We start from the raw sequence: 144,179 nt of genomic DNA, 5'->3' as shown, positions 1-144,179 counted from the left end.
TACTGCCTGTGTTCGTACCTTTTAATAGCATAATTTCTGCATTTTGCTTTAGGTAGTTCTGTACCCTTGTTAGTGCTTTGTTAGCACACCTTGGGGCATTAATAGTATGTAGCATGGCCTCCAGGCTAGTTGAATGTCTTCGACTACAGAATTTTTGTACAATACTATAGCATAATAGAATGCACCACCAGAATCAATTGTCACTGAATGTAATCCTTTAATAGTTCCAGAGTTTCACTACACACTCTGAGAATGGAGCGTCCCCATATGGATGTTTTTGTTTACAGATATGATTTTTCCTTTGCTTGTTGTTCGCATGAACTGCTGTACTTCTATTGGTTTTCATAATTGAAGATATTGTTATCGCATTCCTGTTTGCTTCATTAATGAAATATTTCTTGATACAGATTTTAACCCTTTGTAGTTCTACTTTGCAATTCCTCTTATGCATTGTTTTGATTGTATAAATTAGTGAGCTAGTGCTCTTCTTAGATCAAGTTCCCAGCCTGGATCGTTTAGGGTAAAATAAATTGTCATGTGCACCTTCCTTCACTGTAAATGGTGGTGTCCATTGTGGCGGCTTAAGATAGCATTGAAGCCTAGGATCCTTCCAGTCACAGGGATGAGTAAGGCCAGGAGCAGGAGAGAGAAAAACAGTTTATTCTACAATATAGGCAATGGCTATGGAAGCTGTTGCATACTCCAGGGTAGTGTATCGTACTGCTGCCGAGTAGTAGTGGCGCCTGCCTATCGTAGATCGACCGACGTTACTTATTGGGTAGCGTGGCGTTGTCGGCGGGCTGCAGGCATCCGGTAGACCATGGCGACCAAGCAAGGGCGAGAAGATTTTCTAGTGCGAAACTTCCACGGTTTATTCAAAGGTAGATGAAAGAAAATGAGAAGAGCGTGAAGTGATCAAAAGTACATTTCGGAGCCTCTTAAATAGCCTCTCTACAATCGTGGGCGGGATCTTGCTTCCGTCGATGTCACGTGACAGGCACAGGAAGAGGGCCCCTCCTCCTCTGGCTATACTGAGCCTGCTGAAGGAAAAAGTCATCCTGCCTCCCGGAATCGTAGACGCCTGTCCGCCTCTTCTGCGCTTTGCGGGTTCGTGGAAGTTCTCTTCTAGGTCCAATACGAGGAAAGGGCCTCTCTAAACTCACACACACACAAGAGACTGTACACTGCAGGGCTTCTGGCAGACAGGCACACTCGAAACGGTCATGACGAATTAGAAAGTCACGCTACATTTCGACAAGGCCTGGTAAAAGGTCCGGTGAGAGAAAGTTCTTTGTGCGCGAGGTGCAGGACGTTAACCATTGCAGGAGAAGCCACGCCTCATTGCGATGTAGCCTAGTCGGATGAAATTCCTCTCGCCACGTGGTGTCAGACGCCAATCCTAACAAAGCCCACTCTATGTAGAAGCACTGTCAGACTCATGACATGAACACAACATACAATATGCAGATTCGGCTGTTGAGGCGTCACAACATTGCATGTGCATCCAGTATGCCTTTTTTATCCACTATCCTCCTGAATACAATAAAGCAAGGCGAAAAGCACGTGTACAACATATTAGAACAATGTATGAAAATAATCCCACGTACAACACAATATACACAGACGCAGCCGTGTATTCGAACGTGCACTCGAACGCCAGTGATGCCCAAATGAACATCAGGAAGTACGCAGTGGCAATCATCGACACGAAAGCACGGCAACAATTTACGGCTTCCGTTAGGGCAGGTACTCCCGCGGCTGCCGAAACTTTCGCCGTGGCAATGGCCTTCGCTCACGCGGAACGCACGCAAAAGAGCGTCACCATAATAACAGATTCACAAGAAGCATGTCGCTTTTTTCTCAAGGGCCACGTGACCAAAATATGTCACTCAATAATACCGACGAAATTCGCCCATCATCACCGGATCCTATGGTGTCCAGGTCATACAGGCCTTGAGGGGAACGAACTGGCCGATTCGCTAGCCGGAGGTATTATTAACCGGGCCGACTCGACTGGGACGGTCCCAGGTAGCCACTGTATTGACCCCAATCCAACGAATGCCCGGGAGATTCTCGCTCATCAGCGTGCAACCAGAAAAAAGTACCCTCCCCCTCATCCACAACTCAGTGGAGAGGAAGCCGCCAGCTGGCGCAAAATTGAGACTGGGGTATTCCCCCACCTTAAATTACAGAATGCCATGTTCCCCACTCGCTACAGGCCCGACTGCCCGTGGTGCGGAGGCATACCAACACTACAACACATTACTTGGGATTGTGAATCACACCCGTTTGATAAAACACACCACACAATGGAGCAATGGGAGGCAGAGCTAACCAGCTCAGACCTGGCGGAACAACAGTCCTTCATAACACAGGTCAAGCGGGCGGCCGAGGTCAGCGGGGCCTTGGACTAAAGGGTCTCCGACCACTGCACGTAAATCGTTTATAAATAAATGTTTCTCTCTCTCTCTCTCTCCTGATAGTCATCTTCAGGCTACCGTGGTGGTCACACACAAAAAACCCGTTCAGCAGCTTCTTGTGAGATACATATTTTCCCTTTGTTTAGAGCTTGTTCAGCCGCTTCACGCGCCTTGTGAGGATCTCTGGTATGAGGGCATGCCTCATAAAGTGAAGCAGGCTGGGGAGCATTTCGGTCTCCCAGAACACTTTGTTGTTGTGTATTCGCTGAAGGTGGATCTTATTGGGCCCAAACCAGACAACAAAGTCACACCAATTGTGACCTGTGATGGCCAGCTCTCCTTGGATTTGAAAATAATATTCATGGTCCGTTTTTAATACTGCCTCACCATCTTCTAGCCTGCAGCAGAATTTTTTGTCTTTGCAGGCTTCCTCCATACTCTGTCCCTGTTTAGAGAACGGGCACTTCACTTCTAGAATGCCTTCCTCTCCATCCACTGTCACAACTCTGTCTGGTGATGCAGCCAGCAGTGGATGAGCACTGTAAATATGCCGGCCTGTTTCCTGCAGTGTGACCTGCCTGTCTAGGCTCCTGAGGAGGAGCGCATATGCCCCAACGGCATCCTTCTCATGCACTCTTCCATACACCATTACTTCACTAGACGCTGCCCTTTCGCTTGGATAGAGCAGGGTCTTGAGCAAACTTTCTGGTTTTACATAACGGCACACCCGCTTAAATAGGGAGGCTGTGAGCCGCCCAAGTCGGGCAACATGCCAGTTTTTGTTATCTGCTTGCCCTATCGTATTTGCACGTATTCTTTCACGTTCATCCTTTTCTATGGGCTTTAAAGATGACATGTGTGCATTGACTAGCTCTTGCACTCTGTCGCTCCACAAGTCTTCTTCATCCCCAATTAACTCAGCCGATGGCTCAGGTACATGCTGTTGTGCCGGTTGCCCCGTGTAGCGTACCGCTTGGAGGCTAGGGCAGCATTCCGAGAGGCTTTCCTCCAAACGCTGCACTTGATTTTCGGTAGGGGGCGACAGGTGGCCACATGGATTGTGTCGCCGCTTTCGTTTATGATGCAGTGGTCTGTTGACTTTGTACTTCTGGAAGGAGATTTCCACCAAAGGCAGCCTTGGCGCAGGCTTCTTGGCTGCCATACAGTAAAAAGAAATTGTGGCTCAGTAGTGCCACATACTTGAACTTTTTCAAGCCTAATACACAGAACATGGGAAGGCCCACATGACATCCTGTTGCAGTTACGCCGAACCTAGCTGAGCAGTCAATATAATGATACAGTTGGCATTCTTGGGATACTTCAAGTACTTTCCTCTGACCTCTCTCTAGGCAGGAAGTAGTGGCTGTTACACCCTCAAACTTACTGACCAACATTCTTACTACCTCCACAATCCTAATAATGAAATATGTAATCACCAATGAGGCATCCATTATAAGAAACAATGCTAAATCTTATAAGGTTGCTTAGCATCTGAAAAATGGATGCAGGATAAGGTCGGATGTAATCTGTGGCATGCACTGCATAAACTGAAAGAATACAGGTCATTAATTGTATTCAATGCTGACACTTTAACCCTATGAAAATATTAAGGAAGAACTGAAATATTGCAGCATGACTAGTGATATAAAGTGATTGTGTACCTTGCAATTCTGCATACAGAGAAGGCCGAAAAACAAAAAAATAAAGGAACAACTACACTTGCATTTTGCTCCCAAGTTCATTGGTGTGTGTGTAATAACGTTTTTGTTGCCGCTCTATCAGCCCTGTACTCACCACCATGTCTTGATGCTGCTTGTTTAGAGCTTTTAGACCACACGTCGCATGCTTATTTCGCATGGCAGTTATCGGTGCTGGATTGGAACTAACTTTGGTGGGGTCAACCTACAAAACTGTATGTACACTGAGCATTCGAATAAAGTTATTGTGTGCGCAGTGAAAGTATGTCTTGTTCTTGAGTTTGCTTAAACACAGCTTACACATGAAGTGCAGGGTAGCCAACCAGGCACATAACCTGGTGGACCTACTCTGCCTTTCACTTGTTTTCTTCCTACACATGGATTATTTTGTAAATATCCAGTACAAAACTGCATGTTTGAGACGCCAAAATGCTAACGTAAAGGAGCGATTTTAAATAGGTGCCAATATTGGTACACCTGTGCCACAACTTCTGCGGGAACAATACACTTGCATGGTTGGTCCGTGCAGGCGATTTCCATTTCCTTATCCCCCAGTTCAGCAACGCTGAGCAGAAGGCCAGCGACGTGCTGACAGGTCTCGCTGAGGCTGCAAAATATAAAGAATGCAGTTTTTCTTCGCGCTCGTCAATGCATTCACATTTCTGAAACAAGATTTAAGCACTCTGCCAATCTAAGAATATGCGAGTACGATTGAGTGCAATGTGAGAAACGACGCAAACAGAAGGCCGGCCAGTCTATGTACTTTTATGTAGATTTCATCATTCGTTTCCAATAAATTTCCATTTGCGAGTCTGCGCTCATCTTTTTTCTTCTGTACGTGTCAGTTAAGTTGCGCTCTCTTCCACCATGACTTCGAATCAACTCGCCCAACTATCTGCCTTGATATTAGCATGCGCGAGTGAGCCGGAGTACACTAGCTCGCGGACGCACGCGCTGCCCATATTTAAGCTAATATAACGTATAAAAGAGGTTGGCGTATGCTTTGAGACATGAGCGCTCGCAAAACACCCTGAATAACTTGCCGCGTGCATATAGCGCATGCATTTATTTGGTATACGGTTTCGTACACTAAGTATACAACACCGCAGTTTGGCGAACCAGCACGAGACGAATATTTGTACGAGTACATCTACTGTTCCATGCAATAAGTAAAAGTTCGGGAATGCTAGAGGCAGAAAGTACTCACCCGGCCACACATTCGCAGTGCGCTCCGGCAATGTCGCCAGTGGCTTTTGCGAACCACGCCGTAACCACGTAGACGCCCGACTTCATGGACGGCGTGCACGTAGCTCGTATGAGGCCAAGTGCAGGGTCCGCGGTGTTCACGTTAACTTTGATGGTGTTAACGTAACCTTCTTCTTTTAAGGCCCATCCGCGCTGTGCCTGCCGAACGGACGAAGTGTTGGCGTGCAGATAACGCCACGCATCGCCTCTCGTTATGCGGCACTCCGAAAAGTCAGTCGTCCATCCAGTTTGCAAAAAAGGCAAGGGAATGCAGTCTTCTTCAATCATATTTAAAGCACGTCATGCGCAACTACCAAAGAGCGTCGACGCTTTCACAAAACGTGACAGAAGCTCCGTGAACACAACGTCGTCACTCGATGCCACGTTACTAAAGCATGGCTGGAGCCCAGATGTTTTCCAGCCAAGTGGCGAGGCGCACGCTTCGCGTTTTTCGCGCTAGGTGGCGCTCCGACTTCTGCAAGTGGTCAATTAGTCGTACCAAAGCTCGTCTTAAGGTACGGACACACTAGCGTCAAAACGCGCGCGGCACGCCGCCGGCGGCGCGCCGCGTGCCGCGAAACCTGCCGCGGAACCGGTTTGGTCTGCCGCGCAGAGCATCGCTACTAGATACTTTTAATAATCTAGTAACGTTGGCGCAGAGGATGGGTCGAGGAGCCATTTTCGGCGGCTTGCCGCGTGCCGCGAACCAATGAGAGGCGTCCGGGCTTTCTCCTAAGCGCCACCTCTTGGCTACTGCCGAAGTTAACTTCCATCGGCGGCGGCGGAACCACGATCGACGACCGAGCGCTCCGAGCCAGCCGCAACAAACAGCACTAATGCTTCGTCTGCGTGCCTTTTGCGCGCGCCGCCGTCGCAACAGCAGAGAACACACAATGACCACAACGTTCATCGTCGTCAGAACATCGTCGTCGGCATCTGCCATTGCAGGAATCAACGCGATCAGCGCGCTGTCTGCTAACCGAGCAAGGAAAAAGCGCGCGACAGCCGCGGTATTGCGCCTATGCTCGCGCAGTTCGAGACAAGGCGAGATCAGCGCTGTCACGTGACTCCGCGGCGGCCGCCGCGCGCACAACCGATGTGGCCTCTCCACCGCGCGGCGTTCTTGCCACCGGCGGCGTGCCGCGCGCGTCTTGCCGCTAGTGTGTCCGTGCCTTTAGGGAGTCAAATTGGTGGCCGTGCATGGATAATCACATTGAAGAACTTGTACGCACATGTGCAGCCTGCCAGTCATGTGACAAATCGGCACATACATCTGCAGCCCCAATGCAACCCGTCACTCTACCTGAGAAAGCCTGGGACAAAGTTGCTATCGACATTGTGGGACCTTTCACACAAGCTCCAACTGACTGTCGATTTGCCATTACGCTTATTGATTACTACAGCAAGTGGCCAGAGGTGACTTTCGTACGCGATGCGACCACGTCTACAGTGACCAAATTCCTACTTGAACTTTTCGCGAGAGAAGGATATCCACGTGGTATCGTATCCGATCATGGACCACAATTTTCTTCAGCGAATTTTGAAGATTTTTAGAGCGCAGCTCTTTGGCGTCCGTTCCTGGGTTTCGCGTCGGCGTTGTCGTCGGCCTCGTAACCAGCTCGCCGACGAATCTGCTCCGCCGCCGCGCATGCGCGCTGTCGGCTCTCCGGGCGAGGGAGGATGATGGAAGGGAGGAGGAGAGACTGTGGAGGAGGGCTGGCTACACAAATGGCTCTTTGGCGTCCGTTCCTGGGTTTCGCGTCGGCGTTGTCGTCGGCCTCGTAACCAGCTCCGCCCCCCTTTCATCCCCCCAGCGCTAGCAGCGACCGACTGATACCGCTTTCGTGAGTCCGCTACCGCACTCACGAAAGACGTCGTGCACTTCCTGCAACTCGCATTAACCGTCCATCGATCCACACCGATGTTAGTAGTGGGAGACTTTAATGTTGACATAAAGACAAACAGCAATTTCCTAACACTTATGCGGGAGAACATCCCGTTCCTCTCGCTCGTAACGCGTCCCACGGCTGTGACAACCTCGCGAGGCACTTGTATAGATCTCGCCTTTGAGAATCAAGCATTGGTGTACCAAGTCGAACATATATCAGTCTATTTCTCCGACCACAAAGCTTCCTTCATGACTGTCAAGAACTGTTAGTGGAGTCTTTGTTAAAGGAATACGTGTGAAAAATAAAAAAAAAATTCTGTGATAGCGCATACATGTGTTGCTCGATTTCTTTGCCTCAATCTATCGAAAAGGTGAAACAGCTTATTTGCTGCGCTCAAATTTCGCATTAGGAAGTAACGTAATCGTCGGTAATTATTTACACAGAGCGCGGAATCACCCATTACAACTCTTCAGTGTATTACCTGCAAGCTAACGGTTTAGTGGAAAGAGTTAACAGGGTAATAAAGTCCTATATTCAATTAGCCCTGTTAGAAAGTCGTAAGATAAGAACAGCGATGTTTGATTACCTACAAATATATCGCTGTACGCCTCATGCGACTACTGGTGCTGCACCCGCTATTCTTCTTGATGGACGCCAACCTCGCACCAGACTTGACATTGTGGGATTCCCTGACAAATGTTTCACCAATGACCCTTCAAAGGCACTACAGCAGTTGAGAGAGCGGATCAAGAACAAGCAAATGACATCGAAGCGCTACACCGATCAAAAAATTACCGACGATTACGCTACTTCCTAATGCGAAATTTGAGCGCAGCAAATAAGCTGTTTCACCTTTTCGATAGATTGAGGCAAAGAAATCGAGCAACACATGTATGCGCTATCACAGAATTTTTTTTTATTTTTCACACGTATACCTTTAACAAAGACTCCACTAACAGTTCTTGACAGTCATGAAGGAAGCTTTGTGGTCAGAGAAATAGACTGATATATGTTCGACTTGGTACACCAATGCTTGATTCTCAAAGACGAGACGAGATCTTCTCGGCGGCGGCGCTTAGCCTCTGCTTCGGCGACGCGTACTCCTGGATCATCTCGACGGCGGCGACGGTAAGCTTCTGCTTCGGCGGCACGCACCTCTGGATTCTGACGGCGACGGCGCTGGGCCTCTGCTCTGACAGCTCGTTTAGCAGCAGCAGCAGCAGACGGAGGACTTCCATTGGTCGTCTCGCTCATGGCTCAGAAAGAACTGGCAGATAATTTCGCAGTGGCGAACGGCAGCGGCAATTTCGGCTCGGGCGGTGCACATATACAGATCCGCCGCCACCGATCTGGCTCTCTGATTGCCACCGCACAGGGGTTGCATTGGAGGAGGAGCGAAGAAAGGAATTAAGTTCGAGCCGGCGCTTTGACAACCGGAGACTCGCAGGAAGAGGGGGGAGGGAGGCGGCGGGTACACCCAGCGGCAAACGATGGGGGCAGAAGCGCGCGCAGCAAGAGGAGGGAAGAGATAGCAGCGACTGACTGATGCCGCTGACGCCGATAGTGAGTCAACCCCAGCTGTGGAGTTGGTTTCAGGGACAACGCCGCCGATGCCGACACAAACAATATGATACCCTCGCTTCCGCAGCGCTAAGAACCAGGTCTAGCCGTGGGGAGGTGGTCACGTATTCGTCGACGTGCCGTTGCCTACGCGAAATAACCGGCGCGTCGGCAACTGAAGAGCACCCTATCCGCCACACAAGAACAGGGGGGGGTACCCTTTCCTCCTCTTTCTGCATGGCGGCGACGGTGTTCTATGCAGTCACGTTATCTTGACTCTCTAGCGGCGTCAGCGGCATCCAGTGGTATCAGTCGGTCGCTGCTAGCACTGGGGGGATGAAAGGGGGGCGGAGCTGGTTACGAGGCCGACGACAACGCCGACGACGACGCGAAACCCAGGAACGGACGCCAAAGAGCTGCGCTCTAAAACGCGGTGCCAAGGAAACCAACTTCGCCGTTGGTGACTACGTGCGGGTTAAATTACCTGCAGTTCATGGGAAGTTATCCTCACAGTTTTCTGCGCCCAAGAATATTATTGGAAAGCGCGGACCCGCCTCCTACTTCTTGGAAGATGGGCGGGTGTGGAATGCTTCCAAATTAGCGGCCGTTCACCGTGAAGCTATCAGCAGAATGAAATTAGGTACCACGGCTGTCATGAACTGGTCACCGCCATCCGATCACTCAACTAGTGCGGTTGTAAGCCATCCGTCACAACCTGGCACATCACGCGCAGATAATGCACCCCTGAATCCTGAACCACCTGCTGCAGGGCACACGCAACAAGCTTCAGGTAATTTGCCAAGATGCGAAGAGCGCGTGAGGAGAAGCGCCCGCAACAAGAAGACACCAAAGAAGCTGCACGACTACATCAGGAAGTAACCATTTTTTTTTTTCACGAGGGGCTATGTTATATAAGGCGTCGCTGCCTACCGCAGCGCCATGAGAAGGCGCGCGCTTGGAGCCGCCCAAGGGAAACGAAAAAGAGGATAGAATAAACGCAGAGGATGAGTAATGTCTCCATTCCTGTCGTACTGATTTAAGATGCACGATATAACCGTGTTATATAACTGTGTACCGATATAACCGGTACGGGCTGACCGTGTTCACCGACGACAGGCAGTCAATAGAGAACTTATAGAAAAGGCGATAGGCGGCAACGCGGTCACGCGCGCGGCCATAATCATGTGAGTCGCAGAAAGGCGCAAACCCCATGTTAAATTCTCGGGAGTTGATCCCGACATCGGCCCCGACGAGTTTATGAAACTCTTAAACGAACGAAACAAGAGGCTTGAGTTAGATCTTGAGCAATGTAAGGTCCGCGTCACCTTCCGCGAGAGGGCAGGCACGCGCGCGTACGTGGCAGAGGTAGACCCGGAGGGTTTTCGCAAGATGATGTCGCGACCGCGCCTGTCTGGCGGATGGACGTCGGTGCGCGCGAGGGAGGACTTGCACGTGCCGACGTGCACTTATTGCGCGACATACGGTCACGGGCGCACGACGTGCCCGCACAAGGCGGACCCGGACAAGGCACAATGTATGAAGTGCGGCGGTAATCATCTGGCCGTGACCTGTAAGGTGAAGATGGGTGACGTCGCGGTGTGTTGCTCGGAGTGCGGCAGGGCGAGCCGCAGTGACAAGAGCCACCCCACCGGTTTTCCTGATTTCCCGGTCCTTGTAGAGAAGGTGGCCCGCCTCCGAGCGCGCACCCAGTACGGCGAGCCCCAGTAAAAAGAGCGCCGAAGGGTGGGGGGGTGCGAGCGGAGCGACGCAACGACGGACCGGCGAGCGTCGCGGACACATCTGCTCGACCGTCGACATATTACAACCGGAAGCGACGGTATTACTGCAGCTTAACTTGGACCACGCGAAGCGCGCGCTGGCGGCTGCGACGCGTCGGATGCAAGAACTTAACATCTCAATCGCGGCAATTAACGACCCGCCTTGTACGAAAAAAGCGAGACCACAACTGCCGCTGGATTTCACTTATTTTGGAGTGGAAGAGGAGCCGCTCAGCGCTGTATTCGTCCGCCGCCCGCACTTCGACGTCTTCCCGGTGTACGTCTCCCGGAGGGTGGTCGCGGTGTGGTGCACTACAGAAGAACGCGAGTGGTTGCTCGTCGCGGCGTAGGCGCCGTCGCACTACTCCATAGAGCCCACCCTCGATGAAATTTCGGCGTGTTTAGACGAACAAAAAACGCAGGAAGTCTTGGTCATGGGAGACCTTAACGCTAAACACGCCATGTGGGGCCCGCGAGTCAACGACAACCGCGGCTCTCGCGTGATCGAGTTTGCGGCGGCGCGAGCGTTGTTCGTCCTGAATGACGCGGCGTCCCCCTTTACCTACTCCAACATCTACACGGCCAGTTGGATAGACGTGACGCTGGCGACCCCCGCGCTCGTCCGTCGAGGGTGCAGGTGGAGCGTGTCGTCGGACGTGACGTTCTCCGAGCACCGAGCAATCGATATGGTGCTGCACAGCGGCTGCGTGCGAGGGAGACGTTTAACCAGGTGCGGCCGACAAAACTTTGTTGCTGAATTGCGAGACCTCCGGTGGTTCGAGCGGACTAGCGGCGCGAACATCAGCTCGCCACAGGCGCTCGACATGATGCTCAGTAAAATGTATGAGGTCATTGATAAAACACGCCGCAAACATCTCAGGCCGGTCCTCCCGCACAAGCCGGGAAAGAGCTGGTGGACACCGGACCTGCAGCTCGAGAAGAGCCGAACGCGGGCCCTGCGGCGCCGATTCCCGAGATGCCGGGACGACGCGCTGCGGCCGATCCACCGCCGGCGGTATAGCGAGGCGCTCGCGAAATTCTGTCGCAGGATCGAAGACGCTGAGGCGACGGACGCGCGCAAGCAGTGCGACGACTGCAGCCTCAAGTCGCTGTTTTCCGCGCCGTTCCGGGCAGCCTTCGGCAAAGGCAAAGGACGACTACAGTTACCACCGTTGAAAACACCAGACGGCGGTCGGACGGAAAGCGTCCTGGAGTCGGCCGAACTGCTTCCCAACACCCTGATCGCCAAAGACGACGCCGACGCGGACCTGCCAACACACAAAGCGATCCGCGAGCAGAGCGCGCGGCCCTATGTATCGCACGAGCGAGACCATCAATTCACCGCCGTAGAGATTGAAGCGACGCTCGCCAATCTCGTGAACGGCTCCGCCCCGGGTCCAGACGGCTTGACGACAGACGTAGTGGTCGCGCACTGCACGTCCCACTGGCGTTTCATATTAAAACATCTTTAACACGGCGCTTACCCTGGGCTACTTCCCCAAGATGTGGCGGAAAGGCAGGGGCATATTTATAGCGAAGCCCGGCGAGCCACCCGACACGCCGCAAGCTTACCTCCCCATTTGCATGTCATCTATTCTTGGGAAAGTACTGGAGCGCTTGATCTACGGGTGACTGTACTACTTGCTCCTTGCGGGAAATTACGTGCACCCGAACCAATTCGGTTTTACGCACGGTCTAAGTGCAGTCATGGCGCTACAATCTCTGTGCTAGTACATCGGCGACTACAGAGCGAGGGGCACGCCTGTCACGATGATCTCCCTGGATTCCCAGGGGGCGTTTGACAGCGTGTGGCATCCCCTCGTCTTGAATCACGTTAGAGAGCACCAGTGCCCTAGCAACCTGGTGGACTTGCTGCGGACATTTCTCGGCGACCGCAAGGTGGAATTCCAGTGCGACTCGGGAGTCATCGCGACGGACGCGACCTTAGGCAGTCCCCAGGGGTCACCTCTATCCCCCCCCTGCTTTGGAACGTGGTCGTAGATGGCCTGCTACGTCTGGAAATGCCGGAGGGCGTCCGCATCCGGGCGTACGCGGATGACACTGTGGTATTAATGCCGGGTAAAAACCGCCTTGACACCATGGCGAGAGCCACGGCCGCTCTGACCGCAATAAAAGCGTGGACGATTGCCACCAAGGTCCGCCTTAACCATGGTAAAACGGAATGCGTCCTTTTCTCATTCGGCAAAGCGGGTATGGAAAAAAGTAAACCGACTATAAAGATCGACGAAAGTAAGAGGGGCCTGACATTCAAGAACTCCATTAAATTACTCGGCGTCATGATCGACAGACGACTATCGTTCTTCGACCATGCGGACCATCTACAGCGAAGGGCCGAGACGCTCGCTATGAAGTCCGTCACTTTCGTTCGCATGCACGCGACTCTCGATTGCAAGATTCGCAGGCAACTCTATCGCCAGGTGCTGCTGCCGGCCGTTGCGTACGCTTCGCCCGTGTGGTGGAGTGAGCAACCCGACTGTCGACTTCGAGCGAGAATAAACACGGTACAGCGAACGCTCCTACTGGCGCTCACTGGGGCGTGCCGCACCACGCGCGCGGAGGCGCTGCAAGTTCTCCTCGATCAGCCACCACTACACTCTAAGCCGCAAAGGAGGAAAACGGGAGCAACTGCGGCAGTTAGTCCTCACGATGAGCGGTTAGTCTCTTAGGAGAGTAACTGTGAGTGATAGGTGCCGTGTGCATATTTCAGGGACCAAATGTTTAGTCCTCACTTTCTGAAGTACTAATGGGGGGATGAACGGAAAGGTTTAGTCTCTTTGTGACTTGCTGTTAGTCCCTCACTTTAGGCGGCAGCTTCACTGCTGTCGATTATATGATTTGAGCTTTGGGCATATGCTTGTTATTATTACCCACTGTTGGCTTAATGGTTGTAGCCTTCAGCTGTTGAACACGTGGTCGCGGCTTCGATTTCCGGTCGTGGATGCTGCAGCACATTCCATGTGGAGGTGTAATTCAACGAGATGTATTTACGGTTGCGCACCGTGTGCATTGGGCACGACCTTTATCCAGTAGGTCGTGGCATTGGGTCACGTTAAAGAGCCCCGGGTGGTCAAAATTATTATAGTGGTCTCCACTGCGGCGCCCCTTGTAAAAGTACTGAAAGCTGAGTGAGTTAGCAGGATTTCAATGTGAAATTGCAGCACGCACACAGCAAACTACGACGTATGTGTCCTTTGTTGTCTTCCGTCCTCGTTTGTTGCGTGTGTGCTTGAATTCAAAATAAAGTTCCATTGTAGAGTGGCCGGTGGGGATGGGGAGAGGCCACCCTCCTAAAATACCGTATTTTCGCGATTCTAAGCACCCCACCCTATTTTCGCGAAAAAATTCGGAAAAAAGTTTGCATGCGAATCTAAGCACCCCCCTATTTGTTATGAGGAGCGCGTAGCCAAGGCTGCCAAGCGCGCTTGCTCACTCTGTCATCAAGCCGGAGCCGTCGGATAGTCCGAGTCCCGAGGTGGCACGGCGTCCGCGGCGCGAGTACGCCGTGCAACCGGACTGTACGGCTGTGCGACGAAAGCTGCAGAAAGCGTCCCCATCAACCATCGCAAAGGGGATTTTGGATACTTGGAATCGCGTCCAAGTGGACGTTGTGATCAAATCATTCAAGTGCTCGATCACAAACCACTTCGACGGAACGGAAGACGGCCTGCTGTGGGACACCGACAGCGCCGGTTCAAGCGGTGCGACGAACTCGAGTGGCAATGATAGTAACTGAGCATCCGACACAAGCGATGGGTTCACTGGCTGCCGCGATTTTTCTTTTGGATGTTTGCACAATAAAATTTTATTTCTCGCACCCGTATCGTCTTGATGTCGCAGCGAAAAGAGGGAGGGGGGGTAACATTCTAGATTTTTGACTTCTTAATATTTTAATATCTTGACTACTTCCTCCCCCCCGCATCTTGTCGCACTTCTTTGAAACTGAGCATATAAAGGCATGGGGCACTCCCCCCACACCAAGGTGGGCGTGGGGGACGAAAGCCCTGTGTTGTTCCTTGTGAAATGTGATGTATTACTTTTTCTTGCTTTTCATGTTATGTGATGACATATGAATTGCCTGTTCCCCGAATTCCCTAGAATCTGCTAAAAATAATTCAGCACACAACTTTTCAGGACCAGCCAACCAAAATAAAGTCTGTTAAGCTATTTAAAATTTGTAGCGCATGTATCATTACACTGCGTAAAACTTAGAATGGAAATGCCACTGTATACATATACATTGGTAAGACTGTCCCAGGAACAGTTACTGCGCAATTCATGAAAATTTCTATGAAGTCTACTTGCTAGAATCTACTTGCTGAAAGCCAATGTCTTGACATGTGCACTTGTAGGAATATTGGCTACACAGTAACAATCCCTGTTCTACAACTCTACATTGTTTCATGCCCCATCATCCTCAAAACTGCTTTGTATGTAATAGCTGGACATTTAAAAAACCTGGCTGTGAATATGGGAGCAGACGTTACGTATTCCAAGAAGGCATGAAAGGAAAAATTGAAATAATCTGGTAAAGAAAACTAAGTTACCTATTTTTTTCTTTCAGCTCATTGCACTCATTCTCAACATAAGATCTCATTAACCTGAGAGAAAATTTGCAGGTTTTTTTTTCGTTCTAGTGCACCCAAAACAAGGGAGCAAAAAGAAAGGAACAGGACACACACAAAGCATTAACTTCCAACAATATTTATTTCTGGGACAGAACAACACTTATGATGCAACAGTTCTGTGGAAAACCCGCAAGGTGGAGAGAAGTAATTAATCAAGGGAAAATGAGACATCCACCCAAACAAGCTAAGTGTTACAAAGGAAACCCATACGGGTTCCTCGAAAGAAAAGTTCGGAGTTGAAAACCAAACTAACACGGGTGGATGTCTCATTTTCCCTTGATTAACAACACTTTATACGTGGCATTTTTTATCATGAGCACATGTCTACAAACCATGCTAACGGAAAGCACCCCGACAATAAAATATTGCATACAAAACCAGGCATTCACATAACGCGTCAAACATGTTCAGGAATTCCATTTCTTTCATGGCGAATGACAAAGACGATTTCTTTACTCATGTATCGCTAAATACCTCAATCCCAGTGCTTTAAATGATTAAGACTGGTAGTTTACAATGATGTCTGTTTCTTTAATGCAGGGAATGCAATCATACGTCATGACAATTAAGTACAAGGAAACCATCCACCAAGAATTTGCTCACTTTATTGGAGCGTTCCCTGACACTCTTATTAATGCAACTGCTGGTTTGTTAGATGTAATTTATTCCACAGAATAACAGAACTCATTAAGTGACACAGGTGTTGCTTTGGCACACTTATTCTGGTGCATGTTTCTATATGCGTTTTTAATTGCACTTACAGTGTCTTTTAGCACATAAGCTAACCATTCAGAGCAGAAAACACTACTTTCACCTTTCCACGCAGCGCTATTTTGTTCAAGATATATGAAAGGCGGTGGACATACAAGATGACAGCAATATTTGTCTTCCTTGCGGACTCTGTGCTAGCTGCCATGGAGGATACAGCCCTTCCTGTCTGTGCCTCTCTGAGCAGCCTTTCAACAACCGACAGCATCACAATGATCGAAAACCTTGCCTCGTCTAATCATGCTAAATGTTGCTGAATGCTTAGCATTTCACACATTCTTGCTATTCGCCTTTTAAGAAGCATAGAATGCCATAAACGTATCCACCTGAGCGAGGCAGCTTCAAATAACAATAAATAAATTTACACAATGGCCAGACAAAAAGTTCCCACTTCTGCACCCGAAAAAAAAAAAACGTTTTCTGCTATGTATGTTAAGCAAAAAGAGGAATACACTTGGACCCTTCTCTGAAATTAAGTGACATCACAATGCCAGTAAAACAAGAACACAAGTTTCTTGGAGTAACGTTCAAGAAAAAGCAAAAATTTCCAGCTCTCGTGGCAGATAGAGTGCACAACATTCTCAAAGTATTATCAAATAAGCACTGGGCTTCCTATCACCTACGTTCGGCACTCATTTACTGTTCTGTGGTACGCTGCATTTTAGACTATGGTTGTATCACTTATGGTTCAGCACGGCAGTCCTACCCATTTGGCATCTTCATCCTGTGCCCAATCTCGGACTGTGACTGTCAAATGGCACTTCATAACATTGCCGACGCAGATTTTACAAAATGACTGCAACGAACCTCCTCTATGTCACTGAAGAGTACTGCTAACCGTGTCATATATGTTTTAAGAATTAAGTCATCACCTTAGCACATATGCTACAACATTTACAGCGTAACTCATGCTCATTAATTATTCAAGCAAACCACACACAATCAAACCACTTTTTTTACGATTTAAATACTCTCGTGTATACGATATCCCTGACGAGACACCCAATGTCACAAAGACACCACCAAGACTGCCGCCACGATTTTATATGACACAGTCTTGTGATCTTTCACTAATTCTGTCTAAATAGTGAATGCAACATAATACAAGAATTCCAGCCTCTCCAGGAGAGATGTAACAACTATACAGAATTTTACCATGATGGCTCGAAAACAAGAAACCATGAGGGCATCGGGTTCGCGACAAAAGAGTGCATAATGAGTGTCAGAGTGCCTGTCTTTTTCCATTTTGAATGCTTAAGTCTATGCCATATGGGAAGCAGTACCAAAATTTGTCACTAATCAACACAGAAAAGCAATCACCTACACTAATACAGTAATTAAGTGCATTAAAGGTTGTATACCTAAAATCGGAGTATGAACTTCTACTTGGTGGTACTTTAAGCAAGCTTGTTTTAAACAAACAAGATATACATTCATCCAATTATGCTGAGTCCCAAGCCAGTTTGGAATACCAGGCAACAGAAAGGCAGATAAATGCACCTGCTTGGCAGCATACAGAGGAGTTAAAAATGATAAAACCACTGAATGAGTCTCCGAACGATTTGTATGGTGGTGCCTTCAAAATGGTAGCACCATTGAGATTCATGCAAAGGTAACAAGTTTCATCTAATTGAACCCGCACTTGGTGAATGGGAGATGCGCCATCACCAAGAATGGTTTAGTGAGGTTTTATTATGCCGACATTAAATAGGACAGGCACGTCTCACACAAACCCTTAGAAAGAACCGACATGTGACAAATGCTAGGAAAGGTAAACAGTAATATATGTTCTAATGAAGTGTCTTTTTATCAAAACAAAGACAAGAACATCTGCACGAATCATACAAGCTGCACATACCTCTACACCCCACTCTGATTCTAAGAGATGACCCACTTGTACACGCCTATTGTGCTAAACATTTTACAGGAAACTGATGTTTTAAATAAATCTTAGAACAATGCAGCTTTTACTATTCATTATCTAACCTTGCGGCTCACGCAGCATAGCCTTAGTCACTTTTGTGCCGCTAAAACCCAATTAACTAACTCTCATTTTCTGATTCCACTTGACCTGCTTTGCCAAGAGCTTTGCCTGTTCTGTGAGCAGGCAGCTGTGAAGTGTCCTATAAAAAAGTGCGCATCACTTTGAAAAAGGTCCCTACCACAAGGTATACATTGTGGCACCCTACCAATAATGCAAATTGTCAGGGTGTCTCCCAATCAGCACAGCTGAACAGCAAATACTTCAGTGTCACTTGGCATTTTGTGTGCTTCGCGCTGAACACCACAATAACGTTGCTCCTGCTGTCACTACTCTACTTTCTTGGGCCAGTGCTTTGTGCTTTTCAGTGGCAGCATCGCATCCATATGAAGAGCTTCGCATAACTTTGTATTATACACTTTGCCTCCCGCGTTTCGGCATGGAGGCTGGCCAGCAGAGCAACACGGTGCCATTCGGCCTGGTAGTCTCAAGCATTCTCTAACTCACTTCTGGCTGATCTTATTCCCCACCAGCGGCTGTGACAAGCCTTTGCTACGTGTGCCCCAACAAAAGCTCCCCCCCAGCGCTCAGCATGGTGAAAGCATATATGCAAAACAGGTGCAGAGAGCTAAATGAGAAACTATTACATGAGGGGCAGTTTATATAATGTTTGTTGGGAAGTCCAGGCAGAGTCCGTGTTATTGTAAAAGAGGGGAATGAGTACTCAAGTGGTCAAGGCTCAGAATTCTACTCTGGAGAAGCAGCGTGGAGCATCGACGTATAAAGTGTGGGCAGGAGGCAGATGTTGCAGAAGTGGTGTGTAACTAAAGAAAGCACGGAAGCATGTCGCGATCCCATAGGTCATGGTGTCCTGGCGTGTCCAGGAACCACGTGCCAGACTGGGGACGCAGCCGTGGACGAAGTAATGCTGCTGCCATACCCGACCAGGATAAAATTGTGCACTGGAAGCATTGTCTCAGGTAGATGTTAAGTGCACCGTCATTGGACGATGCTCAGTGGTGGCAGGAAGGAAGTTGACCTGACTGAATACGGTGTTGTGGGGCCTAGTGCCAGCGTGTTTATGCAGTGCAGTGGATCCTCCTGACCAACAAAAGTTTGGTCTTGGTACAGCGCGGTCACTGCTGTGGCCGAGCACTTCCTGCTTATGGTGCGCGCGTTGTCGCCGTAGCGAAGGTCGTCAAGATAGATATCTCGTGGGTGTGGACGGAGTCGGCATAGGATGGGCAGTCACTGCTGCCCTCTTGCTGTCGTTTGTAGATGCGGTGGTGCAGGATTGAGCTCAGGTATTGATGCCGTTGTGACCGGTGTGCCTGCATATGATTGCTCACCCAGTAGTTGGTGTTGCACGTCAAGGGCTCATGAAGAAGTATGTTTTGGGTTACAGGAGACATGCATTCTGCAGGAAGTTAAGACGGCACACCTGTGGTTGTGGAATGGCCTTGGGTAGCTGGTGCAAAAAACCATGAGTGCAGGGCGACATGCTGCTTGTCTGTCTGCTGGCCAATGTGGCATATGCAGGCAAAGTAGGTGCGTTGTCCTCAGTCGCCCTCTCCTGGCGGCAGCCTCACTGAAGACAGCACCTGATGTTAAAAAGCTGGCAGCCTTTGCCGCAGGAGACTTAATCGTCTCTATTGTGCAGCAGTAAGCTGAAATGGATGAAGAAGGTGCCCTTTAGGCCATCGAATATGCTCCCATCAAGGAGCAGGAGATGGAAAGGTGCGATAACATCTGCTAGAATCTCCCACTTGCAAAGCCGGTACCGTCACAACTGAGAATACAGAATATTGACGAATAGCTGGGCCCACACTTGTAAGAACCACACGAGAGGGCTGTGAGGGCGGCAGCTGCAGATGCCAAGAGTTCTAAAGCGTCGTTGAGCACTATTCTTCATCAGCTGACTGGTTCACATCAGTATGCAGGGTTCGGCGGCAGCACTGCAGAGCCTATTGCTTTTCCCTATGTTCGAAGTCACCAATTGTACGAGGCTGGTTGATGGTACCAGTGTACCACAGAATTTATTTGTAGAAGGAATAAAGAGCACCGGCTGGCCAGCAGAGCAGCACGGTGTCATTCAGCCTGGTTGTCTGAAGCATTCTCTTGCTCATGCCTGACCGATCTTTTTCCTCCTCGGCAGGCATCGCAAGCCTTTGCTACTAGTGCCGCTACAGGCACTAAAACACCATGTGGCAAAAGGTCCGTCTGCGGGCTTTATTGGTGCCAAGCGTGATACTGTTCAGATATGCCATGCATTACAGTCTACGCTTCGCTAGCTTAACCCCATGTGCTTGGCCCTTTCCTTCATCTTCTTTCAGGCGTGCCGCAATTTCCAACAGGCCTATCACTAATCGGTCAAAAACCATTCACTCCTTTCATCAAAGAAGTCACAAGTAGTCATAATGCAAACGTCACAGTCTTGTTAACAACATAATAATTCGATTTCTATTTGAACAAGTTGATAAGCTTGAAGTAGCTGCATGCTGGTCATTGCATTATGTGTAGAAATGTGTGAACCTGAGCCTCTTGAGATTGTTCATTTCATCAGCAGGAAAACGGTAATCAATGTCCTTCACTGAACGAATTATTTCTAATGACAAGTGATGTTATACCATGTGTCGCGAAGCACAACCGGTGGAGAAGCCGGGTCGTCAGACCCATCGTAAAGGAAGCTTGGTTCGATTTCGTCGGCATAACGAAGACACTCATTGTGGAGCAGCCTAGCAGGGCAAGGAAACAGGTTCAATACATAAAGTGCGCTCGAGCCTCGTCGAATGGCAAGAAGGGCAAAAGGAAGCAAGAAAGGATGGTGGCGAGCAACAAGCATAGACGGCGTGAAAAGAACTGTGGAGTCGGAAAACCCAACGCAGGAAACGGGTACAAGTGCGGCAGAGTATGGAGGAATCTCGGTGTCGGCGGTGACGAACACGCGACCGGAAGTGTCATCAGTATCTTCAAAAACGTTGGTGCCCATTGGCGACAGCGCGAGTTCAGCATGGGCACATATGATGAGAGGACAGAAAGTCCCATCCTAGAATCATGGCATGGGAGCAGTGAGGCAGAACAACGAACTCAACATGGTTTAAAGCGCCGCTTATAACAACACGCACGGTACACTTCCCTAGGGGTTCAATCGGCGCAGCGCTTGCTGTACGTAATGAAATGGCAGAGTATGGCGTCGCGACTATTCTAAGGGAACGACGAAGCTTTTCCGAAATCACTGATATTGCTGCTCCCGTGTCTACAAGCGCATTAACGGCAATGTCTTCTGCATAAACTTCAAGGACGTTCGCAGGAAATAAATGAGGTCTTGACGATTCCGCTGAGATCGCAGTTCTTGCCTCCGGAACTGCGGTCCTTAGTTTTCCCCTCGGATAGCTTCAGGACGACGGATAAGCGGCGACAGAAAACGCCGACGGGGAGACGGAGACCGACGGGTATTGAAGGGTCGGGAAAGAGGAGATGAGGCTTCGAAGGGCTGAGCGGCAGTAGCAGAATGGGACGGAGAGTCGAAACCGCTACTGTGTGCCCTCGGAGAATCTGAAGGATACCATCCACGCCGGCGGCAAAGCCGTGCGACATGCCCAGGTAGGCCGCACGAATAACATATAGGCCGATTGTCATGGGTGCGCCATGGATTGAGAACAGCGGGCGAAGACTGTTGGAAATACTGCCGAGGTGGGCGCACGGGCTGCTGTGGCGGCGAGTAGCTGCTTGGGGGGGGGGGCAGGATAATATGTTGCAGCTGCTTGCGGAGGGGAGGGAAAGCCGCTGGTAAGTCTGTAATTGATTACCAGCAGAAGGAGGCCTTGGATTAGCGACAACGGCAGCGTACGTAAGTGGCACAGGCGTAGGATGCGGTTCATGAGTAAGTGGTACTGCGTTAGCGACTTGTTCTTGTATCATGTGACGGAGATCTGGAGACAAGCGCGGCTCTGAGGCTGGAGCGACTGGCAGAAGAGAGAGTTGGCGCGCCACTTCTTCTCGTACAAATTGCTTGATTCTGTCGAAAATGTCTGAACTGCAAGGAGTAGAAGTGACACCATCACTCAGAGCTGAAAGCGCGACGTCCGGAGCGAGTGCTTGGCGCGTAGAAAGCCGTTGTTTGCGCAGCTCCTCATAGCTCTGGCAAAGCGTTATGATGTCGCTGACCGTTTGAGGATTCCTTGCCAAGAGCATTTGGAAGGCGTAATCTTGTATGCCTTTCAAGATGTTCTTGACCTTGGCATCTTCGGTCATATCTGGGTCTATACGCCGGCAGATGTCAACTACATCTTCAATGTAGCTCGTAAAAGTTTCGCCCTTTTGTTGTGCACGACAGCGAAGCTGTTGTTCAGCCCGGAGTTTGCGCACAGCAGGGCGACCGAAGACTTCTTGAAGTGCCGTTCGGAATGCTGGCCAGGTGGAAAAGTCAGCCTCATGGTTGCGGAACCAAAGATGGGCGACCCTGGAAAGGTAGAATGGGACGTAGCCAAGCTTGTCAGCTTCAGACCATTTGTTGTGGGCACTCACGCGGTTGTATGATGACAGCCAGTCCTCTACGTCATGATCTTCAGTGCCATTGAATGTGGGAGGATCCCGTTGGCGTGGCGCACCAGGACAGACGACTGGAGGCGGTGCCATGGGTGGCGCGGTAGGACTAGTCTCCTCAGGCATGGGAGATGTGACAGGGATCGTCCGGCTTCGGAGTTCCAGGGTGGCGATAAGTCCAGCACCTTCCACCAAATGTCGCGAAGCACTTTGAGCAGTAAGCGTTCGCGACCAAAACGTTGGGGCAGCGAGAGGTAGTGTAGCCAACCGAGTACCGAAACAAGGTTGTTCTTTCGCGTCGTCGTTGTCTCTCTCCTAGCCACAGCCCCACTGCTCCCTATTTTACAGTACACATGAATTAAATATGTGAATTAAACCTGTCAATGAGAAACAACCCCCACAACTTCAAATTGGCAAGTTCCTACAGTCACAGATGTGCAAAGTAACGCAGCAGCATGCACATCATGAAAAAACACTACAAACAATACAAACACTACAAACAATACGAACACTACAAACTACAAACAATACAAACACTACACACAAAAGCTTGTTTTCTCTCGAGACTTCAAATGCATATAAAGTTACCATATTTCCCATTTTGGAACAATGTTTCTGCCATGGTACAAGTCGAGCAGGTAAGGCTGAAACTGGCCTGCAGCTTCCATCATTTGCAACTGCCGTGAACATTTAACGCAAAAGCAGTATGTATGGCGATCAAAATGTTCAATTTCCATAATTCTTGTTAAGACATAAAGCTTGCCTCTTGCAACAAAGAGAGACTCAATTCTGTGAAACTCTGGGCCTGTATTTTGTTTCACAAGGACGCTTCCACATCTATAATGGCAATGATCAAGGGTTGCACGATGCACTTGATGAGCAGTTGTTGGCAAAACCTTTTTTGCACACTCTGGAAGAGCATCCCACACAACTTGCTTGCTCTGTACTGTCGAAAGACCCTCATACAACTGGTAGCTGTGCAGTTGGTAGCTTTGCTTCAGCTGGTGCCGCATAGCAAGTGTAAATGTAAGGTTCCTAAAATTTTTTACGGCTGCGGCCAGCTTCTTGAACTGTTGATGCTTTGCCTCAAACCTCATCGACCACATATGTTTAAGAGGTCCCACTTCACGCAAAAGTCTTGGGTAGTGCACAAGAAAATGCAACTTTGGTATCACTGAATATCGGCCATAGCGTTTCACAAATTCTGTGAGGAATGCCTGCACCAGCACGCTCAATTATGCGAGGCTTTCAGCTGGGATTTCGGGTGAAAACACAACATCAAGGATTTCTCTGAACTGCAACAGCAGCTCCCAGTCCTCATTGCTCTCTGGTATCTTTCCTCCCAGGATCAATGTAATGAACCTGAGCAGGCACCACTTATTTGAAGCTGTTCCTGTTAAACCAGCACTGCCAGTGATGAAAGTCAGGTTGAATGGCACAGGCTTGGTTTTCAAGTCATTAGGACCATACTCAAATGCATACAGATCAGACAAGTCTTGATTGGAGAGCAAGCCAGAAGAAAGAAGTCCTCTCAGAACATGACGCAGCACACACTCTGCTCCTCCTTCTAAGATGTCACGCATTATATCTGGGGGTAGCTGACGGGTTACGTCAAAGTATGGAAGTGTTAAAAGTGGAGATACATCATTTACCCCATAGAGGCGTTTGTTGGTAGTGCCGTTAACAGCAATGGCTGCAAGACGCATCTTGTGCCTTTGTGCAGTGCGCAGTTTGCACATGTCTTCCGATGTTTTATCTGCCAGCTGGTTCTTAAACACCATACAGAATCTGCACACTCGGCCACGGCTGAAACAGCAGGAGAAGCCGCCAAGGCGATTCAAAGACAAATTGTCGCCACAGATGCCAAAAACTAGCACTTGAGCACATTTTTTTGATCCTCTGTACTCGAAGCTGAGGCCATGCTCGTACAACTTATTCAAGTCATCTAGCAAAGGCTGCAAGATGGCTGTCAGGCCATAAGTCTTGACATAGCTATAGCGCACCAGCAATAATAAATAAATGTTCTGCAGCTGTGATCTGTACTTCATATGAAGGTTTAGCAAGCTGCAGTATACAGCCAGTAGCTTATGCATGCCTCGCTTTGGTCCCAAAGGGTTTGCAACTTCCACCTCATCTGTGTAGAGGAGTAGCAGTATGGTGCATTCACTCCCTTCTCGCATTATGTTTTTGAAATGTTCTCTGCATATAAGGCCACCATTGAAGTCTTTGTACACAGTAGGTTCTGAAACCATGAACTCAGGTGTGGTCAAATGAGACACAATGTCTGGCGCTTTGCACAAAGCGTTCAGCAGCTTTGGTAGCGGCACATAGTGATACACAGCATTCTGGCCAAGCAGTTGCTGCTCTGGCTCAACGAAGGGGAAATTCTCTTTGGCATACCTCTCCCTTTGTCGTCTGCTCTTAATACCATTGAATAGTTGTGACACAAAGGAGCACTGGAGCAGACACTCAAGGGCAGCTGCTATCTCTGGTGCTTTCATAGTATGAGTGATCTCTTCAGAATAAGCTTTGAGCACCAGCTCAAAGACGAACTCCAACTCTGTAAACAGCATCTCCACAGCAGTATGAGGCAAACTGTGCTGCTCAGTTACTTTAAAAAAAAAGTTCCAGATAGTTGACTTCGCCTGCTGGAGAAACTGATGAAACCCGTGAACTTGTGGCTTTTGCTTGTCTGATGAATCACTTGACGGCGCGTCGTCATCAATGTGGCAAAAGTCACTCTCTGAAGCTTGCCGATTTGGAAGCGATTTCCCGGGCTGAGATTCTGCTGCGTCATTTTCCTGCATTTTCAAGCTTAGAATGACAGTAAGTTGAGTTAGTTGGTATGGATTCATAATTTGAAAGCAGACTCAAGGGAATAAAATGAAGAACAAATGCAGACTATCAACTGAAAGTTCTCTCTGAGGCAAAAAAGAAAGACACAAAACTTACCTACGCACACTTGGGTATGGTAGTGCCACCTGTCGATCAGGAGCAAGACAGTCGCTGTTTTTTCTGTTTTATCCTATCTGTTGGATGCTTCACATACACATTATCATCATTACTCACCAACTTGCCCAACTGTCAGCCTTGCTAAACGCCGCTACTCAGTATGTTGTGATACCGCGTGCAAGTATACCTGTAGCAATGACAGCTGCGTGTTTACTTCCTGCATGGTATAAAAAGAAAGTTTTTTTTTTTGCTTGAAGTAGGTGCGGATGGATTGCTCGTTTCACTTCCTTCAATAACTTTGCGTTGCCATCGTTTTCATGCAGATATGAAGTGTGAATCTATTCCCACACCGTAATTTGTCACTGTTTTGTAGAGCCAGCCACCTTGATTTTTCTTCTTTTTTTAACGAGCGTTTGCCTTCTAGAGAAGCTCTATCGTCAATACCAGCAGAATGTATTTGCAGCACCAATTCACAACAAAGCTGTATAATAAAGGCATAGAAATGTGAAAATTAACCACAAGATTTGCTTATACAGCATACAAATCAACTGAATCAGACTCTCGGCTAAAATACTTTCCACAACAGGCCGGTATTCTGCACCCATGCATTGCAAAGGCTAGCAGTGGGCGACACCGTAGCAGATGCTCTGCATGTGATCCTACTTTCTACATAATCGGGTGCTGACGGTAGACAGCACCACGATATGTCCTCGGTGCCGATACCACAACAATGCAGCAAGGATACCACACCAATATAAAGTTCCTTTCAGCTGCGGCCGTTTCTACGTAGGGTAGACGGGTCGTTGTATTATTCAGTGACTAATAGAGCATAGAAGAACTCTGGTGTAGGCCTGCATGTGTTCCTGATTGACAGATGGCACTAGCGTACTGGAGCATGCACAAATGAGTTTTGTCTCTTTCTTTTCCACCACACAGTGTGCTTTCAGTTGATATTTGGCATTTGTGTTGTCTCATTCTCTTCTTTTGTGTCTGTGTCTGCACGCCTACCTTTTTTCAAATTATGCTTCCAAGCATTTCTTGTACCATACAGGACTTAAGCATGTTTGAAAAATCCGGTAGCACAGAACACAAATTGCTGTAATGGCACTGACATGTACTGTGTTTATCTAGGAGGCAATGCTGTGAGGGCTAGGGAGGCTTTCTTCACTGCTTGCATTTGCGACCAGGAAAGTGAAAAATATAAGTTCCATGTTTTCGGCGCAACACATATACAATCTTATTTTTCGAAAAACTGCCATTTTGAAGGGAATGTGACTTATGCAAAGATGCGACTTATAGACTGAAAAATGCTCTATGTGTCAAGTAATTCTATTACGTCTTGTACTTGTGCGTAAAAAAATGTGACCCATCTATCACATGAAAAGCTTCACAGTTGGAAAATATTTATCACATCATGACCAAAGTGACCACAGCGCACCGCTAGGTGTTGCAGCCAAAATAGCAGGTCACCTTTTCAAAGTGAAAAAGGTGTACAAGTGTATGAAATTTGACATAAGATTATGCCAGAAGTGTTGTTTTAATATACCAAGAAAATAGTTGTTCTGGAGAATGTGCTGATAAACAGCTTCCCTGCAGGACAAGCCTAGTGAAACTTCCATGACCGCACTACTTTCTCGGCTTTTACAGCATTGCTTCCTTTGTGTGGAGCGCAGCTCAGTGCTAACTTGATGCTAGCTTCTAGTACTCTAAATTATTGTGGAACCCACCAGAGTCTTAATAATACCCTGCAAGTGTCAATGCCATGGCATTACTTCGTACCTGTGCAAGGGCACAATGCATACTCTGGTGAAAGTATTTGCAGCGTTGTTCATTCAGGAGCCACCTATGTAGTCCCTTTTAAAAAGCTTGTGTGACGCATAGTGCATGTGCAATTATGAAGTGACACACTTTATGTGCTTTCCAAGTTCCTTCCATATTTCTGGACTTGCACATGTGTGACGGGGTGAAGGTGACGAAACAAACTTAGCAGCACATATGAGGTTATTGTTAGGAATATATAGTAACAGTGGGGCATCAGAGATAAAGCAAAACCATGCTAGCTGCAGAAACCCAGGAAAATGTGTAGTTCCTTGGTTCTTTCAAATTCCCGCAGTCCTCTAGCTAGCACTGCAATTGTTTCATATCTTTTAGCCTCATACCGAGAAGCAGCAGGCTAGTGAGCGTATTTCTGTATGCTCCTTAAGGTTGGATTTTCCTGGGATAAATATTTGGGAGTTCTTTTTTTTTGCGCTATACGACTTGGTCTTTGCACATTAAACTAACATGCAAGAAGCTCTTGGTCGCCTCGATTATTTGCAGTGCACGCTTCGATCCACGCCAAAACACACTGCATTATTAACCTTTAATCCTTTAATTTAATCCTTTAACCTTTAATTTTAATCTGGACAAAAACCTGCAAACTGACTGCATGTTTTTAGATTTTTCAAAAGCCTTTGACCGCGTAGCTCACTGCCGACTAATTTCTAAACTGTCTTCGTTGTCCTTGGATTCACTAACGCTATCTTGGATTCGGAACTTTCTTACCAATCGGCAGCAGTTCACCGTGGTTAATAATTTTTCCTCCCCGCTCTCTTACGTGTCTTCTGGTGTGCCACAGGGTAGTGTCCTCGGTCCACTTCTTTTCCTTATATATACTAACGACTTACCGAATAACATTTCTTCTCATGTGCGGATCTTTGCTGACGATTGTATAGTTTACCGAGAAATTGCTAGTACTGATGACCACGTAAAAATTCAAAATGATCTTGACCTTATTAGCAGTTGGTGTAGGACCTGGGTAATGTCGCTTAATCCAGATAAATGTAAAGTAATGTCTTTCACTCGCAATCATTTCCTTTCCAGCTTTCCATACTATATTAATAACAATCCTGTGTCTATAGTTACTTCTTACAAATACCTAGGCGTAACCCTGACAACAAACCTTTCCTGGACTACACATATAAACAATATCTGCGGAAATGCCTCCCGATACTTGGGATATTTACGCCGTAACCTCCGTAAGACGCCGACAAATATCCGCAAATTAGCCTACCTTACATTTGTTCGCCCTAAACTTGAATTTGCTTCTTCAGTATGGTCCCCTCATTACATTTATTTAACCACTATGCTAGAATCAGTTCAGAATAGAGCCGCTAGATTTATTTCACAAAATTACAGCTGGAACGAAAGTATAACGCAAATTAAAAACAATCTATCAATTCCTTGTTTGACCACTCGTCGTGATGTAGCACTTATATTGCTGTTTCACAGGTACGTTCACGGACCGAGGCCATCACCAATAGCTTTGCAAGTTTCTCCCTTCACCTCACGAAGATTGCATAATCATCTTTCTTTCACGCGCATCTACGGCAAAACAGACGCTTTTAACTCATCTGCGCTTCCACGTGTCATCCGCTTGTGGAACGACCTTCCCGATATCCTGGTAGCTGAAGCTAACAAAGAAAAATTCCGTCACGACATAAACATTCATTTCTTACTTTAAAAAAAAAGAAAAAAAAACTTGTCTGTGTTGCTGCTTGTATGCTTTTTTTTCTGTTTTAGAATTATTTACTTGGTGTAAACTTGACCCTTCGTTGTGTTTTTATTAACAAAGCATTGTATAATTGTATAATTTTGCATAATTGATTGCTCTTTATACTGTGTCAATTTTTCCCCCCTTACCCAATGCCCATTCTTCGGGCCTGTAAGGTATTTTGAATAAATAAATAAATAAATATATAACCCTAATAAGCGCAATATTGGAGTGTGCCTTTATCACATGAGATCCCCATCTTAAAAAAGACGTTAAACTGTTAGAATCACTAGAGAAAAAAGCTGTTAGGCTTATCTGTCGTCGTTATGATAGATATTTTTCAGCCTCTTGGAACCTATCTAACCTGAACGTTATCACACTCCAGAAATGTCGCACTTTGTTTTAAGTTGCACACTTATGCAAGTTCGCCATGTTGTTCTCGGCATTATATTTCATTTTCAGCCCCCTCAAATACTTGTCAATATCATGCTCGAACTATTTTTCCGCATATAGTTCTCATTTAGACTTGGTTTTGTGCAGTTTTTTCCCTCATATGATTCAGTGCTGGAATATTTTGCCTGGGAATGTACATGAATGCCCTTTAGATGAATTTCTTACAGCTATTAGTTGGAATGTATCTGTGAAATTCATTCTTCTCTTCCTACTCCTGCTATAGCCAAATGTTTGGCTGCAGTATATACAAATAAACAAGTAAAGAAAATAAGAAGCTAGGTTAACATATTTGAAACAGGCTTCTTCTGTTATATTATTACGATATTATCACGAGATGCTCAAAAGACGAGCCGCCGCGAGAACGACGAAGTGGGGCTGTGCCCGTGGCACGAGCGAATATCAGCCTGGCGCTCTGGCTCCAGTGTAAACAGCCTGTAAATAGTTTCTTCCGTCTGTGTCTTTCTGCACGTAACATTCTGGTGGAGGTGAGGGGTCTTTCTACACGTAACAATATGCTTGCTTATGTGCTGTACTGCCACCTTGGATGACCTTCTGGCATGTAACTGTTGAGGCCACTGACATTTCGAAAAAGGCTCTGTATATGAAACTGCCAGTGTGGCTATAATTAGTTTGATATATTTTTTTACTTTCTATAGGTACCCAGGAAAACTTTACGAAGAGGCAGCCAGGGAGCTCATCACAAAGTTCCCCTGTCTGGCTGACTCAACAGGAACTGGATATGTAAGCACATGTAACATTTTCTGTGCTGTCAATGCGCAAAATAAGTGTACAGGTCCAAAAATTAGCTGGCACACAATGTGTAATATAAATTTTTGTTGTTCAGTGTCATATGCACACTAGAGAGCAAGGCAATGCCCTGGCACTAGTTGTAATGTTGGCTGTTACATAGAAGGGGCAGGGCAACATGCTAATCAATTTTTGCGCTGGCCGCAACATTATGCCGTAAGTGGCAGCACCATCATTAATAGTCTGGACAGCACTCAGCAGCACACATTGAAACGTACATGATGGTGCTTCACTGTGTTCAATTTAGGCGATTTTCCTGCTAATTAATTGTGTTGACTGTTACTTATATTATGTGTAAAAAAGTTTCAATTGTTGCTTAATTTATTTCCAGGACTCCTGGCGTGTGCAGCTCCGCTTTAAAGCTAAATATCAGCGGAGAAAGCTGGAGACACGAGATGAGGCCGCTGGTTCCCTGCCTGTCAAAAGAACCAGGCACACTGAGGAGGTTGCACAGAAGCGAATCTCCCGGCCATCTCTTGTATGTATTGAAGTGTCTCATTCTTTTGAGGACAGTCCTGCTGTTTAGGTAGCACTCTATTCTGAACATTTAATGGGCTGTACACTTTTAAAGACATCTACCATAATATCCTACTTAATGAATACCAAAGTATTATGCAGGAAGGATTGGTGCCACCAAAATTTGACAGTATGTAATTAAGCTATTAAGAATAGTTATTTTCTAATCATGTAAACTGAGGAGGAGGAGGAGGAATAAACTTTATTTGTGCACAGCAGATTAGAGACCTAGGCCTCTGCCTAAATGACGGCCTCGAGCCCTTGGGCCCTGGCGGCATCTTCGGCCTGCTGGATTGCCTTGCGTTGGTCTTCCGGTGCACAGCTGAGCAACGCGGTCTCTCACTGCTCTCTGGTTTTAATTATTTTATTCTGTATGGGTGTACGAGGACAAGCCCATACCATGTGTTGTAGGTCCGCCCTTTCTTCACAGAATCTACATCTATCCGTGTAAAGGTCCGGGTAGTAGCGGTGGTAGGCCACCGGGTTCGGATATGTATCTGTTTGTAAGAGGCGCCATGCCGTCGCTTGCCGTCTATTTAACGAGGAGTGTGCCGGGGGGAAATGGGCCCTTCCCAATTTATAGTGTTTGGTGATCTCGTTAAAGCTGGTCATCCGGTCTCTCTCCGTTCCCACTATTTGCTGCGTGTCACCTGCTCGGCCTGTCAGTTCTCCAGCCAGGTTGTGCGCTATTTCGTTCCCGGGAAGGGAGGAGTGTGCGGGTGCCCATATAATGTGAATGTCGCGATCTTCACGAAAGTTGTTTAAAATTCTGAGTGCTTCCGGCGAGATTCTTCCTTTTGCATAGTTCTTGACTGCTGTCTTGCAGTCGCTTACTACGATGTTGGCTTCCGTGGAGGCTATTGCCAGTGCTAAGGCAGCTTCCTCCGCCACCTCTGCCTTCCATGTTTTCACCGTCCCACTAACTCTGCAGTCACCCTCTAGACTCGTAGCAACTATCGACATACTCTGTCCATTTGCGTACTCCGCCGCGTCCACATAGACCACGTCCCTGGCATAACGGAATCTTTTGTGGAGAGCTCTCGCTCGTGCGTTTCTTCGATCTTGGTGAAACTCCGGGTGCATGTTTCTGGGGAGTGGGGGTATTGATAGATGTTCCCTTATTTTCCTTGGGATGTCTCTCCGCACTCCGTGCTGTGCTTCGTTGGTTATTCCGATGTCTTCTAAGATGTGTCTCCCCGTCAAACTCTGCGTAAGCCTTTCATACTGCGCTACTCTCTGTGCCTCAATAAGTTCGTCTAATGTATTGTGCACGCCGAGCGCCAAGAATTTCTCGTTTGACGTATTTGCCGGAAGTCCCAAGGCTTGCTTATAGGCCCTTCTAATAATGCAGTCTATCTTGGCTTTCTCCGCAGCGTAGAGCTTGAGGTAAGGAACCACATATACAATACGACTGATTACGAATGTTTCTATTAATCGGATGAGATTGTGCTCTTTCATGCCATAGTGCCTGTTGGATATCCGCTTTATTAGTCTGATTGTTTGTTGAACACTATTGTCAAGTAGTCTAATGGTTTCTCCGTTATGGCCGTTTTCGGATATGCGGAGTCCCAGTATTCTCAGGCTCTCCACTATCGGTATTGTGGTGCCTTCTACTGTGACCACAATGCCCGGCCTTTCCCTAATGCTTTTTCGACCGCGGCATGTGGGCCTATAGAGCAGAAGTTCTGATTTTTGCGAGGAGCATCTCAGTCCCTTGTCTTTGATGTAGTCTTCTACCGTAAACTGAAAAAAAAAATTATTTGAATGGTTGGTTATCTGTCATTTCGACTGAGGGATATTCATCGAGGACATAATTGCTTTCATATAGCAATCTGCCACAGCCACATTGGAGGAACATACCGCAAAAACCGGACTATAGGTCGATCCCCCAACTAACGAATTCTCAAAATGAAAAAAAAAATTTCAATGGCAAAAGTACCGAAAGACATGACACCCTTACCGTGAAACAAAGGCGACTCAGGGGGTTGCACAATGGTGACAGTATTTATTTAAATGCTGCTCGCATGTGCACCTGGCCAAGTTTTTAGCGGTATCGCGCAACCATCGACCCGCGTGCTTGTCAGCACCTTATTAACGGCGCTGAGCAGCGAAACAAACGAGATACGCGCATGTGTACACATGCCCTTACTTTCGCTATTTCGCCGCTCCGTGCCGTGATGACAAGGCGCTGACAAACACGCGGGTCGATGGTAGTGCGATACTGTTAAAAATTGGCAGAGTGTACAGTACACAGAAAGGCACGAAGTGCGCAAGCGCTACTCCGAATCACAGCAACGCCTTTGATCAGAGTCGGATGACGAGTGCTTCTCGCTGCCCAGTCCATAGGCGCGTGCGATCTCTACCGCTTTCAAACTGATGCATTCGGCAGTCACAGGCAGCGATCCTACACGCAGCTCTCGGACGGACTCCGCAACCTTGCCTTCCAGTTCTGCAGTCCGCTGCGATCCGGCACGAAATGACGTTTTATTTTGGTTGCTGCAAGTTGTAATACGTTGCTTTTGCCTCCGCCACTACCGAATGCTCTTTTCGGACACTTCAAGTTCGCGCTGTGCCGCCAGGTTGCCGTGGGCTTCCGCGTACTCAATCGCCTTTTTCTTGAAGGCGACGGTGAATTGACGTCGGCTTCCGCTTATTTTGAAACAAAATGAAAATGCTGCCTTGAATTAATATAACTTTGCGACTATAGAAACGCAAAATGCCTGTATGCTGTGCCACAACGTCGCCACGCCGCCATAGATGCCGCGCTGCTGCTGATGGCGATGGCGGCTCTTTACTTCATCCGCCCATTGTTGCAAGACATCCGTAGTTTTTCCGCCAATGTCCGGTATATAAGTCGAGGGTCGACTTTTTGCGATGGTTTTTTGAAAAAAAGTTCGACCTATATTCTGGTTTTTACTGTAATAAAGGGGCCATAAGAGTTATTACAGGGTAGGGTTAAAACAAAGAACTTCGGTTGCTTAGTATAAGAAATTACCAGATTGGTGTTCCTCTGATAAGTGCAGGTGTCAAAAAGGCCAAGTGATGACACATGCAATGAAGTGCAAGCTTGTTTCTTTTGTAAAACAAGAACGACAATTATTTAGACATTTGAAGAAGCTTCCTTTTGAAATGTCGGGATAGCATATCTTCTTCCATGCGAGAAATTCACTGTCCTTTTAAAGGTCTAAATGGCACATTGTTCTATGTCCTGTTTTCTGGAAATAGGCCCTAGCCATGTTGCAGTGTGTGCTTGCATATGTGGGTCCTTCCCCATTATTGATGTCCGCACTCGGTGAAGAACCAACAGCAGTGTCCCTACCTGTCCCCGTCTTATAAGAACTAAACACCACCACCTTTCCCCCCTTTTTTTTATTGACCACTTTGACTTCCTTCACCCTACTCTGTACACCAGCTTCTTCTCATCTTCCTCCATTGCCTGTCTAGGAGAATGACCTTTGCTTATATAAATTCACTGCTAAGCAGACCAGTTGTTGCTTTGAGGCAGACGAGTCCCCTTGTCAGTCTCGGTAACATTCTTTGTTTGACCACTGTTAATTGCTTAAAGGCTACATGTTCTTCTTAAGATATCTTCAAACGTTAGTATCTGGATGTAATGCAAGAAATATGTTGGTTTTATGAACACCTTGTGTTATAAGCTGAATTTTATGATTTACAGTCGAATCCGACTATATCGAACCCATTTAAGTCGAATTATTCTATATACTGAACAATTTCTGGACACAGTATAGTTACGATGAGTATATATAGCAAAAAGGACGCTTACATCGAGCCAAAATAGCAGCAACTCCCGATATATCGAACGTCAAGCGGCAGAAAAGTGCCCCCAGAAGTTGGCTTTCCCTTGCGGTAGTGGGGAATCCCGGCGGCGCAGCTACATCCAACCGCTCTCCCTACCAAGGAATGCGCTGCCTTGGACGAGCTGTCACCACCCCCCTGCAAAATATGATCTTGGCCCTCCCGCAGCGCTTGCTCAGACAGCCTATCGGAGGCTATTGTGCCGGCATCGCGCAAGATGGCGGAAGTGCGAGTTGTCTCGCTGCTTTTCGGGTTGTGTGCGCGCCTTGTGTGCCTTCTGCCGCAGTGTTGTCGTGATGAAGCGGTAGAATTTGCCTTTCGTCGTGAAGCTCGAAATTTTAAATCGAGTTGAACGCGGTGAGAAGTCGCATGTCCCCACAGCATGCAAGATTTTGAGGAGCACTCTTAGAATGATCTTAAAAGAATAAGGGGGAGATTAGGGCTAAAGTGGCCAAACTTGCAAACCCATTGCCCGTGGTGCCCGACACGTACGCACGGCCGTGTACGAGTGGTTCACTCAAAATTGTTTCAGCCGTGCCGGCACGTCTTCTGCGTGCATGGTGATGACTGTAAATTCTGATAAATGCAACCAACCCGTTGCCGAAGTTTGTTTGGAGTCAGCTGTCAGAATTTTTGGAAGCTGTTGACAAATCAACAGTGAATAAGTTTGTGAGTGCAAATAATGGTGTCGCAACCACGGGAGAGCCCGAAAGCGAAGACTACATAGCTGACATTGTACCGAGCACAAGTGAAAGTGGGCACAATGAGCAACGACGGTCCTTTGCCCACATCCTCCGAAGTTATTGGTGCGCTTGCACTAGTCTGGTGCTTCTGCGGGAATGCGGAAGGTTGCGGCCTCAGCTTCTCCGACTGCGACTCCCTAGACAATGTCGAGAAGTGCGTGCGTCGCAGACAGCGAAATTGCTCAAGCGAGAAGAAAATGCAGGACTGTTTCATGCGAAACTACGGTAGGTTCACCACGAAAGTGATTTTACAAATGTTATGCACTTTTATGACATCCAATTATTTAGCGGGCTTATATTGAATTACGCTCCATATCGAACTTCGATATAGTTCGATATAGCCCGATTCGACTGTATGTATTTTAGTTTTCCACACTACCACGGTTTATTATGAAAATAGATTGTAGTTTAGGCCTTCTTCCTTGCAGCCATACCATTCTTTTTGTGTGTGGGGTGCAACATATTGCATAAACGACATGAAAATCCTGTATTTCATAACCGTGCTTGCCTTTCCAGGCTCATGACATCGGCGATGCTGAGGATGACATCAGCTTACTCATGCATGTGGAGTCCATGCAGAAAGAGGCAAGGAAAGCCTCTCCAGACACGATTTACCTCCTAGACGCTATGATGCGCACATTTGCTGAGAGGAGGAAGTGGATCTCAGAAGAAACACCAAGTGTTGGGGACATTGTTGAAAAATATCCGGCCCTTGCTGTTGACTCCGTGGTACGCATTTTTTATGCATTCTTTTCTCACACGATGCACATTTTAGTGCGACCTAATGCATGCAGTCTTCAATGATTGAGATAATTGCTTGAGAACTTATAAGCTGCACAGTGTTTATGGACTCTGCATTGACCAAGTCGCCAAAAACTGTCTGCATGAAGCCAAATCGGCTCTTCTGTTCTTATTCAATTGCTGTAGTTTCATGGTTTACTCGGGTCAATGTCCGCATATTCTTTCCTGCTTATGGATTTTTACATAATTTAGTGTAGTGAGCTTTCTGTAATACCTCAATTTCTGCCAATTTCTGTTAATCTCGGCATTAAAGCATCAATTCTACCCTTTCTTCTATTCCTTTCCTACTTCTCGAGCCACTGTTAAAGATCTTGTGATAAAGGAGGTGGCATCCTATTTGATTCACCAGGCTGTTTTCCAATTGTAGATATACAAACATCACAGTCCTGCGAGATTATTCACCATTCCAGTGTCAACTTAAGGAACCAGTTACCACAGCAATTGAAGCACTTCTGTAGTGTCTGACACCATAAAGCTGCCTGGAATTCTTGCTGTTAATTTCTCGCTTTCTAACTTTGTGTTGTCGGCGTTCGTGTTGTCCACTTCTCTACTCTTGTGTCCTGTCTGCACGCCTCACTTATATTTTGCATAATGAATCCTAACCACATCCTCTGGGGCTGCCCGGAAGATCCCCCGCCCGCCGACCTCGTCTCGCCACCCCCCACCGACGAACAATGGGAGGCTCTTCTCTCCAGCACCGACCGAGACATCCAAACACGGGTCCTGGCACGAGCTGAAGACTCCATCGTGAAGCACAACCTGGAAGCCTACGTAGCTTAGCCTCCCTTATGCCTTAACCCTTCTAATAATAAAGTTGACACTCACTCACTTACCAACTAGCTCAGCTTGCTGTCATTCTAATCTAACTTTGTACTTTTTAGGTCCTCCAGGAATTTAAAGCTGCCTGGAATTCTTGCTGGAAATTTCTCGCTTTCTAACTTTGTGTTGTCGGCGTTCGTGTTGTCCACTTCTCTACTCTTGTGTCCTGTCTGCACGCCTCACTTATATTTTGCATAATGAATCCTTACCAACTAGCTCAGCTTTCTGTCATTCTAATCTAACTTTGTACTTTTTAGGTCCTCCAGGAATTTAAAGCAATCACAAATGTGACCCTGGTTGACGCTTTAGAGGAGTCCTTGACCCAATAGCCCACAAAATTCTCCAAAGTGCCCAGAAGAAACGCCACCTTGAAGATTTATTTATAGGGCTGGAGAAAATGAAAGATGGCGTCCCCCAGCCGGAGCAGAATGGTATGTTTACTTTCAGCAAAGGTACATTAACTTGTTGTTGTGCCACATGAAAACATTTGTATCATGAGAAGCCAACAAACAATGACACAAAGGATAACGTAGGGGAAATTATTTGTACTTACTAATTGAATTAAAGAAATGTTAAATTAATGGCAATGAAGGTTGATGAAAAAACAACTTGCTGTAAGTGAAGAATGATCCCTCGTTTCGCATTACGCGTGCAAAGAGAATGACTGGCATAGACAAGACAGCACAAAGCACAAACTTTTAACAAGATTTCATTGCCATGCAGTGCCAAGGAGCATACGCAGCGGCTGATGTGGTAGTAGCACAGGCAGCCAACTTGCCCTGCTTTCCCCCGACGCCTCTGGGCACATTTGTATAGGGTCATTTCATGCAAAACGCCCCAGACACAAAAAGTGGCCATCATTGATTTTCTTGAAAAAAAAAATGGGCTAGATGGCTATTGTGTGAATAAGGTTTCACCAAAGTGTTTTTGTTACAGAAAATGTTTTGCTTACATGAGTGCTCTTTGAGATTTCTCCAAAGAAGCAAAAGTTGGTTGGAGGTACATATTTTTTATTCAGGTCTGAAACTAGGTGCAATAAAAGATTGTATTGGCATCCTTCCTTCATATGACATCACAAGTGAATGCATTTTAGAATTTTCATTGCTTTTTTGGCTCAGTAAAAAAAAAGAAGCTATAGAATTTGCGTTTTCAGAAATCTTTTCTATAAACTTCGTTGCTTTTGAGCTACCATAATTTTTCTCCCGTTCTGCCTCTTGCCATACTGTATGCTAAAAATAATTTGTAATTAATAGTAAAATTACTTTTTTGAAAAATACCTGCAGAGTTGGCAAGAAATTTAATTTCTTGTGATATTCAAGCCAAATTTAAGCATTGAGACACTCCAGATCAAGATATTTCAAATATCTCAATATACGCTGAGACCTCTTAGCTTGTGATTCAGAAATTTTCGGTTGAGTAAATTTTGTCTGAAGCGAGAAAACAATTTTTGAAGTCGACAACCAATATCACTAGCAGGCACTGTGTATATGCCACTGCTGGCGTCGTCTGTGTGATGTCGTCTGCTCTTCTCCTCATCATCTGCCACCCAGCACTGAACAGCTAGCATACGGGGTGATCATTTTTCAGTTTTATATAACTTTTATAAATTGGCTACTGCAGATACCACAATTCTAGTCCTTGAGCTGAATTGTTCAGAGGGGTGGACATTACTTGCATCAAAAATCGAAACACATATTCAACAAAATAACAAATGTTTGCTAATCAATTTCCTCATTGAAATACGTATTGAAATTTACACACTGTAGCTGGTGAGATTGACAGGCATATCAACTTTGAATGAATTTCCAGAATGCCACCAGTTTCGATATGCGCCATCAAACTCTCCGTAAAGATTCACTGTTGGTCCGCTTACTTTTTTTTAACAAAATGCTTTTATGCATTGAAGTACAAGGGTAACTATTTCATCCCATACTTTGAGAAGTATTTTGACATCGGTGTCATTCCGGAAATTCATTCTAAATGAATACTCCTGACAATCAATATGGGCCGTACAAGAACTAATTAGGAAGTTCATTAGTGAGTGCTCGTAATTTTGTTGGAGATGTGTTTTGATTTTTGGTGCATGTACACCTCTCTGAACAATTCAGCTCAAGGACTAGAATAGTTGTACCTGCAACACGGGATTTTTGAAAAATTCCATAAAACTGAAAAAAGAGCAGACAACGCGCAGATGACGAGAGCAGCGGCATGTATAGAGTGCCTGCTGGTGATGTTGGATGTCTACTTCAAATATTGTTTTCTTGCTTCAGGCAACATATACTCGAACGGAAATGTCTTAATCGCTAGGTAAGAGCTTGGTGTGTATATTGAGCTATCTAACATACTTTTATCAGGAGAGCCTTAATGCTTAAATTTGGCTTGAATATTGCATAAAATTCATTTCCTGCCAACCTTGGAGGTACTCGTCTCAAAAGATATATTTATTAATAATTCCAAATTATATTTAGCATACACTATAGCAGCAGGCAAAAAGGGAGAAAAATTATAGTAGCTGAAAAAATAACGCAGTTTATTGAAAAAAGTTAGGAAAATGCTACTTTTATTGCATTTTTACTGAGCCAAATAAACATGGAAAACTGTAAAATGCATTCAATTATGACGTCACATGAAAGAAGGATACCAATACAATGGTCTAAAATAAAATTTGCTATTGCACCTAGTTTCAGACTGATTAAAACATATGTACTTGCAACCAACTTTTGCTTCCTTGCAGAGATCTCAGCGCTCGCATGATCAAAACATTTTTTGCAACTAAAATACTTTGGTGAAACCTTATGCACACAATAGCCATCTAGCTCAATTTTTTCAAGAAAATTGCTGATGGTCGCTTTAGGTGTCTGGGATGTTTTGTACGAAATGACCGTATAGCAATCTGCTACTGAGTGAAAACCAGTGCCATTTCATGTAAATGCAGCACCTGCTGTCACCTAGAGTGAAACATTTTTAATTAGCTGTGTGCAGTGCGTTTCCTACTAAGCTCATGCTGTCATTGGCAAGAGAACCATGTGTACGTGTATGCCTTGGGAGTGTCTGTGCAGTAAGGTTTTTTCATACGTGCTCTACTCCTGACAATGAGCTGCTTCCGTTTCTACAAGCGACATGCACGTAGTGGTCGTGCACAAGGGCTCAGCAGCACAGAATGTTTTGGTTATGATTTATTAAAAGCGTGTAGAGTGCCTGAAACTGTGGCAACGGTGCTTAGCAACTTACGTCATGTGAATGCTTCCCAAGCTTGAGGCAGGTGGCAAACACTATATCTCGGCATTGGTACCCCTGCTTGTGGTTACCACCATTATTAAAGAGCAGAATGAACAAAAGCCTGTGGCTACTAGAGTTAGGTTTTGTATATTCAAAGTTAGGGGATACAAACTGCTGTGCATATAGTATATAATGCAAACAAAAGAGAGCAAGCAGGATGTTGGACTTCAGTATGCGGCAAGAGGCTAGTTCATCTTTCATATTTGTCGTATTTATTCATCTTTCTTTTTACCACCTTGTTATTTTTCAGACTTGATGCTCACCGCGGCCATATTTGTGCTGCCCAGCCTGGTGAAGGAACGGGTTGAGGCGTTTGTGTGCAGTCCCGTGAGTTCTTTCATTCTTTTAGGAACATATTAGAATGCTCACAGCTGCTGTAAGGTGCAATGGTTTTGCCATGTCCGGTTGTACCTTTGTTTGTAAACAGACTATCAAGGTTGATAATGGTGCATGAGCATAGAATAGGCACCTTAGGTATAGCCATGTGCCGGATATTTCAAATACAAGGCATTTTCTAAGCCCAGTAATTTATTATAAGCATAAAAGGCCTATTTTATACCTGTTCTGAAGTTCAGGATAAGCATATTTCCACAGCAGCAGCAAAATAGATACATGAAATAAACAGCAGTGCAAGGGGAAGCAACTTTTGCATTCATTATTTTAACGAGACGAGATGTCTTGATGTCTCATCAATAGGGCATTTCCTTAACTGTAGAATAGGCATAAAGTACGCATTTTATGCTTTTTATAAATCACTCATTTTAGAAAATGCCTTGATTCGAAAAAGCAACATGACTATACCTAAGGTGCCTATGCGATTGATGTGAAAGTGCAGAAAATTTTTTTCAGCATTTATTTAGAGCAGTAAAGCATCTCTAATACAATCTGAGCGCTAAGAAAGCAATTCATGGGCACCTATGAATCCGTGTAAACTTAGTGCGCTTGATACAAAAGGCTCCTAGCAAGGTCGAGATCACTCATCAGCCCCTGTTGCCTTAGCAATCATTACTTCTTTTTACTAAAGTTTACATTCTTTACGTCCTCTGAAAAATAAATTCAGCGGAGACAGTAAATTATGCAGACAGCTGGGGATCATGGGGCTGTGCACTCCTTATGCTAAAGTTTCTGTGGTGGCTGAACTGTGCAAGTTCACTGGTAACAGGATGCACTTTCTGCAGTGTTTGTTCCAGCCATGTACTTACATAACGTTTCCAAATAAGTGGTAATTCTGTTTGTGTCAGTGTACTCTTGCAAGGCTACCTAATACATTTTTCTGGGCACTGTAAAACTTAATGTCAAGTGCAAATTATGCAATTATAACTGCTCATATCAGCATCAATAAAATTAGTGAGCTGATCAAAACGCCACTGAAAGTTTATCTAATGAGATTTTTTCACTGAAAAGAATATTTGGGGTAGAAATTAGCAGAAAGAAAAAAAATGTTTGCCAGATTTTGAGAAAAAATTTAAATGCCTGAACCGTCATGTATCTTATTCTGAATACATATTGCTTTTTCTGAATGTTATTATTCTAAGGCCACTTGCAATGCATCACTCTTCCAGGAGCCTGAAGCGCTGCATGTTGTACCGACTGTCACTTACACCGGCAACATTCTGGAGCTGCCAGAGTGTACAGTCCAGCTGGAAGCGCTGGAGATCCAGGCACCCAACCTACTACAAGCTGTCGCCACACAAATGGCATTGTACTGGACTTTTGACATAGTTTTTTGTGCAAAAGCACAGAAAACTTTTGATCTGCTCTGCCGCCTTATTGGTGTAAGCAGTGGCATACAAGCTACACCACTTGTGCGTGTGGCACAAACCATGCTTAAGCAATACTGTTTCATAGCATTTATGATGCTTGAAAAATAAATTATTTTTCACACCCCCAACCCACTTTTCTGTTGTGATAATGTTTTGACCAAGTTGCAGCATGCAACCCTCAGCCAGGGCAGACACTGAGAAGGCTCTATATGGAACGTTTGAGGATGAAACATTAATCCCCAGTGGAGGAACAATTCATCCCTGGCAGTGCAAAGCTTGTCTAAAAGTTGGTCCTATGGGAGAAAGTGGTGCTCCCCACTGGACCATCTGCAAGGATAAACTGTTAGTCCTATAAGACAAATTGTTAGTCTGAGGGGGAGGATTGGAAAGGATGAAGATTTAGTCCTTGTGAGGAGTATGTACAGGGATGAATGTTTGGTCCTACAGGACGAACTGTTAGTCTCAGGGGGAGCATCGTGAAGGATGAACATTAAGTCCTTTGTGGGAGCATGTGCAAGGAGCATCTGTTAGCCCCTTGGGAGCAACTGCTATAGGGGAGGAACAGTTCGTCCTTTTGCAGTTACTCTCGAAGGGACGAATGCTTGGTCCTTCAGGGACTAATGGTTGTGGCAATGCACTTGCTCCCCAAAGAGACTAACCCCCCTACCCTTTTTAGTCATTTCCGGCTTAGAGTGTAGAACTCGAACTCGATCGCCTAAACGCTGAGTTTGACCTCTTCCAACGGCGACGATCGGTTACTTACGAGCGCTCCAATTACGCAGCGGACGAAGTGTTGTACCCGCGGGATTGTTGGCGCGACCACCCGTCTGAGGCGCGGGGCTTCGGCTTCGAGCGCTAACAAGCGCACGACGCGGCGCGCGCCGCCGGACGCCCGGGTACTCGCATATATACGGACGGTTCGTTTACGTCTCGGTCGGCCGGAGCCGCGGCGGTGGTGCTGACGCCGCGAGAGCGAATAGTCGCCGTGATGCGGTACCGCTTGAGCATCGCATCCAGCGCATATTGTGCAGAGGTGCTCGCCTTCCAGGATGCGCTCAATTATATCTCTCTGCACGAACGCACGCCACCGTTTTACATCTACTCCGACAGCCTGTCTCTGCTAACGGCGCTGGAACGCCCTACCACCAGCGACACCAGGATTTATACCATCAAAAAGATGCTACGACTGGAGAAGCGCGGCCCTTTCGTGCTCCATCACGTTCCCGCTCACAAAGGCCTGTATGGAAACGAACTGGCGGATATGGCGGCGAATGCGGCGCACGAGCGCGCGTGCAAGTGCTTGGCTGGCCGGCTGCATCGGGCTCCTGCAATTTTAACGCGATAGCGTTAAGGAGCTCGTGTCGCAGAAAAGCCGGTGTCGTCGGCGTCAGGTGTCGGGGTCGGCGGCGTTGACCGTGAGCGATAAATCACGGCAGGCGCTTCATAAATAAAAAGCAACTTCCAAGATTGGCCCGGTGGGAATCGAACCCGGGTCTCCGGAGTGTGAGACGGAGACGCTACCACTCAGCCACGAGTTCGATGCTTCCAAGCGGTGCAAACGCGCCTCTAGTGAATGCGGTGTTGCCTTCGAAACGAGCCGTGGAAAGTTATACTGCGGTGTATATCGGTAATTATGAACATGTAACGTACAGAAGTCACAATTACACGAGTTGCGAAGTGCGTTTCCGCTGCATTTCTTCTGCGCTTTCCGCACACGCAGAGCCATCTTGCGGCAAACACAGAAGACCCCCTCCTCTCAATGTACGGCGCTGCCCCGACAGGAGGCGCGCCGCGCGCGCATTGGGACCGCTGCCAGGCGCGTCGCGGGACTCCCTCTCCCCTGACGACGCTTCGCCGTGCTCCCGGTTTAGATTACTATCTATCTCTCTGCCCGTGCCGATCACGACGTTTGGCTGGCGTAGATCGTTTCCCCTCCGAGACACCGAGTTCTTTGGTTCGTTTCGTTCGCTCAGGCGCACGTTTCGTTGCCGCGCCGAACGCTGCGTTGCTCGACGCTCACCGCGTGATAGGTGGGCGCTAAGTCCGATGCGGGGCGCATCGTAAGTGATTGCTGTGCCGTAGCGCATTGTCTTATACCCCTTGGCGGGTCGACGGGAACGCTGTCGCGTCCCACTCTTGAAGGCGAAGCTTAAGCGTCCTCCAATTTTTTCTCAAAAACCAGGTATTTCTCATTTGGCTTTCATAAATTTTAGCTGGGCTTGCTTTTAAACGCGTAGGGAACGCATTCGGCGCAAAAACCCGGGGCTAAAAGGGGTTTATTTTGTATTTATTCGCAATTTCTCTGCTGCCGGCCGTTGGGCCCAAGATGGCCTGGGCTCATACCCGCTCAGCCCCGGCTATGCCCAACACGCGCAAGGGGAAAAACGCGTCGCCGTCCCGCTCCCCCCCCCCCCTCCCCGCGGCCCCCGGCCGCCGGGGAGTCGCCCCGCTCAACTTTTCGGAGGACGGCGATGCGGTTATTGCGCGCTTTTGCGATCTCGTCGACCAGCTCCCGGTTGCAGAGGAAAAGAGCCAGCCACCGGCTGGCGGTGGCGAGGACGAGGAGGTTCTCTCCTCCGTTTCCGATGGCACGGCCGTGGTGGCGGTGCTTCCCGGGGACCTCGGGAGCCGCGCGGAACGCCGGTGGCGAGAGATCCAGGAAGAAGTCCTCGCCTTCTGCTCGGCGCCGGCAAACAAGGTGTCCGTGGAGGCACGCAAGTTCCTGATGAACAAGGTCTTCGAGCTGACCGCGCTTTGTTCCAGCCTGAGGGCGGAGGCGGCCACGGAGCGCGGCGCGGTTCTGGCCCTGCAGCGCCAGCTCGTGGAGACGCGCCGGGAGGTGGCCGTGGTGCAGCGACGGGCGGCCGTCGCGGAATGTAGGCTGGAGGGCCTCGTCGGTGCCGCGACTGGTCCTGCGGGTGCCGGCCTGCCTGGCGCCGGGGGTGCTGCGGCGGTTGGCGCCGCGGCGTCGAGTGCTGGGCTCCTGTTGTCCGCCGGCGCCGGGGGCGCGTGCGCTGCGGGCGCTGCGCCGATGGCGCCCGGCGCGGCGAGTTCAGCTGGAACCGCATGGCGCGTTTTTCGCGAGCGAGAAACGCGACGGGCGGCAAACGCCCGCGTTGGCGCCGACGCGCGAGCACCCGTACGAAAGAAAGGAGCGGCGCTTTCGCGCCGCGTTTTCCGGGTTGCCAGACAGCATAACTCTCAACGACAGGTATTGTCTCTGTTACCGCATATATAATATGCCCTTAAACTTACAGAACACTACAATAAAAATAATCTGAGTGTAATTAGACAGCGACATTTCTTTCCGAAGTGTATTTATCAAGCTTAATTTCAAGCAGCAATATTGTGTGCGAAACTGTGACTATGTACCTTCCGCATGCTGAGAAGCCGCTGCTTGTTTACAACTTCACATATAAAAAGGAGGGTCGGCCGCTTACTACCCAGCCGAAGAGGCGATTGCTACTATTAGTGGGGGATACTGATACTGACGCAAGAAAAAATGCGGGTCAGGAGGTGCATGTGGGTGCGGCCTGCCTGTTTGAGAAGAGAGCGAGCACCATACACTGGTAATATTATTAGCAATTTGTCTTGCCAGTATTAGCGATGAGACGCGACGCTTCTCAACTTTAGTTATTAGGGCCTCGTTGAAGGTTGCTTTGTTCATTTTAGGTGAACACGATGCGCGAACCACCACGATGCGCGAACGAAATCACGGTAGCACATGTTTTCCTCGACGCGCGCGCCAGTTCTGCCGAGAAAAAAAAAATTCCGCCAAGGAGGTTCCGTCGAGATGCGCAGAGAGTAGGGCCATCTGGTGGCAAAAAATTAGCGACGATTACGTTACTTCCTAATGCGAAATTTGAGCGCAGCAAATGAGCCGCCGCTTCGGCGGCGCGAACTGCAGGGTCTTCTCGGCGGCGGCGATGAGCTTCTGCTTCAGCCTCGCTTACTGCTGGTTGCTCTCGACGGCGGCGATGAGCCTCCGCTTCGGCGGCGCGAACGGCAGGGTCTTCTCGGCGGCGGCGCTTAGCCTCTGCTTCGGCGACGCGTACTCCTGGATCATCTCGACGGCGGCGACGGTAAGCTTCTGCTTCGGCGCCACGCACCTCTGGATTCTGACGGCGACGGCGCTGGGCCTCTGCTCTGGCAGCTCGTTTAGCAGCAGCAGCAGCAGCAGACGGAGGACTTCCATCGGTCGTCTCGCTCATGGCTCAGAAAGAACTGGCAGATAATTTCGCAGTGGCGAACGGCAGCGGCAATTTCGGCTCGGGCGGTGCACATATACAGATCCGCCGCCACCGATCTGGCCCTCTGATTGCCACCGCACAGGGTGAACGGCAGCGGCAATTTCGGCTCGGGCGGTGCACATATACAGATCCGCCGCCACCGATCTGGCTCTCTGATTGCCACCGCACAGGGGTTGCATTGGAGGAGGAGCGAAGAAAGGAATTAAGTTCGAGCCGGCGCTTTGACAACCGGAGACTCGCAGGAAGAGGGGGGAGGGGGGCGGCGTGTACACCCAGCGGCAAACGATGGGGGCAGAAGCGCGCGCAGCAAGCGGACAACACGATAAAGGGAGGAGGGAAAAGATAGCAGCGACTGACTGATGCCGCTGACGCCGATAGTGAGTCAACCCCAGCTGCGGAGTTGGTTTCAGGGATAACGCCGCCGATGCCGACACAAACAATATGATACCCTCGCTTCCGCAGCGCTAAGAACCAGGTCTAGCCGTGGGAAGGTGGTCACGTATTCGTCGACGTGCCGGGCCTACGTGAAATAACCGGCGCGTCGGCAACTGAAGAGCACCCTATCCGCCACACAAGAACAGGGGGGGGGGACCCTTTCCTCCTCTTTCTGCATGGCGGCGACGGTGTTCTATGCAGTCACCTTATCTTGACTCTCTAGCGGCGTCAGCGGCATCCAGCGGTATCAGTCGGTCGCTGCTAGCGCTGGGGGGATGAAAGGGGGGCGGAGCTGGTTACGAGGCCGACGACAACGCCGACGACGACGCGAAACCCAGGAACGGACGCCAAAGAGCTGCGCTCTAAAACAGAACCAAAATGCCACGTGACCAAATGCCACGTGACTTACCTAAACTCTGATTGGTGAACGCGCGCGCGCGACGCGTTTTTTCTACTCCGAGCAGCAACACGCGGCGGCGCGATTTCGTGATGGATCCTGCTGGGCGCGCGTCAAAATGACGCGCGCGTCCCACCATCCGCGCGTCAATCGCGCCTGAAATCGCGCCATGCGGTTCCGCGTTTAACGACTCCCAATTGCCACCAACGTATGAGACGCGGTACGCGGCCAGTTGGCTCGACGTAACTTTGGCGGCGCCTGCTCTGGTCGCGGCTGGGTTCGTTTGGACCGTTCGTGAGGACCTCACGTTCTCCGAACATGAGAACATTGCGGTCCGCATCGGCGCTGCTCGCGACCGCCGTACTCGCCGTCTGACCCGCTACGCGCGGGAGAACTTGGTGGACGCCCTCGCACGCGATTCGTGTTTCGCGCGAGTTCTGGGCGCCAACCTACAGTCTCCGGGCGCCCTCGACGGGGTTCTCCCGGGTTTCCAACGGCTCTTTGACCGGCACTACCGGGCAAACCTCCGCCCCGTCAAGGGCCCGGGGAAGCCTTGGTGGACCCCGGCGCTGGCGCAAGAAAGACGCGCCGTGAACGCGTTGCGGCGCCGATACCAGCGCTGCACGGTGGTGGAGCTGCGGGCGCAATTCCGCGCGGACTACAGTAAGGCCCTCGCGGTTTTTTGCTGTCACGTACGCGTGGCCAAGGCCTCACACCTCCGCGCGTGGTACGCCAGTTGCACGAGGCGGTCCATCTTTTCCGCCGCGTACCGGGAGGCGTTCGGCGGGGTGCGACCGCGGCTGTGTTTGCCGCCGATCGAACTGCCCGACGGTACTCGCATGACCACACACCTAGAGTCGGCGGCCCTCCTGCTGAGGACGCAGGTGGCGATCGACGACCCCTCCTCCGACGGGCCCCGCCACGCAGAGATCAGGGTGCTGGCGGCGTCGCCCTATCGTACGCGTGCGAGCGACGCGCCTTTTACGGCCGCAGAACCGCGGCGCGTCCTTCGGAAAACGGTGGACGCATCAGCACCCGGGCCGGACAGGATCACGCCCTATGTTCTCAAGGGGCTCGCGCGTTCGCACGGCGCATTCCTACTCAAGGTCTTTAACTGGGCGCTCGCGCTGGGTTACTTCCCACGTTGCTGGCGTACTGGGCGGATCATTTTCATCCCGAAACCGCAGCGAGCGCCCGAGTTACCCACCTCGTACAGGCCGATCAGCGTTGCGTCGGCGCTGGGCAAGGTGCTCGAGCGCCTCTTGAACGGCCGGCTGTACTACTTTTTGATGAGCGGCGGTTACCTGCATGAGCGCCAATACGGTTTCACTCACGCCAGGAGCGCCGTGATGGGCTTATACGCTTTGAAGACCCGCCTGCTGGCTCTCAAGGAGGCCAAGACACCGGCCATCCTCATGTCGCTTGACTTTCGCGTCGCTTTTGACAGCGTGTGGCACCCCCTGGTCCTTAAATTCTTTAGGGACCGGCGGCTACCGAGCAACCCATACCATCTGCTCCGTTCGGTTATCGAGGACCGGCGCGTGGTGTTTGCCTCCCACGCGGGCACGGTCGAGGCCAGCCCATCGCTGGGCAGTTCTCAGGGTTCGCCGCTGTCTCCGCTCTTATGGAACGTTATCGTTCATGAGCTCCTTGAGCTTCCTATGCCCGCCGGGGTGACCGCGCAGGCGTACGCTGATGAAACTATCATCGTGATATCGGCCAAGTCGCGCGACGAGCTCGGCGCGGTGGGCTCGGAGGCTCTGCGGCGGGTGGTGGCATGGGCTGAGGGCGCGAAGCTTACTTTAAACATGGACAAGCCCTACTGCGTCCTGTTCTCCCACGGGCACGGCAGTATGGAGCGCGTCCACCCTAGCATCCGCCTGGGCACTTCCGGCAGAGGCTTGAAATTTGTGGAGGCCCTCAAAGTTCTGGGCGTGATCTTTGACAGGCGCCTCCACTTCTTTCAACACGCCGACAGCCTTAAGGAGAAGGCCGAACACCTGGCCTGCCGTGCGCTGACGTTCGTGCAGATGCAGGGACCCCTGCGGCCGGCGGTATTAACACACCTCTACCACAGGTGATGCTGCCGGCCCTCACGTACGCGTCCGCGGTGTGGTGGTCGGCCAAGCCCGACTGCAGACTCAGCGCCAGCGTGACAACCATGCAGCGCACGGTCCTGCTGTCGCTGCCGGGCGCGTATCGGACGACGCGCACGGCGTCCCTTCAGGTTTCAATTCGGGTGCCGCCACTGTCGCTCGAGCTGGACAGGACCGCGGCGGAGTTTGGGCTCTTCGCCCTACGCGAGGCGGTCGAGTTCGGCGACCTCGTGTTCTCGCCGCATGACGTCCTCTACCCCGCCGACCCTTGGGCGATACACCCGGCCGAGATGCGCGCGTTTTCGTTTGCGCAACTGTCGGCGGTGGCGGCGCGCAGCAGATCGCGTGCCGCGGGCCTGCATGTTAACACCGACGGGTCCTATGGACGACCGCACGCCAAGTTTCATCCTAGACGCCAGCGCTCGTTTCTCCCCTGGCGGAGCGATTTCATCTCCAACGGGTGTAGGTTTCGCGGTCGCGCCCGCGTTCAGTTCGCGCTGCGCGCGAAACGTCTCTTGTTTGCGACGGCGCCTCTTCGAATGACCGGAAATTATTATTGTGTTGTTAACTGTCACGACAGCAATGTAAACATGAAAAGGTTGATGCCACCAGTGAAATTCTGCCGATTCACAAGGAAATTGTACGAAAGAAGCAGACGACAGACATGGATTACTGCGGTGCGCCGAGCGAAGTAAACATCTGGCAAACGAAGCGAGCTCGTTCATTGATCACTCCTGAGTGTATGACGGTTTCTATATGTAACCCACGTGAAATTAATAATTACTCGGCACATAATACTTTTATTCATATAAAAACTTTAATTTCAACGAGCGCTTGTCCTGTCTTCTTTCTCGTGTTTCGTTTGTGTGTGCGCTGTCTAAGAATGGAAACCACGTCTGTTATATGCGCTAGCAGTGGCCGAAGTTCACGCGTGCCGAGAAATTGATTATGTGCATGATGCATTGAACATGACCGGAGTTCATTCCCGCTTCACCACTGCACCGATCGATCGGGTTACTGGACGGTACACACCCGCGTCTTGGTCGCGCCGGCATTGCTGAAGCAGGAATTATTAATAATACTTTCAACTTCTGTCTCTTGAGTACTGTTAAAAAATGACCAAGCTGTCTGCATGGCTGCCTCTATTCCATATTGTAGGGGACGTACTAGTTAAAGTTGTGTGCGCATGTCGTACTTGTGCTATGCAGCGATATATCTTGTTTATTTCCGCACAGTGTCGATAGAAGTCCGTTGTCGCCATCAGAGACAACACGGATTTGTAGCAAACATAATGTGAGAAACTGCAAAAATGACTTTAGCTCGTAGGTGCCGTATGTATGTGCCGCATCGTATGTGCTGACGATTTTTCCGGCGGCACATACGATGTCGTTTCCAATTGCCTGCTCAGCGTCCCTTACATGGTTAAGCAGACGCTGCCCTTTCGCCGCATTGCAGCCATAAAAATAATCGCCAAGCGTACCGATCTTCTTAAAGGCAAATATAGCGTGTGCAGTTTGTTTCACACTAAGGGGAAAACTCGGAACGTATTGCGTCGCGATGCGGCAAGCAATGAGTCGTGCGGCGGCAGCATCTCGAGCAGGCGCACACGCTTGAGGGGCAGTGTCGTGATCTGCGTCGTCTGCTACGGCGGCGCGCGCTGGCCGCATTTTCGGGAAGCGTGGTACTGTCAGGGGCAGTGCACCGATTTCATCGGTACTGCGGGAACTGAGCTGATATTCTTTACTAAACGTTGTGCGTCGCCACACTCTGATCCTTCATTGGCGATAATGGAGTTCCACAAACTTCTTTTGACAACATGGTTCTTTTGTTCTTTCGAAAGGCCGGAGTACTGAGCGTGTGCACGTATATTTCTTCACTGTGTGTGCTACCGTAACGAGCAGCGACAAAACGCACCAAGATGTGCGCGCAACGTGCTCAGTCTTTGTTTGACTCGAAAGGAAAACAAAGCACTCAACAATGGGAGTCGAACACGGTGAAACAAACGGACACGATTAATTGAACGTTTTAGGTTCCGACAATGAGCTGGAAGTGATTTTTCTCGACAATCATTCGCTACACCAGACAGACCCTGCCCGCCGGTGGGGAATTGGACACGTCACGCTCGGAACTTCAGTTAGTATCTCGTCATGTCCCCAGCGGCAGCGATGACAGCGCTCATCCTGGAAGGCAGTGAAGTGTAGAATGACTTGATCAGGGATGTGTTCATTCGCTGCACGTCGCAGTTGCTGAGGATGGTGGATCGAAGCCTATCCTCGGGCGACTGATAGAGGGGATGTTGCGCCAGCGATACTTTCGACGAGCCCCAGACATTTTAAATGATCTTGGCGCCCGGGGATTGAGGCGACCGCTCCAAGAGAGTGACTGCGCGCTCTTCTAGCAGTTCTTGCACAGCACGAGCTGTGTGGATCGGCGTCCTATCGCGTTAGAATATATAGTCGCCTTCCAGAAACGGGCCGTCAAGAATGTATGGAATCAGTACGTCGTCTATGACTGCCAAGCAGCGATGAACTTACATTCTAGGCGTATCAGTGGGCGTCGCGCAACGCTTAGCAAAGAATACCGGTTCATTTCACTCAGTAACGATGTGATCGGCACCCTGCACCTGACAGTAGAACGTTTCTCGACAATGCGGCCAGCGCGCGCCGCCGTAGCAGACGACGCCGTTCAAGATCCCGCCCCTCGAGCATCTCTGCGCGAGCTGCTGCCGCCGCCTGACTCAAGCGCTCGCCGCATCGCGATGCAATGCGCTTCGAGTTTTCGCCTAAATGTGAAACAGACTGTACACCGCGCTTCGAAGGAAATGTCCACGCGCACACACCGCGCTCGGCACGAAACGTGCCCAAACACGCGCAGTGCAGGAGGCAATCAAGGCGGCGCGAACGAGAGATGGGAGAGGGGTACCACCCGCTAATAGAATTTTGCTTCGCATGCGGCGCTCTCAACGCCGGCGCAGCAGCGCCGCTCTCGGTGCCGTTGTTGTCTACAGACCAGAACAGGCTAGTCTCGCACCCAGACTAACCGAACGCATACTCTCGCACCCGGGTTGCCCGGTCGACCGGCGCCGTTTTGTACTGGGCTGCCAAAGTGTGTTCGCCGGCGACTAGTAGACATGGCAACCACCAGCTCTAGGGCTCCAAAGTGCGGAAATGTGCCCGTTCACACGGATCCAAAGTAGAAGAAGTCATCTGGGCATCATTGCGTCGTGTTTGGATGCCAAAACAACCAGCGGAAAAGGAGCAGGTCACTTTGCGCTGTTTGCGAAGAGCACAACACACGTAGGGAATCGAGCCGGTGCGGTGTTTTCAGCCTGCGCCGATTTCCATCCGCAACGAAGAATGCCAAGCTGCGCCACCGGTGCATAGCTGCAGTGAATAGGAAGAACTACCAACCCAGTGAAAATGCACGAGTGAGTATTCGATCTGTGTATATTTTGGTGCCACGTTCAACTTTGCGCCCTACGAACGTAATACGTGTAACACGCAGGTTTGCTCCGAGCACTTTCTGGGCAACAAGCCTACAGAGCAGAATCCCGCGCCGGTGCTTCGCCTTGACTATAACAAAAAGGCAAGCCTTTTCGTATTTTCATTCAGGCAGAGCTCCCGACGGTTAAGCGGAACAGTTGAGTTTGCGGTTAGCGATACTTGCAGCTGGTGCACGGAATGACCATTAAGCGTGAACGACAAGTTGTGGGCCTTGCTGGTGAGCGTTATTGCTAATGAAAGTAAACCGAAGTCTGCTCGTCACGTAGCATGCGTCCACAAAAACGTAAACGACGACTACTCGTCGCCGAAGGTGTTCTTGCAGCGCACCTACCTTTACGAGCTGGTGTTGCAGGTGTCATTCGTAACGAATTCATTTGAGCCTCCTGAGCTCTAAACTGCGTGCGGGCTGTTATGTGGCACAAAGCGCAAAATATTTCCCTTCATATGGCGAGGAAAATAAGGTGCTTAATTATTCTTGTATTTTGTAACAAAATTTTGATCGTTCTCACTAGTTTTTTTTTACTGTTTTCTTTTCTAAGGGAGCGCCAACAATCCGATGGCCTCGCACAAGCGAAACAGGTCTGGTACCAGGTAGCTGCAGTTGGTGGGGCTAATTTCTTGGAATGCAGGTGCGGTTGTTATCTTACCAAAGGGGTCCTGATGATGCAGCTTTAAGTAGGGATGGTAATTTTACGTGCCCTGTCATGGTTTGTGCAACTGTACAACACCTGCATCTGTCATGCTCGCCCTGTTATACGGGCTCTGAATGCACATATAGTTGAACATTATAACTACTGTAGTTCCTCATTTTCCAATGACTGCAGGTTTAGCGTCATATGCTGCTTGTTCGAGTGCTGTAGGCTTTTGTTCTGAATGTTGTACTCTTAAGTGGTTGCAGGATACAATTGGCCTGGTGTATTTTCTATTTCATTTTGAGAGGACTTTATATCTTCGCAACAGTGATGGCATGGGAAAGAACTACAGCCCTTCTTACTATAACATCTATTTTGCTTTCAATGTGCAGGTGGTGAAGGGCAGGCGTCTGCTAACCAGACAGTCAAACGACCTCGCCAGTTGGTTGCCAAACGCGGCCAACTCAATAGAGACCATGACAAACAAGACCAAACTGAAAGTGCAGATGACAGTGTTCTGCGTGCTTTCATAATATATGGCACCAACACAGTGCTGTAAATTCCTTCACAGGTTACGTGCCAAAAAGCTCACACGTATTCTAGCATATAGCGCGCGGTTTGTACAAACGTTATAGCGTACCTACCCGATGTATTCGCTTCTGCAGTCTGCACAGCACGCAGTGTGGCCATTGCGGACTTGCATGAGGTCTTGAAGTTTGATTGAATCCAGACAGCGAAAATGACAGGTTAGAAAAACGCGAAACACGCCTTCCGCCCAGCTAAAAAGCCCAAGTTTCGCTTTCGCGCCGGGTCGCATCTCCCGGCGTGGCAGCCCAGGCCTGCTACTTCGCGGCGCTTGGGATAGATGGCGCGACCGGCGCTCATCAATATGGCGGCGCCCTTTGAATTCACGGTGTTCTGGTGTATACGCCGCATTCTTCGGGCGCCGCTTTCCTCGTCCTCGGCCCGAGGGAGTGGATTGGAGCGGTGAGCCGTTTTCGTGTGCGCGCCGCCACGAGCGCGTACTGCGCGAAGGTTATCGCCTTCGCGGAGGCCGTGTCTTACTTGTGCGGCCGCGGGCAGACGGGCGAGGTATCTATGTATACTGACTGCCTCTCGCTGCTGCAAGCGCTCGCGACGCCTGGCTCTGCCGACCCCCTGATTGTGCGCATTCAGACCGCGCTCGGGGAAGTTGCCCGCTTGTCCGAGGTGGGTCTATATCACGTACCCGGCCATTGCGGCGTTTTCGGCAACGAGCTCGCCGACTTCCTCGCGTCGCGTGCCGCTAGGTACGGGCTCGACCGCAGAGCGCCCCTGACTTTTAGGTCGGTTCGCGCTGCGTTCCGGGCGGTTCAACGAGAGCGGTGCGCGCGGTCGCGGCGCGAGGACCATGCGCACACGGCCCTGTTTCGGTAGGTGCCGCGCCTCGAGGAGGCGCCGTCCTTCCCCACCTCCCCCCCCCCCGGGCGCTTTGGTCACCATCCTCACGGGGCACGGCCGCTTCCCTTTTTACTTCCACCGCTTCGGCCTTGCTCGCGACTCTCTGTGCCCTTGTGGCACTGAGTGCACATCGTTCGACCACTACTTGGGCGAATGCACCCTTACGCGACCGTTGGCCGCCTCGCTCGAGCCGCAGGGCGCTTTGGAGCGACGAGACCCGCCCGCGCTTTTGCGCCCCAATCGCAGTAGGGCCCTATTCATTCAAATGGTACGGGTCATCAGTGAAAACCTGCCCGATTACGTTCGCTGACGTGTTCGCATCGACACGTTCGCTTATGACCCGTGTTCAGCGCTTGCCGTATCTGTACACGTACACAAACACAAGTCGGGTTGTGGGGGCCGTTGTTGTCCTGTCGGCCGGAGACGGCGGGGCTCAGCGCCCCTGGCAACACGGCCTCGCGCACCCGACTGGCTGTGCGACCTTTGGTCCGGTGTTTGGGAAAGCCGTGACGCTGTGCCGCTTTCGTCATTGAACCTCGGCTGACGCCGTCATCTTTGCGTACGGGCGTGCCCTGCGGTCGACGGTTTCCTCATGGAACACCCGCTGGACGGCCGTCGCTCACCTGCAGCCTTGCCTTATTCAGCGCCGCGCGTCGCCTTTCTTATTTCATTCTCCTCAAAAAAATTAAGAACTCATTGCACAAGTTGCAATAAATTTTGTTATTGAGTTGTAAAATTTGCAAATAATCTTAATAGGATGAGGGTGCTCGACTCTTTCTGGGAAACGCTTCCAGCACTTACTTGCAAAGTGGCGGGTACAATGGGAGCACCCTATTGCCCCGCAAGGGAACTTTTTTGAAGGTTCCAGTGTTTGAATGCACATGCAGAAATTACTTCCTTCAAAATAGAGCCAGTCTTGAAACGTTTTTATTTCCCCTTGTAAGTGTATTCTTGGTCACATAGCTCACTCATGTTTTCATTATGCAGTGTTTACTTTCTATGTGTTGCTAATTCAAGTAATTTGCAGGAGTCATGGGTTCTCGGCCTCCGCAACAAATTTAAATATATGAGAAAGAAGGTGGAAACCTGCCCGCCAAAAATGGTACAGAAGCGGGAGCAGAGCCTCCACAAAAGGCCACGGCATCCTCCCTCACAGAGTTCAAATAAGAAGTTGTGCCGCCTGTTTGTGAGTCTTTTTGTTTTTGTTTGACACTGCATGCCCAAAGATGTCCTTTTCAGAGAACCATTAGTACAGTATTACAACTAATACTCATTGTTAATGGCAGTTCATTGTGCCTATACATACACTATAATAAGGCAAGGCTGCTTATCATAATACTTGTTTTGATATATTTTCTTTTCCTTGCACGCCAGGCCTGTCACTAGGTTAACTTCTCCAGGCCCCTCTTAGCTTTCTCTGTTACTATAAAAACAGTTATTCTTGTGTTGACCTATTGTTCTGGTATACCACAGCGCATTGCTTGTTCATCTCAATCTAAGCAGTGCTTATCGAAACGATTCTGTATGGCTTATGGTAACTCAAACTGGTTGAGATGGTTTCACGCTCTCCATTAGCCTTAAACACCCAATGCCTGTTGGTCTGAAACAGAACAGCACAAACCACTGCATGAATAGTTAGCAAGCTCGCTGAAGCCCATGGATCACTAATGGATTGGCTTGTCCTGGCCATGGAGTTGGCTATGAAAATTTATTTCATTCCTAGTGTTTAGTTTTGTGCCATTTAACAAAAAGTCACAAATCAGTAATCTTTCAATTAACCAAAGGATTTTACTGCACCAAACATAGGCAACCAGCCTACCTATGTACTTCTGTTTCTCAGTAATTTTCATTTAACTGAGTTTCGTTTAATGGGTGTCCACTGTATTTGATTTGTTATTATAAATTTTCTAATATTCCTGCACCCCAGTACATCGCACTGCTTCCTGGCATTTGCAGACGTGGAGTTTATTCAGTGTATAAATACATGTACGCTTCATTAGGAGGGCAGAAGGCTAATTGCCTGGTGGGACCCATCTTTCTACGAACAGTAGTCTAATCTCGATATAACGAATCACACGGGACCACCGAAAATTGTTTGTTATTTTGAAATATTGTAACAAAAAACTTGCGGTTATAAGCCTGTGGACAAACCTAGGAATAAAAATGATGTACCTTGGCAGTAGATGCTTGTGCAGACAAGCATGCTCTTAAAAAAAATGTTTCACTCACTTCCAAGCTGCTTTACTTGAAGAAATCGGTGATTTTCTTCTGGAGCGTGCAGCGGGCACGACGAATTAGGAATGCGTCTACATCTTCCACTTTTTGCAGAACCTAATTGGGTATGTCATTGAACCAAGTGATGAAAGTGCGGACTTTGTTTACGTGCACTAAAACATCAATGTTCGACAGGATTTTCTGTGTTCGGTGACCCACAGTCTTCCTTCGGGTCTTCATCGTCACTGGAGACACCGCAAACGAAGTGAACAATCTCGTTGGTTGTCAGGTCCACCGCCGTTAGTGCTGCGCTGTCGCTCTCCTTATAGTCGAAGGAAGAGTCGGTGGGCAGCAGTTCCGCATCCTTGGCCTACAGGTCTCCTGTGTTGATGTTGTTGGTCATCTCCAGGTCATGTTCAAGCTGCACAGGCGCTGCGTTTTGCCAGCAGTTGCCAATGGTGAATGCCTTCAAGTTCCACCAAGCTCCTGTGAGCATATCCGCTGCCTGAAGAATGATTGCAGTCGGCTGCTTTAATCGGAGGTTGTTAATCAACTGCTCCACAAGGCGGTTACGAAATTCTGTTTTCACACCCTTTATAATGTCCTGGACAGCAAGGACGTGTTGTTTGGCTGCAGAAACTCGAAGCGATCGTGCATCAATGAACATTCACAGTGTGAGCTCAACAGTTGTCGACTACCAAGGGAATACTTCGGTCATCCGTCCTCATCTGGTCGTCAACTTTGAAGAGCCACTCGCAAAAGAGTTCTCTGGTCATCCAGGCTTGTTTGCTGCCGAAGTAGTCGTACGGTAACGACATGTCTCATGCAGCGAGGCTTCGCGTACTTGCCGATGATCAGTTCAATTTTCTTCGTGCCTGTTGCATTACTGCAGAGCAGGACTGTAATGTGAAGATGTTACTTCTTCCCTCCTTTGCACTGCTGCCCTTTGAAGTGCATTGTCTGGTCTGGCAGCAGTTCGTAAAAACATGCGGTCTCATTCGCGTTGAAAATATCTTCGAATTGCGATTCAACAACCTCTAGAAAACGACCATTGTGCCAGGAATCTGCACCTTCTCTATCAGCAGCCTTTTCATCGCCCGAGACTACCTGCAAAGTTATTTCGTTCCTTTTGGGGAAACGAAAAAGCCAACCCGCACTGGCGTCGAACCCAGTTATTTCAGGTGCATTAGCAGATTCGCTGGCTTTTTCTTGGAGCATTGGGCCAGACATGGGAACGTTTTGCAGTTTGGTGTCTTTGAACCACATGAGAACAGCTTGGTCCACATTTTGAAAGTTTCCCAGTCGCGGTCGTTTCTTTGTAGGAGGGAGCTGCGATTCCCGGTGAAGCTTGACAGTCTTGTCTCGGTCTTTCAAAATGGTCGCGATGGACTATGGGGCAATGCCACGCTGTCTGCACACATCGATTTGCTTTTTCCCTGCATCGATTTCCTGCAATACGTCCAATTTGTCCTGCAGCGAAAACTGCCATCGCTAGCTGCATTCATCATTGTACCTTGTGTGAACATTGCCAAACCTTTGTCGTGAAGTTCTTGGTGAAGGTTGTGGTTAAGCATTTGACACTCGGCATCGTGCTGATGATAGCTACTGCATTTGCAGTTTATGTTTCACAAGAGGGTTGCGGCGCTGTTACTTTTAGCCGAATTCGTAATACTGATTTTCCTCGGTTATAACGTGGAAAAGAAACCATGTGCGTTATTCTGAAATATGTGCTGTATTGAAATTTGTTGTTCCAAGATCTTTTTACTCTGAAAATATAGGCAATCTCGCGGGGATCTTTAAGCTATTCGTAAATTTGAGAAATTAATTAATGTGGGGTTCACTATAACGAGATTTGGCTCTATAGTATTTGACAGTCAGCAGCAGTGTGAATTCAGAGCAAAGTGAGCATAATCTGATGAGAGCTTCATGTGAACACTAACTTGATAAATTGCTGCACAAAGCACTGCACGCTAAACATTATATTGAGAGCCACAGAAATGATATGTCTGTCATTAGGCTGGGATTGTTCCATGTTTATAGCTTCAGTTCTGCAATCCTTTCTTGTATACATTGCAGGACTGCAGCTATCTGGTTGTTTATGGCGAGACAGCCGAATCGCTGCAGCGGCATAATGAATGGCTGCAACAAAATGCAGCGATTGCTGTTAACGATGACGTGAGGCCACGCCTTCTGGCCACTGCCCAGGAGCGACATGAACGCCTTCAAAGCCTCACAATATCAGAGGCGTTGATGCTGTATCCATTTTTGGCATCGGAGGCTTCGGTATGTTTCCATTGTGTGGTTTTCTGGCAACTTATGGTAATCCTCTTGCTTTTTACTTTCAGTTACTTTTGGAATTCAGCATCGTCTTCAAAAAGAATGCTGGAGAGTGCTTCGCCAAAGGTTGTGAGGAGCTATGCGACATTGTTCTGAAGCATGCTGATGACAGCGAAGTTGCTGCATTCTCGCATGTTGCAGCAGGTAAACACCCAAGTTCAATTTATTATGCATGTGTACCCTGGTAAAAGCATCAAGACATTAGGCACTATTGCACGCTAACGTGGTGTTAAAATGCTATAGACAAAATGTCGATACCATTTAGTCAAGTGAGAACGGGGGAACTGAGGGGCTCAATTTTTGTTGGTCACAATTGTATAAGACAGGCACAAAGCGTGAAAAAGTGTAGGGGAAGTTATTTGTTTCATTGAAATGTAACAATTTGTGAAGAGAAATAAATGTGAACAAAAAGACATGTCACAGGTGAGAATCAAATTCACATCTCTGCACTGCGCATACAGTGCGCTACAGATTAAGCTACAGTGGTGTTATCCCTCTGGCCAGTTTCTTGGTGATTTGTGCACAAGATTAGCCCTGAAATTAGCCAGCATCAGTCATGTCAGTATGTGAGCCTAAGAGCAGGCAGCTGGTGCTAGTGGCGTAGCAGAGGGTAGCACACCAGACACACACCTCTCCTGAAACTTTTTTTTAGTATTGGCTTGCCCAACTCTGCTGCCGTTTCCCCAGTCAAATGTGTGGCCCACCCAAAAAAATGCTGACTACGCCACTGGCTAGCGCTGGCCATAACCACTCATATACCACTTCATGACATGACTTAAAGCCATGAGGTGCTTTTATGAGGTTTCATTTTCCTTCACTTTATATGTACATATAAATTAAGATAACTATTCATTTTTCTTATGCTCTCCCTGCCTTCATTGTCTGTTGCTTCAGGTATTTATGAAAAATTGAAACAAATGCACCAATAAATTGTAATACTTGCAGCTGATGCATTCAATGTTTTTGCATGTGTACGCCAGATGTCTTACATGTGAACATTGCATGTTGAACAACAGGCATGAAAAACAATGCATGTTGCATTGTCATTCTGCCTTTCCCCTTTTGTGTTTCTGATCCATGAAACAGCATGGCTTATGAACCATGCAGATTTTTTATTTTGTTTCTTGACATTAGACGCGATTATGTGCAGTTAAGAGCTGCTTGTAAAAAAAGCTTTTGTTAAAAAATAGTTTAGTCGGTCCTGGGGGGATATTCTGTTAGAGTTCACTTAGTGGACTCCACTTCGGCCGCTGCTGATTGGCTAGGGTCGCTCGTCTCCTCCTCGCTCACACAGCTGCATCCAATCAACAGCGGCAGAAATGGACAGTCCATTAGGTGAACTCTTACAAAATACCCCCCTTAGAACACTTTTTGAACATAGTGAAAAAAATTGTGACGATCTGCTAATGAGGCTGCTGTGAACATGTGACCCAAATATTGCACAGCATGCAGTAGGAAATTTACAATCTTGTGTCAAAAAGTTGCTCTCGCATGCACCAATGTTGTCATTGAAAGCAGTTGGCCCACCTATGTGAGAACATTTTCAGTAATACATAATTGTTTGAGTTAAATAAATGAAATCTATGTTCAAAATTTCGAAAAGACAAAAATAATTTGTTCTTTGCAATGCTCATAGCTGCGTCTGCTGTGCATGGCCTCTGAGATGGTGGTGTGTTGTGTAGGCTGTGTGTTGTAAGGCTATTCTACGATTTATTAGAAAAGTGTTTCAGGGCCCCCTTAACAATATAGAAGTTCAAGCACTGAAGTCCACTTTTTTACTCTTTGCAGAAAACCCCATACTCGCGACATTGGAGTTCCTGGCATCTCGCCGCAAAGAATCTTTATCTGTAATTTTGTCGCCGGTGAGCGCTTTAGAATTAAGTGCATGCAAACATGTCAGCGTCACTTGCATTAATGAGTTACCCGGCATATACAGTAGAACCTTGTCTATAAGGTCTGAAAAGAAATGAAGGACAAAATGTACTAACTGGTGAAATTTATGGCCCCTACTCACTAAAAAATTTGTCAGACTCATCTGTAGTTTACATCAACAATAAGCTAATGGGGCCTGAGCAGCCCAAGATGCATTGTCTTCTTTGCAAATTTGGCAAGCTTACATTTGCACTCCATAGATTTGACCTGGATCAGCAGCTTCACTTCAGGCAGGATATTTGGCTTAAAGTTTCGACATGGCCAATCAGCAAGAATTATTGTGGCATGAAACGTGTACACACGTCAAGCTAGTAGGGTCCAAGTGGACTGAGATGCGCTTTTTGTTTTATTGTCTAGTGTTTTAGGATGGTGACGGAAAACCTAAACGAAATTGAGCTGGTGTGCGATGCTTGAGCATGAGTCTGCCAGAGTGAGACAGGATGTTCAGTTGGCACAGAGAACTGTGCTAGATTGGATTTACAGGGTATTAAGGGCGTGCAGTACGTTTCCAATGACATCATGCCTCATGCGCTGTCCGATAAGTAAATGTGCTAATTGCGGGGGAATACAACATGGAATGACCATGAAGGAAGAAAACGGCAACGGCTCCTGAGGAAATTTGTCGGTACCAGAAAAGAGAACTGAGTATGCCTGTGTTTTCATATGACAAGGGCAAGCGTGTATTGCGGGGAAGCTGCTGCAGTAGGTGGCTACTGCTCGGTTGTATGTGCCTCGAGCCTTATCTCACACACATGTGATCTAGCGTCTGGGAAATGTGTAATGTGATTGAAGTTTGGCAGCGTACTGAACATTGGTGCCCAAGGAATGTGTTTTTGGGGACGTATTAGCAGGTAAAAAAACACATAACTGAATTTGTCCATTTCTGATGTTATCGTTCTGAAGATTGGCACCGAAAAATGGTACACATCTGAATTGGATCAACAAGGTTCTACTGTACACTAAACTTTTCAGTGTTGAAGGCTGTGACCAAACAATTGTATATTTTTCATTACTGTACTTAGTCATGGCCTGAACATTAGTTGAAGATCACAAGATTTTACAGTTTCAACGGTGTGGCCCTGTTCTGGCATTCAGCAGGGCAATGTCCTAGCTCAGAAATCTTCTGTTCATTGATTGGGCATTTTAGAAAATGAGATTCACTATACCTCTATCAAAATGTAATCTTAGTATGTTTACTCTTTCTTTTACAGACGGAGGTGCCAGTGACTCCATGTCTGCTGAAAGAAGCTGATGGGCAGCTGTCCCTGTACATAGACAGGGAGCGAATCTTGCAGGCCACGTCACTTCTCGGCGGCTTGGCATGCCTTTTTGCCTCTTTTTGGGTATTCAACGTAGAATACCCAAAGAAGGCACACCGCCTACTTACCTTTTTTGAGCATGCTTTTTTGGATTTGTGCCACACGAAGCCACGTGTCAAATCATTAGAGCTCATTAACTTTTTCCGGGCACACAAGGCTCCTGTGGCACAGAATTTGTAGAGGTTTAATTTATTCACCTTTATTTTTTTATACCTGGCTCACGCCTCATCCACGTCAGCAGTGCGCGCTTCACAGCCTTTCTCCCCTTTTTATTATGCAAAAAGGTTAGGCGTGCAAACAGGACACAAGAGAAGAGAACTGGACAACACAAATGCCGACTATCAACTGAAGGGAGCACTGATAATCCACGTTCGTGTTGTCCACTTCTCTTCTCTTGTGTCCTGTCTGCACGCCTCACCTTTTTGCATAATGAATCCTTACCAACTAGCTCAGCTTTCTGTTGTTCTGAACTCCCCTTCGTGATTTTTTTTCCCTTATGCTTCATATGGTGCTCGCCTCGCACATTCATTCTCCGTTTCATTGACCGGCGTTGTCTTCTCATTATCGCACATGCTTTGCTGGTGACTCATGACAGTGTGTAAAAGGGAAAGCATGGCAGTGGATACATAGAGTTCCTAGTCAGCACTCTGTTTGTGCTTTTTGTTTTACTTCATCTGTTGGTATTATTGCTTGCCAAGGTGGTTTGCGTTGAACATGTGAAAATAGCGCAGCGCAAACCGAAAAAGGGATAGATACTCTGGCTTGAATGAAGGCATACTCTTGATTTTCTTTACACAAACGGCCAGGAGTGGACACTTTGAGGCACCCTAGTTTATCGCATTGTAGGTCTTGGAGGCCATGAAATTGGCTAATACTTCTCTGCATGCTTCACTTGATTCTCGTAAACCACAAGTGTAGCAATAGTGTTCTCAGTGTTATGTCCACACCAATGCCAGATGCCATTTTAATGTGATGTTTACCATGCCTCCTTTCTCTGCTACTAGTCAACCCTTGTTTAATAGCTTGTATGTACCTGTTATTTATTTATTTATTTATTTATTTATTTATTTATTTATTTATTTATTTATTTATGTGCAATGTCTGCAGTTCCATGAAGCTTAGTTGTCTTACAGCAACACTATTTGGGGGAGTTTCACAATGGTTGCAGTTTATATTAAGTCTCTCTTTTATTTATTTATGTGCAATATCTGCGGTGCCATTGAGGCTTTCATTGTCTTACAGCGATCATGTTAAGGGGAGTTACACAATTACATTGTTTGAATAGATAGCTTATTCACAGTTTTTTTAGGAAGTCATTCATGAATTTTGTTTCTGACATTTCATTAAGCAGGCTTTGTATTAAAAGTCAACAAGAAGCTTGTATGGCTGCTACGGTAAAAGCGTACGCCAATATGTTAGTAGCCTACATGCGAGCTACCACAAGCAACTTGAGTGCAGCAGGAGTTGCTGTGTGCAGCAAGGCTGTGAACCAGCAGCCAGATCCCTAGTTCTACTAAAGGATGTGAGAAATCCCTTATGACAGCATTACTGTCAGATTGCCATACTTCCCTGAGAAATCTTTTAACTTGTTCTTCTCGAGATGTTATGGAACGAAGGTTGCTTGTCATCTCAACTAAAGCCCCTACATCCAGGCGCCACCGCCGACCAGGCTAAGTACCGCCAACCTACCTTCCTCCTCCACGCTCCTCTACCACTCACCCCCTCAGCTTCCGGCGTCAAGCGGAACTTACGTAGCTTCAGCTTCCTGTTCCGAGTGGAAGTGACGCTATGCTTTTAGCGTTGTTTACTTTAGCGTCTACGGAGAGGCTTTAATTGCACCAGCTGTGGTTGAAACTGTTGATGCGATTCCATCCAAGAACCACCGCCTATTGTAATCGGCGATCTGGTCGTGTTCGCTGCTTCGCGTCAACCTGCGACGGGTTGTGCCACGAGAAACAACGTACAGTGGAATGTAGTGCCTGGGTGCGTGGAGACCGCGCCCGTTTTTCGTGCATTTGGAAAACAGCGACTGCATACTACTACTTCAGCGGAATACAACAGCTTGTCCCCTTTGAATTCTCCTTGTTTTGAAGCATACATCCCCTCCAGCCAGCACGTATGGAGGGACTTTAGTGAAGGAGTTCGCGACGCCAATTTGTACGGCAGACGCATACAGTTTATGCTGTTGATTCTGAGGTTGAACTTGTCTCGTACTGCAGATCGAAGGTAACGAACGTCCCAAGTGCGTGCACTGCGTGAAGAACTGCAATGACGTGAAGCTATGAAATATAACAAGTTCAAATTTGCGTGGAGGGCATTCAGTGACATGGTGAAAACAAGTGTGCTTTTCTTGTGCGATATGAGCGGAGGTTTGCAGTGAATTGGTGCCTGTGCGCGTGTTGTGACGCGTGCAAGGGTGTACGGCGAATTATATTCGTGTGTTGTGCCCCAGCCCATGGCTCTCCGCACATTGTCAGAGAAAGGGGACGACAGGCAAAGCGTGCGGGCGCAGCATACGCAAACAAGCACGCAGATGCACACGAATGACGCTTGGTGGAATGGCTAGAGCGAGCTACTCAAATTACCACCGGTTGCTAAGCACGGGCGTCTCACCATTGTCTGCAATCACAGTGGAAATTCTCGCAGCGCAACTACGGGAAGCGTAAACGCCGGAACCGGAAATCTTAAAACCGGACATGCCGGAACTGGAAACGCCGGAAGCGGAAATGCCGGAACCGGATTTGGTGTGAGGGGAACGGGCGGTTAGTGGTACTTAAGAGAGCGGCGGTGGCGCGTGGATGGAGGGGCTTTAATCTCAACTAGTCCGCATTGTCTTTCATAATGCAGTCTTCAGCACTGCTTGTTTTTTGTCTTATTTAATCGTCAGAAGTTGGCCAGATGGTGGTTTTAAGGCTCTGTAACCCATTTTGCACTAGCAGCCTTGTACAGGTTGAATATCAGCAAGGCAGCTTGGGTGATGGCTGTCACAACTTACATGTGATTATTTTGGCACTTTTGTTGCTTTTCTGCCGACATTACGTTTCCTTTCATTTTTCTTAGGAAATTCAAGTGTGATGTATGCTTGGAGCTAAGGGTTTGATCCACAGGCTGTAGAGTGTACACTACAGCCTAGAGTTGGTCTGTGCAAAGAATACATAGGCGGCCACACTCAAAAAACTTTTAATTCAGCAGCCAGGATTATAACAATGTTTTGTCCAAATTTTTTCAGGGAGGTAGTTATAGTAACGAAAAGTGCTAAAATTGGGAGTCTCGCGAGCAATAAGTAACAACTGAAATGAAGAATTGAGGGAAGCTTTGGCATTTGTGTAGCTAAATGTATGTCCTATTGAATGAATTAACCAGGATAAACGTGATAAACACTAAAAAAGAAATCCACCAAAAACTAAACAAAGTTAAAAAATGATCTAAAGTCATAACTGTTGCATCAGTGTTTTTCATCATGGTTCATTTCACATCTGTGATGAATGAGCACGCAAAGTTCAATTTAAAAATATTCATTTAAGAAAAAGTTATCACCGTTTGCGTAACATGAGGTGAAGTAAAATCTTGTTTTGAGAAAAACAGATTTCAAACCATGTGAAACATGTGAGAAACAACACATAAAGGCCTAAAATGCTCCAGGCTCATAGCTGGGGACCTCGTGAGATGCAGTCGTCTTTTGTTCCTAGCCTGTTTTGTCTCAGTTCATTTGCATAGAGCTTTCTGCATGCGCTGGTGGTCTCTCCCATTGCAAGCTCCTGTGTAGTACCCTAGTTCAATGCCAGCCTGCCTCAGTATGTCCAGGGTGCTTATGCTGCCATTATTAAAGTGTGCAACAGCGTCACGCAAGGCAAACAGTATTGTAGGCAAGCTGACGTACACCTCCTTGGGAACCCGCTACCATATAAGTTCGTTGAAGCATTCACTTGCATTTTGTGTCTTGCCATGCAGACATTTTGATAAAAATTCATCTGAGCCCAGATCAGTGTACATAGCTTTTACTCTGCTTGGCACATCATTCAGAAGTCCTCCTTTGTGGACGTACTTCCCTTGGCTGAGTGATTTTACCTTTTTGTACCCGCACCAGCTGTTCGTTCCTACTGGACATAGGCCATGTCTTGGTTGCGCATCTGTGGAGCTGCAGTGGAAGAGGCTGGCCACGGTGGCTTGTTTCATGTCTGAAAGGTTTCCCACGTTAGCTCTTATAGTGATCCCATAGTAGTTTTGCAGGCAGGTCAATAGGGGCATCAGTCAACTTTCCTTTACCACCATGTCCCCGCAGTGTTTTTTTAGTTTCCTCAGGCAGCAGCCGGCACGCTTCTGGACATGCCCAATGCATTCAAGTTTCTGCTCGCTGTGTTCTCCATACATGTCCTTTACAGTGGCATAGCTCTTTGAATCACCTCACCATAGTACTCCAGGTACTTCAAGCTTCATGTTGCTTGTGATCTCGCAAATAGCCTGTACAAACCAACCGTCTCGATACTATTTGCACTTCCTTTATGGTTTGCTTGGCAGGAAGTATAACTTGCCTCCAGCCCTTGCATGAAGCACTTGTTGGGTTCAACTTTCGTTTGGTTTTGCAAGCCATGCATATGCTAGAAAGTGCCTCAACATCAGTAACTGTTCCTGTGTCAACAGAAATCACTGACATACAGCCACGCTTCTGCCACGTTTCGCCACCTGAAACACTGCACTCATCACTCCTTATGACATGACAAACTTCTGCAGCAGCATCAGTCATCGACTTTGATGCTACTTTTTCAGCTGCTGCAGTCAGTTGAGATGATGTTTTGTCATAGGCGGAATGGCGCGTAGAGGGAGGCATGTCAACACTTAGAGAACATTGTCGCACCTGCATACCTTTCTCCTAACTGTCGCATTGCATACACCAGTCGAACATTGTTCTCATTAGCACGCACCATTCTTTTCTATGTATTGAACGAATGCTTGAAGCCACACACACAACCACACAGGTAGAGCAAATCCCTTGATGAGAGCATCCTTACAGCTTCAATGATGAATTCTTGCATTCAGGGCATGCTAGCACTGAAGAAAGGATATTAAAGTTAACTATCCTGTTTCCTTGGAGAGGAGAATGTAGCCATAGAGCTTCGTAGCTTTTCTTGATGTTCCCAAGCTTCTTGGCACTTGCTGAAACGCCCGCGTCCACTCGGTCAGGAGACGGATGCTTCGTCGTGTGTTGGTTCCCGGCAAACTTACATTTGCGTCTTCTCTGCAATCGGACCTTTGCCATGCTACTCAAAAAGTGGTTTAAGTGGTCTACTTTTTATGCCTTCGCACCTGCGAGCATTGCAAAAACTCAATTTGCAATTTAAACAGCAGCTAAGCGACGCCTGACCAAGGCAAACAACAAATGTTCTTCGAGTGTCAGGACCCCCTTGTGGCCGTTTTTATAGATTTTAAAAGAATAGTAAATGCATAACTAAGCATAAGAATACAATTTAATAATACATACAGCTGATATTAAAATATACTGAGAATTTACAATGCAATTTGGTTTCAGTTTTGCAATACGAGGTTAAGGGTTTGAAAACTCGCTGTAACACCCAAACTAATCATGATAGGAACATACTGTTTTTGCAATGTCTAGCTAAATGTTTTGGGTATTTAAAAAAAACTAAAAATCAAATGTTTGAAAAAAAATTGACTTTTTAGTGTGGCCTCCCACCTTAAAGGCACGCATTTTCACCCACTCTTAAATGAAATTGTGGTACAGTCCTTGATGACTTTCTTAGCCACCATGTTTGCCTTTCAGTGGTACGGGGAAAAAAGGGAAGCTGAGCTCTGCTTTGTTTAGTCCACTCTGCCAGCTTACCGTAACAATGGAACCGTTAACTTTTGTTTTCCTAGTCATTTAGTTTTGAAGTGCAATAAGTGGCCTGGAATCCTCCACAGTTTTTGAACCTTTAACTCTTGTTCATGTGAATTTCAACGAGCAATGATGTCCTCTTTACTCTCTCCTTTACGTTCTGCAGTACCACCAAAACTAGGTGGGCGAACTCAGGTGTCACAGAATGCTCTGCTATAACTATGTTATTTTTGCAATGACTATTGCACGTTGTTTAGGTACTTGTGGCAGGTTTAGATATATTTTTTATTTATTTCATATGTTCCTGGCTAAACCTGCAGCTGGATGAGTTGCTTTCTATTTATTATATTTCTGTGTTATTCTGTGTATTTCTATGTCATTATATTTCTGTGTGGTTTGTGCAAAAAAACATGACAGGAATAAAAAAACTAGTTGAGAGCTTGTGCCCATGTTGTGCAATTTTCCTTGCCTGTGTGCTCATGCAATAAATTTATTTTCTACAAAGCACTACGTTGCTTACTTCTGTGTGCATCTTCCATCTTGGACACCAATATATTGTGTATTTCCCAGTGTGGAAATTCACTACTGAAAATTCTGACATCAGCATACTAGCTGATGCATGTGAACAAATACTCCAATATCTTCCTGCAGTACATCCCCGATCAGTGTAAATATGGTACCCTACAAGACTGCCCTCGTGAATGTGAAAAATACTTCCATAGTTCCCTGCAGAAGCTCCTTGATGGATGTAAACATATGCTCCCATAATTCCCTGCATAAGCTCCTTGATGAAGGTAAACATATACTCCCATAGCTTCCTGCAAGAACTCTTCGATTGAGGTAAACGTATGCTCCCATAGTTCCCTGCAGAAGCTCCGCGATGGAGGTAAACGTATGCTCCCATAATGTGCTTCTGTGCACGTCATTTTCACACTTCGCTCTTTTTATTTCTTTTCATCTTCTTTGATTTCTTTTCGTCCTGCTCCTCGTATTCCTCACTTTAGCAGCGGATGTACTTTGGAGCTGGAGCAGGCATCTGCACGCCGCTTTGACAATTGTTCCTTGCTACTTATACTTCTTTCTAATGTATCATACATGTACATCTCCTGGTACAGGTACGTACGTTGTCTCTTTTGGAGGCTTAAGTGGCCCTACGAGCTTGCACTGCTGGTTTTAGTGACGACGGCTGCCCGGTGACTAGTGTTGACCGGGCAGTCACTGTCACCACTTCTAATCAGTGTTATCAAGTCTCTTTTCAGCTTTTCACGTACCGGCTCTCCTGCTCCCCGGCTGATCAAGGAACTTGGCCGGGGTTTTCACCATCCCTGTCATCTTCACTTTTTACCTTCAGGGGCGCACAGCATGCCGATCATCATCATTATCTTTCTCTGGAGACATCAATAAACGCTCTACGCGAGGCCCTTGTGCCCTCGCTGACCTCGCCTTGGGATATTAGCTGTTGCCGTGCCCAACCTTTCTTTTTCCAATTGGCTTTTCTATCCAAATTTCCGCTTTGGGCTATTGGCCCCACTTCATTTATTTTTGATTGGTTTAAGCCTGTTATTGCATTAGTAGGAACGGGCTTTTCCCTCCTTTCATTTATTTTCTTTTATTTCATTTGAGGGAGCAGACTTCGAAAAGGGGCGGTACTACCGCCACATGATAATTGAATAGCGCCAGCGCAAGCTCAGGCCAACAAACAAGGCGGAAACTTCAGTGCTGGATATTTTTCTTGTTTAAAGGGGCAGAGGTACCCTTACAAAAATTTTTAATGTGTTTTTTTAGAAAGCCTTTTGAACTTTCTCTATAGAACTCTATTGTGTTTATTTTGATTGCCTATAGAATTTTCCTATAGAGTTTCAAAAGTTATTTGGCCACCGCATTCTTATAGGAACTATAAAGACACATTTCTATAGAACATTTCTATCGAGTTGCTTTAGAGATGCTAAAGACAAATTTCTATAGAATATTTCTATCGAGTTGCTTTAGAGATGCTAAAGACAAATTTCTATAGAATATTTCTATCGAGTTGCTTTAGAGATGCTAAAGACAAATTTCTATAGAATATTTCTATCGAGTTTCTTTAGAGATGCTAAAGACAAATTTCTATAGAATATTTCTATCGAGTTTCTTTAGAGATGCTAAAGGCAAATTTCTATAGAATATTTCTATCGAGTTGCTTTAGAGATGCTAAAGGCAAAAATTCTATAGAATATTTCTATCGAGTTGCTTTAGAGATGCTAAAGGCAAAAATTCTATAGAGTATTTCTATGCAGTTGCTTTCGAGTAAAGTACTTGCAATTTACCAAAGTTCTACTGTAGGCAATAAGGACTACAGTAAATGCAGTGGCAAAATAATTGGTGCTACAACCACAAAGTATTCAGTTTGAAATGTTTATTGCACTTCAGACTAGATACATGCTTCATATATGTGACATACACAGTTCAGACTAGAACTTGCAACACACAAACTGTAGCTGCCAACATGCTTCTCAGGTCAAGCTGGTGGTGCAAACACACGAAACATGAGGTAAAAGAATCAGTGGCAGACTTGATTACAGTTGACACCTCGCAATAACAGGCTTGACTAGGACAAGAAACCATACCATTAAAACTGCAAAAGGAGTGCCTGTTCCAGCAGTGCACATTAAATGTTTGGATACTAAAGCCTGAAAATAGACCGATATGAATGTGCACTGCAATGTTGTGTCAGCCTGACGAAACGACACAGCATTTTAGTCTGAGCAAAAATAACACTGGCAGTCGCTGCAAAAATGTGGCAAATAATGGCTTTCACAGATAAGTACACCATATACCGAAACCACACAGCATTTTAGTCTATGTTTACGTGTAAAATTAGCACTGGTAGGCCCTGCAAAAATATGGCAAACAGGGGTTATCATAGAGCAGTACAGCATATATCGTAAAAAGTTTAAAAGCTTGTATTTCGTTGTAAGGGAAACAATTTTGAGATCAGAGCCAATATTCTAATTAGGGTGAGAAATACAAACCAGACCGACACACGCAATGACTAAAAAAGAGATTTAGCTCAGGAGCTCCTATGTAATGCACATGAACAGTAAAATCGTTTTTCTCGGCAACTATGCAACCAAATTTGATGAGGTTTGATACATTTAAAAATGTTTAAATTATAGTTTTTACATTAACACCATCAATTTTTATTAAAATTTGCTGAAAATATCAAAACTTGAAGGAAAAGGACTTAGTTTGCAACTGTAAATAAAGAAAAGAGCTAGCACAAGTTCGTTAATTCTGTAAATTTTCCTACTCAAATACATCCAAAACACAAATACTTTTGAGACAACCACAGCACTAATTTGAATTAAGTTTGCGGCATTTGAGAATTCTACCTGTTGCAGGAAGAACTATTTGGCAGGTTTAAGAAAAATAACACCACGAAGCTTACTAATCCCCGTCTCTGTGCCAGAAAGAGATATCATAGTTCTGCAGACTCCATCTGCTATGTCTACAGTCAACAAACTGTATATATGAATTTACAGCTTACATGAATTCGTGCTACGTGAATTATGCTTTTTCAAATAACGTTTACTTTGATGCAACAATATTTCTTTATTTTACCTGACTCCTTGCTAAAAAAACTGCACAGTATTCATGAGATATGAATACAAAAATATTAAGTGAATAAGTAAACAAATAAATATTGCGGTTTGTCTTATCATTCCACCACCAGCATGAACTGTAGGGAGCTTTGGCTACTGCCCACATGGTTGCAAGTTCATTCTTACATGATCACCTGCTATTTCACTTCCCAGGAATGGAGCGAGGAAAGGCTAGTTTTTGGCCTCATTTGGTCCGTCTAGTAACGGCGACGGTGGAGCCTGGAAAATAAAATTGAAATTAATTTTCAAAAGGTGTAATGAACATTCAGTCATAATGTATTAGCAGGTACAAACATGCCACAAATATCTATATAGTTGTAGCATTATGCGAAGTTTCATTTCAGTATTTCAAAAAAAAATTATAACAGAAAGGTGGCAGAACGCCCCACCACTCTGCCAAACAGTGGCAGTTCTTTTGAGAATCACTTTTGAGAATATTTTTACTTTCGCAAGATTCGGTGACATCAGCACTGGGCCAATGTGCCTGGCAGTAGAATATCATTGCTGATGACAAAAAGCATCTCCGAACGACAACAGCCTAGTCACACATTAATCTCATCTTGCAATGACAACACATTCCCATTTTAACATAAGCAAGCAGGAACACCCATGAGCTAAGGGTCCTATACAGATGTCACACTATGCATAGAAAAAGTTTTTTTTTGAAAAGAAGGGAATGACCTACTGGCTTCTATTGCTGAGCGGTAGACAAAATTAATATTCCATCCGCTATTAGCCATAGTTGGTATGTACTATGCTTAATATGCGAATAATAAATTTCTCACATGGAGCTTGGGCATCTAAGTACGCATTGTATGGGGAACAATAATGTTTTAAGTTGTTTTCGCAAACTATGATGGATAACTGCCAATTTGTGGTATTTGGAACACAGTCGTGGTGTCACTGTCAGGTACAATAGACACAGTATATTCGTGCTTTTTGAGTTATTGAAACAATTAGTTTCTAATCTAGTACGGGTATGTACACTGATATGTATCCTAAACGCAATGATAAGACTGCCCGATTGCAATTGAAATGTTAATTCAGTTTTAATTAAAAAGGGTCCTTCTTGCAACCTGGCATGTGAAAAACAGAAAACAAAAATTATACTAATCAAGTAACTTTGAAAACTGATTGCATAACTGCTCTATTGGTCAAGCAAAAAATTTAACAAGAAATAACGTGCCTAAAACTAGTTGCAACAAAAAAATTTGTTACTACGAAGGTTGCGGACAATTCAGTAAACAGATTGTGACCCAGTCTTTTTATGCGGCATTCCTCAGCGATGTTGTTGGTCAATTGGTTGCCGCAGCTGAACAAAACAGATGAACAGTCTAAATCTGGCGCGCAGCCCCAGTCCCATCAGTGCATGGTCAAGTGGGACGAACATACTGATCCGGGGAGTGAATTATGGTGCTGTCTTAGGTGCATGTACATTTGACCAAATATACACATGATCACAAGAATAGACTACACTACCCCTGACAGACCAGACAAATTTAGTGGTATCTAAGTAAGCCTTTCTTGTCAGGGTGCCATATGCACAGCAGTGTGCAAGAGAATTGAGAAAGGCAAGCAGGCAAGGGAGGCTTCCTCGGTGAAAGATACCACCAAATTTGTCGTGTGTCACAGGCAGTGAGTGCACTGTATCCCTTTCACATGTGGTCAAGCGTACATAGGGCAAACTGGCCGGTATCTTCTCATGTGTATAAGAGATCACCATATTTGATTTAAAAGACCAGCATGGTCATCCAACTTGGCCGTACATTTCCACAGCGGGGCTTCATGTTGGATTACAATCGTTCATCTGTTTTCATCCACCGTAAAAACTGACAAGTGAAATCGATGAGGCATACCACATATATAGTAAGAGATGTGGGTGAGCCCCCATATTGAATGCAACAAACAAAAAAGGCATCCTGTGTAGGTCACAACGTATCCATATCAGTCTGTGCCTATGTACTACAGAAGTAAATGCAGCTTAGTAAATACTGACCTTCATATTAATTTTCAAGAAATTAAAGCTCACCAAATGTGTATTTTGCAGTGGCTGTTACTATGGGAACAGAGAAGTAACTAAAGATATCAATGATAAACAAAGATGTGCACACTACGTGCTTAGACCTGTGACATATTTAGTCCACTACCCTTCGAATTCCTACATGCACAGAAAACTGCACGAGATTGTAGCACAAACAGAAAAAAAATATGCAAATAGGGGTACAGCATAGGAAATAGTTTTCAAAGAATAAAACCCCAATAAAAAGTCATAAATACACTATGTACAAAGCAAAAAATATATGTAACTTGCATGTAAGCAACTTACGCAAAAGAAATACTAAACATCAGGAATGGTTGGGTATAGTTTTATACAGAACACAATCATGTGGGCATAATGGCTATGCACACTAATAGGTAGCAAGTTCAATAAGGTTGCATAAATATTTAGTCTCTTTAGTATGCTGCATTAAGTAATGTGTTGACAAACTTCACCATGAATGACACCAAGCCCCCTTTTTGGAACACGTACATTTCATACACACCTGTGATGACCATCCAGATCACACGCCATGCTGCTGCAGGCATATATCCACAGGGTCTGCATTTCTTGGGGCTCCTCGATCTTGTAGTTTATGTTGTGGGTCACTGCCTCGCCACTACAAAATCAATTCTATGTTAGCTTATAGCAGTGGCACAATAAAGCTGTGATATCGTGAAAACATGCTATCAGCACCTAAAAGAGTCACGAAAACAATGTCTGCACTAATGTGGAAAGAGAGCAAATGCTTGAAATCATCGAATGTCATGACAATGCGGACCTCTACATCAAATAAAGTTTTGGACGCACCGCACAAGCAGATTACAATCTAAACTTAATGTTATTTTTCCATTACTTAGTATACGCAACGTTCCCCTGTCATGCTTAGTTAAGTCAGTTATGTCAACACATCTTGCCTTGGAAATAAAGCTGTACTAGTAGCAAGCTGTGATTGGCTTACATTTTTTACTTAGAACTGTTCGTTAGCCAAAAACCTCGTAAGCAGTGATTGTGCACAACGTCGAAGCATTTATAAGTGAGGAAACGTCATTGAAGAAAGAATCGATGAAGAGGTAGACGGGTCGTTACTATGCAACTTTAGCAGACAAGCGGGAGCTCACGCACAACTGCACAAGGCGAACACGATTTCCGAAACTTTTCTCAGGGGAAGCAAATGCTTATCAGGATTATCAATTCCGCACTGTGGCAATAGAGTTGCGTACACAATTCTTACAACCAGCGCGTAGCAAGTATCAGCACAGGGTTCACTGTTGTCGTGGGTGTTCTACTTACTACGTTCGCAAGGCACTCTATACACACACGGGAAGCACACACAACACGGATGAACGCACGTGTAGTTGGCGAGCACGATTGCTTACCGTTTCAACAGTACGACGAGGTCGAAAGGCACTCTCCAAGTTTCCAGTGATGCGTCTGCGATGTTACTTGCAGCAAACAAGCCACTGGGTAGTGGACGAGCTGAGGCGCGCTAATAATACGCATTACTTCTTTGCGCCGTCCACCAAACTTTCCACGAACACAAGCGGAGACAAAGGGAACGCACTCCATGGCATGAAAATCGTTGGTCCACATTTAGCTGGCGCGCCACGCATACGGGGTGCTTACAGCGAGACTCAAGCCATCTTCTGGCACTTTCGTGCTCGCGAACTACGTCTCATTTCATTACAGCAAACCTAATAACACACGATCAAACAAACACATCGACGCAGCTCGCACGACAACCGTTGAAGACGGAGAAATAACAAAACGCCGTAGCTTCGTATTCTACCTGTCGCGTTGAATACGAAAATACCGGCGCCGCCAGCGCCGTCTGTATAATAGTGCGGCTGCTGTGGCCTCCGTGATTCCCACAATAATACCCACTACAGCAGGTTTTGTGCCGTTTTGAACCGGCCTTTGAGCCGAACTACATACAAATGTTGCTAGACAAGAAGAAACATTGACATCCTCATATTGTGTGCTATAGTTTAGGGCAGAAATAAATTACATGCAGTATTCTTGCTTTTGAATCGCTTATGCCACATGTAGTCAGCAAAAAGCATGGCCTTCAAGATCTCGACAATTTACCCTGTGTAAGCTATCGCTGCGGTGTGATTTTAACGATTTCAACCTCGGTCACTGGCCTTAAAACCCTAACTGACTTAATGCGCAGCCGTTACCTGCAGTGCCTGCGCCCTCACTTGGTTTCTCATTGAAGTAACTTCCTGCTGTCGTTTAAATGTAGCCCAGAAATTGTCGACACAACCTCGGAGGTACACGTGTGCAGTGTGTGATGTTTCCGTGCGCTTGTGTCCGTCGCACAGCAACGTATATACGTTGATGTTTAATTTTACCCGTGAGGCATAGGTTACGCTTATGTGTTCCCTATCTTGCTTTCGTGGCGATGCGCTTATCATGCGCGGATCGCTCTCATGTGGTCTGTGACTGTTCAAGATTCCTTTAAAAAAAAAATCGTTTCGGCAGCGTGCATTTGTCGCATTTGAGTGGTATGTGCCAGAAATGTGCGGCGGCGTTCGATCTGTTTCCGCCCCAAGTGCTGCAGTTACTGCATGCCAGCAAATAGATATGACGCGATTGCTAAGGCGCAGTTTTGCTTAGTGTTTCTTGGTATACATCTTTGTTATTTACCTGCATATGCGATATAAACCACAATGCGCGCTTCCGTTATATTTCTTTGGTTTTCCTAATTTCGATTAGTGTGATGTTTGCCTTGGTCAATGAGTGTCTTTTTAATGATGCTCTTACTGGATAGTAAAAAACCTCTGAAATGCCGATTGCAAGAACCAGCGTCTTCCAGTGCCTTCCAGTGTGAAACAAGCGCGTTTTTCTTTTTTCTTTTTCTTTCTTTTTTTTTAAGCACTGGATCGCACTGGGTACGCTGGCGCTCGCTGGGACTCACTCGAAACCAGTGAGAACGCTGGATAAGAGCTGGGTCACACTGGAAGAGACGCTCGCATTGGAAACGGCGCTGGTTGTGTTTGTGCCGCGCTGGCTCCAGCACGCAAGGACGAGCGCTGCTGAATATTAAATGCTTTATACAATTTCATGGCTTGATACTAGTCTCTTGTCCTAAATAACGCTATATCATAGGGTCATAGAACTATTTCGTGTCGCAGCATGGAATAAAGGTGCGTGAGCTGCCTTGTTTATTCCTGCACATGTGACACTGAAAATCACTTTCGTTTTTTGCATTTCGCCTTTTGACAGGGCGGACAGCTAAATTCTTTAACGAAACCACGCAAACGCAGAGGACGCCGCTTTTTTAGTAGTTCGCACGTAGCGTATGACTGGGAGTTATCGCCATTGTCGCAGTGTTGTGGAGTGGACATGAAATCCACTCGTTCAGACGCGCTCGAACGGACTCCGAGTTCGAAGCCTACCGCTGCTTGATATTATCGCACCGATAACAAGGCTGAGGCGATTCGTGCGCTTCCTCTTTCCCCATTGTACTAAAAAGAGTTCTGAGGCTCAAATACACACATTTTAGCTTTCGCCAGCTACCCGCGCCGAGATCAGTCCCCATCGAAGCTTAGGCATAGCGTATCCACCGAGTCCGTCTGCACGCTATCGGCGCGTCTAACCTCAAGAATGAAGAAGTCTAAAAAGGATAAATTACTTTATATTTCAGATTTCGCATCGGTGCTTTTAAATAAACAATTTTTTCATGTCTACAGTGCCAGCACAAGAAGTGAGGAGCGCCGATGTGACGCATCATAAACGCAGGTATATGTGCTGTCGCCGAAGGCTCCCAGCACTAGCCTGCGTTTCTCTGTCGAATATATATGGCTAGACAGACGTGTAGACTGAAATGCATCACTGAACTAAGAAAACATTGCATACCCCTCGCGTGAAGAACAAGAAACGGCTATCGAAATCGGCAGTAGCAGCCCATTCATGCAGCGTCCCGGGTCGGTGGTTCATTTAGGACTTTTTTCGAAGCTAAAATGCCAATCGCAGTCGATGTTATGGCACTTCCGAGCACACTATTGAATACGGTGAGCAAATTTTTCTTTGTGGTACAGGCGTGAGTTTTAGTTGCTGGCCGATAGCGCATCTACCACGTCTGTGCAAGACTTCTCTCTGTGAAACTAAAACTGCTTCTCGATTTTGATAAGCTAAATTATCCGCCCATGTCCCTATGCTGACGTGGCGTAGCGGTAATGAGCCGGGCTGGGGATCTGCAGGCACGACGATCGAATCCTGGTCAGAGCACTTCTGTTTTTACATGTTCATTTTTTTTCGATTTATATTGTACTAAAACGCTTTCTGTTGCTTTTTGTATTCAAAAAAATACATACGGTGTCCAGGCACCACGTATTTAACGCGCTAGAGCTGTTTTTCGCACCAGTAACCAGCGCCTCCCAGTACGCCGCGCTTGCCCAGCGCCCCATGCATCCAGCGCGCGGCACTGGTCCCATAATCCGGCGATGCACTGGATACTGGGTACTGTTTATAGAGTGAAAATATAGAGCCGTTCTTAGACAGGCCGCACTTTAGCTTGTTTAATTTCCTATAAACGTTCCTTTACAGAACTCAGTACGTATGCCATATGATGGCACACTTTTAGAACGGGAATGGAGAGCCAGTCTAGAGACAGGCCGCATTAGAAGTTCTGAAAACGTTCTATAAATTTTTTTCTATAGAATTTGGTACATAAGATGTCAACACGACCTCTATAGAACTTTTATAGAGGATGTAGAGCCATTCTATAGACAGGCCGCATTAGAAGTTCTAAAAAGGTTCTATTAACATTTTTCTGTAGGATTTGGCACATAAGATGTTAATACGACCTCTATAGAACGTTTCCAAAAACGTTCTATAAACTTTTTTCTATAGAATGTGGTACATAAAATGTCAATACGACCTCTATAGAACATTTATGGAGGGTGAATGGAGAGTCAGTCTATAGACAAGTCACATTAGAAGTGTTAAAAACTTTCTATAGACATTATTTTATAGAATATTGTACATATGATGACAATAAACCCTCTATAGACTGCTTATAGAGCGTGAATGGAGAGTCAGTCTATAGACAAGCCGCATTAGAAGTGTTAAAAACTTTCTATAGACATTATTTTATAGAATATTGTACATATGATGACAATAAACCCTCTATAGACTGCTTATAGAGCGTGAATGGAGAGTCAGTCTATAGACAAGACGCATTAGAAGTGTTAAAAACTTTCTATAGACATTATTTTATAGAATTTAGTACATATGATATCAATAGAATCTCTATAGAACATTTATAGAGAACGAATGGAGAGCCATTCTATAGACAGGTCGCGTTAGAAGTTTTAAAGACATTCTATAAAAATTGCTTTATAGAATTCAGTACATAGGACGTCAATACACCCTCTATAGAACATCTATTGTGTGTGAAATGAGTTGTTTCTATAGAAAGGTTTCTATAGACTTCTTATAGAGATTCTATGCAGACGACTCTATAGATCGCGAGTTCCTATAGAGTCCCTTTTGACTCCATAGGAACTCATTAGGAGTTCTAAAGGAACTCTAAATACATTTTCATAAGGGTAAACGCGAGGACGGGTTCCAAAAAGGACTTTGGTATGGCATTTTATTAGAGTGCGTGACAGAACTGAGGTTTGAAAAGTGCTGCCGCGTCCAGTTCGCCGTATATGGCTAACTAGAGACCAACAGAAGTAAAGTTTACTGGGGTGGTACTACCGCCACATGATAATTGAATTGCGCCAGCACAAGCTCAGGCCAGCTACCATATATAGAGGAAAGTTCAGTGCTGGATGTTTTTCTTGTTTGAAGTGGCAGAGGTAAACGCGAGGACGGGTTCCAAAAGGAATTCTTGTTTGGCGTTTTATAATAGTGCGTGACCGGACTAAGGCGTCAAAAGCGCGGCCACGTCCAGTTCACCGTATGTGGTTCACTAGAGGCCAACAGAAATAAAGTTTACTGGGGCGGTACACGGTACGCACGCGCGCTCGTGCAAGTGTCTGGCTGGCCGGCGGAATCGGGCTCCTGCTTTCGCTGCGAAAACAAGGTATTTCGCATTCGGCACTTCCAAATTTCAGCCGGGGTTGTTTTTAAACGTGTAGGGACTCTATTCGGCGCAAAAAAACCGGGCGGGGAAGGGTTTCATTTTCGATTTTTGGGTGATTTCTTGCTCGGCCGGCCACCGGGCACAAGATGGCCAGGGCTCATACCCTTTGAGCCTGAGCCCGGCCATGCCGAGCTCGCGCAGGGGCAAGACCGCGTCGCCGCCCCGCCCCCCCCCCCCCCCCCCCGCGGCCGCCGGCCGCCTGGGGGTCGCCCCGCTCGCGGGGCTCTGATTTTTCGGAGGACGGCGACGCGGTTCTCGCGCGTTTCAGTGAGCTGGTTGATCAGCTCCCAGCCGCCAAGGACGAGACCCGGCTACCGGCGGGTGGTGGCGAGGAGGAGGAGGCCCTCTCATCCGTCTCGGAGGGCACGGCCGTGGCGGCGGCGGTTCCCGGCGACCCCGGTTCCGGGACGCGGGGTCGGCTGCGCGAGATCATCGACGAGGCCGTCGCGTTCTGCAACCTCCCGGCCAACCGCGTGCCCGTGGAGGCGCGCAGCTTCTTCCTGACGCGGCTCTTTGAGATGGCCGGCCTCTGCGCCGAATGGAAAACGGAGCTTCGAGCGGAGACGGCCACGGAGCGCGGCGCGGCCCTCGCGTTGCGGGGCCAGCTGATCGAGGCGCGTCGCGAGGCCGCCGAGTTACAGCGGCGCCTGGCGGTCCTCGAGGCCGGCCTGGGCGATCCTGCGGCCATGACGACTGGCCCGGGGCCCGCCGGTCGTGGCGCCGCCGCGCTTGAGCGCGCGGTCGCTGCGCCCTCGGGCGCCGGCGGCCCGGCGGGCGCGCCTGCGGGCGCCCGCTGTCGGCGCGGTCCGCGCCGGACCCGGTGGTGTTGCGGCGGCGGGCGCCGGGGAGGCGGCGACCGACACGCGGCACAAGCACGTCGCCTTCCTGACGCCGGTGGCGTCGACGCAGACGCCGGCTCGGGACGTGCTCCGCCTTCTCAAAGCGAACGTGGACCCGACTGACAAGGACATCAGGGACGTCACCTTGCGCCACACAAGGTACGGGCTGACCGTCTTCACTGATAACGGGCAGTCAATTAAGAACTTAGAAAAGGCCATAGGCGGTAATGAGATCACGCGCGCAGCAATCATCATGCGTGTCGCAGAGAGGCGCAAACCCCACGTAAAGTTTTCGGGAGTCGATCCTGATGTCGGCCCCGATGAGTTTCTAAAGTAACTAAACGAACGCAACAAGGGGCTCGAGTTAGATCTTGAGCAGTGCAAGGTCCGTGTGGCGTTTCGCGAAAAGGGGGGCACGCGCGCGTACGTGGCTGAGGTGGACTCGGCGAGCTTTCGAAAGCTCATGTCGCGACCGCGCCTGTCGGTCGGCTGGACTTCGGTGCGCGCGCGAGAAGACTTACACGTCCCGACGTGCACCTACTGCGCGACTTACGGCCACGGGCGCATGACGTGCCCGCACCAGGCGGACCCGGCAAAAGCACAATGTATGAAGTGTGGTGGAAATCATCTGACCGTCACATGCAAGGTAAAGATGGGTGACGTTGCGGTGTGCTGTTCGGAGTGCGGCAGGGCGGGCCGCAGTGATAAGAGCCACCCCACCGGTTTTCCGGACTGCCCGGTTCTTGTAGAGAGGGTGGCTCGCCTCCGAGCGCGCACCCAGTATGGCGAGCCCCAGTAAAGAGAGCGCCGAGGGGTGGGGGGGTGCGAGCGGCGCGACGCGGCGGCGGGCTGGCGAGCGTCGCGGACACACCCGCTCGAGCGTCGACATGTCACCACCGGAAACGGTCGTTGTGATGCAACTTAACCTGGACCACGCGAAGCGCGCGCTGGCGGCCGCGACGCGTCGGATGCAGGAACTCGACATCACAATCGCGGCAATAAACGATCCGCCTTGTACCAGCAAAACGAAGCCGCAACTGCCGCCGGACTTCGCTTATTTTGGAGTGGAAGAGGAGCCGCTGAGCGCAGTCTTTGTTCGCCGCCCGCGCTTCGACGTCTTCCCGGTGTACGTTTCCCGGCGGGTGGTCGCGGTACGATGCACTACAGCACAGCGCGAGTGGTTGCTCATCGCAGCGTACGCGCCGCCGCACTGCTCCATCGAGCCGACCCTCGACGAACTCTCGGCGTGCTTGGACAACAATAACATGCATGAGATCCTGGTCATGGGCGACCTCAATGCAAAGCACGCCATGTGGGGCCCGCGAGCCCACGACAACAGCGGTTCCCGCGTGATCGAGTTTGCGGCGGCACGAGAGTTGGTCGTTTTGAACGACGCGGCGTCCCCCCCCCCCCACCTACTGCAACATCTACACGGACAGGTGGATCGATGTGACGCTGGCGACCCCCGCGCTCGTCCGTCGTGGATACAAGTGGAGCGTGTCGTCTGATGTCACATTTTCTGAGCACCGCGCGATCGATCTCGTGCTGTACAGCGGCAGCGTGCGAGAGAGACGCTTGACAAAGTCCGGCCGGCTATATTTCGTTGTCGAATTGCGCGACCACCAGCGAACATCAGCTCGCCGCAGGCGCTTGAAGCGATGCTCAGCCAAATGTATACGGTCATCGAGAACGTGCGCCGCAAACATCTCAGGCCGGTCCTCCCGCACAAGCCGGGAAAGAGTTGGTGGACGCCGGACCTGCAGGTTGAAAAGAGCCGAACGCGGGCCCTGCGGCGTCGTTTCCAAAGGTGTCGGGACGACGCGTTGCGGCCGAGCCACCGCCAACGTTATAGCGAGGCACTCGCAAAGTTCCGACGCAGGATTGAACACGCGAAGGCGTCGGATGCACGTGAGAGATGCGACGATTGCAGCCGCAAGTCGCTGTTCTCGGCGCCGTTCCGGGCGGCCTTTGGTAAGAGAAAAGGGCAGCTGCATTTGCCGCCGTTGATAACATCAGACGGCGGTCGGACGGACAGCGTCCTGCAGTCGGCCGCACTGCTCTTACACTCCTTGATAGCCAAGGACGACGCTCGAACGGACCTGCCAGAGCATAAAGAGATACGCGAGCAGAGCGCGCGGCCCTGCGTATCACGTGTGCAGGACCGCCAATTCACCGCCGGAGAGCTCGCTGCCACGCTCGCCAAGCTTGTAAACGGCTGGGCCCCAGGTCCGGATGGCTTAACGACTGACGTGGTGGTCGCCCTCTACACGTTCCACCGGCGTTTTGTACTAAACATTTTTAATACCGCACTAACCCTGGGCCACTTCCCCATGGTGTGGCGGAAAGGCAGGGGCATATTCATTGCGAAACCTGGCAAACCACTGGACACGCCGCAGGCTTACCGCCCCATATGCATGACGTCAATCCTCGGAAAGGTGCTGGAGCGCTTGCTGTTCGGCCGCCTTTACCACTTTCTCCTCACGGGAAATTACGTGCATCCCAATCAATTCGGATTCACACATGGTCGCAGTGGAGTCCAGGCGTTGACATCTCTGTGCCAATACATCGGAGAGTACAGAGCGCGGGGCACGCCAGTCACGCTGATCTCCCTGAATTTCCAGGGGGCATTTGATAGCCTTTGGCACCCCCTCGTTTTAAATTACTTCAGGGAGCGCCAGTGCCCCAGCAACTTGGTGGACCTGCTGCGGACGTTCCTCGGCGATCGCTCGGTGGAATTCCAATGCCACTCGGGAGTCATCGTGACGGACGCGACATTAGGCAGTCCCCAAGGGTCGCCACTGGCCCCCCTGCTTTGGAATGTTGTCGTGGATGGCCTGCTGCGCTTGCAAATGCCGGAGGGAGTCCGCATTCAGGCGTACGCGGACGACACAGTGGTCCTGGTCCCGGGGAAAAACCGCCTCGACACCATGGCGAAAGCCGCGGCCGCCCTGACTTCAATCAAGGCATGGACAACCACCACCGAGGTCCGCCTCAACCATGACAAAACTGAATGTGTCCTTTTTTCATTCGGCAGGAGGGGGCATGGAAAAAAGCAAACCGACCATCAAGATTGATGACAGTAAGAAGGGCCTTACATTCAAGAATTCCGTCAAGATTCTCGGCGTTATGATCGATAGACGATTATCGTTCTTTGACCACGCGGCATATCTGCAACGCAAGGCCGAGACGCTCGCGATGAAGTCCATCACTTTCGTCCGCATGCACGCGACCCTCGATGCCAAGATCCGCAGACAACTTTATCGCCAGGTCCTGTTGCCGGCCATCGCGCATGCTTCGCCCGTGTGGTGGAGTGCGCAACCCGACTGTCGTCTTCGAGCGCGCATAAACACGGTGCAGCGCACGCTTTTGCTGGCGCTCACTGGGGCGTACCGCACCACGCGCACGGAGGCGCTGCAGGTTCTATAAGATCAACCACAACTGAAGCCCGAACTAGATCGATTAAACACCGAGTTCGACCTCTTCCAACGGCGACGACCCGTCACTTTTGGACGTTCCAGTTACGCCGCGGCCGAAGTGTTGTTCCCGCGAGACTGTTGGCGCGACCACCCGTCGGAGGCGCGAGGCTTCGGCTTCGAGCGCTTACAAGTACACGAGGCGGCGCGCGCCGCCAGACGTCCGGGCACCCACGTTTACACAGACGGGTCGTTTACGTCCCGGTCGGCCGGAGCCGCAGTGGTAGTGCTGACGCCGCGGGAGAGGATAGTCGCCGTGCGGCGGTATACCGTCTGAGCGTCGCGGCAAGCGAGTATTGTGCTGAAGTGCTCGCCTTTCAAGACGCGCTCAACTACATCCTTTTGCACGATCCTGCGCCACCGTTTTATGTTTACTCTGACAGCCTATCTCTGCTCACGACACTCGAGCGCCCTACCACCAACGACACCAGGATCCAAGCCATCAAACAGAAGCTTCAACGCCTGGAGAAACGCGCCCCGTTTATTCTTCATCACGTCCCCGCCCACAGGGGCGAGTATGGCAATGAACTGGCCGACATGGCGGCGAATGCGGCGGCATCACGAGGCATTTTAAGACGCACACAGTTCACGTTTCGCGTCGTGCGTTCCTCGTTCCACAGAGAGACGACGGCGCGATGGAACGCTCGTTGGTCGGCTGACCACAAGGATACGGGGTTATATAAGTGGGTCCCTGCGACGTTCTGCATCCCGCGTTTTTTTCCGCCGTCGCGCCAATTGACTACTCTGTTAACAGCGCACGGAAGATTTCCATACTACTTCGCACGCTTTCGATTGCAGAGTGCACCGACCTGTCCCTGCGGAAGGAAGTGCGAGAGCGTCGCACACTTCCTCAATGAGTGTATATTAACACGCGAAGTCACGGACGAGATAAAGCAGTGTGCCGCGCAACCACTAACACCGCAGGTGTATCCTCTGCTGCTACAAAACGCGCGAATGCGGGCGCTCTTGGAACGAATCGTCGATATCATCAGCGCCCACATGCCTGACGTGGCACGCACGTGACGATCGGCCATGGCTCATTCGCTCTACTTGGGACTTGCGTCAGGCTCCTCCACACTGGCGGCTTGCTCTTTGGATCCGACGCGCAGTAGGTGGCGTCGAAACACGCCACGCATGTTGCTAAAGGCGTATGGGTTCCCTCGAACCGCTAGCGTGATGCGCAACGCCTCCAGCGTCGTATCGCGTGGCGGGCGGACCATGCAACGCCTGACCACCGGTCGAGTCACCGGCAGAACACTGCAAGTCACACGTGATCACGGCCCCCTATTCATTTATATGTGCCGCCCGAGCCGCGCGACACGCCTTTAGACGCCTCGGCGAGCATGCATTCGCTCGTTTGAGTCGCCCGTGCACGGGGGAACGCCTCCTTGACTGTCATGGTGCGGCCGATAGGCGGCCGATTGGCTCCGCCGCTGCGCGGCTGATGTCGGGACGCGCCGCGGGTGTCGATAACCGCTCATTCGTTTGACGAAGCCGCTCGCGTTCTGCGGAACGCCGCCTTCACGGTCATGATGCAACCGATTGGTTCTGCCGTTGTGTGGCCGCTGTCGGGGCGCGCCACAGGTGTTGACAGCCACCCCTTCGCCTGTAAAAGCCGTTCGGGCGGTCGGGGAACGCTTCTCCATGTTGCATCGCGATACCGCTTGAATGAATGAATGTTTAGTTTTTATTGGCGCAAGGGCCAGGTATGGCCAAAGAGCGCCAAGCCAGTGTTGATGAATTCGCAATGTAGTTATGAGTTCAATGATGTTGGTGTGAGGTGGCTGCAAAGTGGCCTTAAAAATAGTCGCTCTAGAGTGCGTAAAATCTATGTGTTATAAGATTATGTCGATGACAATGACATGTTCTATGACAAATAAAGTCAATCGTGAGGGAATGGTGCATTATAAAAGATCTGTGAGATGGTAAAATTACCTGGAGCACTACTGCCTTGCCAGAGCCCTTGAAACACAAGGGCCTGGAGGCATGTGCTAAAAAGTATGACTTTCACAGCGGCATCCTCTCAAGAGAGGAAGCGCTACGAATGTGTGGGACTAATAACGTGTAGGACAACATCTCTGAGGAAACCTAGGACAGTGTTTCTATTAAAAAGCGGTTCTGGACCGAGAAACATTACAGGATGAAGAGGAATGTGTTGACGGTATGCTAAGGAAAAATGTCTCCTTCTCTCAGATTCGGCTTTCCGACACTCCAAGAGAACGTGGAGCACGGTCAGCCTCTCCCCGCATCTGCCACATGTTGGAGGGTCATTTCCGGTGAGTAAAAAGTTATGGGTGCCAAATGTGTGTCCTATTCTAAGACGACAGAATAGGACATCTGTCCGCCGTGATTTTATTGCAGAAGGCCAGAACCCTAATTGTGGCTTTATTACGTGCAGCTTATTATTTGTTTCCCTGTCCCACAATCGTTGCCAGTAGTTTCGCAGTTTCCTGCGCAAGAAGGGCCTCAGGTCTGTGACAGGGACTGCAGCAGTAGGATGAGCAGAATACGATGCAATTGATGTGGCCATCTGGTCCGCCAGAACGTTACCTTCGATGCCCCTATGACCCGGCACCCAGCATATGATGACGTGCTGGTTACAGATATATGATTTACATAGGACGGGATATAGTTCATTGGTTACTGGATTTTTGTGCTTACAAAATGACATCAAAGCCTTCACAGCGCTTAGGGAGTCCGTATATATAAGAGATTTTTTGAGTTTTGTTCTCCTTATATGCTTTACAGCCGACAATAGTGCGTAGGCCTGAGCCGTAAAGATGCTTGCTTCCGGATGCAGTACACCGGATTCTGAAAAGGATGGGCCGACGGCTGCATAGGACACCCCCTCGCGTGACTTCGATGCGTCTGTGTAGAACTCCGAGCAGGAGTGTTTGTATTGGAGTTCCCGGAAATGCATTTGTATTGCAATCTCTGGAGCGTGTTTTGTAACTTGTATGAAAGATGTATCGCATTGTATCATCTGCCACTCCCAAGGAGGTAGCAGCTTGGCTGGATGCATTAGGCGATGTTTGAGGATTGGGACATCCATTTCAACACTAAGCTCCCTCACACGAAGTGAGAAGGGCCGTCTTACAGAGGGAAGATTACGGAAGAGCGTGTCATATGTCATATCGTTAAGGGTATTAAAGCACGGATGTTCAGGATTAGAGTGGACTTTCAGGAAATATGTTTGGCTGATGTATGTTCTCTGGAGATGGAGTGACCACTCATTTGATTCGACATACAAACTTTCAATGGGACTTGTTCTGAAAGCGCCAGTGGCCAGTCTAATTCCTAAATGGTGAACCGGATCTAGCATCTTTAGCGCGCTCGGGGCTGCAGAATGATAAATCACGGCACCGTAGTCCAATCGTGATCGAATGAGGCTTTTGTGAAGATTCATCAAACATTTTCTGTCGCTGCCCCATGCTGTATGGGATAAAATTTTCAGTAAGTTCATTGTTTTTAAGCATTTTACCTTGAGGTATTTTATGTGTTGAATAAATGTTAGTTTAGAGTCAAGTATGACACCTAGGAACTTGTGCTCTTTGTTCACAGGGATTTGCTGGCCGTACATTTGGATATCAGGATCTGCAACGAGGCCTCTCTTTCTTGTGAAAAGCACACAAGAACTTTTGTTCGGGTTCACTTTAAATCCGTTTTCGTCCGCCCATTTAGATACTTTGTTCAAGCCCTGTTGTACTTGCCTCTCACACACTGCAAGGTTGCAGGATTTGAAACCTATTTGTATATCATCTACGTAAACAGAATAAAAAAAAAATTACCGACGATTACGCTACTTCCTAATGCGAAATTTGAGCGCAGCAAATAAGCTGTTTCACCTTTTCGATAGATTGAGGCAAAGAAATCGAGCAACACATGTATGCGCTATCACAGAATTTTTTTTTTATTTTTCACACGTATTCCTTTAACAAAGACTCCATTAACAGTTCTTGACAGTCATGAAGGAAGCTTTGTGGTCGGAGAAATAGACTGATATATGTTCGACTTGGTACACCAATGCTTGATTCTCAAAGACGAGATCTATACAAGTGCCTCGCGAGGTTGTCACAGCCGTGGGACGCGTTACGAGCGAGAGGAACGGGATGTTCTCCCGCATAAGTGTTAGGAAATTGCTGTTTGTCTTTATGTCAACATTAAAGTCCCCCACTACTAACATCAGTGTGGATCGATGGACGGTTAATGCGAGTTGCAGGAAGTGCACGACGTCTTTCGTGAGTGCGGTAGCGGACTCACGAAAGCGGTATCAGTCGGTCGCTGCTAGCGCTGGGGGGATGAAAGGGGGGCGGAGCTGGTTATGAGGCCGACGACAACGCGAAACCCAGGAACGGACGCCAAAGAGCCATTTGTGTAGCCAGCCCTCCTCCACAGTCTCTCCTCCTCCCTTCCATCATCCTCCCTCGCCCGGAGAGCCGACAGCGCGCATGCGCGGCGGCGGAGCAGCGGCGCATGCGCGGTGGCGGAGCGCGGCGGCGGAGGCGAGCTGGTTACGAGGCCGACGACAACGCCGACAACGCCGACGCCGACGACGACGACGACGACGCCGACGACGACGCGAAACCCAGGAACGGACGCCAAAGAGCTGCGCTCTAAAAATGGCTGGCGGTAATGAAGCACGGAGGGTGTTCATTTTCACGATAAAGAGTATGCAGCTAAGCACACCTCCTTGAGGTACACCATTTTTTTGTATAAAAGCTCGCGACAATACATTGCCGATTTTCACGCGGAACGTACGTTTCGACAGATAGCTTTCTATTATGTTCAGGGGCGTAGCCAAGGGGGGGGGGGCTTATGGGGCTTCAGCCCCCCCCCCCCCCGAAATTTTTTTGTGCTGTCTATGCACCGCCGACCAAAGCGACCCCCGGCGCCGGAAATCACTCTGGATTTTGTCTAGAATGTCTTTTTGACGCTCGAAAAGACATTTAACCGCGAAGATTGCGAACTCGAGCTGGATTTCGTGGCAACGCCCATACACCGGCAGTCACATAACGCCAAGCAGCCCATCCGAGCACAAAGTTTCAAGGGCGCTTTGATGGTGATCGGGCTCGCCGCGGCATCTCACTGAGGCCACGGAATCTAAGGAGCGCATGGATATCAATTGCGGAACTTTATGGGTATAAATATCATAAGCTCTTGATGTGAAACGTGCATTGACATTTCCAAAGTTGTGCTTTAAATTTTCAATTGCGGAACTTTGTTGATTTAATGTTGTTATAAACATTTGACGCCAAAGGTCCATTGACTTTTCTAAAGTCTTTCATCGGAACATACAACGGGACAAGCCAAATCAACACACTAGCAGACGAGTTGACAAAGCACGCAGCGAGGTCCAATGAGACGATGTGTTGGGGTGGTTCATTTGTGCCGTCATGTCACATAAAAAAATATCAACACTATTTTAACCTACGCCAGAACAACCATGTCAAGACACTAAAGCCAGCCAAAGTAACTACGTTCTTATTTATTTTTTCTACTTTGACTTTTATTCACCGAGAACACATTGAGCCTCTTCAATTTTTTTCTTTCTCGCTACCCTACCCGCGGGCTGCCAGAGCGAGCCAGAGCGCATATGTTTTTCTCGTACGGCCCCGACCACCGCGCGGTGCACTTCGGTGGGCGTTCGGTTTGCTCTGGCCGAGCGGATTTTGACCTGACAGAGTTTTGGAAGCTTTCTGGCTAGCAGACGAGAAAAAAAAAAACAATGGTCGCTCGCCGCCATCACTGTGGGGACTCGAAGGACTGCACCGCGTTCCTTGAGCGGAACCTTTCCGGAAAGTCTTGTTTCGCCGGTGTAGGATACTGAGCAATATGCGTATGGTTCTCAGTGGGCCAATCGTCTCATGTTTTCTTCGGTATTAATTCTGTAGCCCCATTAGGTGCCCGATGTAGGCATTCGATTCTGGCCAACATACTTTCCTATGCGTTTTTTTTTTCCATTTCGGTGCCTCCGCCTCACAGAAAAAAAATATATTGTTGCGGCGCAGCGAATTGTCGCATGGTGAAAGTTCGATTTTGATACTTCTTTTGCGGAAAGTAATGGGCGACGGGACGCTTCAGTTTCCGGATACGTTTATTGTATTATTGCGAAAGCAATTACATGGACACTCCAGGCGCATTCCTGCTGTCGCCGTCGCCCTCATGTTTCGTATAAAGTCCAAGGGTGATAAAATCGTGACCACGCGCTGCATGCTGTATGTGCGAATGAAAGCGTAGGGGGGGGGGGGGGGAGGTGGAATGGGTGAGCCGACGATGGTGGCTCAGTCTTGTGTGCGCAAAGGAGAAATGCGGGGAGCAAGCGCGCCGCCTTCCGTCGCACACAATACATCGGGCGGAGTGGATGGAATGGGGGCGGAATCTAGGATTCTGTGAATCTATGATTGTGCAACATGTTTATTTGCCTTGTTTGACGCATTACATACAGTTACTTTTTCTTACATACATAGACTCATTGGAGTCTTACACGTATACTTAAATATCTTGTTGCGATGTTTTGTGTATACATGCAGTGAACTATGTTTCCAGTGACACTTGTTTGTCCTTTATCAAGCCGTATTTTCACATTTGTATATCCCATTGTATCCTTACATTTCTAATGTACGAGGGCGAGTCAAATGAAAGTGCGCCTACCCTAACCACGCAATAATGGTTCGGTTCATTATCTGCGAGGCATGCGCGTAGGAGAACGGCATGTCTCATTTACAAAAGTGACACGCAGGTGTGAAGATAAATGTTCTTTAATGCTCTCATACACTGGGTTGAATATGGTTGCGTCACATAACGGACACTTCAAAAGTTGAACAGCTCGGTGTCGCGAAGTTTTTGACAGCTAAAGGTATTTCTGAAACAGAAATTAATCGCCGTATGGCTGCCGTTTACGTTGAACACGGCATTTCATTGACCACTGTGAAGCGTTGGAGCAAACGGTTTAAAGGACGTTGTAAAGACATTCCAAGACCGGGCCAAAACCATCGTGCAATCAACCCCCACACAATTTCAAAGGTTCATGAGCTGATGAAACAAGAACGGAGGATAAGCATCGATGAACTGGCAGACTGTCTGAATATCAGTCACGGTTCGGTTCACGCCTTAATTCATGAGCTTCTCGGTTATCGGCTCTTTGATGCGCAATGGATCCCCAAGATTTTGATCCATAGCGAGAAGACGGAGTAGTGTCACGCTGCCTTGACTCATCTGATCGGGTATCACAATGAGGATGACGACTTCATGTTTGCAATTGTGATCGGGGACGAACCTTCGTGCCACTACTACGAGCCTGAAACACGACGGCAAAGCTTACAGTGGAAACATTCGAATTTACCATGCCCAAAGAACGCAAAGGCCATCATTTCCGCTGGAAAGGTGTTGTTGACTTTTCTTTCGGTCGTCAGGGTCCATTACTGATAGAATTTGCTAAATCTTGAGAGGCTATCAATTGTTTCCGATATTGTGAAACGCCAGAACGGCAGTGTGTCGCAATCAAGAACGAACAACGTGGAAAATTGCGAATGGGGTCATTTTGTTCCACGACAATGCCTGTCCCCATGTCGCTTATGTGGTTAATACAAAACTGGCAAAGTTCAAGTGGGAAACGCTGCAGCATCCGCCATACAGCTCAGACCTGTCACCTTGCGACTTCTACATTTTGGGGCAACCGAAAAAACAGCTCAAGGGAACCAGATACAGACTTTTTGAAGCAGCAACCCAAGGAGTTTTATAAGACGGGAATCACGCGACTCGTTAGTCAATGGGACAAATGTCTGAATTCTCATGAAGACTACGTTTAAATGAAGTACCCCGTTGTTGGCTTACATTTATTTGACTTGCCCTCGTATACCTTGCAGAATTCCTGCTTTTTATACGTGCCCTCTGTTGCGACTGATTTCGGTGCAATTACTCACGATACACGACCGGTGACAGCTGCTTCTGCGTAATACATTAAAACAAATTACAGCGTCATTGAGATTTTTCACTGGCCATTTCATATATACAAGAATGTAAGCACGGTTCTTGCATGACAAAGTTTCATTAACAAATTTGTCCTCAACTTGTTCAGTTCATTGCCTTTTATATTTCATATCAGTGGCATGCACTGTTTTCCTGGTTTCGAACCGATATAGTTCTAAAGTTCGTGTGATATTTTCTTTATTTAAATAGACAAAAATAAGGAAGCATTGATATCAGTTATTTTGGGCAATACTTTTGGCACATACGAGTATATTCTTTTATTAAAGAATACATATTTTATTATTTTGACTGTGCGTAGCGTTCAAGAATTCCTTTGCAGCATCTTTGGCAATGACAATGCATTTATTCATGGATTTGATCCCTTGACAAATTGTTTAAGAGGAAGCTTTAGCTCGGGCCCAATCCGACGCGGCCTATTCAGATACTTGTAAAACGCAGAAACTCTTTTCTTAGATAATCCTGCTAATCGCTTTTATTGAAATTCGTTGCATTTGAGAGAGAAAGTTAAATTCTAGTTCTTTTGGAAACACAACTTCTATTTAGGGCCTGAATGTTGTTTAAAATATTTTGAAAAATTCGAAAGTTTGAAAATATAGAAGCACGACGTTTACAAACTAATAGCTATGCATGAATAACAGACATTGTGGTTCTGTAAACGGCATCTATTATAACAGTCAAAGCGGGCAAATTTGCTATGTCAATTTGTATCTTACGTGAATTGATTACGTTGTGTACAAGGGTTCTGCACAAGCCGTATTTCCACAATACTAAATTTTTTGGAGATTCATGTGTAACATATCCATTTTGTGCGCTGTAGATGTACTATTAGATGCAATTCACAGAATTGCGATATCATGTTTAATTGTTGAGTCACGGAGTTTTAAACTTCATAGCTTCGTTTTCTGAAAATTTTTGATTTGGCCGATTTTTAATAAATAATTGACCACCTAAATAAAAAAATTGGAAAGCAGTAGTCACTAGAATTAAACTTTTTCTTTTAAATGCCACAACAAAATATCTGGCTGCGCCACTGGCCCCATGTATATATATATATATATACATGGGGCCAGTGGCGTAGCCCCCCCCCCCGAACAAAATTTCTGGCTACGCCACTGATTATGTTTAGCATATTTCCACGGTTGCCCATCTCCGACAAGTCTCGTAAGATCCCGTATCGCCACGTCGTGTCGTACGCCTTCTCCATATCGAGGAATATCGATAAGAAGAACTGTTTATGTACAAATGCATCGCGGATATTTGCTTCAATGCGTACAAGATGATCAGTCGTGGAGCGCCCTTCTCTGAAGCCACACTGATAAGGATCAAGCATATTGTGCAGTTCAAGGAAATTTATTAGCCTACGATTAATCATTTTTTCGAATAGCTTACAAAGACAACTTGTAAGAGCTATCGGCGATAACTTGCCTCCAAGGAAGGGTCTTTGTCCAGCTTCAAGACGGGAATAACAATAGCCTCCTTCCATGAGGATGGGAGGTATCCGGCAGCCCAGATAGAGTTGAAAAGTGCCAGAAGTGTCATTTGTGTGTCTTCGTGTAAGTTCTTAATCATGTCATAGATGATTCTATCAGCTCCCGGAGCAGAGCTTCTACATGTGCTCAATGCAGCTTTAAGCTCGGCAATGTTAAAAGGACGGTTATAAGGTTCATCCGGACGGCATTTACGATCAAGTATCTTAAGTTCAGCTAAGTGTTTATATTTGAGGAATGATTTTGTGTAATGTGTGGAGCTTGATACATGTTCGAAGTGTTCGCCCAGAGCGTTCGCCTGGTCCTCCAAGGTAGTCCCTTGGTCGTCCACTAAGGGCAGAGGGTGGATTTGTTGCCCCTTTATCTTTCTTACACCATTCCAAACTTTAGATTCTTGAGTGTAGGATGTGATGCCCGAGAGAAACCTCTCCCAGCTAGCTCTCCTTGCCTGTCTCCGCGTGCGCCTCCCTTGTGACTTTGCCAGTTTAAATTCAATAAGGTTTTCTGCAGTCGGGGAGCGACGCAGCAAACCCCACGCTTTGTTTTGTTTCTTTCGTGCCAGTCTGTACTCTTCATTCCACCAGGGTACCTGTCTTTTACAAGAGAGACCTTGTGTTTGGGGAATGAACTTTTCAGCTGCGTCCAATATAAAAGAAGTAAAATATGCTACAGCATTGTCTATGTTAAAATCAGTGATAAAATCTCGGGATAAGTAAGTTGCTTCCTTAAAATCATTCCATTCGGCGGAGGCTAGTTTCCACCGGGGTGTATATACGGGGCTTTCATGTTGAGGCATTGAATTTAACATTACAGGAAAGTGGTCACTTCCATATGGATTTTTATTACATGCCATTGCAAGTCCGGGAAAATTGAAGCCGAGCCAATAGACAGGTCTATTGATGAATATGAATTGTTATGGATATTATAATAAGTTGGCTCCTTCTTGTTGAAGAGGCATGCACCGGAGTTCACAAGAAAATTTTCAATGAAACGGCCTCTTACGTCACATCGAGAGTCTCCCCACATGGTGTGGTGTGCATTAAAATCGCCTGCGAGTAGGTAAGGGTCCGGAAGCTGATCGATTAGGTTATAAAAATCACTTTTTTCCAGATGAAAATTGGGGGGTATGTATAAGCAACATACAGTGATCAATTTATTAAAAAGAATTGTCCGAATTGACACTGCCTCAAGGGGCGTCTGAAGGGCGACCTGGTGACAGGCTACGGACTTGCCTACAATTATTGCAACACCGCCAGACGAGGTATTCGCCTCGTTGCGGTCTTTACGGTAGATGGCGTACTGACAAAGGAAGTTTGTTTGTGTGTATTTAGGATGTGTCTCCTGAACACACAGCACCTTTGGGTTATGTTTGTGTAAGAGTTCTTTAATGTCATCGAGGTTGCGGATAAGACCTCTAACGATCCAGTGTATTATTTGTGTAGCCATATTGTTCGTGTTTTTATGCTGTGTGTCAAGAGGAGTTAAGTTAGAGAGATGACTTACGGAGCCGTTTCAGGCCCCGTGATTATGGTACGGGTTCTGTCTTTTTCGGAGCGGTCGCCAGACTCGCGCTGCTCCCGAAGCGCTGGATGCGCCTTCTGGCTCGGGGTTGTGTCCATCGACTCCTGGGAGCCGCTGGACTTCCGCTCACTAGAGCGGGGTGTTTTCAGGGTAGGCCTTGCCTCGAAAAGCAGAGCCTTGGAGGCCACTAACCCAGAGGTCGATGGGCCCTCCTTTAGAGATGGCGCAGCAGCGCTGGCTACTGTCGCCTGGGGGGCTGAGGACACTGCCGTGGCCACACTCTTTGTGGGCCGGGCTGATGCCCCAGTCTGCTGCGGTGCTGCCCCCCTACGCGGCCCACCAGCATACCCTGCGGTATGGAGAAAAGAAATACGCTTTCTTGCTTCTTGAAAAGAAATGTTCTCCTTGATCTTTAATGTGATGATTTCCTTTTCCTTCTTCCAAGAAGGACATGACCGAGAGTATGCAGGGTGGTCACCCTCGCAGTTTGCGCAGCGGTGTGCCTTGGTACAATTATCGGCAGGGTGTTCGTTTGAAGCGCACTTTGCACATGTGGTACGGCCCCGGCAGCTCTGAGAGCCGTGACCAAATCGCTGGCACTTAAAGCAGCGGCGCGGGTTCGGAATGTAGGGTCTTAGTTTTATTTTCATATAGCCTGTTTCAATATACTCTGGTAAAGTGCTTGTGCAGAATGTCAAAATTAGGTGTTTAGTGGGGATCTCTTTGTCGTCCCGCCTGATCTTTATCCTTTGGACATTTGTCACGTGCTGTTCCTTCCAGCCTTCAAGCAGCTCAGTTTCACTCAAATCAAGGAGATCTTGTTCAGATACGACTCCGCGTGTGCTGTTCAATGAACGATGCGGATTTATCGAGACAGGGGTACTATTAATTTCAACAAGTCCAGATAGATTCTCGTACTGTTTCTTGTCACTAACTTCGAGCAACAGATCACCGCTGGCCATTTTCGTGACCTTGTAGCCGGGACCTAGTTTCTCAGTAAGAGACTTTGCGACAACAAATGGTGATAGGGTTCTTGCTGTTTTATCAGGGTTTCCACAACTTAGGACATGGTACTTTGGATAAATTTCTTTGGTCTGGCCAAAAAGTTTCAGGGAGTCATCGGTGCGCCCTCTCTTGGAAAGAGGGCGATCAGGGAGTCGGGGGAATTATGAAAAAGCCATCAAAATAAATATCACATCGGTAGCTATGCCAGCCGCCCACCACCGAGCCCAACAAGGGGACGCTGCGAAGCCCAAAAGCTACGAAGACGCCAGCTGTACATAGTCACTATAACCTAATATACGATACCCAATGTTGGATAGCTACACCAGGTTAACCCTCGCCACCGGGAAGTCTGGAAGTAATAAGAAGCTAAGAGAAGACATGAAAGATTGAAAGTGAGAGAGAAAGACGAAGATTGAAGAGAAGGACAGGAAAAGGTGACTGCCGATTTCCTCCAGGTGGGTCAGCCTGGAGGTGCCGTCTATGTGAAGCCGAAGCCGAAGAGGTGTGTTGCCTCCGCCGGGGGGCCTTAAGGGTCCAAACACCCAGCATCGGCTCAACCTCCAGGATCCCCTTTTCCCCAGACACGGCTAAGCCACGCACGGCTACACGCGGGAGGGTCCAACCCTCGTGTGCTCGGGTCCGTGGTGTCGCAACACACCAAACGCCTGCTGACGCAGACGCCCCTGCGAGGGATACCGCTTGGCTCCGCCGCGATGCGGAAAACGGTGGGGGTGAGCCGCACGCGTTCACGACCAGGAGATTGTTCGCCCGTGCCCCTCGGACATGGGAAACGCTTACACCGCCCTCCCTGGTCGCGGGTCGGTTTCTGCTGCGCCGTTGCTGGCGATGGCCCTCACCGGACGCCACTGAGAGCACGCGTTCACGGGGATTTTCCCGCTCTGTTGGGCGCCCGACGACCTAATCGGTGCGTACAGCTACTCGCGATTCGAGGCGCACATACAGCGACGTGTGAGCGATCGTGGCGGTGGGACTCACGTGAGCTCAGAAGTCGGTAAATACGGTCAGCCCGTCGAGAAGTTGCCGGTCGTGCGACGAGTGCGGCGTCCGGGGCTGCCTGTACGTGCGACGACTGCTGAAGCGGATCGTCGATGACATCGCGGACTTCGCCGCGCCGGTGGTGTGCCTCGCCGGACAATGTGCGTGGACGAGATGACACCACAAGAACACTTTGCGCGTGGTGTGTGTGTAGTTTTTATTTTTGGACTGTGTGCCTGGCCGAGACGGCCCCACAAGAATGCTCTTTGAGTGTAGTGTGTGTAGTTGGATTTTCTTTCTTGCTTTCCTTTCTTTTGTTTTCTTTATTTTTCTTCATCTTTCAGTGTATGCGCTAAACCGAGTGTTCGTTTTGCTGAGCCTCCAGGATGCGGGACCATGAACAGTCATTAAGCGGAGCCTGTGACCACTGCCATCAGCCGATATCAGCGGCGTTCCGGTAGTTCGAGCATCCGGAGGCTGTTGCCCGTAGCGGCCTGTTGCCAGAGCCTGCCCGTCATGTTGCGCTGCTGTTGTTAAACAAGCAGCGCTTGCTGTCACACAGACTAAGTGTGCAACGTGCCCTTTCTTTTCCAATTTTCTTTTTCTGCTTTTATTGTCTTTTCAATTCTATTTCCTTTCATTCTATGTTAGTTCGCGTCTGATTGTCGGCTCCTTTCCGGGCGGGTCGCGCAACAACCATGTCCTTCAGCAGATTTTGACCCTATGTAAGACTGTGGATGCTGTGGCACAGGAGTGACGCCCCGTGGCACCGAGCGCGACTGGTCAGGACACTTGCGGTCTGTACTGCCAGCCGCGTCTGTGTTCCGTTCCGTTCTCTTTTTCTTTTGCCTCTTTCTCTTCATTTCATGTCTGTGTTCTCCCATCTTGACTGTACTTTCCTTCCCTATTTTTCTCTTTATTTCCCATTTGAACATTTTATTTCATTTTGTCGGGGACAGGGGGAATCTTTTCCTTTTTCGTTTACGGCATGCCCATGCCACCCCGTCTCTGCCTCTTCTTTCATCATCATTAAAAAGCCCGGCGCGAGGGCTTCTGAGCTCGCTGAGACGCTTTAGGACACCAACGCGTTACCTATCCGTACACTTTTATTTTTCCATTTGGCTTTTCTTCACAAAAACATGCGCTTTGGGTATTCATTAAAAACCCCTATTCATTTATTTTCAATTGGCTTTAAACCTGGTATGCATTTTGCAGGTACAGGTTTTTCCCCCACATTTATTTTTGCTTTGATTTCGGGAATAAGCGGGGAAGCAGTCGGCCGGGGCGGTACACCCGCCACATGATAATTCGATAGCGCCAGGGCAAGCTCGGCGCAACAAACAAGGCGGGAACTTCAGTCCTGGATATTTTTCTGGTTTCAAGGGGCAAAGGTAACCGCGAGGACGGGTTCCAAAAACAATTTTTATGGAGTTTCATTAGAGTGTGTGACCGGACTAAGGCTTCAAAAGCATTGCCACGTCTAGTTCACCGTATGTGGCTCACTAGAGGGCAACAGAAATAAAGTCTCGCAAAAAGGCCGCCGTGCACGCCGCGCCTTCCCCGGCACAAGGACCGCCGCTCGTTGTCTCGGCAGAGCCGGCAGGGGCCAAAGCCCCGCCCTACCCTTACAAAAATCATTGCAGATTTGCTGCAGAAATCGTGCATACGCCGAGTCACCCGGGATGCAGAATATCTGAAGACAGTTAACAGACTTTCTGTCACACCCTGTCACCTCCCAGCGCCCAATTGGTACACCCTTTCTGCACAAAGTCTGCATACCCCGAGTCACCCGGGATGCAGAATATCTGAAGACAGGTGACAGACTTTCTGTCACCCCCTGTCACCTCCCAGCGCCCAATTGGTACACCCTTTCTGCAGAAAGTCTGCTCAATCTGTGTAGCTGCAGGATACAGCATTTCTGCAGAAAGTCTGTCGAGATTGTGGTCACAGGATTACAGCATTTAGGCAGACATTAGAGAGAATTTCTGTAGCCCCACTATGGGGAACTGGCATGCATGCATGCAATAAAATAACAGACACAATAGTATTCTTTGCACATTTTATTTGTCTCCGATTTCTTCCGGGCTGCTTGGTTGGGACCAAGAATATCACTTCCAAGGAATGAAGTAATGAGTACCGACATCTCATGTGAGTGGCAGTGACCGTCTTGCACACACCTTGTCGCAGCATGCAAATCAGATGCTTTGACGAGCTGTTCAGCCTGCAGAAGTGCCGCAGGCTCCCAAGTGGTGTAGATTCCTCTGGCTCACAAAATCGTGACATCCCTAAACAAGAAGAAATGTTCAGTTTACTGTAAACCCTGCTGAAACTGTAAACTTGTGACATTGTGAAAAGTCTCGTACAAACAGCTACATGAAGCTGCATGGTTGCACAAGTACCCTATTAATACATCACAGGCAGTTAACATGTAAATGGAACTCGAGCAAACATGAATCTACTATAAAAAACTTAACACAAACGCACGTCTGTACCAAGTCAAATGCGAATTGCAGAAGCAGAAAACTCCTTAACACATGATAGCGTTCGAAAACCTCATTTATTTATGCGGTGCAACAGAGCCCTGCCCCAAAGGACGATGCATTGAAAAAGAAAAGACTCCCTCTCTTTCAGGTGAGAAAACAATTTTTTCCATTAAAGATAGATACTGTTGTTGAAATCTCGGAACCATTTACAAATACACGAAAACACATGACACCCAACGCAAGAAATACAGGCTGTTTGAAGACACTATATAAATAAAATAACTTGCATACAAGCTAAAATCTGGCCATGCGTCGTACACAGCAATCGGGTGCCATCTCGCGCAGCCGTTAGCTGTGAAGACGACAAATCGACGTACCTCTAGAAATGGCTATACGATTTCTCGCTGAAAAATTACGTACAGAAATAGTAACTTTTCCTGCTTGAATTTTTGCGCCTATTTAAATCAAACAGTCTCCGGCGCAAGGAAACTTCACAGCAGAAAGCAAATAATCGAGATTTTGGCAACATCACGTTTTAGGGCAATTTTTATCAAACTGTTCGCTAAATGCGCCCTGCGACAAGAACGAACATTCGAAAAGCACGGTCATTTTTGTCACGTTACTAATCATCTTGTTATCCGTACAGAAATGCACACTTCACGGACTACAAGAATGCGCGCACGCGCCGGACTTACCTTTCTAGGCGTGCTTGGTAAACGAGTCTCCGTGACAGCTGCTGCCGCATCGCACAGGTACCGCAGGAAGGACAGTCGGTGTAGGGTGCCTCCGGCGTCAACAGCGTAGAATTGCAGATGAACTACAGCACGTGATAGCATAACTTTCAAAAAATTCTTCCGCGCACTGTGATGGAATGCGAGCGCCGCGAGAGTACCATCGGCTTTTCATGAGCCGGTAACAAAGAAAGCGCGACCGGGTCATAACTACGATAATTGGCATCGGCACACCACACGAAAAACACTGAGAGCTACGTTATGCAGTCACAGGGGTTTTGAATCATTAATACACACAAAAATTGCCACAATTCCTCTCGGCACGGCATTTACACTACCTCATCGGTCGCCATCAATGCGGCGTGCACGCGTGCACGCCGTGACATGTCGGTCATTGTCGGTGACCAGGTGCAGACGGGAAAATAATCTCACCCGTAATTTGACCGGTGCTCGCGGCCAGCGCCTCCTGGGGGCCGGCGCCGAAAGCAACCACGCAGTCGGTGGTCGGATGGATGGTGTCGGCGTCGCGCGGTAGATATGCCCTTAAATTCAGGCTGCGGTTCGAGCCATAGTACAACTGCTGCATTTAATGTACGTTATGTAACAATTAACTTATTTCAATTAGTATTAAATAATTGATTTATATAACTGCCATTATCAGACTGTTCTTGTAGCAATCAGTGACAAAGTTTTCAAAATGTTAAAATGGCAAAACAGAGTGCAGTGATAAAATGTGTCATGTAGAAAATATATATATATATATATATATATATATATATATATATATATATATATATATATATATATATATACATGGCATGCAAATTACATACAAGTCTACCTACTTGCCGCCCACACAGTGTCTGCAGCCAATATGCAGACAATCTATAGACTAGCTCTACATGGAGGTGACTGGTGGGTGACTCATGGGTGACTGAAAGCTCAGACCTATTGAACCGTAATTATAAAATGTGTCATGGTTCAGAATATGTATATATATGCGTTTATATATAGATATACATCTACACACACACACACACACTCGCTGGGCACGCATATTACAGACAAGTCTACTTGCAGTCCGCACGGTGTCTGCAGACATTCTGCAGACTACGTCTACGTGGAGGTGACTGGTGGGTGACTCAAGGGTGACTGAAAGGTCAGACCTATTCAACCGTAATTATAAAATATGTCATGGTTCAGAATATGTATGTAATATAGATACATATACATATTTACACACACACTCACTGGGCACGCATACTACAGACAAGTCTACTTGCAGTCCGCACGGTGTCTGCAGACATTCTGCGGACTTAGTCTACAGAAAGGTCGAGTCTACAGATAGGTGACAGGGGTGACTGATAGGTGACTGATGAGTGACTGAAAGGTCAAACCGATTTTTGTAAGGGTACTCGGCCAGGGGCCGGCTCGTCCAGAGGACAGTGTCACGACCGGTCCCCCGGCAGACGGCCACTCGCACGCGCGCGAGACAACCCGAAGGCGGCTAAAAACGAATAGCAAAAGGGCGATCTGTCACGAAAGACGCGCCGGCGAACGCGAGCCGCCGCGCTCGACGTACGATGTTCCGCCCCGGCGCGTCGCGCGGCCTACGAGGCGTCCGGCGCCACCGCGACCCCGCCCTGGTCGGGCATGCGATCACTGACGATTCCGACCATCTCCGCGAGCAACGAGCACGCCGTCCGGTCCCTGAGGCGGTGCGGGTAATCGCCCGTCGCGAGAGCACCACCGGACGCCCGTATCCGCTCCAATATAGCGGCCGTCAACGCGCAGCTCTCGAAAAAATGCCGCGCGTCCCGGCAGGGCGCCCCGCAAGGGCAGCGCGCGTCCTGCGAGATGCGGAAGCGATGGAAATAGTAGGGAAATCTGCCGTGGGCAGTAACGAGACACGCCAACCGCCGAGGCGGCGGGAAGTCCCGCGGTATGTGCGTTATATCCGGCACCCACTTGTACAACTCGGTGTCGAAGTGCTCCCCGCGCCACTCCACGGCCCATCGCGCTCGCACGGCGGCCGAGAACGCGGCCCTCACGACCCGGAAGGACCGGTGCGACCTTCTGTCCACGCCCGAGATCGCCGCAGAGCCCGCCGCCAAGTCCGCCAGCTCGTTGCCAAAGATGTCCCGGTGGGCGGGTACAGCGCGCCCTTAATGCTCGCGACGCGCGCGTCCCTAGTGACCACGTTGCTCAGCGCGGCGAGCAGCGACAAGTTGTCGACGTAAATATGCGCCGGAGGCTCCCACGCGTGTGTATCCAGATAATTCAGAGTCTCGGTTAGCGCTACCACTTCGGCGCAATAGGCGCTCGAGGCGACCGTGAGGCGAAATTTGCGCACGGCGACGATCGAGCCCCGCGGCCTCAACACCACCACCGCCGCGCCCGCGGACCTCGACGTGTGGGAGCCGTCGGTGTACACGCGCGAGCCGCCACGACGTCAAGCCGCGCGAAGGGAAACCCGCGCGCCTCCGATGGGTGGGCGCCCCAGGCATCGTGCGGGTATTGCGTCTCGTCAGGCGTGAAGGTGTGTACGCCGAACGTGACCGCGCGTCGCATGCGGAACAGGGCAAATTCCGCGTTGAGTCTGTCGAGCTCCAGCCCGATGGGCGGCTGGTTGGCGAGCACCTGCAGCGCGGCCGTCCGTGTCGTGCGATACGCGCCCGTGATCGCCAGCAGCATGGTGCGCTGCACCGTGATCATGCGGGCCTTGAGCCGACAGTCAGGTGACGGCGACCACCATATGGGGGACGCGTATGCCACCGCCGGCAGGAGTACCTGTCGGTACAGGCGGCGCCGCATGGTGGAGTCCACGGTCGTGTGCATCCGCATGAACGACAGAGACTTGATGGCAAGCGTCTCTGCCTTCCGCTGCAGGTGCTCGGCGTGCTCGAAAAAAGACAGGCGCCTGTCCACCACCACGTCCAGGAGAGTGACTGACGAGCGAAACGGGAGCCCCCTCGCACTGCCCTGCAACCGGATGGTCGGGTGGCTCTTCTCCATGCCCCCTTTTCCAAAGGAGAAGAGGACGCAGAAGGTTTTGTCGCAGTTGAGAGCGAGCTTACAATCGGCCGTCCACGCCTCGATGCGACGCATCGCCTCCGACGCGGCCTCCATAACACGCGCCCTGTTCTTACCCGGCACGAGTACGATGTTGTCGTCGGCGTACGCCTGCACCCGCACCCCGGGCGGCATCGGCAACCGAAGCAGCCCGTCCACAACCACGTTCCACAGGAGCGGGGAGATGGGCGACCCCTGCGGACTGCCGATCGACGTCTCCGCCGAGACCCAACCGGCGTGCGACGCGTACTCAACAGTGCGGCCCTCCAGAAATGAACCAAGCAGACCAACCAAGTTGGCCGGACAGCCGCGGTCCCTAAAATACTTAATGACGAGGGGGTGCCACACACTGTCGAAAGCGCCCCGGAAGTCCACCGATATGAGCACCACGGGCGTGCCTTCGGCTTTGTGGCGCCTGATGTAGTCGCACAGCGCGAGCAGCGCCATCACCGCGCACCGTCCGTGGGTGAAACCGTACTGGTGGGGATGCGTGTGACCGCGCGACGAGGCGAAATAGTACAGCCGGTCCTGCAAAAGCCGCTCGAGCACTTTCCCCAGGATGGAGGTCATGCAGATCGGCCGGTACGAGCTCGGCGAATCCACCGGCTTGCCGGGCTTTTGGATAAAGACCAATCTGCCCTTCCTCCATGTCCTGGGGAAGTACCCCAACCGCAGTGCCGCGTTCAGCAGCATACACGCGAAACGCGGGTGCGCGGCGAATAAATCTCCGACGAACTCGGTCGTGAGGCCGTCCGGACCCGGAGCGGAGCCGCGCGGCATTCTGCTGAGCACCGCCTGAATTTCGCCCAGCGAAGACGGCCTCTCCCTCTCCGCCGTGGCGTACGGCCGGCCAACCGCCGCGCGGATCTCGGCGTGCGCGGGCGCGTCCGTCTCGGGCCTGTCGCGCGCGAAAAGATGTTCCAGCAACACGACGCCGACTCGAGGACGCTCGCCGTCCGGCCGCCATCCTGCCTCGTCAGCGGAGGCAGCATGACATGCGACCGGGCGGCCCCGAAAGCCAGGCGGAAGGGGGCCTGAAAAAGCGACCGCCGGCTGCACTGGTTGCAGACCTCCCTGTCTGCCTCCTCCTTCACGCGCGCCACGTCTCGGCGGTACTTCGCAGGCGCCCGGCTGTATTCGCTGCGAAAAGGGGCCCGCAGCTGATCGCAGCGACACCGCTGAAAACGGCGTTGCATCACGTTAACCGCCCTGCGTCGGCCGTCCAGCTCGGGCGTCCACCACGATTTACCGCCCGCCCCCCTCTTCTCGCGCGCCGGCCGGAGTTGCTTGACGCGCTCGCGATCGATGACGGTGTAAAATTTCGCGAGGACCGCGTCCAGGGCGGCCGGCGAGGCGACGTCCGCGCCTCCCGCGCTGGCGAACCATCGCGAGTTGCGGACAGCCTCCACCCACTGTCGCCTGCCGTAGTTGGTGAGGCACCTGCCAGTCGCGCACGCGCCGGTGCGGACGGCGATATCTAAGCGGCGGTGTTCCGATAGCGTCTCCTGTTTGGAGACGCGCCACGTGCAGCCGCGGCGCACGAGCGTCGGCGACGCGAGGGTCACGTCAATCCAACTATCGACGTATTTGGTGACGTACGTCGGGGGCGAGGACGCGTCGTTGAGGACCACGAGGCCCGCAGCCGCCGCGAACTCGATCAGCGGAGTGCCCCTGTCATCTCCCTCGCGAGGACCCCACAGGACGCTGTGCGCGTTGAAGTCGCCCATGACCAGAATGTCAGGCGTGCGACTTCGGTCGATGGCGTGCGCTAGGTGCTCAAAAACGTCGTCCATCGTCCTGTGGGGCGGCGCGTACACGGCCACGACCGCAATCGCGAACTCGCGCGACGAGCATTCCACCGCGACCACCAGTCTCGACACGTGCGTCGGGAACACGTCGAAAGGCGGCCGGCGCACGACGATCGCACACAGCGGGCCGTCGGCCGCCGCGTACGACTGGTAGTGCGGCGGAAGCTTCGGGAGCTGGCCCCGCTGCGTGTATGGATCCATGACGGCCGCGAGCACGCAGCCCTCGCGCGCCATGTGGTCCGTCAGCAGCGCCGTCGCGCGGCGGACGTGATCGAGCGTCAGCTGACATATGTGTATCGCGCCGGCGGCCCCCTCCGCTACCCCAGGGCCACGGCTCCCCCCCTCACGCGGCCGCCCGCGCCGCTCTATCGCGGGGGGCCGTAGTTGGTGCGGGCCCAGAGGCGAGCCACCCGCTCCATGCGGATGGGGCACTCGGGGAATCCCGCGGGGTGGGACGCCTCGCGGCCGGCCTTTTTACACTCGTTACAGCAGACCTCCGGCTGCCCCATCTGCACGCGGCACGTCAAGGCCAGGTGGTTGCCGCAACACTTCATGCAGACCGCCTTCGTAGCGTCTGCCTTGTGCGGGCACGTCGTCCTACCGTGGCCGTAGGAGGCGAAAAACGTGCACGTGGGCACGTGCAAGTCTTCCACCGCCCGCACTGCCGTCCAGCCTACTGACAATCGGGGCCGCTTCATAATGCGCGCGAACGCGGGCGGATCAACCTCCGCGACGTACGCGCACGTACCCGACCTCTCCCTGTACGTCACGCGCACCTTGCACGCGTCGACGTCCAGGTCGAGACCCGGGTTCCGCTCATTAAGGACGCGTATGAATTCGTCCGGCGCGACGTCCGGGTCGACCCCGCTAAATTTAACGTGCGGGTTTCGCTTCTCGCCGACGCGAACTAGCAACGAGGAGCGCGTGGCTGAGTTATCCGCGATGGCCGCCTTTGTCTATCGATTCGCGCGCGTGCGAAAAAACTGTCAGGCCGTACCTTGTGTGCCGCAGCGTGACCTCCCCGATATTCTTGGCGGCCGGGTCGATGTTGGTCTTCAGTAGGCGTAAGGCATCCCGCGCCGGTGTCGTCGTCGGAACCGTGGGCGTGAGGAAGGCCACGTGCTCGAAAGTCGGTGCCGTCCGCGCGCCCCCGCCGCTCGACCCCGCAGCGGGCGACGCCCTCAGCGCCGCGGCGTAGCTGACGGCGCCCGCCGCCGCGGCCGGAACACCAGGGCCCGAGCCGGCAGCCGCCGCGGACGCGCCGGGATCGCGTCCCGCACTCCTCGGACTGGGTGCCATGACGATGGAGCCGTCGAGGCGGCCCTCGGCGACGATGGCCCGTCGCTGCAGCGCCGCGACCTCCCGGCGCGCCTCGACCAACTCGCCACGCAGGGCGCCGGCCGCGCCCCGCTCCACCAACACGTCCGACCGCAGGTCCGAGTACATGCGGACGATCTCGTATAGCCGGCCCGCGATGAAGCCGCGCGCCGCGACGGGTACCTTGTTCGCAGCGTTCGAGCAGTATTGCTGGATTTCGTCCTCGATCTCGTGAAGGCGAGCCTGCCCCCGCTCGCCGCGGTCACCCGCGAGCGCGGGAGACGCCACCGCGGTCGCCTGGGACACCGAGGACAGCCGGTCGTCTTCGTCTCCCGCCGCAGGCGGCGCGGTCCAGTCCGTCGTTTCGTCCTGTAACGCGATGGCCGCGAGGATGTCGTCGCCGGCATCGGAAAAATCCGATTTCGGCGACGCACCCGCGCTGGCTGTTGCAGGCGGGGACGGCGAGACCTTATGGTCTCTGGCGGTATTGGGCATGGCCGGGCTCAGGCTCAAAGGGTATGAGCCATGGCCAATACCCAAAATCGCCCAAAAATCGAAAATAAAACCCTTCCCCGCCCGATTTTCACAAGGAATGAGGTACCTACACGTTTAAAAACAACCCCTGCTAAAATTTGGAAGTGCCAAATGCGAAATACCTTGATTTTGAAGCAAAAAGGAAGAGCCCGATGCGGCCGGCCAGCCGAATACTTGCACGCGCGCTCGTGCAAGTGTCTGGCTGGCCGGCGAAATCGGGCTCCTGAGATTTTCTCCAAAGCCAAGGTATTTCGCATTTGGCTTTTCCAAATTTTAGCTGGACTTGTTTTTAAACACGTAGGGAACGCATTAGACGCAAAACCGGGGCAAAAAGGGGCTTTTTCTCGCAATTATTCGTCATCTCCTTGCTGCCGGCTGTCAGGTTCAAAATGGCCTGGGCTCATACCCTCTGAGCCCCGGCCATGCCCCACACGCGCAAGGGCAAGAACGCGTCGCCGTCCCGCTCGCCCCCGCGGCCCTCGGCCGCCGGGGAGTCGCCCCGCTCGCGGGGCTCCGAGTTTTCCGAGGACGGCGACGCGCTTATCGCGCGATTGTGTGCCCTCGTGGATCAGCTCCCCGTCACCGAGGAGGAGAACCGGCCCCCAGCCGGCGATGGCGGGGAGGACGACATCCAATCCTCCGTTTCGGAGGGCACGGCCGTGGCCGCGGCGCTACCGGCGGGTCTTGCGGGCGGTGCCGAGCGGCGGTGCCAGGAGATCCAGGCTGAGGTGCTCGCCTTCTGCTCGGCGCCTGCGAACAAGGTGTCTGTGGACGCTCGAGTCTTCGTAATGAACAAGATATTCGAGCTGGTCGCCCTATGCTCCAGCCTAAAGACGGAGGCGGCCGCGGAGCGCGGCGCGGTTGCGGCCCTGCAGGGCCAGCTCGCGGAGGTGCGCCGGGAGGTGGCCGCGGTGCAGCGGCGGGCGGGCGTCGCGGAGTGCAGGCTGGAGGGCCTTGTCGGGGCCGTGACTGACCCTGCGGTCGGGCGGCCTCCTCGATGCCGGCGCGGCGCCGGGTGCACCCGGAGGTGCCGCCCGGAGGCCCGCGCAACCCCTGCACGACCACGTCTGTTTCCTTACACCGACTGCCCAGGCGACCACGCCAGCGAGGGATGTCGTCCGTTTACTCAAGGCAAACATCGATCCTGCGGCCAAGGGAATCCAGGACGTTTCACTACGACACACCCGTTACGGCGTTACGGTTTTTTGAAACATAAAACAGTCTATCGACAATCTACACAAGGCCATACAGAACAATGCCGTCACTAGAGCCGCGCTAATCGTCAGGGTTGCGGAAAAACGTAATCCACACGTGCGTTTTTCGGGAGTAGACCCTGACGTCGCGCCTCAGGATTTCATTGCGAGGCTCAACGACCGCAACCCGGGCCTTAACCTCGACCCCGACAAATGTAGGGTGCGCGTGACTTTCAAGGAAAGGTCGGGCACCAACGCCTACATTGCGGAGGTTGACCCGCCGGTTTTCCGCGCTCTCATAAGTCGTCAACGCCTTTCCGTGGGCTGGACTATGGTGCGTGCCCACGAGGAACTGCACGTCCCCACGTGCACCTTTTGTGCCACGTATGGTCACGGCCGCACCACGTGTCCGGTTCGCGCCGACGCTGCGAAAGCAGTATGCATGCGTTGCGCGGGAAATCACCTGGGCGACACATGCACGGTGCGCATGGGAGACGAGGCGGTGCGCTGCGCAGAGTGCGATCGGGCCGGTTTATCGTCTGCCCACCCTGCAGGATTCCCGCAGTGCCCCATCCTGATGGAGACGGTGGCGCGGCTGCGAGCGCGCACGAACTATGGCGGGCAGCAGCGCGACGAGCGCTGCGGGAAGGGGGGGCGGAGCGCGAATGGGGGAGCGGGGTGGCGCGGCGGCAGTGGGCGGGCGGCCCGGCGGGGCGAACGCCCGTCGGGACGCGGCGCGCGCGGACGCGGCGGTCAGCATCGCGTTCATCCAATTAAATCTCGATCATGCCAGACTGGCCTCGCAACACTTGGGCGACCGCATGTCGGAGACGGGCGTCTCGCTGGCGGCCGTATCCGACCCGTACAGGCCCGGAGGCAAGCTACCACGTATGCCGCCGGAGTTCAACGTGTACGCCATCGACCGGGATCCGGCAGCAGTGGTGGTTACGCGTGGGCCACCATACGACGTCTGCCCCTGCTACTCTCCAAACTAGTCGTCGCCGTGTACTGTGAGGCACGCGATTTTCAGTTCGTGTTTGTCTCTGCGTACGCGCCGCCCCACCGACCGATGGACGAAACCTTTCGCCGCATCGAAGAGGCTATCGCGAAGGCCCGCACGCCTAAGATCGTCGTCGCGGGAGACTTCAATGCGAAGCACCCGGCGTGGCGTCCCTGTGAGGGGGATGAACGCGGCGCCCGCCTTATAGAGTTTGCCGCGGCCAACCGCCTCGTCGTCCTTAACGATCCCCAGTCGCCACCAACGTACGAGACGCGCTACGCGGCCAGCTGGCTCGATGTCACGCTGGCGGCGCCGGCCCTCGTCGCGGCTGGGTTCGATTGGTCCGTTCGCGAGAACATCACGTTCTCAGAACATAAGAACGTTGCAGTACACATCGGCGCTCTTCGCGACAACCGTCCTCGCCGTCTCACCCGCTATGCGCTGGAGGGATTGTTGACCGCCCTCGCAAGCGAGCCGTGGTTAGCGCGGGTTTCGGGGGCTACGCTACAATCACCGGGCGCCCTCGACGAGATACTTGCGGGGTTCCAACGGCTCTTTGACCGGTATTACCGGGCAAACCTCCGCCCTGTCAAGGGCCCGGGGAGGCCTTGGTGGACCCCGGCGCCGGCGCGGGAAAGACGCGCCGTGAAGGCGTTGCAGCGCAGATACCAGCGCTGCGCGGCGGACGACTTGCGGGCGCAATTCCGCACGGCGTACAACAAGGCCCTCGCAGTTTTTCGCTGCCACGTTCGCGCGGCCAAGACCTCGCACCTCCGCGGGTGGTATACTAGTTGTACGCGGCGCTCCATCTTTTCCGCCGCGTATCGGGAAGCGTTCGGCAGGGTGCGCCCGCGACAGTGTTTGCCGCCGCTCGAGCTGCCCGACGGTACCCGCACGACTACGCACCTAGAGTCGGCGGCCCTCCTACTGAGGACGCACGTGGCGGTCGATGATCCCTCCTCCGACGGGCCCCGCCACGCAGAAATCAGGGCGCTAGCGGCATCGCCCTTTTGTACGCGGGTAAGCGACACGCCTTTTACGATAGCCGAATTGCAGTGTGTCCTTCGCAAAACGATGGACGCATCAGCACCCGGGCCGGATAGAATCACGCCCTATATCATCCACGGGCTCGCGCGGTCGCATGGCGCTTTTCTGCTCGGGCTCTTCAACGCGGCGCTTGCGTTGGGATACTTCCCCCGTTGCTGGCGTACGGGGAGAATCATCTTCATCCCGAAACCGCAGCGCGCGCCCGAATTGTCCACCTCATACAGGCCGAGCTGTGTTACGTCGGCACTGGGCAAGGTGCTTGAGCGCCTCTTGAACGGCCGGTTATACTATTTTTTGAAGAGCGGCGGACACCTGCACGAACACCAATACGGGTTTACCCACGCATGAGCGCTGTCATGGCCTTATATGCATTAAAGACCCACCTGCTTCCACTCAAGGAGGCCAAGACACCGGCCATCCTAATGTCGCTGGATTTTCGCGGCGCTTTCGACAGTGTGTGGCACCCCCTCGTCCTTAAATTCTTTAGGGACCGGGGCCTACCGACGAACTTATACCATCTCCTTCGCTCTTTCCTCGACGACCACCGTGTGGAGTTCACCTCCCACGCGGGCGCGGTCGAGGCCAGGCCGTCGCTGGGCAGCCCTCAGGGTTCACCACTGTCTCCACTTTTGTGGAACGTCATCGTCCACGGGCTTCTCGAGCTTCCCATGCCCGCCGGAGTGACCGCACAGGCGTACGCCGACGACACAATTCTCGTCATTTCGGCTAAGACGCGTGACGGGCTCGGCGCGGCGGGCTCGGAGGCTCTTCGGCGAGTGGTGGCATGGGCTGAGAGCGTCAAGGTCTCCCTAAACATGGATAAGTCTTACTGTGTCCTGTTTTCTCATGGGCATGGCGGTATGGAACGCGTCCACCTTACCATCCGCCTGGGCACCTCGGGCAGGGGCCTGAAATTTGTGGAGGCCCTCAAGGTCTTGGGCGTGACTTTTGACAGGTGCCTCCACTTTTTTCAACACGCTGACAGCCTCAAGGAGAAGGCCGAACATCTGGCCTGCCGGGCGCTGACGTTCCTGCAGATGCAGGGTACCCTGCAGCCGGCGGCATTAGCACACCTTTACCATCAGGTGATGCTGCCGGCCCTCACGTACGCGTCGGCAGTGTGGTGGTCTGCCAAGCCTGACTGCAGACTCAGCGCCCGCGTCACAACCATGCAGCGCACGATCCTGCTGGCGTTGTCGGGCACGTATCGGACGACGGGCACGGCCTCCCTTCAGGTTTTAATGAAGGTTCCGCCACTGTCGCTTGAGCTGGACAGGACCGCGGCGGAATTTAAGCTCTTCGCCCTGCGCGAGGCGGTCGAGTTCGGCGACCTCGCGTTCTCCCCGCGCGACATCCTCTACCCCGCCGACCCTTGGGGAGTACACCCGGCCGCGATGCGCGCGTTTTCGTTTGCGCAACTGTCGGCGCCACAGGCGCGCAGCAGGTCGCGTGCCGCGGGCCTTCATGTTTTCACCGACGGCTCCTACACGCCGCACTCATCGGGCGCCGCCTTCGTCGTCCTCGGCCCGCGGGAACGGATCGGAGCGGTGGGCCGATTTCGTGTGTGCGCCGCCACGAGCGCCTATTGCGCCGAGGTGATCGCCTTCGCGGAGGCCTTGAATTACTCGTGCGGCCACCAGCGGACGGGCGCGGTATCTCTATATACCGACTGCCTTTCTCTGCTGCAAGCGGTTGCGACGCCCGGCTCGGCCGACCCCCGCATTGTCCGTATTCAGACCGCGCTCGGGGAGGTTGCGAGCTTGTCCGAGGTGCGACTATATCACGTGCCCGGGCATTGCGGGGGTTTTGGCAACGAACTCGCCGACTTCCTAGCGTCGCGGGCCGCTAGGTACGGGCTGGAGCGCAGAGCGCCCATACCTTTCAGATCGATCCGAAATGCGTTCAGGGCGGTCCAGCGAGAGCGGTGGGCACGGTTATGGCGCGAGAACCACGCGGACACGGCGCTATTTCGCTGGGTGCCTCGCCTAGAGGAGACGCCGTCCTTTTTTCCCCCTCCGCGGGCTTTGGTTACCCTGCTAACGGAGCACGGCCGCTTCCCTTTTTATTTCCACCGTTTTGGCCTCGCTCACGACTCTCTGTGCCCATGTGGCACAGAGTGCTCGTCCTTCGATCATTACTTGGGGGAATGCAGCCTTACTAGACCGTTGGCCGCCTCTCTCGAACCGCAGAGCTCTTTGACGAGACTACACCTGCCTGTGCTTTTGCGCTCCAGTCGTAATAGAGCGATTTTGATTCAAATCGTACGGGTTATTAGTGAACACCTGCCCGACTACGTCCGATGACGTCTTCACACAAACACGCTCATTTATGATCGATGTTGACCGCCTACCATTTGCGCGCCGGCCATGGCCGGGTGGGCTTGAGCGATGCCTCCGGGGAAGCGTCCGGCGCCTCGCTGGCGACCTCCGTGTGGGCGCGCGTGGAGCCCGCCGGGCGCAAATGGTCCGCGGGTCCATTGAGATCTGTGACGAGGCCCCGGCTGCGACCCCCATCTGTCAGAAATGCCAGATACGTCACGCGAACCCCGCGGCGAGCCCTGACACGGGCTCATACCCGCCGTACCCACCTCACGGCTGGCGGTTCGATTCCCGCTCGCGGAATTGTCCTGAACACATTTTTTCTTTTTATCTTATATACAAGTACACAGACACACGTCGCATTGCGGCGGCCGATGTCGTCTTGTCGACCGGAGACGGCGGGGCTTCGCGCCCCTGGCGACACGACCTCGCGCAACCGACCGGCTGTGCAACCTTTCGGTCGGTGTCTGAAAGAACCGTGACGCTGTGCCACTTTCGTCTTTCACCCTTGGCCAATTCCGCAATCTTCGAGGACGGAAGCGCCCCGTAATCGCAGGTTTCGAGCACCCGCTGGAATGCGCCGTTACAAGGCAACTCGCCTTATTATGCGGCGATCATCACCCTCCGTCCTCTTCACGAACGAGGCGGGAGCGCCCTCATCGGCCACACCATCATTCCGGAGGGCTGCCGCAATGGATGCTAACAACCGGGCGTCGTGACAAACATATCGGCAGTTCGACTTCCGCTTGGCGCGCCGTGCGTTGCGCGGCGGCCTCACCCTACACTCGCCTGACACAGTGACGGACCGGTTCTGCACCACCTCCGGGATCGGCCCCGCCATTCCACTTCGGACGACGTCCCTTGGACTAATTAACGGCCGTCTTCCGTGGAATCCGTGAGAGCCTCTCGGCCATCGGCGACCGTGCCGAGTACACCGTGGCGCAAGCGAAGAGGACAAGTCACGGCACAGCGACACAGCGTCAGCTGTGTGTTTTGTGTACTTCAGTGTACAGTCTTTTTCTTTTTTATCTATTTTCCTATTCCTTTTCATTTTTATTTATTGTACCTCTCGTCCACACCATGACTTTTTTCCTTTTGTTCACGATGGATATGTGATCCATTTCTTGCCTCTCTTTTTACTTTATTCTTGCCCTTTTCTTTTCCCTTTGCTTTCCTGTTGCTTGTTTCTTTATTATTTCTCAGTTTTCTTGGTTTTTTTTCCTTTTCATCATTTTCATGGCCACGTCCATGCCCTCACGTCTCCGCCTCATTCATTCATTAAAAGATAGCCCTGTGCGAGGGTTTCTGCCCTCGATGAGACACCTTGGGACACATGCGCGTTACCTATGCCCACACTTTTATTTTTCCAATTGGTTTTTCTTCACCAAAACATGCGCTTTGGGTATTACTTAAAAACCCCTTTTCGTTTATTTTAAATTGGCTTTAAACTGGTATGCTTTTCTGCAGGTACAGGTTTTCCCCATGTGCACCCTTTATTTTTGTTTTGCTTTCAGGAATGACGGGGAAGTAGTCGGCCGGGGCGGTACACCCGCCACATGATAATTCCATGGCGCCAGGGCAAGCTCAGGCCAACAAACACAGGGGAAACTTCAGTGCTAGATATTTATTTTGTTTGAAGTGGCAGAGGTAAACGCGAGGACGGGTTCCAAAAAGAATTCTTGTATGGCGTTTTATAAGAGTGCGTGATCGGACAAAGGCGTCAAAAGCGTTGCCACGTCATGTTTACCGTATGTGGCTCATTAAAGGCCAACACAAGTAAAGTTGACTGGACTGGACTTGGCTGACTGGAAGTGTTCGGCAGGCCGGTCGGCTCGGGCTCCTGTTTTTCGTCAAAAAGGTCAGTTTTTACTGTTCATACCTAGCTACTTTTAGGTTGAGGTGCGTCCTTAGCGTATACAGGTTCCTTTGGGGCTGCAGGCAGGGCGGATAGGGGGTTATTTAGGACAATTTTCGCGTCTCCAGGTCGGCGGCCGCCGGGCCACAATATGGCTATGGCTCATACCCGCTTCTGCTAGCGGGCAATGGCGCGGCCGCAGACGCTCGGAGAGGACATGCTCGCCGAAAGCGGGCCCCCCGTTTCGGGGGCCTCGCCACATTCGGCGGGCGAAGGCTTTTCCCCTTTAGGTGACAGGGTACTCGAGGAGGTAGTCGTTGATTTGGAGCGACACGAGAGGGGCAGAGCACTGAAACCTGGTGATACCGTCACTCAGCTGTTAGGCGATGCCTCAGAATCAGGTATGAGCCCACATCCTTTGGGTCATGTAAACAGACGCTTTTCCTGTCTCGATGCAATGGCCACACACCAACGGCGCATTGAGGAAATCATATTCCAAGATAAATCTAAAGTTTCAAATCCCATTCGGGCACAAATAATCACGGAGCTTAACGGTATGATACAGATTTGTGCAGAGTTACAGGCGGCAGTGGCGAAGAATGATGGTGTCGTCGAGGAGTTACGTCGGCAGTTGGATCAAGCACGGCGCGAGACTGCTGAGCTCCGGGTGCGGGTGCCGTCCTCGGTGGCGCCGGAGGACCTGCCGCGATCCTTTGCTGCGGTGGTGCGGGCGGAAATTCCCGCTGTTCGGGGGCTCACGGAGGGCAGTGGTGCCCGAGCGGCCACTGACCCGTCCTCTGCGCCGGACGTGGCTGGAGGCGAGAGGTTCTCGGGGGACCCGCCCCTGCGTGGACACATTGCATTCCTGACCCCTGTTGGTGAGTCTCGCACACCTGCGAAAGATGTCCTTAGGACTCTTAAAGCTAACATAGACCCGGGAGCAGCAGGTATTGGCGCTGTTACCTTGCGCAGTACACGCTTCGGTGTCACGGTAATAGCTACAGAACGAACTTCCATTGAGAACCTTCGCCAGGCGGTCGAACAGGCCACGGTTACCAAAACTAGCTTACTCATGCGTATTCCAGAAAAGAGAAAACCCCATATAAAACTCATTGGCTCGGACCCTGAGGTCGCGCCAAACAGGCTCCTTCAGGAAATTAAAGATCGCAACCCGGACCTGGCTTTTGATCCAGCCACGTGCATTCTTAAAACCACTTTCACGGAGCGTAGCGGTAACAAGTCGCATGTACTAGAATGTACCCCCACAGTCTTCCACAATTTCATGCGTCGCGGCCGCGTTAGTATTGGCTGGACATCGGCGCGAGTGGTAGAGGATTTACATGTATGCCTGTGCACACATTGCGCGTCATACGGGCATTCTCGGCGGTTTTGCCCGGACAAACTAGACGTTTCCAAAGTCCTCTGTACGAAATGTGCTGAACCACACCTGTCCCAGACGTGCACTGTGCGCATGGGGGACGCCGCGGTGCGCTGTGCGGTGTGTCGGGGCGCGGGACGGGAGTCGGCGGGACATCCGGCTGGCGATCGCGGCTGTCCCTCGCTGGTGGAGAGGGTGGCGCGCATTACTGCGCGTACCGACTATGGCCTGTAGCCGGGTAGGCGGCGCGGGAGGGTATGACCCGCGGCGCGGCGGGGTTCACAGTACATCTATGCATCTTCCGTCTACAGCAGCCCTACGGGGGTGCGGTCTGCAAAACATTACGTTCAACAACACTCGGCATGAGCGGGGTGCACATGGTGCGCGTGTGCTTCTCGTTCAGCTTCCTCCATGTTTAAGCCTTTTAAGTGAGCCCCGTTGCGCGTCCCTCCTGTGCACTGCTACTTATTACTATTCCCCGTTGCACCGCACCGCGGGGCGGTGCGCGGGGACATGTCAAGTACCAGGGAGAGTGTGCAGTGGATGCGAATTGCGTTCAATAAGATGGCGTCCTGGAATGGATGGCGGCCGGCATTGGGGGGGTCAACCGCACATGACTTCCAGCAAGTGCAACCTGTTGTCCGTCCCGGTTCATAGCGTTTCCTTTCACGTTTCATGATGGCCCTCACTCCTAAACTCAAATTTATACAGGCGAATCTAGACCACACAAAGCATGCCATGGCGGTTCTAATCAGGACAATGGAAACAAAGAACATCTCATTTGCGATAATCAGTGACCCATATGTCCGAACGCATGAAATCGTTGGTGTTCCTTCTAGTATTCTTCATTTCAACACCACCAATCATCCTAAAATGACTATATTATGTGCAGCACACGGCTATGATTGCTTTCCAGTGACCATTTCCTCGCATGTAGTGGCGGTAACCTTTTCAAGTAACTCCATTGTGTTTACCGTTATCGGGGTATACGCGCCACCGCACACTGACATAGATACTTACTTAAACAGCATCACTGATTGCCTTGCCCGGATAGGCCCGGGGATGGCAGTAATCGCTGGCGATTTCAATGCCAAACATACCCTCTGGGGCCGTGGCGGCTGTGATAGTAGGGGCACAGCAGTGGTTCAGTTAATGTGTCAACACGGATTACAACTGTTAAACGACCCCGAATCCGACCCTACATTTGAAAATCACTACAATGCCAGTTGGATTTACCTAACCTTGGTGACTTCTACGATGGCTCCTTTAGACTTTGAGTGGCACGTTAGTAACGAAGAAAGTCTTGCTGAACATAAGCACATCGAATTTGGATTCAGTTTGCACCAGCCGCCTCCGTTGAAGCGTTTGACCCTTGCAGGCCGCGCCCGAGTCTTCCAGGCCCTTCGGGAAATGACATGGTTCTCCCAGGTTCAGGGCTCTGCCCTTCGTTCCGGTGAAGCCCTAGACTTTATAATTAGTAAATTCTATACCATTTACAACCATCTCATCCGCTGTAACTCTAGATTTACCAAGTCCGGCCCACGTACTCCGAATTCCTGGTGGACCCCGGAATTAGGGGTGGAAAGAAATAGGGTGAAGGCCATGAGACGTCGTTATCAGCAGGCACGTGACCCGGTCATGCGTAGACATTTGCGCGCCCTGTTTGCTCGGGCGCGGGGAACGTACCGCAAACACATAGCCGAGGCGCAGCAGAGTGCGTTTAAACGTTATTGTCAAGAGTGTTCGAAAAGGAGTATTTTTGGCATTCCTTTTCAGACAGCATTTAATAAAATTCGGCCACCAATACACCTCCCGGCACTCACCCTTCCGAATGGTGCAAAAACTATGGACACCCTCCAGTCAGCGGCTTTGCTCCTCCACGCTCAATTCCCACCGGACGACAGGTTACGGGATAATCCTTCCCATGCGGCTATTCGACTGGTCGCCGGCAGTGCCGCGGTTAGTCGCACGGACGACAGGCCCTTTACTCATCATGAAATAGAATACGCGATTGCGCAGGGCAGGGATGGTTCCGCCCCTGGTCTAGATGCCGTCACTCTTCCCATGATTAAAAATATTTTTCAATTTCATCCAGCTTTCTTTCAGTTTCTCTTTAATTCGGCTTTGAAATTGGGTCATTTCCCTTCCACTTGGAAGAGAGGGCGCATTATATTTCTTCCTAAACCTGGTCGTCCCCCAGACCAGACCTCATCTTACAGACCTACAGTAATGAATTCTCTCTTTGGCAAAATTCTAGAACGGCTCCTCAACTCTCGTCTTTATTTTTTCCTCTATTCCCATGACCTCATACATCCCCATCAATTCGGTTTTACTCATGGGAGGAGTGCCGTCATGGCTCTATATGCCCTGAAAGAGCGGCTCTTACAATTTAAACAGCATAAGACACCGGCTTTGATCATAGCACTTGATTTCAGGGGTGCGTTTGACTCAGTGTGGCACCCACTGGTATTGTACTTTTTACAAAAACATGGCTGTCCCCGTAATCTTTTTAATTTATTAAAGAGTTTCCTCCAAGACAGATTGGTAGTCTATCGTTCTCGTTCTGGAGAGGTGTCCGCGCCGCATTCATTAGGTAGTCCTCAGGGTTCCCCATTAAGCCCGCTTTTATGGAACATTGTGGTGCGTGGCCTGTTGGATCTTCCCGCGCCACAAGGTGTTGTAATACAGGCTTATGCGGATGATGTCGTCATCACCATTCCGGGTAAGAATCGGGCCGTAATCGAGAGATTGGCAGAGACGGTTTTGAATTCTGTAAGCGATTGGGCACGGGAGAATCGCGTTCATATTAACACAACAAAATCGTTTTTCATGGCATTTCCACATGGATGCAACTCCATGAAGACCAGTGCCCTCCGCGTGGCTGTGGGTAATGACAGGTTGCAGCGGAAAGACAAGCTCAAAATTCTTGGCGTTATCTTCGATTCCCGATTAGGCTTCAAAGAACATGCTGATTTTATACGTGAGAAATTGGAACTGCTGGCTCCTAAAATTACGACTTACATAAACATGCACCATTCTATCCCTCCCATGCCGATTCGGGCTCTGTACAAACAAGTGGTGCTTCCGGTCATTACCTACGCAGCCCCGGTCTGGTGGCCAGAATTTCCGGACAGCCTATTAAAGGCTAAAGTTATCTCGTTACACCGGATTCCCCTCATTAGTCTGACTGGGGCCTACCGTACAACATGTACATCGGCGTTACAGGTTTTATTGCGAGCGGCACCTCTCCCCCTTGAGTTAGAGCGGCTTCGTGCTGAGTTCCACCTATTTCTCCTCCGCAGGCCTACTTGCTATGGTCTTGCATATTACATTCCTCAAACAGTTGACTTCCCTTACAACCCCTGGCTCGATCACCCAGCAGACAGATATCGCTATCCCTTTGCCCGACTCAGCAGCGCGGAGGTGTCGAGGTATGCATCTGAACAGGCTGTACATATATACACAGACGGCTCTTATTCTGGAACTTCTGCAGGGGCTGCATACGTAGCCATGGAATCTCAACACCGAATATTAAAAATTGGTAAATATAAAGTGGAACAAGCTGGTGGTGCGTACTGCGCAGAGGCCATTGCGTTTCTTGAGGCCCTTAATTATGTGGCAATTTCACGACCTACGCGGCCTGTTAAAATATACTCTGACTGCCTGTCCTTGTTGTCAGCGATCGCGGCACTGCGGTCCCTTGATACCCGTGTGGTTCACATTAAGAGAGCGCTCAGTAATTTATCAACTTCCATGGACATAAAATTATATCACGTACGGGGGCATTCCGGAATTCTAGGTAATGAATTGGCTGATGAGGCGGCAGCGAGTGCTGCGCGCTACGGAGTATCGCGGCGTGCTCCTCTATCTATCCGTTCTCTCAGGACCCAATTCTTTAAGCAGATGGAAAGAGAATGGCAAATTGAATGGGCCGCTGAGAATGCCAACACGGCACTTTTCTTGTGGATACCTACAATCAAATCTATTCCAGAATTTTTTCCCCCTCATAAATCCATATCCCATATTATTACTGGACACGGCCGCTTCCCATATTACCTTAAACGCTTCAACCTAGCTCCTCATAATCTGTGCATCTGTGGGCTGGTCTGTGAATCTTTTGAACACTACCTGACTCAATGCCCCATTACGGCGGCACTTGCAAGCCAGCTCACAACCCGGCCGGGGAGCCGTCCTAGCGGGACCCCATACCACCTTCTCTTGGAGCACAAACGAAACCGGGCCATCCTTCTCCGAATGGCTCATCTTATCTGTGACTCTTTGCCGGATTATCCGCGGGGCGGCTCGCGGGTGGATGCGTCCTAGCTCGTATTTTTGCCCAAGTTTCTATCCATGTCCCTCACATCATTCTACTTATTTTCATCACTACCAATGAACGCGTTTCAGCTACATGCGCGGTTGGGCTGCAATGCTCCATTCTACCTGTGATGCGCCCTTGTTCTGGATGGACAACTCGGCCTTCCTTGTAGGTATGCCGATCAAAACCTCGGGTGTCCCCGCATGGCGCGACGTGCGTGCCCGGTGTCGTGGCTGACACTAAATCCAGCGGCTGGGACGGCTGTTCACTTTGCTCCTGCAAAGGATGGGTCGGCACATACTGCTGCCAACCTCCTCCCGTTACAATTGTGCACACCCGGACGGCTGGGGGTCGTGGCGGACCCTTACTCCAGCGGCTTGGAGGGGCATGCGGAAGCTCATAAGTACCTCCAACGTCGAACGCCTTATGCGTACACCTTATACGTTTTCCACCTGCCTTCCGTAGTCTCACCCAGGATGACACATGGTGACATATGCCATTCCGAAGGCCCTTTGTAACTTACAGTTGCAGCGTCACGAGAGGGGGTCTGCCCTGCTCTCCGGCGTACGAGCATTTGGGCATTGCACACCCACACTGCGGTAACATAGGCGCCTTCAATTTTCTTTCTGGGGCCTATTGCCTATGGCTGCTATCAATCCGATCATGATTTGAGTGGGCGAACAATGAGCATGCCGTCGCGTCCACTTTACCTGCTTGCCCGGCGGATATCCGAGGAACGGCGTACCACAACGTTGTCAATAGTCACAGAGTACGTTACTGTACATTTGCGTACACTGGCCTTCGTTCTGACTTTCAACATCCGTTTCTCGCCAGCCTGTTATTCTGGGCGTGTCTCGCGGAGGACGGCTCTTCGAACCTTTTGCGGTGCTGTAGGCCTGTACAATCTTCGCGGTCGTCTCTCACCCGCGTGACGTCGTAAATGTATGGTCCACAATCTGCTCCGTATATTATATCTGCTCAGCCCACAGTACGCACGAATTTCCTGTACATGTTTCACATCATTTACCTGTGCCTTTCCCTAGCTATTACTTTGCTTCTTTTCATCGTTCATTTTTAATTTTTATTTATTTATTTATTTATTTATTTATTTTCTCGTTGTTTTAATTTTAATTTTATCTTACAGTTGATGGCTGGCTTAAAGTCTATCATGGCTATGCTAACTGGCCCTCAATTCTCTCACGGGACACAGTGTCCCTGGCACCGGGACGGGCAGTCACTCCCTCCGCAAGGGCAAGCATTACTCCGTCGCCCATTCAGTACGAGCCATTGCCTTTCTCTCCTATTGGGTGTCCCCACTTGTCTTCATATTAATTTTCCCATTCCTATGACTTGCGCTGCTATTGCGCAATTCATAGCGCATTCATGGTCATTACTCATGAGCGGCGCCGGGGACACAATCGCGCCTAGCTCATTGAGTTTTCCCCCAAAACTGAACGAAATCGCCTTATTTAAATGAGCAATATAGCGCTTTCGCGGTCCTTTATCAGCCGCGTGGAAGCTTAAACATATTGTATACCGTCTGATCCGCATTGGCACCGACTTAGCAAACAGTAACTCCGGATTTCACGAACATGTTTCAAATCATTTCACATCCCTTGCGTACAGACCACCAGCTGTTACATTGCTTCTGTGCACTACCATTTCAACTTGTTTTGTACGATGCCTCCTAGCTGGTAAGTGTGTGGATGGGATGGGTAGTCACCAACACTTAAAGGTGTAATCACAACCCAGTGGCACATTATGCACGCATCATTTTTCTTCTTACATATTGGGTTTCCCCTCCTGCATTACTATTCAATTCACTTTACTATGACTTGTATTAGTAATCTGCCTGCCTATTGTCGTCTGTATCGATTCTGCTGGCCCATTATATCTGTGCCAGCAGAATCTATTCATCCTTAACCCTTTTTTTTTCAAGTTTGCAGTATTCTTCCTCAACCCAGACATCCAGTTTTTGTTCGTTCAGGAGCCCAAGCCGATCCCAGCTTCCAGCACTTCGGGCACTTGGTCTTCGTTCTCATCATTACGCTCGCCTTCTACACATTGCATCAATAAACGCTTTACGCGGGGTTTTCGGTCCTCGCTGAAGGAGTCTTGGACACTCTGCAGTTGCCGTGCCCACCATTTATTTTCCCAATTGGCTTTTACTTTCAAACACGTACGTTGGGTCATTACCCCTCATTTTTTCTGTTTAATTGGCTTTAAACCCGTTATTGCGTTTCGTAGGTACGGGTTTCCCCCTTTTTCTTTAGTTTCTTTTTATCATCGGGGAAAAGACGAAATCCGGGGCGGTACACCTGTTTCCTGTAAACCTGTACCTGCAGAAAAGCATACCAGTTTAAAGCCAATTTAAAATAAACGGTAAAAAAACAGTGTCAGGCGCTCGTGCAAGTGTCTGGCTGGCCGGCGGAATCGGGCTGCTGCTTTTTGCTCCAAAACCCAGGTATTTTGCATTCGGCACATCTAAATTTTAGTAGGGGTTGTTTTTAAAGGTATAGGGACTTCATTCGTTGCGAAAACCGGGCGGAGAAGGGCTTTATTTTTGAATTTTGAGTGATTCCTTGCTCGGCCGGCCATCGGGCACAAGATGGCCAAGGCTCATACCTCTTGAGCCTGAGCCTGGCCATGTCTACCACCACCCGAGACCATAAGGTCTCGCCGTCCCCGCCCGCAACGGCCAGCGCGGGTGCGTCGCCGAAATCGGTGTTTTCCGATGCCGGCGACGACATCCCTCGCGGCTCTCGCGTTCCAGGAGGTGCCCACGGACCGGCCCGCGCCGCCTGCGGCGGGTGACGAAGAAGACCGCCTGTCCTCGGTGTCCCAAACGACCGCGGTGGCATCTCCCGCGCTCGCGGGTGACCGCGGCGAGCGGGGGCAGGCTCGCCTGCAGGAGATCGAGGAAGAGATCACGACCTACTTGGGGAACGCCGCAAACAAGGTACCCGTCGCGGCGCGCGCCTTCATCGCTGGCCGGCTGTACGAGATCGTCCGAATGTACTCGGACCTGCGTTCGGACGTGTCGGTGGAGCGGGGCGCGGCCGTCGCCCTGCGCGGCGAATTGGTCGAGGCGCGCCGGGTGGTGGCGGCGCTGCAGCGGCGGGTCATCGTCGCCGAGGGCCGCCTCGAAGGCTCCATCATGATGGCGCCCGGCCCGGGTGGTGCGGGACGCCATTTCGACGCGTCCGCGGCGGCTGCCTGCTCGGGCCCTGGTGTTCCGGCCGCGGCGGCGGGCGCCGTCAGCTACGCCGCGGCGCTGAGGGCGTCGCCCGCGGCGGGGACGGGAGGCGTCGGACCGGCCGTGGCGACGGGCGGCGCGCGGGCGGCGCCAACTTTCGAACACGTGGCGTTCCTCACGCCCACGGCCCCGACGACGACACCGGCGCGGGACGCCCTCCGTTTGCTCAAGACCAACATCGACCCGGCCGCCAAGAACATCGTGGAGGTCACGCTGCGGCACACCAGGTATGGCCTGGCAGTTTTTTCGCACGCGCGCGAATCTATCGACAACCTGAAGGCGGCCATCGCGGATAACTCGGTTACGCGCTCCTCGCTGCTAGTTCGCGTCGGCGAGAAGCGCAACCCGCATGTTAAGTTTAGCGGGGTCGACCCGGACGTAGCGCCGGACGAATTTATCCGCGTGCTCAACGAGAGGAACCCGGGCCTCGACCTGGACGTTGGCACGTGCAAAGTGCGCGTGACGTACAGGGAGCGGTCCGGTACGTGTGCCTACGTCGCGGAGGTACACTGTTAGCAAAAATGATCCGAGATGGGAGTAAATGACTTGTCGTCCAGCGCATTCCCTGATGGGAGGTAAATTTACACCGGGTAGGCGGAGTAAACGCTTTACTCCGCTGCTGAGCGGAGGTTGTGGAGGTACTTATGGGAGTATATGTTTACTTCCATCGCGGAGCTTCTGCGGGGAACTATGGGAATATATGTTTACCTCCATCGCGGAGCTTTTGCAGGGAAATATGGGAGTAAATGTTTACCTCCATCAAAGAGCTTTTGCAGGGAACTATGGGAGCACGTGTTTACCTCCATCGCGGAGCTTTTGTGGAGAACTATGGGAGTAAATGTTTACCTCCATCGAAGAGCTTTTGCAGGGAACTATGGGAGCACGTGTTTACCTCCATCGCGGAGCTTTTGTAGGGAACTAGGGGAGTAAATGTTTACCTCCATCAAAGAGCTTTTGCAGGGAACTATGGGAGCACGTGTTTACCTCCATCGCGGAGCTTTTGTAGGGAACTAGGGGAGTAAATGTTTACCTCCACCGAAGAGCTTTTGCAGGGAACTATGGGAGCACGTGTTTACCTCCATCGCGGAGATTTTGTACAGAACTATGGGAGTAAATGTTTACCTCCATCGAAGAGCTTTTGCAGGGAACTATGGGAGCACGTGTTTACCTCCATCGCGGAGCTTTTGTAGAGAACTATGGGAGTATATGTTTACCTCAATCAAGGAGCTTATGCAGGGAATTATGGGAGCATGTGTTTACATCCATCACGGAGCTTTTGCAGGAAGCTATGGGAATACTTTTTTTACATTGATCATGGAGGTTTTACAGCAACATATGGGAGTATCTGTTCACATGACTCGGCTAGTATGCCAATTTAAGAATTTTCAATATTGATTTTCCACACTGAGAAATACACAATATATTGGTTTGCAAGCTAGAAGATCCAAACAAAAGTAAGCAAAGTAGTGCTTTGGAGAAAATAAATTTATTATATAAGCAGAGGCAAGGAAGAAATGGACGACGCAAGCACAATCTCTCAACTGGTTTTTGATTATTTCTTGCCCATGTGTTATCAGCACAAACCAAACAGTAAGAATAGAAAGCAACTCATCCAGCTGCAGGTTTAAGCCAAGACCTTATGAAGTACATAAAAAATTCATGGAAATCAGCGACAAGTGCCTAAACAAGGTGCAATACAGTCATTGTAGAAATAACGCAGCTATAACAGTGCATTCTCCGACAAATATAGACCGTGGTACTACAAAAGGTAAAGAGGACATCATTTCTCATTGATATTGACATGTGCAAGAGTTAAAGCAGCAAAGAGTTGAGAAGACGCCAAAACACTTATTGCACATTAAAATTAAATGATTAGGAGAATGAAAGTTCTGGTAGGCACTAACAGAGCCATTTTTACTGTGACAAGCTGGCAGAGTGGACTAAATAAAGCAGAGTTCAGCTTTGCTTTTTTCCCCCATATTACCGAAAGGCAAACATAGTGGCTAAGAGAGAGTCGTAAGGGATGGTAAAATGTTCATTGTATTGTACCCCGATTTTAAGAGCGGGTGAAAGTGAATGCCCTTAATAGCAGCACCGCCTCACAATTCCTTGCTCAGACTGACTCTAGGAACTTTGAAGCCGGTGGATCAAGTCCTTAGCTCCGAACATACACCATGCTTAAATTTCTTAACACAATACAATAACATTGAAAAAAAAGCAGTCTGAAGAAAACCAACAAATGTGGCAGAATAATGACAAGTGGGCTTCTGTTGGCCATCATCCAAGCTTCCTTACTGATATTCCACCTGGACAATGCTGCTGGTGCATGAAGGCTTACAGAGCCTCAGAACCACCGCCTGGGCTCACTTCTGACGATTAAAGGCAAAAAACAGGCAGTGCTGCAGACCGCATCATAAAAGAACATGTGGACTAGTTGAGATGACAACTTTTGGAAGCTTCATTCCACAACATCTTGGGAAGAATAAAAAAGTAAAAAAAAATCTTTCAGAGAAGTGCGCCAATCTGAACTTAACGTTACAGCGCAAACACCTAAGACAAACCACAAAAAGACACGATACACACTGGCGCTTCTTGTGGTTCGTCTTAGGTGTTTGCACTGTAACGTCAAGTTCAGAGTTATGTACCAACTAGGCCCAAATGAAGTTTTAGTGAGCCAATCTGACAACATTGTTATAAGAGATTTCTCACACCCTTTAGAGGAATAAGGGACCTGATTGCTGGCTCACAGCCTTGATTACACACAGCAAGTGCTGCTGCGCTCGAGTATGGTCAAGGCTGGTTGTATTAGTGATAGCCTGCATGCACACTAGCAGCAGCTTGGCATCTGCTTTTACGGCAGCAGCCATACAAGGTCCTTGCTTACTTAACACAAAGCCAGTATAATAAAATGCGAGCAACAAAAATTATGAATTATTAAGAAACTGTGCAAATAGGCTACGTATTCAAACAAGGTATATGCAGGTAACTTTTATAATTGTTGATAATTATGTTTCAAAAGAAGTTCAAGGCTCCGAACCAGCATTGCATTTACATTTAATGCAGCTGCATCCACAGTGTAACTTTTCTTAACAGCATCCCATAAGATGTTGGAAGCCTCAATGGCACTGCATATATTGCACATAAATAAAAAGTATATAGACTGTAACCATTGTGAAACACCTCGTAACCGTGTCGCCGTTAGACAATGACAATGCAGATATTACAGAACTAATAAGTAAATAAAAGGTACATATAAGCAACGAAATAAAAAGTGCACTAGTAGCAGAGAAGGAAGGCATGTTAAATATCACATTAAAATGGCATAAGGCATTTGAACATAATGCTGAGAACACTTGCGGTTTACGAGAATCATCAAGTGAAGCATGCAGAAAAGTGTTAGCCATGTTAGCCAATTCCACGGCCTTCAAGACCTACAATGCCATAAACTAGAGTGTCTCAAGGTGTACACTCCTGGCCATTTGGGCAACTGAAGTCAAGGAGTATGCTTCCATTCAAGCCGGGGTACTATCTCTTTTCCGGTTTGCACTGCACTCTTTTCATATGTTCAATACAAACCACCTTGGCAAGGAACAGTACCAACAGATGAGATAAAACGAAAGACAAACACAGTGCTGACTGACACGTGGATATGTTTGCTGCCATGCTTTCCCTTTTCACACTGTCACGAGTCACCGGCAGAGCATGTGCGATAATGTGGAGCAGACGACATTGGTCAGTGAAATGGAGAATGGATACATGAGGTGAGGAAGTATGTGAAGTGTCAGAGAAAAATTGAAGGAAAAGGGGAGGAAAACCAAGCAGCGCGCATTGCTGACATGGATGAGAAGCACAGCAGTCGCATCTCTAGCTGTGCTTTGGAGATGGGAAGTAGTAGCTTGGGACCACGGACAGACGAGAGGACATCCAAGAGTTGGCCAACAACAGCTTCCAAGACCTGAATACATCGTCATGACTATGCTCTGCAACCCCGGCCCAACGCTACACTGCCGTAACCGGCCTTGTCCAGTGCCACAATCACCTGACCACGTCAGCCACAGAATGCCCGACTAGTCCAGACTGCGTCCTGTGCAATGCAAGTCTCGTAAGGGGGCTACAACCTCGTCACTCACAATGAAGGTCTATGTCTACGCTGTGTTGCAACTACGCAGACTGACATCTTGTACCACACCATGCGGACGTTCACTGCTACTCTGACAGTCAGAACATTCAATTCTTGGGGACTGTGTCACTTGGCCAGTCAGACTATAAACATTATACAGATAATATCTAATTTGTTTTGATTATATACCTAGTTTTGCAAATATCTCTTTTGTGTACAGGGTTTATTCTGTGCGCATTTACTTTGCTGTTCATTTGTTTTGGGTTATGTTGTCTTGGGAAAAATATTTAACGTATTTTCATTGTGTCTCTGTCCATTCCTGGAGCGCTGAAATTCGTGACAGTTGGCAAGCCTGTCAGGATTTGTTCTTCCTGCCGTGCTCTTCCACATGAGCAAGGGTCTCGCTTATGCCACGGATGTACGGTATTGAAGCCCGTTTTTTTGGGGGGTCCAGGGTGGGTGGGTACTGCGTGAGCCAGTTGGCATCCTACTGAGTCAATGAAGTACTCAGGGTATCCCCAAGCCATCAATTCCCACTGCACAAGTGAATTGTCTGCCATGTGGTCTTCTGCTGTTGTGCACACATTTTTCACCCAACGAAGGAGAGAGCAGACAACAGACCTCTTTTGCGAAGCAGGGTGCACCAATGTGTAGTTGAGGTAGTGCCCTGTGTGAGTTGGCTTCCTAAACCCCTCGAATAACAGGTTTGGCCCTTCGCGTGGCACAAGGGTGTCCAAAAATGGCAGTTGACCTTCACATTAAACTTCTATGGTGAACCTAATTTTCCTTGCATATTGTTTAAGTGAGCCGTGAAGAGGTCGAGGTTTAACTCAATGTTAATTCGTTTAATTGACACCTAAGGTCTTCTCCAGATATGTCGACTGTTTCAGAGTTTTGCAACAGAATGTTCACCTCTTCACGGCTCACTTAAACAGTAATGCAAGCAGCAATTAAGTTCACCATAGCATTGTAATCTTAAGGCCAACTGTCATTCTTGGACAGCCTCGTGCAACGTAAAGGGCCAAACCTGTTATTCGAGGTGTTTAGGAAGCTAACTCACACAAGGCGCTACCTCAACTACACACTGGTGCACCCTGCTTCGCAAAAGAGGTCTGTTGTCTGCTCTCTCCTTTGTTGGGTGAAAAATGTGTGCACAACAGCAGAAGACCACATGGCAGACAATTCACTTGTGCACTGGGAATTGATGGCTTGTGGATACCCTGAGTTCTCCATTGACACAGTAGGGTGCCAGCTGGCTTGCGCAGTACCCACCCACCCTGGACCCCTGAAAGATGGGCTTCAATACCATATGTCCCCTGCATAAGCAAGGCCCTTGCATGCGTTGTGGTCATATGATGTGGAGACTGTGCACATTCCAAAATTTAAACACGAGCTCATGCATGTGAAAGACCGTACGGAAAAAAACAAGTTCCCAGGCGTAGTGTAGGGCCTTTGGTGTGCGAACTGTCAGTATGTCTACATCGAAGAAACCAGTAACTCCAACAAAAGACCCAAACAGCACAGGAATGATGTCCAGAAACAAAACTTTGCATCGAATGCCCTGGCCGAGCACTGCGCAACTACGTCACAATTAGCTAGGAAAAATATCGCTCGATTGTTAAGGAATGAAATCATTTTACGTGTCGTTATCTTGAATCTCTAATCATCCGTGTCCATGTATGCCAAGTACCTTAATCGTGTTTTGAGCTGCAGATAAGAACGCTACCTACTCTGCTGCTGGTTTCATTGTGAACAAGTCTCCCGTGGGAAGCCAAAACATAAATATATATTTTAAACCATTTTAGTTGCGTTTGCTTAGTCCTGTCATTTTGCATGGCCCCCACGACTTCAAATTAATGAGGTTTACTGCATGTACACATGTTTGCAATTACACGCTTACTTAATTTCTCTCAGCATGTCTGCTAGGCTACGGTCAGGGGCACCACATCTCGAAAGATATGCAACAAGTGCATCTGGAAAATTAATCATTTCACTGTTATACATGCATTGTTACAAACATAACACAAACAAATTTGAATCAATGTCGATGATACTGTCCACAGCTTCCAATTTATGGAGGCTCAATGCCGGCTTCTCAATGACATTGCGGTCGTTCAGAAGGCACCACCAAAGAGCCCCTGTGATGCTCCTATCCTGAGTGCCAGAACTCCCCACACCAGTTTCGCCAGTTCTTTGCAGAACACGGAGTCCTAGCCATGGCACTAGAGCAGGTGCCACTCCTCATCAATGTATACATTTCCTAGGTGTACCTGCAATAAAAGGGCAGATGCATGTTAAGACTGTTTACGTGTGGGAACGTGAAAGCATCTTTAGTGAACCAGATGGCTGCAATGTGACGTGCACAATATAACACACACAGTAGGCACACCTTAAAGGGACTGACAACCGATTTATAAGGACCTAGTTCTTGGCACAACACAAAGCTCACCCTCAGTAGCGTTTACATCTGCAACGGTTACTTCCAAAAGCACATGGATATTGTGGCATCACAGAAGTGTCCTTGTTTCACACCCCAGGTTCTATTCCCACCCAGTCTGCCAAAATTTCTCATTAAAGCAGCAAATTTGCTTTGTTTACAGGAACCTGAGAAATCTGACATCAAGCATTTTTTATGCATTTTTATTGTTTGTGCAATCGGCCATTGGTTTTATGTCAATAACTGCTGGCAGCAAGAAGTATGTCCAGTAGCATTAGTGTAGGGGCTCCACACAAAATTATATGGCTTACCTCTGTTTGAAAGCAATCTTTAAAGAGACTACACAAGCAATACATAACCAGTTTCAGTGAGCCCAAGTTGACTTTCAGTTTTGTGAAGCGTAGAAAGTGGTACAGGTTGTACGGCATGGTGTTGCAGCACAAAGAACTGGAAAAAGAAAGGTTCTAAAGGACAGAAAAAAGGGAAAGACGGCGACACACTCAACTGTTTATTAGACACGAAACTTGCTACATATATATGCGCACACTCTCGACATCAGGGGAAGAAAAGAGCAAGTGTCAGGTCATCTTGTTTGCGTCAAACCCAACAATTTCTTTTTGCATCATATAACAAAACAGGTGTTTGACTAACACACGCTTGACCAGTTATACGAATGTGATATGCCTCTAGCAGTTCCTGCACAGTTTTATCGCTACTCTTACCTAGGATTCTCACCACAGAAAAACGTGGCTTACAGTACAGCAGCACGGTATACAATACGCAGAAAAAATGGGCGTTCATATGCGCTTTTAAGTTGTTTGCATGTTCCCTCATTCAGTCGTTCACACAACGGCCAGTCTGCCCAATGTAGGTTTTCCTGTAACTTAGCGGTATCTGGGAAACCACAGCAGTGGAACACTTTTCCACGTAGCACTTTGCATGTTTGAATGTACGTCTGCACTGCACACTCTATGATTCGGGGACATAGGCAAGACAGCTTGTTCGAGGAAGAAAACAACAAGTACCTCATACCTGTTCACCGCCTTGAGGCTGTGGCTCACCCTGTGGTAATAAGGTGCCACCTGAGCCTTTCTTTGGGAATCGTGCTTACTTCCCTCACTCCCCTTCAGATTATTGTTACATCTGAGTTGCTGCAGCGAGGTTTCTGCCACTAGGTGACGACCGAATGAGGAAATATGGAATTTTAAAAGCTGCTGGACATGATGCTTGAAACTAGACAAAAAAGCTATGTGGAAAAGCGGTCCACTGCTGTGGTTTACCAGACACCGCTAAGTTATGGGAAAACCTGTGTCGGGCAGATTGGCCATTGTGTGAATGAGGGAACAAAAACAATTTAGAAAAGGGTATGACCACCCATCTCTCTGCACATTGCCAATCGTGCTCCTGTAAGCCACGTTTTTCTGAGGTGAGCATCCCAGGTAAGAGTAGAGATAAAACCGCGTGGGAACTACTAGAGGCATATCACATTCGGATCAGTAGTCAAGCATGTGTTAGTCAAACATATGTTTTTATATGATGTGGAAATGAAAATGTTGGGTTTCACACGAACAACATGACCTGTCACTTGCTCTTTTTGCTGCTCCTGATGTCAAGAGTGTGCGCAATATATATGTAGCAAGTTTTGTGCCTAATAAACAGTTGTGAGTGTAGTGCCATCTTTCTTTCCCTTCTTTCTGTCCTTTCGTATCTTTCTTTTTGCAGTTTGTTGCACAACAACAGCATGGCATTTAGCAAAGACCAACTCGCTCAAGAGAAAGTTACTGTGGTGTTGTTCGGTTTGTACCATCCAATCAGAAGAGCTCTCTTAGTATCCGCCTCTGATCACCCTCTAAGCAATTAGTGATAGCCAAAATACAGCTTGTATCTCTACAACTCTTTGCTTGTGCTGTTAGGCTATTATTACATAAACTATAAATGCAGAAGTACATATTAGCATGCTTTATGAAAAGCCAGAGTAGTACTATACTGACTGGATGTGACATAAATGGTAAGAATGTTCTGGCTGGAAACATTTTGAGTTTATCAACACTGACTGACGAGTAACTGAGAAAGTTGGTACATGTTCATGTTTAACTTTTGCGTACAACACAAGGAACAGAAGAGAGACCACAGGGCACAAAAGCTACCAATTCAATGTTTAAGTGTTTATTTTATGGGAAGGAATACAGAAAATATTTACACTGCATGTGCACTTGTACTGCACAAACGTTCTTTTAGAATGAGGACAAATGTTGCATAACAAATAGAATTAGAAAGCACAGAGTGATTGTTATTCTGTGTCATTTAGAGAGTGTTCCTCTTTTTCACGCAATCATAATGAGAGCGGACTGACACGTCCCAGTATTTAAGTGATATTCCTTACTGTTATTGTTGGCCATTCAGTTACCAGAGGTGAACAAGACAGATGAACAATCTAAATCTGATGCATAGCATCAGTCATGTCAATGCATTGTCATGTGGGACATATGGTGCTCTCCTGGGTGCATGTTGAGGCACCAGCCAGTCTGCCCAATGTACATTTGACCAAATATACAGATGATCAAAGGAATAGACTACACTACTGCTAACGAACACAAGACAAATTTGGTGGTATCTTTAACTAAGCAAGCCTCCCTATCCCTAGCCTGGGTGCCTTTCTCAATTCGCTTGCAGATTGCTTGCTAGGGATACACATTTGTACACACATACATACGTATACACATGTACAACAGTACACAAGTGAATTGAGAAAGGCGAGCAGGCGAACGAGGTTTCCTTGGTTAAAGCAAGTTTGTCTAGTGTGTGCGAGAGGCAGTGTACTGTATTCCTATCAAATGTGGTCAAATGTACACAGGGCAGACTGGCCATAGCTAAATGTGCCAAATGTGTGCCAAAACAATCACCAGTATGCTCGTCCAACTAGGCCGTGCATTGCCGCGATAGGGCCTCAGGCTAAATTAAGATTGTTCATCTGTTTCCACCCACGGTGAAGAATTGACGAGAGAAGTCAGTGAGGCGTGCCACATAAATAAAACGTGTGAGCCAGCCCTCATTGCCAACGCAAAAAAAGCGTCCTTTCTAGATGACAAGGAATAGAAATTATTCTGCACATATTTACTTTTCTTTTTATGCAAATACTGTTTATCGTGGTTTAATTCCTTTATATCACAACTTACATCTTCCCTCTGAAAGAACTTGTGCACAATATAAGCACATATCCAGTGATATTGTTATTTTTAATCCTTCCATGAAACTAAAGAGACAGTTGTTAGCAGCAGTCATGTTGTTTGGTCTCCCTTCCCTCCCTGTGCAAATTCTGTCCTGAAAAGTTACATGAACTGAACAGCAAACTCATAAGGACACTACAAATTTCAACTAGTGAACACAGCTGGTTCTCAGAAAATGCACGAATACGGTGATAGGTATGTGTTGGCATAGTGAAGCACGCTAACTTTGACACTACTGCAATACTTCAGCTGTCACACGACTACAGTGCTTAAGAGACCACAGAAGTGTAAGTGCACAACAAAAAAAGCAGGTGCATCAACCATAAATTTGACTTCAGCAAACACAACATAGGCTGCTTCGTGTGGCTAAAACACTAGCTAATATGTAGAAAGTATGTGTATGCACAGGTATACTTAGCTATACATACTCACCCATCCAACTTAAAAACTTATTATGAGTTGCTGTGCATATGATGCTTGCTCTAGACACTGGTGGTTACAACAAAGATTTGTTTAGAATGAGATAAAATGCTTTCATCTGCCCAGTAATCAAAGTTTTACGGATAGCATTATAATTTAAACTTGCTGGTTGAAGATATTCTGACCTCAACAGCACCAAGCAGATTGAATAGAAGAATGCCCACTGTGCTGACCAAATACATAATGTGAAACAGAACACATGAAAAGGGACCCAAAGTATTAGAAATTATTCATGACAGCTGTTGAATTAGGGCTTGTTGGTTGATTATCACTATTAAAATTACAGAAGTGCCAATCGGAATGTTCTATGTGGTGGAGTTGAAATTCAATTCATTTTATTAGCAACAACGAGCAAATGCTACAGCAAAAGCAACGAGACAATTGAGCACTATGTACGAAATAGTGTTCTTTAATGATTGAGCATCAATACACAATCTATCGGCTAACTATGTGATCTATACTGTGTTTACTTAAGGTGAAATATAATGTAACTGGACATAGACTCTTAACTACTACAATGCCTATTTGCATGAATGGGCATAGCTTGCCAAAATTTTTTTTAATGGGAGAGAAAAAAATCAAGCTTACTAGAAAACACCTCAGTACAGCAGTAACGTCATCAATACTTCCTTTTGGGAGAGTTGGTTCATCTCAAAACATATGGGTAACAGCACAAACAGACCACAAGAAGGCAGACACGTACACACAGTGCTGACTAACAACTGATTTTATTGGCAAGGATAGCACACCTTGCGTGTCTCAGCACACCTTGTGGGTGTCTCACATAACTTGAGCCAAGAATTTTTTTTTAATGAAAGGCACGTTGGAAGTGAACTGAACCGAATGCATACTATTCGCAATAGCCTATAGCAACTCCTACAATCCTTTGTTTTCCCCATAACTCACCAATTAATTAAATTTAATTACCCAACTCTTTAATTATTGGCTGAGGACCCCAAGTATGGCACACAGATTTGTAGAGCCCGTTCAGAAACCACCAATCGAGTTGTTTGCTTTACGATATGTCTCACATAGTCATTTCTTCTGAGTTGCAAAGAAAGCCCGCAAAATATGAAACAAGGCACGTGACAGAGTGCTTGCGCAGTGGTATTGTGCTCCTCTCAAGCGTGCCTTCGGTGAACAAGGTCGGCTCCCGTCGGATGATGGCGAAAATGCATGCTGCAGGCGGAGCGGTGCCAATGAGATAAAGAATGCCCTGCCACTTTCTCGTCACCAGTCACGATGCAGCCAACCTTGTTCACCGAACACACGCTTGAGAGCAGCACAATACCATTATGCTCCATCACGTGGCCTTCTTCATATTTCGTGGGCTTTCTTTGCAACCCGGAAAAAAAGGACTACATGAGACATTTAGTAAAGGAAAGAATTCGATCGGTGGTTTCTGAAGGTGCTCTACAAATCTACAAATCTGCGTACCATACTTGGGGTCCTCAGCCAATAACTAAATGTTCTGTAATTAAACTTATTTATTTGCAAGTTATGGGGAAAACAAAAAAATTGTCTGAGTTACTATGGGCTATTGTGAATAGTATGGGTTTCGTTCAATTCCCTTCACACGCGCCTTTCATTTTTAAATTCTTGGCTCACGTTATGTGGGACACCCTGTATATGCCAGAGTGAAGCAAGGGAAATGAAAGGGAAAATCATGTCGAGGGTGACAGCGTGCCAAGTTCACAAGCACAATGAAGCCAACCAAACACAACAAAACGCAAACAATTATTTTCCTTTTCCTTTGCAATCTGAAGCCCCAATAGCCACACCTAGAAGATCAGATTCAGCATCAAAGAGAGCAAAGTGAGGGGTGCTAAAACAGTTGCTACCGAATTTTCTAATGTGCAAGGCTTTTAAACTGATGCGCGTAGTCTTGTCACTGCTCTTTCCTAGAATCGTCGTGACTTTCAACTAGGCCACACAATCCGTATACTTGCTAACGTGTGCAACTAAATGTGCATATTTCTCATCTAGTGCTTTTTTTTCAGTTTTTGTGGGTGTTCCCCTGAACGGTCATTGATACAGCGAGCAATTTCACGAACAGAAAGCATCCCACATGACATGGGGATGCAATACACCACTCCAGTGGAACATTTTACTAACGGCGGTTGGTGGTTCTTCTGTCATTACATATACATTGACACAACTTTCCCAGCTTATTTCGGGCATAGAAACAAATTGGCACACCGTGCCTACTTGCCACCTTAAGATTGTGGGAAAGATTGTGGATGTAAGGGACCACCTCTGCCTTAGGTGCCTTCAGTTGATCCTCAACCATTGTACTTCCACATCCACACTTGAACTTTTCTAGGAGGACTTTTGAAATGGCAGTCAAGACCGAGATGGGGAACCCTGCAGCTAAAAGACGGCTTACCTGATTATGAAAACTTAGAGCTTAATCTGATGTGGGCACGATTTTTGGAGAGCCTATTTTTTACGCAACGCCTGTATACTTCTCGTAATTGTCTTGGAGAGTGCCGAGTGAAAGGGCAGCAATTCCTTAGCCCGTGGGTTGGAGGCCCAGCCAACATGTCCATCACTGAACGTGATCTTTAGGTATAAAACCTAAAATTGAAAGGTCCGGGAGTTCAAGGATGAAAGGCAACTCACGTCCATGTTTGCTAAATATAGATAACACTTTGCCTACTGTAGAGGGGTAGGTGAAGGTGGGCTGCTGTTTATAAAAGCACCAAATAAGTGTCAACATGCCTAAAAATTTTTAAAACTGGCCCCCCATTAAACTCTTGTTCCAGTGTGTTGTCCACCTTGACCTGAAAAATTTCACAAAGAATAGGGGCTACGCAAGACCCTATGCAGATGCCATCGCACTGCAAAAACAGCTGCTTGTCAAATACAATAAAAGTCGAGTTCAAATAAAACTGCAATAAAGATAGAAAATTATGAACGGCCAAACCAACGGTGTTCTGGAAGGATACGTCGCCGTTATCTTCCATGCACTTTTTGTCACATGCTAGCAGTTGATTCTGTGGAACAGAATAAAACAACTCCTGCACGTCTTCCGAAAAACCAAAACCAACATGATCATTTCCCTCTAAAAACTGTACTACTGCGACTGATTTTTTTAAAAGTAATGGGTCGTTTAAAGCTAGCGCCTTGGAACTTCTTTAGAAAAAACTGGCTAACACACTTCTGCCACGACCCTGTTCACTAACAATAGTGCTAAACGGAACTTTGGGCGTATGTGTCTTGGCTCTGAAAACCCCCCTCAAACTGTTCCCTCTGCTGTTAGATATGTCCCTGGCAAACTTTCCAAGGCATAATTGCTTACAAAACTCAACGTACTTAATTTTTCCTCGCACTTCACTTTTCTCTCCAGGGACACAGTTCTTATTAGCTGCTACCAAAAATTTTTCATTGCAAATTCCCTTGCATAACGTATGTGATTCCGTCTGGTCCTGGTGCCGACGTTACCCATCTTGGCATCGAATCATGACGTCTTCTTCTATCTTATAATATGATGTGGGAGACAGGAAATGTTCCAGATTCTTGGAAATGCAGTCGCGTTGTAGGCCTGCTTAAACCGGGGAAATACCCTAACGAGCTCTCCTCCTACAGACCGATCGCCTTAGCCAGTTGCGTCTTAGCCAATGTCAGCGTCATGGGGGACGTCCATATACCAGAGAAGATTATGCAACATCTGCAGAAGGGATCCAAATTTGGGCTCCAAGCTGATTTCCTGCGCATGATATCACTGCAATGAATCGAAAAGTGGCCACTCAGGAAAAGATGATAATCGGGACAGCTGCCTTCTTGAAGGTACTGACTGCCTGCGAAAGTTTGCTCCAAAAACCCCGGACTAGTACCGTACTAGATTCTTGAATGACATCTTTCTTTAAGGGTAACAACCTGATGCTTATGCAAGCTGACAAAGGGTGGGTTCATTGTTTTACCCAAGGGAATTTACAATGAAAAAGGTTTGGTAGCGGCTAATAAGAACTTTGACCCCGGAGAGAAAAGTGAAGTGCAAGTAAAAACCAAGTTCGTTGAGTTTTGTAAGCAAGTAGACCTCAAAAAGTTTGCCAGGGACATATCTAACAGCAGAGGGAACAGTTTGAGGCGGTTTTTCACAGCCAAGACACGTAAGCCCGAAGTTCCGTTTAGCACTATTGTTAGTGAAGAGGGATCGTGGCAGAAGTGTGTTTGCCAGTTTTTGCTAAGAAGCTCAAGACGCTAGCTTTGAACGACCCATTTCTTCTAAAGCAATCAGTCACAGTAGTAGATTTTAGAGGGAAATGATCATGTTGGTTTCGGTTTTTCAGCAGACGTGCAGGACTTGTTTCATTCAGTTCCGCAGGATCAACTGCTAGCGTGTGTCAAAGACTGCATTGAAAACGGCGACGTATCCTTCCAGAACACTGTCGGTTTGTCTGTTCATAACTTTCTATCATTATTGCAGTTTCATTTGAACTCTACTTCTATTGTGGTAATAGTTCTGCAGAAACCCGCAAGGTGGAGATAAGTAATTAATTAAAGGAAAATTAGAAATTAGACATCCACCCAATCAGTAGGGTAGCAGATGTCAATCGTAGCAATTAATTGTTACGATTGACATCTGCTACCCTACTGCCTGCTAGCCACCGGGTTAGCTCAGCTGGTAGAGTGGCTGCCCTGGAAAAGCAGTGGTCCTGGGTTCGAGTCCCGGACTAGGACGAATTTTTCTTCAACTGCGAGGCTTTTCTTTAAGGAACCCGCATGGGTTTCCTTTGTAGCAATTGCTACGATTTGGTGGATACCTCATTTTCCCTAAATTAACTACATTTATTGTATTTGACGAGTAGTCATTTCTGCAGCGCGATGGCATCTGCATAGGCTTGTGCGTAGCCCCTATTCTTCCTGACATTTTTCTTGCCAAGGTGGAAAATGCACTGGAACAGATGTTTAATGGATGCCGGTTTTAAACTTTTTTAGGTATATTGAGAATGTTTTAGTGCTTTTAAAGAAGCAGCCTACGTTCCCCTACCCCTCTACATTAGGCAAAATATTTTCTATTTTTAGCAAACGTGGACATTGGTTGCGTTTCACCCATGAACTCCCGTACCTTTCAAGTTTAGTTTTTAGACCTAGAAATCAGGTTCTGTGATGGACATGTTTGCTGGGGCTACTACCGACGGGCTAAGAAGGAGTTGCTGCCCTTTGACTCGGCACACTCCAAGACAATTAAGAGAGGTATAGCGGTATTGTGTATGGCATCAGCTCTCCAAAAATTGTGCCCACATCAGATTAAGACCACGTTTAATAATCAGGCAAGCCGCCTTTGGCTGCAGGATCCCCGTCTTGGTCTTGACTGCTGTTTCTGAAATCCTACTTCCAAAATTCAAGTGAGGATCAGGAAGTACAATGGCTGAGGATCAATGGAAGGCACGTAAGACAGAGGTGGTCCCTTACATCCATAAATTTTCCCACAATCTTAAGAGGGTGGCAAGTAGGCACGGTGTGCCAATTTGTTTCTCTGCCCCAATTGAGCTGGGAAAGTTGTGGCCACATACCTGTGACGCCAGAAAACGTGGATGCCAGAAGAACCACCAACCGCCGTTAGTAAAGTGTCCACTGGAGTGGTGTATTGCATCCCCACGTCATGTGGGATGGTTTACGTCGGCGAAACTGGTCACTGTGTCAATGACCGTTTAGGGGAACACGCTCAAAAAGTGAAAAAAAGAAAGAACCAGATGATAAATATGCACATTTAGTTGCGAACGTTGGCAAGTATACGGACTGGGTGGCCTGGTTGAAAGAGACGATTCTAGGAAAGGGCAGTGACAAGACCGCACGCATCAGTTTAGAAGGCTACCACATTAGAAAATTTGGTAGCAGGTGCTTTAGCACCCCTTCTCTTGCTCTCTTTGATGCTGAATTTGACCTTCTGCATGTGGCTACTGGGGGGGGGGGGCTTCAGACGGCAAAGAAAAATAATTGTTTGCATATTGTCGCGCTTGGTTGGCTGTATTGTGCTTGCGTGGTTAGCACGCTATCACCCTTGACATGTTTTCCCCTTCATTTCCTTTGCTTCACTGGCATATATAAGGTTGCTATCCTTGCCAATAAAACCAGTTGTTTGCCAGCACTGTGTGTATGTGTCCCCTTTCTTGTGATCATGTTTGTGCTGTTACCCATATGTTAGAGCAGTAACTTCAGCACAGTGAATAATGACCTTCATGTATCATTTCAAAAAGTTCAGGCTCATCAAATGTGTATTTGCGAGTGGCAGTTATTCTGGGAACAAGAGATAAATAATTGCAAATATGAATGTTAAACAATGGTAAGCACGCCATGTGCTTAGACATGCAACATAGTTGGCCCACTACACTTTGAATTCTTATGTGCACAGAAACTGCACAAGCGTGTAGCATAAACAGAAAAGAAGATGGAAATAAAGGCTGCAGCATAGGAAACAGTTTCAAAACAATAAAGCCAAAATATAGAGTGAGAAATACACCGTGTACTAAGCAAAAATAATAACTTTTAGGCTTTTAGTGCACAAAAAGGGACGAGAGACAGAGGTACGACACGGACACAGCGCTAACTTCCAGCAATTGTTTTATTATACAAAGCGGTACACATATGCACTGGTTTCTAATCAAATGAGACAGCAACGAGACATGTGTAATGGAAAGTTAAGATGATATCGAAGATGAAAAAGCGACCATACATAGCCAAAAAAATTTTGTAATTGCAAGATTAGAATGCCATCTCCATCAAGCCACCCTCTATGATACGTTCAAAAAATCTAATTCTTTTTTTGAAAGATCGAATGAAGGTGCGCTAACACGAGCATTGCCCAAACTAGCGATCTTCGCTGCTTCAATAATCTGTGTTAGCACGCCCCTTCAATCGATCTTTCAAAAAAAGAATTAGATTTTTTGAACGTGTCACAGAGGGTGGCTTGATGGAGATGGCATTCTAATCTTGCAATTACAAAATTTTTTTGGCTATGCATGGTCGCTTTTTCATCTTCGATATCATCTTAACTTTCCATTACACGTCTCGTTGCTGTCTCATCTGATTAGAAACCAGTACATATGCGCATGCGTACGCTGTTGCCTGTTACCTATATGTATGTGTAGCACTTCGCAGAATAAAACAATTGCTGGAAGTTAGCGCTGTGTCCGCATCGTACCTCTGTCTCTCACCCCTTTTTGTGTGTCAAAAACCTAAAAGTTATGGAATACCAACATGCCCAAACCTACGCTCTTTCAAAAATTATAAAGGGAAAATCAGACAGAATTTGTCAGCTGTTGACAAATTTGACTTCGCCCTACCATTTGCTAGTTGCCTGGTTAGTTTAGATGGTAGAGCGGCTGCCCCGAAAAGGCAGTGGTCCCAGGTTCAAGTCCCGGACCATGACGAATTTTTCTTGAACTTCGAGGCTTCTCTTTTGAGGAACCCGTACAGGTTTCCTTTGCAGCAGTTGCAACGAATAGGTGGATGTTTGATCTTCCCTTTATTAAGTACTTCTCTCCACCTTGCGGGTTTCCGCAAGAACTATTCTGTCAAACGAAAATGAAATTTAAATTGCATCCAAGCAATTGATGCAAGAAAAAATACTTAATAACAGGACATGTTAGATCTAGTTTTATATAGAAAACAATATGTGCATAACAGCTATGAAAACAAATAAGCAGCAAGTTGCAAAAATACTTAGCCTACTTAGTAAGCTGTGTTGAGTAATATGTTGATAAACTTATCCACGAATGATACCGAGGTCCTACTCTTTGGAACACATACACATCATACATACCTGAACCAAGCAATCAGATTACACACTGCGCTATGGCAGTCATCCAAGATTTCCCTGCATTTCTGCTGGCTCCTCCATTATGTGGACACTGGTGTGGGTTACGGCCTCGCCACTACAAAATCAGTTCGGAAAGTTCGCAGTTAATTTATAGCAGTGGCACATTAACGCTGTCACAGTGTGAACGCATGCAAGGAGCATCTAAAAATAGTCACGAAAATAATGTTTGCAATAATGAAGGGTGGCAACAGAGGGACCCCTTCATCACCGTAAAATTTTTAACACACACACAGCAGCAACACATTACAAAGAAATCTTTGTTTACATACCAATTCAATTTTTTCATGACTTAGTTTAAGCAACTGTCTCGTGTCATGTTTAGTTACGCATAAGTTATGTCAACACATCTTGTCTTAAAAATTTTTAGTAAGCTGTACCAGTTGCAAGCTTTGACTGCTTACGTTTTTTTTCTTTCTAAAACTGCTCGTAAATTCAGGACCGCGTAAGCAGAGATTATTTACCACGTAGAAGCATTTATACGCGAGGAAACGTCATTGCAGTTAGAATCTATCAAGATGCAGATGAGCGTTGTTATGCAACTTAAGCAGAAAAGCGGGAGCTCACGCACAGGCGCACATAATGAACACGATTATTTCCGAACGTAATATTTCTCAACGGAAGAAAACGCTTATAATCATTTTCAATTTCGCATTAAGACAATAAACTTGCCTAGCTAAATTCTGACAACCAGCGCTCAGCAAGCATCAGCACGGGTTCCACTGTTGCCGTGGCAGTTCTATTGATTCTATTTTACGCTCGTGCACTCTGTGCACACACGAGAAGCACGCACAATACACGTGTAGTTAGCAAGCACGATTACTTACCTTTTGAATGGTACGACGCGGTCGAAAAGCGCTCTCCAAGTTGCTGGTGCTGCGTCGACAACCAGCCTACACGCCGTGACGTAGTGGACGAGCTGAGGCACGCTAATAATACACATTATTTCTTTGCGACGTTTAGCGAACTTCCCACAACCAGACACAAAAGAGAACGCACTCCAGGGCATGAAAATCGTTAGTCCCCATTTGCCTGGCACGCCACGCATATGGTGAGTTTTCAGAGAGACACAAGCTATCTTCTGGCACTTCTGTGTTCGCGAACCAAGTCACATTTCGTTACACCAAACACAAAACCACACGATTAGACAAACACATCACAACGGCTCCCGCAACCGACCGGCGACCGGCAGTTGCGAAATAGAGAGCAGTGTAGACGAATGAATGCTATGAGCGTCTCCTTTGAAACAGGGTGGTGGTTTGCGCCACCAACCGATCGCATGGGGCGAGCGTCATTTGTATACCTGTGCGGTTGTGTGGCCCCCGTGATGCATTAATAATAACCAGTACGCACTCATTTTGTGCCGTATTGCGCCCAACTACGTATAGTTGCGAGAGAGAAAAACATTGAGGCGTCTATATTGCCCGCTATACTTCACTGTAGAAAAGAAATTTATGGCATATTTTCGATTTTGAACAACTGCCGTGTGCAGCCAGCAAAAGTATGGCCTCCGAGATCTGCACTTCAAGTCAGCTGTATTGAAGTTTTTTCATGACGTTATGAGCTCCTGCCCGTGCTACGTGCGTTGTCACTTCGTTTTAAATAACTTTCTGCTGTCGTCAACATCAACTGTAGCCTCAGGAATTGTTGACACGGTATCAGATGTACGCTTGGGCAGCGTGCGATGTTTCCGTGCGTGTTGTAACTGTTTCAGTCGGAAAGCATCAAATCTAGCAGGGTTCATCACTCGTCTAGCGCAGGTTACGCTGGTGTCGTCCGCATTTGCTTTCATGCCGGTGTGTTCAATGTGCGCGGGTTGCGCGCCTGTCGCCCGTGCCTTCTGTTTATCGTGCGACTCACGAACATTCCTCAGAAAAAAACACATATCTCTGCAGCGTACATGTGTCCTACGTGGTGTGTGCTAGAAATGTGCGGTCGTGTACGATGTTTTTGCAGCCAAGTGGCTGCAGTGCGTTCCAGCGAATAAACGCGATTACGTAGTGTTTCCTCGTTATCTTTGTGATTTACCTGCATCTGCGATAGAACCCACGAGCCGTTTGCATGACCTTGCATTGTGATTGTGGAATTTTGTATTTTGTTTGCCTTCTTCAATGAGTGGCCTTTTATAGACGTTCTTGCTTGATAATAAAAAAAAAGAAATATCTGTAATGGGGCTGAAATAATCCGGCTTTTTATTCCTTGAAAATTGGCGTGAGTGGTAATTTTACAAGATAATAGCAATCCAGCTCTGGACATCGAGCTGTAAAGCAAAATATTTAAACTTGTTACAGTATGTGAATCT

The 144,179-nt window shown here is 48.8% G+C and overlaps 3 protein-coding genes, 1 long non-coding RNA gene and 1 pseudogene across 5 annotated transcripts; 2 read left to right on the top strand and 3 right to left on the bottom strand.

The window, feature by feature from the left end:
- The first annotated feature begins 11,050 nt into the window (after nucleotides 1-11,050).
- LOC135916381 (uncharacterized) lies at nucleotides 11,051-12,061 on the top strand. Its single transcript, XM_065449740.1, has one exon. It carries the CDS (start codon nucleotides 11,051-11,053, stop codon nucleotides 12,059-12,061), a length of 1,011 nt encoding a protein of 336 aa, XP_065305812.1.
- Nucleotides 12,062-66,153: 54,092 nt separating this feature from the next.
- On the bottom strand, nucleotides 66,154-67,822 carry LOC139051842 (uncharacterized; annotated as a pseudogene).
- A 31,564-nt stretch (nucleotides 67,823-99,386) lies between these two features.
- On the bottom strand, nucleotides 99,387-107,582 carry LOC135916408 (uncharacterized). Of its 2 annotated transcripts, none has more exons than XM_070528903.1 (4): nucleotides 106,576-107,582; nucleotides 101,131-101,252; nucleotides 100,663-100,784; nucleotides 99,387-99,769 (listed from the first exon to the last, which is right to left on the bottom strand). In XM_070528903.1, exons 1-4 carry the CDS (start codon nucleotides 107,388-107,390, stop codon nucleotides 99,701-99,703), a joined length of 1,128 nt encoding a protein of 375 aa, XP_070385004.1. In that variant the 5' UTR covers nucleotides 107,391-107,582; the 3' UTR covers nucleotides 99,387-99,700. The 2 variants fall into 2 exon arrangements, with proteins under 2 accessions (XP_070385004.1, XP_070385005.1); XM_070528904.1 differs by having other exon boundaries at nucleotides 100,663-100,751.
- Nucleotides 107,583-109,691: 2,109 nt separating this feature from the next.
- Nucleotides 109,692-114,547, top strand: LOC139051841 (uncharacterized). Its single transcript, XM_070528858.1, has 3 exons — nucleotides 109,692-110,642; nucleotides 111,047-112,518; nucleotides 114,502-114,547. Exons 1-3 carry the CDS (start codon nucleotides 109,692-109,694, stop codon nucleotides 114,545-114,547), a joined length of 2,469 nt encoding a protein of 822 aa, XP_070384959.1.
- A 14,665-nt stretch (nucleotides 114,548-129,212) lies between these two features.
- On the bottom strand, nucleotides 129,213-143,061 carry LOC135918725 (uncharacterized). Its single transcript, XR_011509582.1, has 3 exons — nucleotides 142,705-143,061; nucleotides 141,824-141,935; nucleotides 129,213-130,181 (listed from the first exon to the last, which is right to left on the bottom strand). It is a non-coding gene; the product is annotated as an uncharacterized lncRNA (long non-coding RNA).
- Nucleotides 143,062-144,179: the final 1,118 nt, after the last annotated feature.

Source organism: Dermacentor albipictus, unplaced genomic scaffold, assembly GCF_038994185.2.
Source record: "Dermacentor albipictus isolate Rhodes 1998 colony unplaced genomic scaffold, USDA_Dalb.pri_finalv2 scaffold_15, whole genome shotgun sequence".
Lineage (NCBI taxonomy): Eukaryota > Metazoa > Arthropoda > Arachnida > Ixodida > Ixodidae > Dermacentor > Dermacentor albipictus.
Note: the sequence above shows the minus strand (reverse complement) of the source record. Positions and strands in the feature narration are given on the sequence as shown.

Bases quoted from the DNA above. Each gene is read 5' to 3' on its own strand.
- LOC135916381 (XM_065449740.1), top strand. From the start codon at position 11,051: ATGTGGGGCCCGCGAGTCAACGACAACCGCGGCTCTCGCGTGATCGAG.
- LOC135916408 (XM_070528903.1), bottom strand. From the start codon at position 107,390: ATGCCCAATACCGCCAGAGACCATAAGGTCTCGCCGTCCCCGCCTGCA. The intron at 101,253-106,575 runs GTACGGCCTGAC...CTCGAACCGCAG, and splicing joins GTCACGCTGCGGCACACAAG to CCTGAATTTAAGGGCATATC. The intron at 99,770-100,662 runs GTAAGTCCGGCG...CTTCTTGTTTAG, and splicing joins TACCAAGCACGCCTAGAAAG to GGATGTCACGATTTTGTGAG.
- LOC139051841 (XM_070528858.1), top strand. From the start codon at position 109,692: ATGGACGAAACCTTTCGCCGCATCGAAGAGGCTATCGCGAAGGCCCGC. The intron at 110,643-111,046 runs GTAAGCGACACG...TATGCATTAAAG, and splicing joins CATCGCCCTTTTGTACGCGG to ACCCACCTGCTTCCACTCAA. The intron at 112,519-114,501 runs GTACGGGCTGGA...TTTTGCTTTCAG, and splicing joins CTAGCGTCGCGGGCCGCTAG to GAATGACGGGGAAGTAGTCG.